The sequence below is a fragment of the Anguilla rostrata genome, chromosome 7 (assembly GCF_018555375.3).
Source record: "Anguilla rostrata isolate EN2019 chromosome 7, ASM1855537v3, whole genome shotgun sequence".
Lineage (NCBI taxonomy): Eukaryota > Metazoa > Chordata > Actinopteri > Anguilliformes > Anguillidae > Anguilla > Anguilla rostrata.
Genome location: NC_057939.1, coordinates 26693773 through 26815668, shown reverse-complemented (window position 1 = coordinate 26815668; position 121896 = coordinate 26693773). Strand labels below are relative to the sequence as shown.

General features: G+C 42.3%; 1 protein-coding gene across 1 annotated transcript; it reads left to right on the top strand.

Annotated features, from left to right (window-relative positions):
- The first annotated feature begins 940 nt into the window (after nt 1–940).
- On the top strand, nt 941–61054 carry LOC135259494 (polycomb group RING finger protein 3). Its single transcript, XM_064343970.1, has 10 exons — nt 941–1085; nt 34285–34391; nt 37733–37850; nt 42135–42231; nt 44989–45044; nt 45896–46006; nt 47364–47452; nt 51576–51713; nt 53475–53555; nt 53942–61054. The coding sequence occupies exons 2-10, from the start codon at nt 34377–34379 to the stop codon at nt 53987–53989; spliced, it is 753 nt and encodes a 250-aa protein (XP_064200040.1). The 5' UTR covers nt 941–1085; nt 34285–34376; the 3' UTR covers nt 53990–61054.
- The last annotated feature ends 60842 nt before the right edge of the window (nt 61055–121896 follow it).

Below are 121896 nucleotides of genomic sequence, written 5' to 3'. Positions count from 1 at the left end.
TTGATGCACACATTTGTATGCAACCACCTGTGCACCCTGCAGTGTATTTAACAAGTGCAGCCTCTAATTTCAATGGTGTGATCATTAATGGAATTTATACTCCGTACAGTAAGTTAACTTTTTTATTAATGTCATCTCACAACATCTAACACGTGCAAGTCACCAGTGAGACCTGATCCTGACTCAGTTTGTGAACCACTCTAAGTGATTCAGTACACTTGTGCCATTCCTCTTTTTTGTCCTCCCCCTCCTCTGTACACATTTGGAATGCCCGATCGTATTCACCAGCCTTGCCAATAGCCTCTGTTATCATATCGGGAGTAGACAGAAAAGCTAAATCTATGTATCTATGGATTTACAGTACATAGCTAGTTGGATGGATATATACTACAGATGGAGATTGATGTGTATGAGTATCTAGAAATCTAGAGTATCTTGCTTGTAAGTCGTTTGCTAAATGAATGTAATGTAATTAAATGTGTTCGCACGTATGTACCTATGCGCGCGACAGTGATATGCTGAGACAGAGAGTGAGAGAGAGAGAGAGAGAGAGAGAAAGAGAGAGAGAGATGGGGGAGCAACCCACAATACTATAAATGTAATACATTCGTTTTGTTTTTTTAATTATTGTCAGTCAAAGTCGCGTAGAACGAAAGAAACACCAGATCGATAAGTGGCCAATATATAATAGTACGCAGTTTACAAAGTAACATTATTGTTAAAGCCCACGTATTACCTAGTAATTTAGTATATGGTTAATAGATAATACACGTTCTTGTTGTTTAAAAGCGGTTTGATGTTATTCTAACCCATTGTTGGACTTGCAACATTTTACGTTATCGCCATAAATAGTTACGGACTGATCGAACTGTACGGAACCGGCACCAAATTCATTGTTACTTGTCTCCGCCTCTACACTCATTAAAACCTCATCCCTGTGCTGAGCATGCGCTCTGTAGTACACACGGGGTGGTTGTTCGGTCTGTTTCGGGATTGCCCGGACATTTTCGCCTCTTTGTTTTACTGAAAGTGGATTTAACTCGGATTCAACCCAATATCCAACGAACTGCTCAGCTTGCGAACAGGTCAGTTTCTTTCACTTAACGAGAACCGAGTAGATAATTGGACGCGGGGTTGTTCTGGTTCGCTACAGTGGATAATCATACAGTGTTTCATTTTTTATTGTAGCATATAGCCTGTGTCTTTTCCGCTTGGTGGTATGTGCATGCTCTGCGTGTTGTTGTATGTGGCTGTGTGGTGGTGCTTTACGTGTATGGCGACACCGGGCCCTGCAGTTATACATTGGGGTCATCTTTTTCACCGAAAAGTGCAGGATTTGGTGGTTGTAGGTTAAAGGGACGGCCATTGCAGGTTCTGCAGAACGGGAGCGTGGTCGTGCACGCTTAACGTCTTTCTTTCATTTGCATAAGTGCAGTTTTATACGAGAGAAACACATTTTTCATTAGCCCAAAATGTTCGTGGATTCCACAGTCTACCAGTAACCCCTTCGGACTCTGGAAGTTCGTGGTGGGTGCCCGGGGGTTTAGCCGAGGCCACGTTAATTTTAAGTAGCCTACATAAAAAGTTCAAGCGGTTGTTCATTTTCTCCATTCAGTTAAGCGTATAAAGTCTCCCTGTCCTCATTAGTTTTAGATTAATCGAGTCTACAAGTTATTCCCACCGGCGAGTAAAATAAATGAAAGCAGCCACTTGCTTAGCGACAGAGAAACTTGTGATAATGACCCGTGGGGTAAGGATAGCCAAAACGGCTAAACGAAATGAGGGAAACGGAACACGCTAGGTTCTATGTTCCTGAATTGACACTTCGGGCTGAGGCAGTTTGATAGCTTCGGGAAAACCGTCCGCTACCCAATTTAGATGTGACCGTGTTCAGTGGTGAAAGTGTTAGCAGGCTAAATTCACATTTTACCCCTGGCCTGAACCTTGTAAAACAGCCATGTCTTTCCAACTATTGCCCCCCACCCGCTTCGTTCCTGGAGGACCAGTCTGCATAGGCTACAGTTTGATTTAAATCCAATCAGTTGCCTTAGTTTTAGTTTTGACATCTCTGTAAACTACATTGGTTCATTCCTGTACTTGAGCACAGTAAAACCTTTAGGATATACTTAAAGTATGTGGCTGTAGCCAGTGCTTATACAAATGTTAGATCAACATATGATTGAGCTAATTAAATGATTAGGTACAAAGGTTTGTACAAAATCCTGAAATGGGTCGGCTTTTGTCCTGTTTCCCAGCACTGGACAATTCCAGAGGAAGTGATCTGCTGTTGAGTGGTTGGCTGCTCTTGGTACAGGAATGTACTTTCAGAGTATTTCAGAGTAAGTGGATAAACTTTGTGATATGTGTGAGCGAAATCTGTTTTCCAAGACACTGGATAGAGACACTGAGTTGTTGTGAGCAACTAGCAGTTCAGAGGGGTTTGGAAATTTGTATGTGAATTGAGCTGTCAAAAAGATTTTAAAAAATTAGAGTGGCATAACTTGAAAATATTGATGCCTTTTACAGTGGTAGTTTACCTGACGATGAGATTGCGTGCGTGACACATGGGTGTCCTGTTTTCACCCTGACTGCAGACCCTCCTCTTAAGACCACTTCCCTGTGACACAGGAGGTCATATGCTCTGCCTCTTGGGAACAGGCTGAAAAGATGGGGATTGTAATGCGTGCGTGCGTGTGTGCACAGTAACAACTGGCGTAGGAAAAAAGAACCCAACACACATCAGATATATGAGCTTGGAAATGTGACAGATTGGGTGCATGTTGACTGAGCTGAACCTGGCGCTATCCGCAATACATTTTGCTCAGAGGATTGTGCTTGGACAGGTAAAATATGTGTCCGATGTTCAAGTGGATTCCGACCTCATAAGTCTTTGCATTTCCTTGAGTTTTACAAAGCAAAGAATTCTGAGGAATCGTTTGTGTCCAAAGGCGATGAATAGATGACTGCAGATGTGAAATGTTTCACATTTGTGTGTCACAAAAATGGTTGTGTATACCAAAAACTATAAAATGACTCGTTCAAGCAAACACTGCTTTAATGCGGACTGCCAGCATTAAAGTTTGGCATTTCCTGGCTGTTGGCAGCATTTCTAGATGCCAGTTTAGGCGGAGAAAAAACAGTAAAGAACAGGTTATTCAACATGTTATTGTATTAGGATGAGCCTCTCCAGCATTCTGGTTTATCCTTGAGTGGTGACTAAAAGAGAAGGTACAGGGCCGTGAAAAATTATTTTCCTCCTTCCTGATAATTTCTGTTATCGTGTAGGCTAGTTGTTACACTGAATGGTTTGAGATCTTAGATCTGATTATTAGATTCAGCTGATTGGACACAGCCAGGTTTGATTATCCATCCCTGTTGAGTCTTAACCTCTCTCATATTGAACCTTACCATCAGAGTGAAGTTGTCACCATGAAGTTCCTACTAGCATATTATGCCAAAATCAAAGGAAAACCCAGAATATATGAGGGGAAAAAGTGTATTAATATATCAGTCTGGAAAGGGTTTCAGAGCCATTTCTAAGGCTCTGGGACTCCTCTGAACCACACTGAGAGCGATTATCTCAAAATGGGGAATGCTGAGAACAGTGGTGAAAGGCACAACAACCCAGAAGAACATTCAAAGAACTTCTGGCCTGTCTCACCTCAGCTAAGGTCAGTGTTCATGAATCCACAATAAGAACGAGTCTGGGCAAAAATGGTATTCATGGGAGAGGAGCCAGGCTGAAACCAAGAGAAACATCAATCTCATCTCATATTTGCCAAAAAACACCTGGATGATCCCCAAGCTTTTTGGCATAATTTTCCATGGACAGATGAGTAAAAAGTGGAACTTTTTGGATGACAGGTCCCATTATATATCTGGTGTAAAGCAAATGTAGCATTTCACGGTAAGAACATCATACCTACAGTCAAAATGGTGGTGGTAGTGTGATGATGTGGGGATGCTTTGCTGCCTTGGGACCTGGAAGTCTTGGCATTATTGAAGGATCCATGACTTCTACTCTGTACCAGAAAATTCTTTGGGAGAATGTCTGATCGTCTGTTCGTGAGCTGAAGCTGAAGCGTAATTGGGTTATGTAGCAAAACAATGATCCAAAACGCAAAAGCAAATCTACAACTAAATGGCTGAAAAGAAAATCAATGTTTTGGAATGGCCTCGTCAAAGTCCTGACTTGAACCCAATAGAGATGCTGCAACGGGGCCAGAAATGAACAGTTTATGCTCAAAAACCTACCAGTTTGTCTGAATTAAAGCAGTTCTGCAAAGAACGGTTCGCTAAAATTTGTCCACAGTGATGCAAAAGACTGATATCAAATTATCACAAGCGTTTGGTTGCAGCTAATAGCCTACTTCTAAAGGTGGTTCAACCTGTTAAGTTTAAGGCAATTACTTTTTCCAATAGCCTAGGTGATGTGGGTGTCTGTTAACTTTTTAATGAAATTAATGAAATACTAATTTAAAAATGTGTTTTGTGTTTACTCTGGTTCCCTTTGTCTAATATTACGTTATAGTCTTTGAGACCGCAATGTTCCCTTTTTTTAAAAAGGTGAAACTAATGCATTTATTTGCATGTTAAATCACGCAAGTTTCAGACCTGTTTAAGGTCTAAATGAAGGTTAAAATGAAAAGGATTTATAGAATATATGAAAAAAGTGCCCTTTTAATTTCACAGAGATCTGTGAAATGTTTTGATCGGACAGCACTGGTAGATTCAGAGGGGTATCGTTTCACAGTGTTCCCCCCCTACTCTGGTGGACCCCCCCCCCCCCCCCCCCCATCACATTAATTGACTTCTGGGTTCCAGCTTGGTAGACATCAACATTAGTACAGACAGATTTAAAGGCTAAAGTACCTGAAATGAGTGAATCTTTTCATGTTCACCCTCTCCTCCACTAGGTTTACAACTTTTCTCCAGGCAATTCAGATATTTCCTGGAATAGAGAAACCAGGTCCCACAGACTTCAACCCGGTTCAACTGCCCTAAATACAAAGCCACACCATGAAATAGGCCTACAGTGATCCATGCATACTCTGTTGGCAAGTGGGGTGCCCATCACCATTAAGAAGGAAATTTCCCTGTCTTAGAAGAATACTCATCATACCCTCCGTGTTTGTGAGGAAGTGTGCTGGGTACAGAAAAGTTCCTTATTCCGTATTTACAAGTGTTTGACAATCACAATTCAGCCTGTCTGTTCTGTAGTGTGTCCTACTGTTACATGTCAATATGTTGGGAAAACAAATTGGTTTCTCTTTAGAGGTCTCACCAGCTGCTTGTGGAAAAAAAAAACAAGCAGTTTGACAAGTATTCCCATAAAGTGGCAAATGAGAGACTTTGAGAGCAGATGGATGACAGTAATGCATTGAGGGAACACAGCTGAGAGAAGTAGCCCGTTCCCCATTCACTGTGCACCTGCGTTCACGTAAAAGCCAGAATTTTGCCAGCATAGCGTTAGCATACATTTCAGGGTTACAAAGAAAATGCCTCTCCTCCAGCTTGAATGATTTGTTTGCAGTAATTTTACACCCAGTTGTCCCACTTTTATTCCAAAAACTAGAAAATTTAGTCTGTGTGGATTTTGAACAGAGCTAAGTGTGTATGGGGGATGGGATGGTTCAGTGGTTCCCCTGATACAGTGTAAAAAGTCACACTGGGCATTGAGTTTGTGGGAGACATATAAATGGTGACCGAAAACCTCTGTGGCTGTATTTATATGCCCACCACACCCCCGATTTACTGGCTTTGTCTAAACGAGGAAGAGGATCGAGTGGCTCACTGTCTAAAGCCCAGTCCAGATCAAAACGGCAAAACCGCACTCGAGGTGAGGAAAGACAAGCACGGAACCGTCCAGACCCACGGCGCAACTCAGTTCCGCTGGCACCACCTGCGACATGCATCCTACTAAACGAAGCACCACCTGCGCATGCGTCCCACAAAACGTCCCGCAAAGGTTGTCCGTGAGTGAGTGTGTGAGTGAGTGACCACACTTTGCCATGCATAGCCCACGGCGCCAGTTCCTGCGCGCCGTGGGAAAAATCTTAAAATGTTCAGCTACACCAGAGGAGTCCAATCTTGTCCAAAAGTGGCTCGTGTGGACGCAGGTTTTTGTTTTAGGCCAGCACTGTGTCACCTGATTCAACAAGTAATCGTGGTCTTCAGTCAAGACCTTGATTAGCAGAATAAGGTGTCTGTGTGCTGTGCTGAAACAAAAACCTGCACCCACGCCGACCCTTTTCAGATAAGACCTGACACCCCTGAGCTACACAGCCCGCATCAAAATGACAGTTTGCAAATTAAATGACTGCTTTCATAACAAGAAGTTAAAAATACAGGAGTAAGTAGATGCATTATGGGTAGAATTTTGGAGCCTGCTACAACCATCAGCAAATGTACTAAAACACAGTAGTTTATGCTGAACTGCTTTTCTTCTGCAAAGTTTCTAATACGGTCTAATCATCGCAGGATGCTGTGATTTGAATTTGCCTTTAAACATGCTCTGAGCGTCGTGTGGGATTTCTGCATGCTCACATGCTACAATCGCTAGGCATCTTCAGAGTGGCTCCTGTAGTTTCATCCATTACTGCTCTGGTATAATGGAAATCGGCAAGCAACTGTGTATAGGCTAAATGAAACTGAGCTGAGGGTAAATGCCACAGCATTTGGGTTGTGGTGTGGAAGGTGTTGTCAACTGCAGCAGAAAGTCACTTTGTAAAAACTTTTTCTTTAAAAAAAAGAAAAACCCAGCCTTTTTGGTGCAGAATCCTTGTTAGAGGAGTCAAGCATGCTGCTCATTAAGTCACAGTGTGGACCAGGTGGTTACATTGCAGACATTGCTGATCAGCACCTTGTAGCAGCATCATTACAGTTCATGAATTTGCTAAAATGCATGATCGTCTCCCAGGAACACACAGGAAATGCAATCTATGTCATGCTTTGAAATCCAGGTGTCTATGATGGAAGAATTTTCCTTGACAAATCAGATTGTTGTGTCCAGTCATGTTGTGTCCAGTCATGGTGGTTATTTCCCCATTTTGCCCCATGGGCTGAATACAGGTACAAGTGCATATATACGTACACACACACACACACACACGTGTGCACAGACTGTGTTTCAGTGCTGCCAATCTGAAGCCAGATTAATGGATTTAATAGCTGTTAATTACCACCAATCATGTTGCTGTTTGCAGTGGTGCATTTCCTCTTATTCAAGGGACTAGCGTCTAAGGAGCTAACTGGCTGTGTCAGTGCTGGAAGGTGGACAGTGGAGGCCAACAGACTTAGTTGTCGCTGTTACTTGTGTGCTGTAGAAAGGGCTTGTGCTGTTCCCGCCCAATAAAGCTGCTTTGTGTCACTGTAAAAGAGGTGAGACCGATCGGGACCACCTCACCCCTTCACTTCTTCAAGAACGGCAGTTGCTCTCCCTGCAACAGGTTTTTTTTTAATTGAATGAAATGCATTAAAGGTCTTACCAGCCCTCTTCAACCTTCCAAGTGGACCGAAAAAAAAAAACAGAAACTGGAACATTTTATTTTATTTGTCTGTTAAAAGCAAGGCTGTTAAGCCTTGTTTTGTTAAAGCAGGAAAATAAATGGGCACTTGCTGCAGTTTGGCGTGACCTAGAAGGAGGGGTGAGGGAGGTGATTTAAATAAAGCGTTTGCGTCCAAGCAGTTTTAATGGCTTCACATTTTAGTCAGGGCCTGTTTACACTGCACACTTTTTGTGACCTATAGCCTATATATTCTAAACACCTCCCACATGCATTGAAATTTATGTTGTGGTCTAGCCTAATTGCAGGAAACTGGATATCAATCGTATTTGTTGAGATCCAATTCAAACTGCATCTGTAGGTAGTCTGGATCAGATTCCGCTGGTATTGGATCTTAATTTTCATTTACATTGACATTTTATAACTATTTAACCAATTCTCTTACCCAAAATGGCTTACTGCGCTTACAGTTTTCACATACAATGCAGTTATGCAGCTGGATATTTGCTAAAGTAATTTTGGTTAAGTACCTTGCTCCAGGGTACAACGGCAAACCCACAACCTTGAAGTTGAACCCAAACCATTATGCTACGCTGCTGTCCAGTGAATGCAAAGTATCCAGTGTTCGTCGTCTTTTTATCACCAATATTCTAGTGACACATAACATCCCATAATAGGTGTTTGGGAGTCAGGAGAAGCCCTGTCCCAGAGCTGTCAGTTTTGATGGAACACTAATATAAGAGCAGCTAGGAGAAGCTCTGTCAAAATGCTTGGAATCTGCAACAAGTGTAAAAGGATGAACACCTATATGGGACATGCAGAAATGTGATTTGCCAGGTGCATAAGATATGAATGTAAATGGGTCTTAAGGGGGTAAAAGAACATTGATACATCTGGCCAAGCTGGGTGACAGAAAATGACCCCTCCGGTGGGCGCTGTTAATCTCCTGAACTCAGGAGGACTTTAAAAACATGGCTAATGAGCTGAATGGGCCTGCCACGCAACTCAGGCACCATGGTTTTGTGAAGGTGGCAAATAGCGCCGCGTGGTTCCTCGGTCGTCTCGGAAACCAGACGGTCACAGCTGGAGAGATCTGGCCATACCCTGGCCTCACCGTGTGGGAGCGTAGCTCACCGTGAGCACAGCTTCTGCTCAGCCCCTCGCAGCGAGATGGACCAATCAGAGACGTTCCCAGACTTCCCACCAGGTTGGACATTCAGAGGGACGCGGGGCTGTTCCGGGTTACATTGGTGTTTTGACGCACGCCTCCTCTCAGTGTTCAGGCGCTTCCCTGTGTCTAATAATTCTTGTTTGAATAACCTTGTTACCCACCTTCCACAAGTTGATGTGATTGGATAGAAAATATTGGTGACCTTCCAAAAAGTGAAGAGGTGTAGCCAGACGAGCATGGCTAGTTCCCCAGGATTTTTGTGTGTGTGTGTGTGTGTTCCCTCACTCTGCCTTACCATGCACCTGTGTGCCAGCCCTGCCATGCCCTGTCAGCCTTGACGGGTCAGTCCTGTCTCTAGTGCCTAGAAAGGGAGGTCACATTGTGTGAGATTGCTTTTCCACTATCTGATTGGTTCTAGCAAGTTTTAGCGCAGTGATATCTTATTGATCAGTGGTTGAGATGGTTTGAATCACTGCCTCCAATTGGAAACCCCATCTGCACACGATTATGATTCTTCAGAAGTAATTACTGGCTATTATTTTATTAGCAAAACGCGTTCCTAGCATTTAGCAAGACTTGTCTTTCATCAAAGTGTCAAAAGTGATGTAAAGATTATGACCCTGACAAGTGGTGCTATGTGTCTAGTGCCAACCATATTTAACTGAGATGCATATGCATTGACTCACTCTTTATTTCACTGTCTCCTTCACTTTCTGTCTCTGTCCTCTCTCTTGCCCCTCCTCCTGTTGATCCTGTTCCTTGGTGACAGTCTGCTTCTTTCTCTCTCTCTCTCCCTGTCTTTTTCTTTCTTTCTCTTAACATTTCTTTCTCTGTCACCCTCTCTCTTTTTCTCTCTCCCTCCCCCATCTCTTTCTCTCTCTCCGTGTAGGAGTGGGGCAGCGTATTGTCCATCTGCGAAGGCTCCAGGCTGCACCTGCCTAATTAAATCACCGTTAAACGCCTCGTCCTCCGTTTCGGAACATTCTCTGTCGCCGCAGAAAGTTTCGTCTCGCCCGATTTAGAGCAGGCGCAGCGCGCCCTCCTCGAAAAGATGACATTGATCTTTGTTTCTCCTCTCGACACCTTTTCGTAGCCGTGCAAAGCCGAGCAGAACCCGCGAAACGATTTCCGCGCGGCGGCGGCCTGTGGCTTGTAAAAGGCGACGAGTCTGCGAGCTTGGCGGGATCCGCGTTTTCAAGCTCGGTCAATATCCTGAAACTGCCGTTCAGCATTCCGGCTTCAATTCCAGACCTTCCCAGTCCCGCCCAGTATTGTCTGCTTTTCCATGGAACTCCAAAACTCCCAATGCATTTATAGGAGAGAACTTCAGAGGCAGAGAGAGGCTGGAATCTGTCCGATTAGAACAGGGCGCTGCGATCCGACTGTGTTCCTTTTGGCCCAATTGTTCACAGATTGAATGCAATTCAGGTCGCATCAGATCACGGGATAATGGCTCAGAGGTGCGGAAAGATGATCTGCTTCCAGACGAGTTTATCCCTTTGGCATGCCAAAAACACTGATCTCGTTCAGTCCGAGACGTAAGATTTAGGATAATTAGCATCATTTGTGTCTTGCTGAATTAAGATTTTGTGGGAGCTTTTTTTAAATTGTCCGAGGCAAGTATAATTGGACAGCTAATATCAATTGACTCTGATATGTGTAAGTTGCAGTGCTGAACAGCTGTCATTTTGAATAAGAACAGCGAAGAGGACAGTTATTAATCCACATATCTCCCTCCCTAGAAATCATGTTCTCCAAGCATTGAATCGGATTTGGTGGAAAATGGCCCAGCTCATTTGATTTCTTCAGAAGGGGACTGCATCCTCAGCACGCCTCATCTCACGGCTAATTAGTTTCTCCACGGACGCTTAGCTCTTGTCATTTTCGCAATTTGTTCTGTGCTTTTGATTAAATGTACGTTCTCTAGTTTTGCTACATTTCCTGGGTAAACCGTAATAGGCAGAGAGGTTCATTCTTTTCTCCAAGGTTTCGTTTCTGCAGTTTGGGATTTCAGCCCTTCAACTGACTGAACGTACTCTTATTAATTTGCAATTTTGCATTTTTTGTCAGAGTTCTGTATCCAGGGAAGCTTTTATCTTATTAGGAGACACAGTGCTAGCTAATGTTCCCCAAACACTCCACTTGTATTTGGGAGGTCCAATCCTGTCCCGTCCAATCCTGTTGAATCCTAGTTGGATTGGCTGATTGGCCCCCAATCCTGTCCTCTTACCTAAGTAGGAAGAGGGCATTTTTAAAACTATTAAAAAAAAATGTCTTTACTCTTTTTGGGGAAAAAAGCCTATATATTCTTTAATTTTAATTAAATATGTAAAGCCTGGTTGTATTTTTCAGCCCATTCTGAGGCAGTAATGTTGTCTGTTGCTGGAGGACTACATTGTCCCTGCCTCATTTCCCTGGACCAGGGGTCTCAAACTCCACTCCTGGAGGACTGCAGTGTCTGCAGGTTTAACTCCAGTCCTGGAGGGCCGCAGTGTCTGCAGGTTTAACTCCAGTCCTGGAGGGCCGCTGTGTCTGCAGGTTTAACTCCAGTCCTGGAGGGCTGCTGTGTCTGCATGTTTAACTCCAGTCCTGGAGGACCGCAGTGTCTGCAGTTTTAACTCCAGTCCTGGAGGGCCGCAGTGTCTGCAGGTTTAACTCCAGTCCTGGTGGGCAGCAGTGACTGCAGGTTTAACTCCAGTCTTGGAGGGCAGCAGTGACTGCAGGTTTAACTCCAGTCCTGGTGGGCAGCAGTGTCTGCCGGTTTAACTCCAGTCCTGGAGGACTGCAGTGTCTGCGTTTAACTCCAGTCCTGGTGGGCAGCAGTGACTGCAGGTTTAACTCCAGTCTTGGAGGGCAGCAGTGACTGCAGGTTTAACTCCAGTCCTGGAGGGCCGCAGTGCCTGCAGGTTTAACTCCAGTCCTGGTGGGCAGCAGTGTCTGCCGGTTTATTATCATCCGGTTGGCGCAGTGTCTGCCGTTTAACTCAGTCCTGTGTGCAGCATTTCACGTTTAACTCCAGTCCTGGTTGGCAGCAGTGTCTGCCGGTTTAACTCCAGTCCTGGTTGGCAGCAGTGTCTGCCGGTTTAACTCCAGTCCTGGTTGGCAGCAGTCTGCTGGTTGCGATTTATTTTCAATCAGCAGCCAGTTTGTGCCTTGGAAACAACGTGTGGAGACTCTTTAGCCAATCAGTAACTTAAATTAAGCACTTAAGTGCAGGAACACATCAAAATATGTGCGCTGCCCTGCCCCAAACAAAATGGGCCATGAATATGACTGATGGGGGGGAGGGGGTTGGATCCTGAGCCTGTGGATATTGAGGGTGTGTTACCAGACACAACTCCCATTATCTACCACGGATGTCCTCCCCATTCGCATACTCTGCGACTGTTTGGCTGTGAGCGTAAAGAGCATTGAAAGAGTCAGGTTTAAAGGTGCACAGGAAGCCGCAGGAGTCCTTAGCCCGCTCTCAGAGAATGGCGGCTGCGGAAACGCGAGGTGTGGAGCTTGTAAGGCTCACGCAGCACTCCCATATGTCTGAAGAGATCCCATCGATTCTTCATTTCTCATTCTGGACCCTTCACCGCCCAGGGCCTGGCGTGTAGAAAGCTTGTTAAATATTTTATATGCGTAGCCTGTCCAGGTTGAACTGCACTTTTTCTTTAGTCTGTATTCTGTTGGAGATGGCAACAGAGACACCAGCACGCACACACACACACACACGCACGTATGCAAACACACACACGCACTCACACGCACACGTACGTGTACGCATGTGTGCACACATCCCTGTCCAGTAGAAAGTACTCTGTGTCCTCCAATCAGAATTTCATATTGATTAATGAACCAAGGTCACAGTGTCTTAACTTTATATTTGGAGTGATGTAATGCAGTTGTTTGAGAGAATGCCAGATATGGGCTTAGTTAGCCTGGCAGGTTGTCTCTGCAGTCAGGTCATTTGAGGTAAACTCTATGCGCTGTTTTTTCATCAGGCCAGAGCACATTGACTCTCAGAGGGCTGAAAAGTGTTGACCTTTCGTTTTTTTTGTCCAAACTCTCATTTACCGCCCCCCCCCATCTCTTTGAAAAAATGTGATCACATTCATGCTTCACTGCCAGTCCACCTCCCACCCGGGGATCACCTCGGTTGCGCCCTGACGTTGCTATGGCAGCCGCCGGTGTCACTTTTTTTTTCACGGTACTGTCATAATGGCTTTGGATTAAACTACATAGGATGAGGAAGTGGGTTCCAGGAACCTTTTGGGCCAGTTGGGCCTTGTTGGGCATGCTTGTCAATGGTCAGAGGTTACGACCCCTGACAGAGGATCCTCAGGGTCCTGATTCTGGCAGGGGAGGGCTACCGCTGTGCCTGTGCACAAATATAGACTTAACCAGTTTTGAACCTTTTTACATCACTGTCCGACAGCACTGCGTCAGCGGGAATGAATGATACTTATAAGCCTACATAGACAGTACTTTTTATGTTGCTTGCCTGTTGTCTTTTACTGTATCCAAGTTGAGCCAGCATGTTGATTCATTTAGGGCTGACAAGTTGACCAGAAGCTCAATTGCAAATTCAGACCAACACGAGTTCAAATACAGTATTCTGAAGCGGATAAAAATTAGAACAATAAATCAACAAAAACTACATCCATGAGCAAGTGACGTGTTTACGAACAACTATAAATGATAGCCAAATTGATTAATTTTCTAGCAAAGGTTCTGAGTTTGACCTTTCAAAAAATTATCGTGTTTAGAGGACACAAAAATGAGAAGCATTTTACGATGGAAAAAGATTTCTGTATTATTAGGCTACATTTCCCATAGTATGTCAGTGAGGCAGATACTATGAGGATACTGATTTTCATGCTGGTTTAGTTTACACAACCAATCTTTATTTTGTGTCCGTTTGCTTGATAGCTCACTTGATTTATTTGGATACGCATTGAAGTCCCATATTTAGTATGAGGACGGGTGTTTCTGGGATTGTTTTCAATTTAACGCATGGTGCTGGTTTTGTATTTTTGACAGGTCCCTATTACTAGGGACAGATCTGTATTTTCTAATGGAGTTCCCATATTTTGATATGACAGACATAGAGCATATGTTTGCATGGGTTATACAGAGGCAATTTTATTTGTTTCTCTTCTTTCTGTTAGCCAAATTATTGGTCTTCAGATCAATGGCCTTTTCACAGAAGAGGTCCTTGATTAGCCCGTTTCAACACTAACTGGCCTGGTGCATTTGGTTTGACATTTTTTCTGAGCCGATGGCCTCAGACAGACAGACGTGTATAAAGGTTCGTGCTAAGAGCTGGAGGCATGTCCAGGAGTGATATGATGCAACACCGGAGTCCCAGGGTGTAAAAAGTGTGAGAATGGGCTTGGAAAGCAGAGGCACATTTTTATTAGGATTTCTCCCTCCTGCTCTGTAGCCGTGTGCAGAATCTGGGGAAGTCTTCAGATCAGGCTTTTCAGATGTGTTTTTAAAGGCAGAGCTGAAGATTTCCTACAGAAGTTTCCATATCGACTGTCAACTTTTCACAGTCTTTTTTGTTATTTTTTGTGAGTCAGGCAGACCTGTAAGTAAGCCAGCGTTTCTGAACGCTCTGATATGAAAGGTAGCCTGCTGACAAATTGAAGCTGGTATGTAATTTAAGCTGAAAAGTGCATTCTAGCCAGCGGCAGTGGAAATGACAGTATTGCATTTGAATTTGTCATGTAACCTTAAAAAGCTGGCTGTTCTTTCAGAAATAATAACTGGGAGGATGGTTGCAGATCTTTTGAAGATTTGAGTGTTAATCGCCCTATTGTGGATAAATGATCTACCCCCCCCCCCCCACACAAGATTAAAAGAAATACAAACACTTCTTTGGGAATAAAGACTTCAGTACTAGATCTTGTTGGAACAGTCATCTCTGTCCTGATGTATGGGACACTGACGTACTGTGAACCAGACCAAGCCAGGCTAGAGTCATAAACTCATGGGAACAAAGTTCTGTTTGTCTGAGCCGGGGGTTGTGGGATCGTCATCAAATCCAGTAAAATCCGCGGAGTCACCTGAGGAGGTGCTGACTCGGGGTGTTCTTTGCCTTGTTGGTGCTGAGGGAACTCCCTGGAGAACAGCAGAGACATCTGACCCTATCGAGGACAGAGGTCAGACTTATTTATGAGCTAGCCCTCTGACTCCCCTCCCCCTGCCATTGATTTTCTTTATTCATTTTTTTTGGAATGTTAGCCTTATCTCCTATTCTTGTGTCTCTCTGCTGAAAGCCAACTAAAAGCCTGTAATTTCATAGCCAAGAACCACCTTAGTTTTGGAGGATGCAGCCCATCTCCAGTCATTAAATACGAACATGCTCCAGTGTAACTTGTCCCTCTGCCCAGTTCCGTTTTGACGGCAGATCAGTCTGACCTCTGACCTTCTGGCTCAGATACCTGTGAGCAAGAGGCACGAGCCAAAACTCAGACGCATTCCGGAGTTTCTCCGACGCGGTGCGAATCTGAGACTCTGCGTACGGGCCTGACTGTGGGTGTGAAAATGGGCTCATGATGTGTCTTTCCTCATGTCCCCCACAGTGCACACTACGGTAGGGCGAGGGACGGTAACCAGATCCTGATCTGCTTAGAAAGTGAATGGTGAGAGTGCAGGATGTAAAGGCTTGTAATGCTCACTGAATGCGATGCATTCTCTTGAGTACAGCGCTATTTTAGAACAGCTTATTCAGGTGCGTACACAAACATGACTAATGTTCAGCCAGATCTCGCCCTGTCCTAGTGACAGGAGGTTGGCTTGCTTTATAACAGAGAGTATATTTGGACTGTAAAATGCTTTTGTTAATTAATCCTAGGTTTAATTTCATTGGCTTCAGTTAAGTGGAATTAGTAACTGTGGAAATTGTACAGATATTTGTTCTGTAATGGAGAGTAAGTTAATTGTTCTCGGGGGTATAATCCACAGCAAAATAATACTTGACCAAACCTCAGTTTAAAATAGCTTGATGCTTAAAATCTACCGTTGTGTTGCGTAAACAGCAATTTAGATCATTTGTGTTTCTTTTTTATTTCTACCCCTTAGATGGAAAAGTGGTAAGAGTAATTTTGCATGTGTGTTTAATTCTGAACACTTGACATGCCATTAAAATCAAGGTTGTGATGACGGCTGGCTTCCCGGCTAGTAACACCTAGCATGCACGCTGGCTTCCAAACAAATGGCATTTTTAAAAAATGTGCACGTTCAAACCCGAAGCACAAATATATTAAAGCCAGTAACAGGCAGGATTAATGCGCTTATTATTATGTACTTTTTGACTTATGGACTCAAGGGAAAGATTCTTAACATAGCCTAACCATTCTGTGATGTGAATGCTTGTTCAACATGGAGACTTAGGCCACACGCTGCATAGATACAAGCTGAAATAAACCGTATTTTACCCTTCTGTGCCCAGTCCACACATCAAAATAACTGTTTTTCTGGTTTGTTTAGTTTGGCAGTGAAAAACAAGGCTGGAATAATGTTATGGGAATGATTAAACTTCACCTGCAAACGCAGGTAAAGTCTGTTAGCTTGCAGCTGGATGGCTAACCAATAGCCTACCCTGATAACTGTGTAGGATCACTGCTTGTATCAGTCCAGTTGAGTGTGTGAGAGGTAGGCATGTTGGTTTTCGGCAGTATGGTGTAATTCTGTGCTTTGGGGCTTCTGATTGGCTCATGCTGTAAAGGTGCTGTTGTAGTGCCTTGATGGGCCTTGCAGTCGGGTACGAAATCCACACAGAGACCAGCTGCTCTGCAGCACGATGCCCAGCTGGCACCAGTGTCGCCCCGGGATGAGAGGGTTTCAGCTGGCCTGGACTACCGGGTCTCATCGCTCGCCAGCGCCACCCGCTGGTCGATTAGGCACCCGCAGATCCGTCTGTGAAGCTGCGCGTGAAGCATCTTCCTCACACTCCTGTCTGTGCAGCTCAACTCGTGAACGGTGCGATTGGACAGCATCGCGTGCTTCGGAGGCGGGCTCTGCTCGTCTCCGCTTTCCTGAATTGGCAGGGGTGGGCGCAGCAGTAAGCGCTGAAATATTGGCCATTCCAAAATGGGGTGAAAAAATACAAAACTAAATTATTTCATTATTTGTGAAGTGCTAGCTTGATGACTGGTCTTTTGTGTACGGTATAACAGCGTGAAAGGACAGTATACACCTGCCACAGAGATTATCACAAAGCTAAGTATCACTAAAATTTCAGTATTGATCCAGTAATACTGCTCCTGTTCGGAGACAGGCTCTTGTTGTGTGCTACTTGGGTGAGAACCGGCTGTTTTAGAGATGATTTAGGCCTCTGTGTTGTGGAACAGTCCAATGTGGTGATGGACCATAGAGGGCTGCTGAAGCAGGTTCATTTGCTTCACAAGTGGTTCTCCATTTAGCAACTGCAGTTTTGGACTGGCAAGAGAAATGCTTTGTGCATCTGTGCAGAATTTAATGCTGGGAACTTAATTACCATCCTGAGGCCTAAGATGCGGTTGTTGACTTGTTTTCATTGGTATTCTGCATGTGACCCCCTCCTGGGTGAAATTATTGGGTGGTGCAGAGTAGTGGTTGGAGGTTTATCTAACCTGAGTTTGCTACTGAGGGTGTATGTCAATAGAATGTGTGCCACTGCCAAAAGATGGCTGTGTGCAATTATGCTAGATATTGGATCACACTGAGTTCTTGCTGAGATCCCATTGTTATTTTCCATGATTTTTCAATGACTTGTGAACTGGGACATTTCAGAAATAGTATTTACTGCTGTAGCAGTTCAGCTCCCTCAGAATTAGGATATTTTAAATATGTAAATACATGGGGAAAGTTATTTCAGAACATTTTGTTCTGGTCCTGATGCATGTTTGGCAGCCTTCTGGGCAAGCCAGCAGTGACACGGTGTACCAGAAAATAAAAAATAAAAAACTAATAAAACCACAGATCTGGACATCGCATTGCTGAATTTATTTATCCAGTGAGTCAGCTGTGAACAAGCTTTCTTTAGCTTGTAGGCCTAGCTCATATCCACGTTATACCAACCACCAGATAATCAGTGTTCATTATCATGAATGTGTTCTGTGGCTGAGCTCTATAGCAATGAGCATTACTGCTGGTCAGGGTCATAGGAAAGCTGGAGCCTATCCCAGTAGACATTGGGTGAACGGAACACACGCTGGACAGATCACCAGTCCATTGCCAGGCCCACACATCATTACATTACATTACATTTATTTGGCAGACACTTTTATCCAAAGCGACGTACAAAAAGTGCATTTCATCGTGATAGACAACTGCTAAACACAGGTTCAGTAAGGTACAATACTTATTTTGTACAGCTATTTCTAGTCAAGAACACAGTTCACACAGTGAACACTATTCAGACCTAACCTCTGCAAACCCAGCTAGGCAGAAGAATAAGCTACAGTATTAGGACAAATACAAATTACGAAAAAGTGCTGGGATGGGGCAACATGTAACAAGTGTCATGAAAAGGGGGGGGGGGGGAGATTTAGATTGAAATATACAGCGTGGTGGTGGTTAGTCTAGGTATAGTCTGAAGAGATGAGTCTTCAGGCCACGGCGGAAGATGGGTAGTGAGGGGGCGGTTCGGAGAGGGACGGGGAGTTCGTTCCACCACTGGGGAGCTAGGGTGGAGAAGCTCTGTGATCCCTTTGGGTGGGTTGGAGGGGTTACAAGGCGCCCTGCTGCCACAGAGCGGAGTGGTCGAGCAGGCACATAGAATCGAGTCATGTCCTACAAGTAGCCTAGATGGGGGCTGTCCTGTTAGCAGCAGTGTAGGCAAGGGTCAGGGCTTTGAACCGGATCCTGGCTGCGACCGGTAGCCAGTGGAGTGATCGCAGCAGAGGAGTGACGTGGGAGAATTTGGGAAGGTTGTACATGAGTCGGGCAGCAGCATTCTGAATCATCTGTAGTGGCTGTATGGCACAAGCTGGCAGGCTTGCAATGAGAGAGGTCACCGTAGCCTGGACGAGCAGCTGGGTGGAGTGCGTCGTCAGGTATGGTCGAATCCTTCTGATGTTGTACAGAAGGACTCTGCAGGACCGTGATGTTGCCTTGATGTGCTCCTTGTGCTCCATCATTCACTCGTAAATTCATACCATACCATACCCCAAGGACAATATAGTCTCCAATTCATTCACACATTCATTCCCCAAGTAGGGCTGTGACTATTATGAAACTTTAGCTGACAGTTAGGCTATTTGTCACACATATAATTTTGATTACTGTTTTACAGTAATTGCTTTGTTTTAACTGATAATGCAGTATAAGCCCAATTATTATTGCTTCAATGATAAAAGCATCTTTAAGGAAGATCAGTTAATTTGTAATGAACTGGGGCATACGTGAACTGAATTGCCTGACTAATGTGCCTGTTCTGATGATTATGAAAGCATTATTTTTTAAATATAAAAAGAGCACATTACTTCTCAGAATGTTTCAGAATGATGCATTAGTTGTCACAATTGTAAAAATTGTGGGAGGATGCTCCCACCCCCCGTAAGTATCTGCCATTTAGCCTACAGATATGAAGTAACTTGGGCTACTACTAGGTAGGTGGATGTTCCATTTGCTTGTTTTTTTCTTCACAATTCGATTGTAGTTTTTTTTTAGCAATTGAATTGTAGCTCCCAATATGACGAAGTGACTAGCTGCAGTGCTCTGTAATCTCCTGCATGTCATTCAACAGGTTGATGCCGCTGTTCCACATTTTTCAGAGCAATGCAATTTTAGCCAGCTGCTTCAAATTAGTTGACTGTTTGTCCATTAAAAGCTTAACTGTACTCATACTGCCAGTGCTAGGTGTCAAGTAATTGTGCCCAACGCAATGAAAACGGAGGCCATTGGTGGGGGACAACATGTTTACTATTTGCTTGTTTTGTTTGTGTGGACCTACGTTTTTGAGAAATCATCCTAGTTTTTTTTTTTACTTTTTCTTCCCTCCGTTATCTGCGTTTTGTGTTTAGACGTCTGGCTGATCGCTGGGAGCGCCAGAGCCGCTAATCTGCCAGCCTTTGTCGTTGCTGTGAAAGATAAGGGCGGTGCGTGTCGCCAGCTGTCCCTGTTTCCTGGTTTGCGTAGCTCTGAACGCTAGCCTTGGCTCAGCCCTGCCGTATCTGCGGCCTCTCCTGCTCCCAGTAGTTTAGGAGCCTTAACTTGCGTCCAACTTTTTTATTGTCTCTCTCTTGCCTTTTTAGCTGAGGCTATGAAAGTATAATTGCGCATGCAGAGGTAGAAATGACTCTCCAGACACGTGCCGAGTTGAGCCAGTTAATGGTTTTGTAGATGCAGGGCGACATACTGATTGAATGAATCAGCCCTTTGCTGGCATTCTAATCTGCCTCTGGTGAGACCTGTGATCAGCAGGGTAACCATAGATATTCATATACAGTTGAGGCCAAAGGTTTACATACACCTGGGCTAAAGATATTCAAGCTCAATTTCACAACTCCACACATTTCATGTTACCATACATATTCTGTGTTAAGTAAATTAGGGTATCTACTTTATTTCCATAAGAGGTCATTTCAAAATAATAGCTAAGAGACAGATTTATTTCTCATTTTATCTAGGCCTACTATATCAGATTTTCAGTGGGTCAAATGCTTACAAACACTTTGTTAGTATTTGGTGGCATTGCCTTTTAATTTCTTAACTTGAATCAGTCGCTTGGGGTAGCCTTCCACAAGCTTCTCGCAATACTTTGTCAGAATTTTCCATTCCTCCTGACAGAAGTGGTGTAACTCAATCAGGTTTGTGGGCCTGCTTGCTCGGACATGCTTTTCCAGTTCAGTCTACAAATTTTCAATGGGATTCTGGTCAGGGCTTTGTGATGGCCACTCAAATACTTTCACTTTGTTGTCTTTAAGCCATTTTGTTACTTTGAAGGTAGCCTATGCTTAGGATCATCGTCCTGCTGGAAGACCAAGTTGCGACAAAGTTTTAACTTTCTAACTGATGTCTTGAGGTGTTGCTTCAGTATTTCTAGATAATCCTCCTTCCTCGTGATGCCACCTGTTTTCTGAAGTACACCAGTCCCTTTTCCAGCAAAACACCCCCACGACATGATGCTGCCACCGCCATGCTTCCCAGTTTGGATGATGTTCTTCGGATTAAAAGTCTCACCCTTTTTCCTCTGTACATAGCGCTGATCATTATGGCCAAACAGTTCCATTTTTGTTTCATCTGACCAGAGAACACTCCTCCAAAATGCCAGGTCTTCGTCCTGGTGATCACCAATGCCAGTGCCTGCGATGGCTCAATGTGCCGTGTGGTGGAGGTGCCATTTGCAAGACTGAGATTTTTTGAATCCCAGGATAAGTGGAGCTGCAGTGACCTGTCCGTCTTGTTTGAAACCAGTTGGAACAAGGAGCTCTAAATGCAACAATTGGTTCAAATTGGTGAGCATGTGATGGCTCCTCCTATTTTGGGATTCTGCCATTGCTGGTTATGTGCTTTCCTGGAGTCAGAAAATTCAGAAATGGAAAACGGGGGGGGGGGGAATCAAACAATTTACAATTTTATCTTTTGATGTAGCCTATGTTTAGCCAAATTACTTTCATAAAAGTGCAGTTTATGTGGTAAGCAAATGCTACTAGAACTTGTGAAAAGCAAAGGTATGATCAAATAAGTCCCTCCTACAAGGCTCATGCCTAAAGATCTGCTAAATAAAGCCGCGTTTCCACCAAAATTACCCGGAACTTTCAGTCCCAGGAACTACTCTACCAGGAACTAAAAGGTTCCTGCAGCCAATGGTTGTCTGCGTTTCCACCGGGGTCTAAAGTACCGCGAAGATTAGGCAAATTAGCCCACTGACGTTGTCGTCGGTCCATCTGTCATATGATTTCTTCTGTACCCCCATACTACCACCGAAGTAGCCTACATTATTTTCTAATAACCGGGACAGCCCGGAGGGTTTTATTCCACTTATATACAACGGGTTACCAACAATGACTATATATGGTTACTTTTGTATTTATTGATTTTCATATATCCTCTCAAACACATTCATTAACAGCAGAAAACATGCACACGTTGTAAACAATTTGCTGTTTTATTACTTTCTCGTCGTCAATTCCATATAGGTTAATCGCAAAATGACAAGAATAGAACGAAAACTCGGACTTGCGTGAAAATGTAAATTAGTAGTGGTACTGCCACCGTTTGCTTTCCTTCGAAGTTACTGCTAGCCGAGCAGCGAAGTGTGCCCTCCAGATGCGAACCATGCACCATAAATGAGTCCATAATCTTCCTGGTCTTTTCGTGGAATTGAAAAATGGCAGTAAAATTTAGTAAAATTACGGCAGTCTGAAAAAGCTAAAGGGAAGATTACTAGAATTAACCTGTTATTTTACCCGGATAAAAAGTGCGGAAGGTGATTTCCAGTTTGCTTGTACTGTATCACCAATGTTAATTATGCAGAACTACCGCATACCTCACATAACTGTATCAAACGTTTTGAGTCAATTACAACGGGCTAACAAAGAAAATCCGGAAGAAAATATTCAGCAACCGAATTAATCCGTTTGAATGTTTTGGTAGCCTACGTAATATGCTGTCCCAGCACGAATGCTTAGCATTTCATAAAACGAATACTAAAGCAAGAAAAGAACAGAAGAGCACACGTTATAATTCCAAGACGTTGTCAGGCTATAACCAAAAGTAGGCTACTGCGCCGCATAACATACAAGTTTGATTTGAAGTTATTATGAAAATAAATTGGTTTGCCGCTGCATATTTTCAAACATGGCGGGTAATGGCGGAAAATAAATACAACACAAATGCTACGAGTACTCGACCAATCAGAAATGTTCAGCGCTGCAAGCTCCACCCAAAAGGTTCCTGTACTTTCGGAAAGTACTACCCCCCGAGCAGGAACGTTTTGGGGGGTAAAACAAAGCCCCCAGAACTACATTTAGACCCTAGTTCCTGCGGTGGAAACGCACTGAGTTCCTCAAAAGGTTCCTAGTTCCGGGGTATAGTTCCTGCGGTGGAAACGCGGCTTAAGGGAGAGAGTGGTTCAATATAATTAAAAAAACCAGAAGCTCTGTTCTTTGCCTTTCTGATCGTCACACACCACACTGTCCTCCTCTTTGTTTGGGAGTCTCTTCCAGCTTGTGCAATAGCGGGAGATCTGGCGGCTTTGCGTTCGGTGTCTGTGGCTTTGCTGTGGCCGCGGGAGCCCAGGCTAAAGGCTCAGTCAGGATGAGGCCTGCGCTGCTGCAGGGCGTGTGACTGTGGCGTATCTGAGCACGCTGCATCGCAGGGCGTATCTGAGCACGCTGTGCATCGCAGGGTGTGTGACTGTGGCATATCTGAGCACACTGTCTGCATTGCAGGGTGTGTGATCTGTGGCATATCTGAGCACACTGTCTGCATCGCAGGGTGTGTGACTGTGGCATATCTGAGCACGCTGTCTGCATCGCAGGGCGTGTGACTGGCATATCTGAGCACGCTGTCTGCATCGCAGGGCGTGTGACTGTGACTGTGGCATATCTGATCACACTGCATCGCAGGGCGTGTGAGTGTAACTGTGGCATATCTGAGCACATTTTCTGCATCGCAGGGCGGACTCATGCATTTCAGTGCTTCTGCAGATCAGGTAGGCAGGATTGAAGTTCAGGTTTGCTTCCCTATTTTATTTAATGGTTTTGAATGGTGCACCGAAAAAGCTGTGCGTCTTGTCATCAGTGAGGGACTAGGATTCTGCGTGGCCTGCATGGTGTAAAATGAACACGCCCTGCTGGGGAAGTGCACACCCTTCAGTGACGGTGCCCCTGGTGTGTGGGTGTGAATACAGTATCAGATGGCTCCCTCTCCAGATTGGGAAGATAAAGGGAGGAAATTAGATTTAAAGTATTCACCTGTGAAAATGGTGAAATGGGGCATTTGGGTCCAGCTGGCTAAAGCTTCTGATAAAAGCAGACTGACCCACTTAAAGTGGTGAGTGACCACACTCTGCAGTGCTCTCTGGCTAATCCCACTTTCTAAGATTTAAGATTCAGGTGAAACTGTTGCTTATATTTCTGCTTTGCATTCATATTTGGGTGATGTTGCTAGGTGGTAATCCCCGTTTATTCATAGTGGATTAAAATGCCCTCTTTCACTCTGCACCGCTTTCAACAAAAAGGCTGCCGTTCTCCCTCTAAATTTGCAGCATTGCTTTGATGTGAACAGAGGCCAAACCAGTTCTGGCATTTTGTCGACTCCCTTTCTAATTTGCCAGCCGTTGGTAGTATTTACAGCAAGCCCATTTTTGTGTAATTCCTCAAGTGCATTACATTGCATTCTGTCAGGAAAGCGAGGAGTGTGTAAAACTTGTTTATGTTTGTTCTGAATCCAGCAGTTGTAACGGCTGACGCCCTCTTTAAACATTCAGCACTCTGAATACCGAACACGTGTGTCAACAGTTAGGACTTCTCGCTTATCCAACACATAAAATATATTTATTTGATTTAATTGATAATTTGTATATTTTTAATAGAAATGCCAAATTAAACAAGTGTAAAAACTGTTGATACATTTGTGTTTGGTATCCAAAGTGTTGAATCTTAGGCTAAACGAGGGTGTTGGCTGTTGAAACCGCGGGATTCAGAAAACATTTTACTCAATCCTTACTGCCCTGACAATTTATTTAGATTACTTTAATTTAGCGGATAGGCCTACTCTTATTCAGAGTGTTTTACAGCGTTGGAGAATCGGATTATTTTGAGCACTATTGCCAGATCAGGCTAATAACATTCTCAGACCAGTTAGTATTGATGTAACATTACTGGAGCACTTAACTAGATAACAGGATAACTACTGAGTCTGATAAGTGTGTGGTTTTTTTTTTTGGCAACGTTTGTATTGCTCTTATGAGCCAATCACTGAGCTCTTACAAACAACCGCTATATAACCACATTTATCATTTTTACATGCATGCTCTGATCTTACATCGCTTTCACTGTGATTATTGGCTAAATCCAAAAATACAGTTAGCCTATTTGTTTAAAGTTGATTCTGTTCCAAAGTGTGAATTCCCTCACTAAAGGTAGGCTAAATTCTACAATTCTGTCCGTGACAGTTTTTTTTCCAGTTTGATGTGCTCTTACATGCAGTTTGAGATCTGTCGAGTGGTTCTGATGTTACAGACACTCTCATCAGTTGCAACAGTTGTATTTGATGACTGTCTTTTCATTGGTTCTATTGACCTGTTACCACAAACAGTTAGCCTAAAGCTTTGAATTTTGAATGGGCAATACAGTGTAGACCTCTGCTCTCACACACCGGACATGACATTTATCTTGCTCATTTGTGTATTTAAACCTGGTGAGTTTGTGGTAAATAATGAATCTCTATTTGCACATATGGCTGATGTTTTGTTAAGATCAACAGTTGCTTAGTGATAGATTTCAGCCTTTGAAAGATCTGCAAGGCGCCTTTGAGTGCCTCTTTATACATGATTAATTCTGTCATGTTGGTGCCCTTCCACGGGGCAATCACAGGTGCTTTACAAGGGTAAGCACTTTCTGCTCTGGCTATAAATATGTCAGGCTCTGCTGTGTGTTTGTGACTGTCTGTCTTGGGTGTATGTGTATGAGTGATATTTTATGTGTACATGCTTGTGCGGGTGTGTGTATGCTTTTGTTCTGGCTTGTGTGAATGTATTATTCGATGAATGATTGTGCTTTATATTATTTGTGTGTGTATGTGTGAGTGTGTGTGTTTGCACGTGCATGTCCTTGTGTCCGTATGAACTCCCAACAAGCTGGCTCTGTGCAAGGCCAGTCCCTCTCGCTGCCTCTTCAGCAGTGAGCTGCACAGGCCGGCCCCCTGTCCCGGGCTCCAAACCTAGAGAGCCCAGCACCCTGGAACAGCACGGTCTTTGTGGAGGCGGGCCAGCGAGAGCTGTCCGTCAGAGGAGGAGCAGCTGTCTTTGGCCTCGTTAAGGGTGAGGGAGAGGACATAATGAACCCTTTAAGGTGCAAGATCACAAATATGTGATTAGAATGTTCTTAACTGGACATTCTAATGCTGATGCAACAATCACTTTGTAATTGTGCTGCGTTCCTTATGAACTAGGCAGCTTACAGCTCCGACTTGGGAGCTCGGAGCATTACCTTGTCATTAGCTCTGACACTTTCTGACCACCAAAGCTTCAGAGCTACTTGTAAGTAGTAAAATATAACTACTGTAAAATATGCTGTTCTTTGGGAACAGTTAAATAGATTTAAAAAAAAAAACATATTTAGGAATTAATTGTTGTTGCCTGTTTATGTATTCTGACATTCAAGCCTTTTTTTGAATGACTTCAGTTTCATTGCATTACAGGCATTTAGCGGATGCTCTTATCCAGAGCAACTTACACAACTTTTTACATACCATTTGCATGGCTGGATATATACTGTAGCAATGCAGGTTAAGTACCTTGCTCAAGGGTACAATAGCAGTGTCAAAACCAGGTATTGAACCTCTGACCTTTAGGTTAAAAGACCAGCTTCTACGTACACTACACTGCTGCCCAAAGAGTTTCCTCCTACTTGGAATTGTGGAATAATACCTGACTTTCTGACTTCTAATTCCGAGTTAATGGGCCATTCAAGTGCATCTTTCCTGGTCAGAAGTTTGTACGTTTGTAGTTTTCGAGGTATCTGGAATGTGGCATTGAAAGCAATGGAGTTCTATAGCACCGGAGATCTATAGCACTGACTCGGAATGTAAAAAAAAAAAACCTACTCTTTGAAGGGTTACAGAGGGGATAATAGGGAAGCTGGCAGGGTCATGCCAGGGAATTGCTACCTTGATGACGTGGCCATATTAAATCCGGAATTGGATCAAATGCATTATTTGAGATGCATTAACTAGTGCATTATACTAACTCAGTGAGGTTTCATGCATCCCATAATGGGAGAGCTACAGTCAGCTACGTACCTTCATATCAACAGGTTTTATTCTCTACAGTGAAGTGATTGGTTTAAATTGGTGAGGTACTGATACAAAGTTTAACCGTTTAGATACCTGTAAAATTCCTGTAGATTACCGCCATCTTTTAAAAGAAACATCTTTTTTTAACCATATTTATCATATTATTCATATGGATTGTTGAAAATCTGAGGGATCTGCAAAATCAACCAGTGTCTGAAGAGAGGGGGGAAAAACTTCAAAAGCAACATGAAATGAGAGCGTACCAAATGTTCTATGGGGGATAATATGTTAAAAGATGATATTAATAATTATTGGTGAATATATGAATTTGTTGAAGGCAAATCCTGGATTCAGTTCCCAGAAGGGGAATCAAAATGTATGGAGATATTGTGAGAATCCCCCCTCCCATTTCCATTCAGTGGACTCCAATACAAACGGTCCACCATATCTTCTTTTAAAATCCCCCATCCTCTATTGTCTGTGGTTCATTTGCCATCTGACATGAAACCCATGGGCTTTTTCATGTTGGTACACTTGAGGAGATAACCACACGCTGGCAAAACTCCAGAGCAAATAACAAAAACAAATGAAAGGGCTGTCAGAGAGAATGAGCAACAAGAAAGCCACAGCGTTGTTTCTCCATAAACAGTACACGGGCTGATTGGGTGTCTGTTATGGTGAAAAGCAGGCCAGGTGCGCTGACTTGGCAGGAAGCAGCTCTCTGAACAGACCTGTACATGCAAGTTTCTGTTCTGAGCTTGGGCAGCCGGCGCCGACGCTACGATCCACGGGCAGGGCCGGTGTTACTGAGCATGTGCAGAACCGAGTCGTGTCCGAGACTATAGAAACACATCAGGTCCTCCCACGGAAGGAATTTCCAAGTAAATGGGCTTCTAAGGAAAATAGACACCTTATATCTTCACCCTGGTCTTGGTAAAGAAAAAATAATGCTGAGTGAATTGTCGGAATTGCGCAAAATGTGGCCTGTGCGAGTTTTCCTGGATGTAGGCTACAAGTAAGACGAATATTGAATGTGATGTTCGGGACAAGTGGAAATCGTCGGAGATCATTCTGCTAACTCTGCTGCCGTTCTCTTCACTTGCAGAGCGGTTTATTCCTACATTACAGAAATGGTTTGCCTGTGTGCGACTGTTTTGTTTTGGCGCATGTTCTTTTGATTAGAGACCCGTATTTATGTTCTGTGTGTGTCTGCTCTCTGTGTTCCCGAACAGGCTGTGTGGGAATCCGTATGTGTGTGTGTGTGTGTGTGTGTGTCGGGGGGATGGGAGGGCGGAGCGGCGATAAGATGGGAGGGTGGAGCGGGGAGATCACTTCAGCAGGGACACTGCATGCAAGACTACAAAACAGCCTGTTTTCATCTCAAACAGCCTGATGGCTTGGATTCTGCAGGCTCCCTGTATAAATTATATAGAGGCATTTGGCAGCTTATCCAGACTGACTTACACAGCTTACATTCTTTACATACAGTTAATTTATACAGCTGGATATTTCCTGAAGACATTTGGTACCATTAAGTACTGTGCTCGAGGGTGCAGTTTACAGTGCCCCACCTGGGAATCCTAGTTCACTTCCTTAACCACTGTACTCTACCCTCGCCCCACCCAGATCCAATCCCTACCCCTCCTTGACTCTTGACTACCGGAGGATCTGGTTATAAACAGGAATTTCTGGAATGTCCATTTGCAACACAGCATTGTCCTTTGTCACACCCTTTATGGAATTTTTGGAAGATGCATCAGATTGGAAAGTCTGGGTTTCACTGGAGGCAGAACTCTTTTTTAACAAAAGCTGGAACTGAATGCTTGGAGGGCCCAAAGAATCTATGGTGATACCCATGGTTAAGTCAAAGAAACAGGGAGCCTCCTCCTCATTGGCTAATCTTGCACTTGTCAAAACCTCTTTTTTACTCTGATGTTTCTAGTACCATTTTCACACAGTCTATCTCCAGACTAGTCTCTAGTACCTCTGAAGGGAAGAGCCAATGATTTAAGTCTGATTCCTTTTGAGTTCATAGCAGTCATTTCGGGTTTTTTCATATGTAGATTTTAGCCTTTTTTGTGGTGGTATTTGCCATTTCTTGCTCTTTGAAGCTTCTGTTCACCAAACATCAAAGGTGCAGCATTGTTATTGTGATTTACTGCAAGCAGAACTACACATGTGGTAACTCTTTAACCACACTACTGAGTAGACTGTAGGGTGATCCAATAATGGTGCGGACCATCCATGTCAGGATGCAAATCCTGGGTCAATTCAATACACTCAGTAGGTTTACATGATACTTGAAAAAGTCGATTTATTGTATTAGTCCGACTAAAATTGGACTTTTGAAAATCATGGAAACATTGTAGTCCGACTGAAATCTAACTAATTCAAATTTTTCAAAGTCGGACTAACATACATAGATAATGCGGTTGGGAGTCGATTTACTACGGCATGTATGCGCTTCAATAGACCAAAAATTGGTCTAGGCATTCTGTGTATGTTCCGTAATTTGCATAGCAACTACTGTGGCCAAGCGGAATCGATAACGTTTGAGAAAATATATAACTTTAAAAGATTTAATTAGATCTTCTACTGGGACTTTTGCCGTTTATTGAGGGTGTGACAGAAAATTTTGGTGCCGCTGACTATAATCGAATGTTTTTCACTTTTACCGTTCGATTGCGCAAGTAGCCGACCATTCAAAGTAGGCTACATTTTTATGGGTCAGTGCTGTCCGATCATGCTAGCTACTTCACATGAACCTTGTACGGTGATCAATAAAGGCTAACAGCACAGTACCACTTAATTATTATCACTTCTATCACTACTTTAATGAACTAAAAAAAAAAAAGGTGAGAAACGACCTTTTCTGTGAGAAATGCATTGTCGAGCTCACGCGCATACACTGCTGGCGACATAAAGCTCCGTTGTGCCCTCCCTAGTATCATAGCGAGAAAAAAACATTTCTGGACGGACGAGGAGACCAACTTCATGCAATCGCAACTAAAGGAGTTAAATATCCTACAATACATGGATGGAAGAAAAACGTGGAATGGCGAACTATTCAAAAAAGTTGCGACAAAATTGGAGGAAGCAGGATTTATAAGTAGCCTTCGTCAGACACACCTCCGGTCAATAAATCGATTCTTTCCGAGTCATGTATATTGGGGCAACGACAATAATCCAATTAAATCTCATCTTTGGCCAAATCGAGCTGCTATTATTGATTTCAACTGTGCATGTAAACGCACTGACTTTTGGACTGCATTGTCACTGATTTTTATGAGATTTGGCATTTGGTCTTATAAGAAACCCCTGGAACCATAAAACTACACTGGTCTCAGGTCATAAATCTTGGAGATATGGGTTAACAAAGTTTGGGCTAATTAGCGCAACTCCTTGAATTTGACTTGCTGTATCTTCATTCCCATACGTCATAGAGAAATTATTCTTATATGATTTTAAGTGTTTTCCGGCTCTGTCTCTTGTATATGTTGACCCAAAAGGTAAAGATAACAGTTATGAGTGACAATCTTGAAAGTTGATCTGGGAAAAACTATATTTCAAAATGGATCAAATTTTCACCAAAATGAGGTTAAAATGTCAACACCTCCAGAAAATTTAGTCTTGGGTTTTTGATTCATTGCCCAGATATCATTACCTATCTGAAGTGGCATTGCATCACAAGTCCCTTACAGTTGTTTAACAGTAGCTAATGATAAGTGTTAACAGACAGCATCAGGCAGAAGCAAAATTACATTGCGCTACCTTTTGGGTCCTTCTTGATGTGACAAAGAAGCAGTGTCTATTATGTTCCTCCAAACAAAAACCACAAGGAACTAATGAAAAATTGCCACTCAACAGAAACAAGCGACACAAATTAGGAGAGAGAAAGGGGTTCTGAGATGTACCCTGGAGAATACCCACTAGGCCTAGAAAACCAAAGCACAGGGAGATCATAAAACTTGTAATCTGGAAAATTTGATACACACACACACACACACACACACACAGATAGGTGACAAATGAAAGGGAAAAACCTGAGTGGAGAAACATAATGAATGCAGATGCTTCCATACAGATGTACTGCATGATAAAAGTACGCAATTAACATCCTGTCATGCTCTGGCATGATGAAAGTGCTGAACAGGCCCAGTTGACCTTGATTTTGGCAAAAGGAAAAGATGGTGACTTTGAAAGAGGATGCATTATTGGGTCATGAATGAGAGGAGGTTTAGTCACAAAGACTGCTCAACTGGCTAGTGTTTCAGTAGGAACAGTGACTAAAGTGACATCTGCATTTATGGGAAAGACATCAGTAAATAGGGTCAGAAATTGTGGTCAAAAGCACACATTATCGTGATGCTCGTGCATTCGTGCAATATGTAAGGAAAAACAGAAGATCAACTCTTCCTCAGGTTACCGAGAATGTCAATGGAGGACATGACCAGTTTGTGTCAGCAAGAACTAGCCTATCTGTTGACAACTACAAGAGGGACATTTTAGTAGGGTTGCTGTGCATAAACCCCTCATTACAAACAGCCTAACAACCCCCCCACAGCATAACAGAGCCACTAGATCCCCTCACTGTAAGGGTCAGAAATGCACTCTGCCACTTGTCGAGAATATGTGGCGTACATCAAGAGAATGGTACACTCTTGAATTCTTGACCTCTTCAGTGAGTGGGTCTGGTGGCTCTGTTATGCTGTGGGGGGCATTTTCCTGGCGTAGTTTGGGTCCACTTATCCTCTTAGAGGGAAGGGTCACTGCAAATCAATACAAGTTAAGTTATCACCTTTATTCTGTGTTGAAACATTTCTATCCTGATGGGAGTGGTCTCTTCCAGGATGACAATGCCCCCATCCAAAGGGCACAAGGGGTCACTGAATGGTTTGATGAGTATGAAAATGATGTGAATCATATGCTATGGTCTTCACAGTCACCAGATCTTAACCCAATTGAACACCTATGGGAGATAGTTGTGACCAATGTGTTAGACACCGCTTTCCCCCAACATCATCAAAACAACAAATGAGGGAATATCTTTTGGAAGAATGGTGTTCCATCTCTCCAGCAGAGTTCCAGTGACTAGTCAAATCTATGCCAAGGTGCATTAAATCTGTTCTGGCAGCTTGTGGTGGCTCAGTGCCTTACTAAGATTACTAACCAACATACTAACATTTTATGTTGGTTTTTCCCTAAATTCGTCACCTGTCTATATATATATATATATATATATATAAACCTATAACCTATATCTCACAGATTAACAATCTGAGAATTAGTGTCATTTTGGTTCCAATGGTTTCTTGTAAGACCAAACCAGCATGCCAAATCTCAAAATCTGTGACGACATAGTCCAAAAGTATGTTGAATTGACCCAGACTTACCCCAGTCTGTGATAAAATAAAAACAAGATTTTTACTTGTAGATAACTGTCTTTTCATTCTGTAAGCAAACTGACTTTTTTTTTTGAACGGTAATCAGTGACAAGAGCATTTCAGGTCAGTAATGGTGATGCTGTAATGATCCATCAGTCGGATTTGCTGGTTCTGTCACACACATTGGGCTGTTTGCTGTCGTTCTGTTTTTGAGTGAGTGTGTGCTCTTAAGCTGCCGATGGGACCTGGTTACAGTCTGTAGTAGAAAATCGCATGTGACGGGTTGCCGTGTCGGAGGCAGATTGAATTTAGACCAATGACGTGATTTCCTTTCACTTTCCGTTCAGCGTAAGGGGGTAACAAGTGGAAATATATGCCAGTGTCATTTGTGTTCGCATTAGCTCACTCTGCTGAAAGTATGTTTTTAGTGGATATCCCTCTCCACCGTGCCTTGCACAGTTAAAATGTTTAGACGTTATCTGACCTTCTGGGTACAAATCTACCCCTATACTGTTCAGTGAGGCAAGTGTGTGAATTCAAACCCTGTTCATAGGCCGCATAATTATTTTTTCACGCTCAGACGCTCACACACACAAACACACACACACACACACACACACACACTCGGACACCCCTACATTTGTGTCGGGTCATTTGTGGCTTGGCAGACACAGATAAGTTTAACCTGATAGATAAGTGCACTAATCTGATTACAGGTGAAGAAATCCCATATGAGGCCTACTTCTGCTCTTAATTGAGGGCATACTTCAGCTCTGAATTGTGTCATTAAGCCCAACCGTTGGCAGCAGGGAGAGGCGTAAGATCACGGACGTCAAGTGCAGCCGCTGTACCGCTCTCCGAAGGCCGGGTCAGGATAGAGGATGGGACCGCATTATGCTAATGCTAACAGCGCACCGTGTTGAGGCAGCGTTCTGTGGCGATTATGAAAAAGCCCGGGTTTCTCCTGAGAGATTTGCATGCGTTTTTTTTTTGCAAGAAGCTTATCTCAGGGCTTTGTTGAGTCAGCATTCTGTGAAAAGGACTGTGAAATTTGGCCTGGGGGGGATGGGGAGGGGAACCCCTTCTTTTTCTCCAGGTCCATCCATCTCCATGGTAATCTCTATCATGGGACTCATTCAGCCCTCACTCCAGGGTCTTTGTGATGTCCTGTGAGACACATTCCTCCCCAGGCCTGAAGGAGCTTCTTCCAGAACCTTCTGAGGGTGGGGAAGGGGGCAACCCCCCCTTCAACTCTGGCAGTTGGCTGCCATGATACAGATTGGCCTTGTATTGATTGTTTTATTTCTGATTATTATTATTGATTTAATTTAGTTTTTTTTTTATTGTTTCTACTTTTGTTTTTTTTATTTTTGTCTAATGCACTTTCAACCACTTCATTAATAACTCCCTGTCTCATCACAGCAGCTTCTCTCCAAATAAACCAGAAATGTGTATATATATATATATATATATATATATATAGAGAGAGAGAGAGAGGCCTATATTTTATGCAAGATTGCAGTCCTCCAAGTGCATTAGAGCCATATTCTCAAAACCGCTTTGAGACGAGGCCAAACAGTAAGACTTGAGTTGGGAGTTGGGATGCTGTGCCCTTGAGGTGTATATGTGTGCGTGTTCATGTTGTTTTTGCATTACAAGAAAAATGGAAATACCAGTGGAATATGTTTTCTATTTTCGAGAACAGAAAAAAAAAGAAAAAAAAAAAAACTGAAATTATTCTTAACATTATCATTTGTAGGCTATCGCATCTAAAAAACAAAAAAATGAATTAACCTGAACGTACTGTTTTATAAAACAGCAGATGGAAGCCCCATCAAGTCCTGAACAAAAGACTGATCAATGAAAATGACAGACTTTTTATACTGAATTAGGGCATGAACCTGAAGCAAATTTTGCAGCGAACAGTCGGAGAAACAATTGTGACGCTTGTGTTGAATATGCGGGTTGAGACTCTGAGTTCCGGCATATTCCAGAGTATTTAGTCCTGAATATGTGTGTGTGTATGTATGTGTATGGTGACAGGGCTGAATTCATGAAACAATTATTTCTATCTTTGGCTGAAAGGTGAAAGCAGAATGTGTGTGCGCACGACTATAGCGGCCTTTTAAATGAGCCGACTCGAGCCCAGGACCGAAAGCAAAGCGTCTGTTTAGCTTCGTCGTCCTCGGGCGTCCTCACTAGCGTGTAGCCAGCCGTAGCGCCGCCCGTCGGTTCGGCGAAGCAGGAGCTAACGCTAACCTCCCTCCCGGTTCCTCCCCTCCAGCCGCATGCCGACGGCCCCGCCCATGATGCAGAGCTAACGGCCCACACGCCGCTGAGAAGAGACGTGGGAGCCGGTTCCTCCGCGGGAAACACATGGCGGCGCTCGGAGTAAGTCTGCTCTTTATAGGTCAAAACGTTCAATCGGTTTAAACCAATCAGCTCCTTTTAAAAAAACATCTGGGTAATATTTGGTGAAAATTGGTAGAAACTGAAAACAGTGAGCCTTAAACATTTTGTGGTCCTGATGGCATTGCATCTGTTAAGTTTTAGCATGTTTAGAAACCTCAAGTAATTCCGTATTTTTAATAACCAGTTACTAATATTACAGTTAGTAATATTACAAAGGATAATATAACGTTCTTGTTGAATTAAGTAACACGGCCCTAAACTCTTGGCTTGGAAATTCATGGAAATTCATGAAAAATTAATGGAAAAAGCTTTCTTTTAAACATTTTAATGAAGACTATTCACAAGCAATATACACACTGAACATGCAAGCAGAACCACTGAGGGTTTCATAGTCATAAAGGACCACTAAATTGCCTGTAACTCAGGGAAGCACTCATCCAGATGTTAAACGTGGACCTAATAGCAGGGCCAGTGAGGAGCTGAGCGTGCCAGTCCAGGTTTTCCATACAGCCTGTGGGTGCGCTCAGGGGATCCCCCTACTGTTGGATTCCTGTCGGTGCTTCACTGAGTCTTTACTACATCCTGCAATGGCTCCAATTACTATGCATTGTGAGTGTTATTTACACACCTGAACAAGCTGGTAGGCAGGTGGACACTTTCGGGCAGCTCCAAAACGTGAGTGTCTTCAGTCATTTCTTTTCTTTTTTTTTTTGGAATGCGGCATGACCAGCGCCGATGCACATTGGGATGTGCAGTCTATGCCCCAGCAGTTTAAACCCACAGCTTGTGTGTTCAAGGCTTGTATAAGCCAGGGGTGTCCAATCTTATTTAAAGAGGGCCTGTGTGGTGTGTGCCGGGCTGAAACAAAAACCTGCACCCTCACCAGCCCTTTTCAGATTAGATTGGACACTCCTGCTATAAGCCTACGAAGAGCCAATGAAGTCACAACAACAGATAGGCCTACTAGGGAGCAAGCTACTACAATTGACCCAGAGCCTTCACCCTTTGGATTTAGGGTCCGTCAATCAGCAGCTGATGTGAATAATAATACCTTGTAGGTCACGTTAGCTGCTATGGTTCCTTTTAGCGCAGTATTCATGAACAGGCTCCCTTGACAGCTTAATTTTCCTCATCCCGTACTGTAAACCTAATGGAAGGTAATCTGAAAGTAGCTGTGCGCAGTTGACAGAGTTAATCTGAAATAAATTTTCAGGGGTTCGACAAAGCGGAGCATTGAGAAAAGTCAGCCACGGAATCACGGATGTATCCGACTCAGAGTACTGGCAGAATCGAGCGATAGAAAACGGATCAATCATGAGACCCACTGCTGGGTTGTTGGAGCGGTTCGTGACAAATGTGACTGCCTGATTATTACAGACTTTTCGCTGACACTCGAAGCTGTCAGATGAGCACGGCAGTTGTTAGCTACGCTTCGGTAGTTACGCTGCACACGCAGTTGTTTTGACAACATGTCTGTCAGTTTTTAATTCCACATTTGAACACGTAATGAGCTGGTGAGGGAAAAGCGGAATTTAGCTTACTCAAGTGAACTTTGGGCTCGGAAAGTTCTGGAATCTCCGCGCTATGCTAGTCAGTGTTAGCAGAGCACTTCATTACACGTGCGGAGTGTGTGGTGCTTGTGTGTCCAGCGTGAATTAGCTGTTATTTCACGCAGTGCCCTTGTAAAGGAGAACTCCTCAAGAGAGTGTGACACACTAATGGCTCATTATAACGAAGGGATGGGGCTTATGGGCTCCACTTAATATGTAATCAATGCGTTTTGCTGAATCCTAGTGAATTACTTGCAAAAGACAACACTCATGAGTAAACCTTTGAAACTGTTTACAATTCAGACGTCATATTGAAACAGAATGACATACTGCATGAATATGACATACCAAGTGATTAATTTTACCGGTGTGTGCAAACTGCTGCTGTTGCATAGAAAATACCAGAGTGGGACCCTTATCGCTAAATGGAGCTTGCCGCAATATGTTGTAAATATGCATTTTTAGTTTATTTTTAATTTTTAAATGTGGTATATTTCACAATTGTGAATTTTTTTTAATTTATAAATTGCAATAGCTGGCAACAATTTGTATGTTTTCTCATATGTTGTGGAGTGTTGCAATTTCATGATAATGAATTTTATTTCAGTGTATATTTCTGTGCATTCCATTTCTGTAGGGAGAGACCTGTCACTGTAGCCACTGATTATAGCCTTTCTGAACCGTCTGGCAGTCCCTCTTATCTTAACTAAGGCATGCTGTATAGCTTATATATTACACATTATAGATTTATACAACTGGTGTGTATGTATTTACTGAAACAATTCAGGTTAAGTAACTGCTTCAAGGATCCTGCAGTCATATTCTATCTAGGATTTGTACCAGCAGCCCTAGAGTCTTTGTATGTTTGAGGGTAACTGCTGAGTGCAGGGGGAGATGGGGGTACAGTGCAGTGTATTTGGGGTGCAGTCTTTGTCGTTTATATGAACCTTTATTTTACTCTAATGTCACATGGACCAGAGAGATAGAATGGACAATGATAACGGTTTGTATTTATATAGCGCTTTTCATCCCATGATATCAAAGCTCTTTCTCTTCCATACATGAGCTGGGCACTGGGGGAGGTGGGGAGGGGGTTGTGCCAGTAAACCAAGGGGGCATTAGGTGGCCAGATTGAAAGGACTTTCATGGGAAATCTGCCAGGACAGAAATAGATTTAATGTTTAAATCCATTTTCTGAGAATGATAGCAAGCGAGGACAGGGATAAAGCATCAGAGCAGAAAAGCAGAAAGCAGATAACATCAAGACCAAATGAAACTGGTAGAACTGGGATTTCAGGCTCCCTTCCTGGAGGGTCACGGCGACTGCTGGGTTTTTTGATGATGTTGTTTTTGTGTGTTTCAGTGCTCTGTGCTCATATCTTGTGATCCAGGGCCCAAACGGGCTTCTGAGTGAAGTGAAACCACAAAAAGAAACATGTAGACACAGCGCCCCCTCCAGGACTGGAGTTAAACCTGCAGACACTGCGGTCCTCCAGGACTGGAGTTAAACCTGCAGACACTGCGGCCCTCCAGGACTGGAGTTACACCTGCAGACACTGCGGCCCTCCAGGACTGGAGTTATACCTTGCAGACACTGCACCCCTCCAGGACTGGAGTTAAACCTGCAGGCACTGCTGCCCTCCAGGACTGGAGTTATACCTTGCAGACCCCATGAAGAGATAGTTGAACAGGCCTGATTTACAGGGGAGGGTGTTGAGCACTTTGCAGCGGTGTTAATCACTCTTTTTCGTGCTTTGCCCCCCGCTCTAGAACCCTGAAATGCTGACCCGGAAGATAAAGCTGTGGGACATCAACGCCCACATCACCTGCCGCCTGTGCGAGGGCTACCTGATCGACGCCACCACCGTCACCGAGTGCCTGCACACCTGTGAGTCCCGCCCCGTCCCGTGCCGTACAGGACGTCCCGCAGCTCAGCCCCAAAGGGCTTTTTTTCCCCTCCCGTACAGGACAACCCCCTCCGTTCTGTATTTGTATTTGGAATATTTGTACGCCGTCAATGAATTTCCGCGACAGTCTGCCGGCTGGCACACTTGCGCGCGCCGACCTGCCAGTTCAGGTTGCTATGTGGTTACCAAGCACTGAAAATAAATGGATAAATACACCCCCCTGCTCCCCCCCCTGCACATAAGGCTCTCAGAAAAAATCCATCTCTCCGGTCAACATTTTTGCAAGCGGGCTTTCGGCTGCCCAGAAAACCGAAATGAAAATCCTTAATGAACCGGTTTATTTGTGTTGACCCATTCGGAGGATGCTTTCACACAAATGAAAAGAGGAATTTTGTGGATTATGTGTGAAGCGGAGGGATCTGTGGCCTTGCTTTTGATTTGAGTGTTTGCGGAGAGTGGGCGGCGGCAGAGTGTACTGCGTCGCCATTGGCTGGCTGGGATCCAGGCCTGGCGCTACGCACGTGGGATTAGAACACAGCTGGCCGGCCTCCTCCCTGTGAGCCACAGGGTCCGCTGGGGTTTCTGTTCTCTCAAGAAACAAAATGGAGTTTAGACCTGAGAAACCAGGTGAGCTGAGGCAACTGTGTAATTGGTTAATTAAGTGGTGCGTTTCAGCGCACACTCTGCAGCTGTCCAGAACCAGGCACAGGGACTCCCAAAAGATCCTGTGGCTTTCCAGGTCTTGGGTTGGGGACCCCTGGAATGAATCACTTTCCAGGGATGACAATGGGTGTGTGAAATGCTGCTGCACGCCTGCTGTAATGAGCAGAGTGGAGAAACATGGTCACTCTTTATTAGACAGGATCTTGGTCTCATCTTTGCAGACAAGAATATTCAAAGGATTTGAATACTGTGAAAGAGAAGGATTGCTGCCTGTTCTCCTCCTCTCTGTGCTTGGCTTGCTTTAGTATAATGCCTTTTTGCCGTCTGTGGCTCCTGTCTGATGTTCCGTAATGAGTCGAGCAGTTCAACTGAGGTGAGGGTGGGCTGAGCGTCACATGCTCTCTAGCACCACCCAGTGGTCATAAAGCAAAAGGTGCATAGCATCAGGGCAATCTCCCACGACTGAAATATCCACCCTGATGAGGGTTGGTAAGTGGGGACTTTATTCGGTTTTCTAAAGTACCAACGATAATAACATTTCCAAATAACATTTGTACGAGAGGGTATTACTGGTATAATGTTGACTGATTGCATTTGTGGTTGCAGCAACAAAAACCAATACCTAAATGAAATTCCTGTCGGGTTGAATTTCTAAACATTTTAGTCAGTTTTGCAAAGTTTAGTTTTGCGAGGTGTGTGTTTTTGCATGTGTGCATGCATGCATGTGTGTTTGTATGTGTGTACATACATGCGTATGTGTGTGTATGCATGCGTGTTGTGTGCATGTGTGTGTGTGTGCGTGTTCTGTGGGCGCGCGTGAGTGTGTGTATCTGTGTGTGTGTGTGTGTGTGTGTGTGTGTTGTATGTACATGTATGCGTGTATGTGTGTGCATGCATGTGTATTGTGTGCATGTGTCTGTGTGTGTGTGTGCATGCATGTGTGTTGTGTGCGTGTGTGTGTGTGTATGTATGTACATGTATGCGTGTGTGTGTGCATGCATGCGTGTTGTGCGCGTGTGTGTGTGTGCGCGTGCGTGCAGAGAGCACACACACGCGGTCTGCAGATCGCTGGGTATTACTCAGCTGCTGTTTAACAAGCACGCGATTTGCAGCTGGTCCGAAGCAGGAGCTCTCCAGCGGCTCTCCTCTCGTACCGCGTGGAAGTTTGGGCTCAAAGCGTGGCCCGCTATCGTGGGGAACAGAGCGTCTCCGAACCCCCACGCTTAATGTTCCCCACAGGGCACTGCGATGGATCGTTCGGCAGCCTCTCGCTCAAAGGCTCCTTTGGTTTCCGGAGCGGGCCCTGCGCAGGGAAGCGTGTGATCCGGGGCACAGCGTGAGCCTCGCAGCCCTCACTTCACACGCCTGTCGTTTGCAGCTATGCCGAAATGCGCGGAACAAAAGGGCTGACTCATGGTCCGCGGGTCCAGATCGGCTCCGGGGCGACCGTGCCGGCTCCGCTCGGGCGCCGGTAATCACCCGCGCTCACTCGCGCCCCGTCGCTCGCTCACCGAGCACGAAGGCGAGCGTCTGCCGAGCGATTGCGTTTAAATGAAAGTCTGAACGCGCCTCGAGGAAAAAAAAACCCGGGCTCGAAGGGAACCGCCTCGCCCCCGAAACGCGTTCGTTTCAGACTCAGTGTTTTTTAGGTTCGCCGCGCCGAGATGTGTTAGTTTGGAAGCTCATTACTTGGCCGCTCAAGTGCTTTTGAATTCCACAGGTTGAATTTGCCCGAGAGCTCTTAGCGGTGAGCTGCGGAGCTCGTGTTAGCAGAAAGCCGCCCCCCCGCGAGGTCTTCTCTTCAGATGTGCGCGAAACACGGGGCCCCTTTCTGCGTTTTTATCCAATTTTCAGCGTCACCCCGAGACAGAAACACCGTGACGCCGTCCTCTGGAAAAAAAAAAAAAAAAAAAAGCTGGTGATTTTTTGTTTGTTTGTTTGTTTCACCAGGTATCCGTCCGGCACAGGCTGGCCCCTAAATAAGCTTCAGACACAGTTTTACGGTGGCAAAATGCAGAGACCTGACCCCCTTGCGTGGAGTCACCTCTGCTTCAGACCAGCGCAGATTCCACTCTGTACTGGAGCATACGCTCGCATGTTTTTCTGGCTGGTCCCGAAAGAAGAGTGCCTCCTGCTGGCCGATAAGCAGCACCACGTCCGGCTGCAGAACTTCTTGTCTCCGAGCATGAGCTCCATTTGGAACATGGCGGCATGCCGCATATTACATAGCGACAAGGGCAGAGAAAGCAGTTTGAAAGGAGCAGAATCTTCCCGCCGACAGGATCTGTGGTGTGATTTGCGCCCAATCGGATGCTTTACCCATCTCCATCGTCCAACATACTTCGTTGCATGTCATGATTATTGTCTGTCTAGTTACAGGCACCAGGTGGCCTACACTTTAGTGGTGGGAACATGGCGAGCAGTGTTGGGCTGAATGGCCTGTTGTCGTCATGTCCTGTCAAGGTTCTGAAGTCCTGTGGGCGGGTTTATAAGACCGCCTCTCCCTTTAGGCGAATCAGATTGTCTTAAGACTCTCAGTTTAGGTTATAATGATCTCTCTCTCTCTGTAGGTCACAGAGGGTTGGGCCTCTCTCCTAGGCCTTTCCTTGTGTTTTTTTTTTTTTTTTTTTTTTGCCTGCAGAGCAGTTGCCTTGTCCCAAGTCAGCAAACAGATCCTGCAATCTACGCTTTCATACCCCTCACCGTTTCGCTGAAACAATTCCTTTTACATCCCTTTGCTCGAGGATAGGATTCCGGTATCACACCAGGAATTTGAAACCACAACCTTGCAGTTAAAAGTGCTTTTGTGGACACCGCTTTGTCACCGTGACGACCTTTGAAGCAGACAGTACTAATTTGCTGTGGTGAACATGTACTGTAATTGTGGAAGCCAATGTATAAAGAGCAACGTCAAGATCATTGTAATATCCCTTTTGTGCTCTAGAGGGAGACATTTAGCTGTGTAAGAGCTCTTGTCACATTGACATGTTGTTGAAGAGCTTTGATTATCAGGCACACACACAGAAGGCAGTGATGGAAGAATGAGGTTTTGTAGTAGGTGGAACTACAGTGAACTGCAAATCCCTGGCTTGTTGGAACTGGTCAAAACATTTTGGCTCCATGTTGAAACGTAATGATTGATTCAATCAGAGTGACTGATCGCTAGTGGTAGCTCGCCCTTATTTGTTTTCATTGAAACGCCTGTTTGCTTCTCTTTATTTCAGCATCAAGGCTGATTTTCATAAATATGAGGTTTCATTTTACATTTTTCTAATATGGTATTTCAATTCAACTTCTAAGGTTTGAGCTTATAGCTTGTATTGATCAACCACAATTCAGCAGATACATGCTAAATGGCAGTAAAGTTAGGTTTTAACTGTTATGTGTCCTTTGTTAGCATGTAAAGTTAGGTTGTAACTGCAATTTGTCCTGTGTTAGCATGTACAGTTAGTTTGCAATTCCAATTTGTCCTGTGTTAGTATGTAAGTTTGGTTGAAACTGCACTGTGTCCTGTGTTTGTGTGTAATGTTTGGTTGTAACTGTAGTGTATCCTGTGTTAGTGTGTAAAGTTGGTCGTAGCTGTAATGTGTCCCGTGCTACAGTTTGTAGGAGCTGTCTGGTGAAGTACCTGGAAGAGAACAACACTTGTCCCACCTGCAGGATAGTCATCCACCAGAGCCATCCACTGCAGTACATCGGGTGAGTGCCATGTTGTCACTGCTATGCTACAGTGCTACATCATCACTGCTACTCTGTAGGGCTGCTTCATTAGTGCTGTGTTGTAGCGCTACATTGTTAATGATGCGCTATAGGGCCACTTCATCACTCCTATGCTACAGCGCTACATCATCAATGCTACGCTATTGGGCTACGCCATCACTGTCATGCTATAGCGCTACATTGTCAATGCCATGCTATAGGGCTGCATCATCACTGGTACACCATCACTGGTACATTGTCACTGCAATGCTTTAGGGTACATCAGGTACATAGTGCCATTACACTTTTTTTTAAAATCTGAAGTGAGGTTTAGTTAGATGGTAATACCAGTACCTTTATTGATACAGCTCTTTTCTTAGTCCATCTGAAGAGCTCTTTGAGCGCACGTGAAAGTGCGCGTGTTAGCACGTCCCGCCTCTTTACTGGGGCTTCAGTCGTGATGAGAATCGGCGCCTGCTCTGTGCCAGGGAGTCCGTCACGTGCGAACTGGAACTGTGTCAGCTATAAGATCCTCTCCAGGGCGCCGCGCTCGCTGGCTTTGAAGAGTCCAGCTGCCCTTTAAGCCCTGGTGCTGTAACCTCCGAGCGGATGTCAGAATCCTCCCCAGTTTTTGTGGAAAATGCCAGAATAATTTATTCATGCCCAGCATTCCCTTCATTCATTATTTAACCTTACGAACAGTTAGCAGTGCGTGTTATCCAGAGCGAATTACAAAAGTGCCAATTGCGAAGTATCTAGAATAAATGAGCGTAAGATACTGACATTTGGAGTCATTATCGGCTTCTCTGGTAGGTGGAAATTTCAGTTCTGAGAATGAGAATGAGATCAGTGTTTGGCGTATCTAAATATTCTGTGTTACAGTGTGTGGGAATAATGATGCAACCATTAACAACTTCCAAAACATATGAAATATTCATAAACTCCCCCTCTCCCCTTTGAAGTGTGTGGGTGTCGGAGAAGGATGGAGAAGAAAAAAAAAAAAAGTTTGGAGCCGAACTTAATTTCAGCATTTATAGGAATGCAAAGATTAATGGATGAGGGGAGAAATGGGTCTGGGGCGCGGTGTAGTTGAGTTCTGGTGCTGGCTGAGGAAACGGAACCCTCACAAGACCTCGATTCCCCTGGGCCGGGCGTTAGCCAATCAGCTGACTCCACCCTGCTGGACGCGACCAACGCACAAACAGGAACCGGAGCTCAACAAAGATTGCACTTGTTGTGTTTTGTTTTTTTTCCTTGCCTTCCAACTTTTCCGTTGTCAACACATTGTGCTCGCAGATGAGCCGGCAGATGCTGGTTTGCAATTAAACTGCAATTAATAAAGCATCATCGATAAAGCCTTTCTTTAATTGCCCTGGAATTCTTCAGCGGGGGAACGCAATAAAAACTGGCGGTGTATTTTTTTCTGGGGGAGAAACATGAAAACAAATCAAAGCGTATGTTTATTTTCTGTGTAGCCTGTTGCCGGGGATACAGAACACTGACCTGCTTTCTGAAGCGGCAGTGGAGAGGCAGTAGCTGGAACTGCGTAGTTATCCCTGCGCTTGTGTGAACACCACCTCTGCCATTTTCTAAAACCTCATCCCAGCGAACGGAAGTATCCGTTCGCTGCCCGGTCCTCAGGCCGGACTCGTGAGAACTAAACAAGCGGACAAGTCCGCGCGACAGGAGACAAAAAACGAACACAAAGTAAAACGGACGTAGACGGGACAGGATACTCAGCCGGGCGGTAATTTAACAGGAGTCCGATGCGGGGAAGGAGGAGACACCTGCGTTGTAATGAAATCAAGCGAGCGGAATGCAAGTTAAATAGTTACTTACTTTAATTTGCTGGGCTCAGATTTCCCCCCTTTCCCAAGTACCTCTCTCTCTCTCTCCAGCGCGCGCACGCTCGATTTCGTGCCCCCACTCCGAGCGGACGCGTTTCCCCCCCCCCCCTCGAAAAATGTCTCTCATGCAGATTGCTCTGGTGTCAGAGTTAATTAAACCCTCTTAGACACACATAAATTAATAAATTACCGGTCTATTTTTACCCCGCTTTTTTTTTTTTTTTGTCCTCAGAACAGCAATCTGTCACTCACTCCACTTCCCGCCAGACGCTAATCTGTTCCATTCTCACACCCCCCCCCCCCCCTCCATTTTCCTGCCTTCAAAAATATGTGAGGCCACCCAGTAAAAGCCCCTCGACCTCACAAGCGCAGTACGGGCACCCCATCTTCTCTGAAGGGTGTCACTGAGTCCCTGAAGGTCCCCCGCTGTGTTTTCAGCGGTCCCTGCTTTGACGGTGGATATCGGGTGGGAGGTGTGGGGGCAGCGGGGGGGAGTGCGGAATGACCTGTTCTGACAGGTCAGCAATCTGAAGGTTTATTTAATTTTTTCGTGTTATTTTTTGTGTTTTTTTTTTTTTTCTTTTTTTCCCCTTTCTTTCTTTTTTCTCTCTTTGGACTACTATGATTGGGTGTACCACTCTCATTTGAGTCTGAATTCACATACATGTCTGTGTATTTGTATGTATATAATTATTTATTTACACACACAAGCACACACATTAGAATTAGTTTTCCCTCTATAATGGGTATTCGTGGATTTGAATTTCACTTGAAATTCACGGCATGGTTCCGGTGATATGTTTTAATGTTTCTCTCTCTCTGTTTCTTTCTCTGTCTCTCTCTCTCTTTGTCTTTGTCACTCTCTGTCTCTCTCTCTTTGTCTCTCTCTCTCTCTCTCTCTCTCTCTCAGCCATGACAGGACAATGCAAGATATTGTGTACAAATTGGTGCCGGGGCTCCAGGAAGGTCAGTACTAGCCTGTGCGCTCGCGCTCTCTGCTCTCAGTAATACCGGCGTGCCCCGTCTGTCGCTGCAGAAACCCGTGAACACACCCGAGGCTGTGCGTTCGGCAGGGAGGCTCCCGCTCCACGCAGAGAGAGCGGAGCTTAGCGCAGTACTGCCGTTTGCCCCGTCTGCTAATGCCTCTTAGCCACGGACTGCTAATAATAATAATAATAATAATAAATAATAATTCCTTGCATTTATATAACACTGTTCTCACACTCAAAGCGCTTTACAGTGATGAGGGGGTTACACGCTTCAGCCATCCGCCTGATTGACGCATGGCAGCCATTTTGGGCCACAACGCCCATGACACGTCAGTTGAGGTGGAGAGGGAGGGAGCAGTCTTGTGCCAATTAAACTTGGAGATGATTAGGTGGTAGGTTGAGAGAGCCCTGTTGTGAATAAGCACCTACTCTATGCACCAAGTGTCGTGGGATCTTTAATGACCGCACTGAGTCAGGAATACCTTGATTGGCATGTTATCGTGGATGCTTGCCACCATTCTGATTGACGTCTATAAAAAAAATGTACATATACAGCAGAAATGCTATTCCAGTCTTTTGTGTGAGTCCAATTGTTGGGTGATCCATCAGCTTTCAGCACGCAAGCCCGCCCCCCACCACCCCCCCCACCCCTTTCCTCGGAGAAAACGTGATCGCCAAGATGACATGACAGAAGGTCAGAGGTCACCACGGTCCCGAGCGGCATGACGGGCCAGGTGAACCCCGGGTCACCTCTGTCGCCATTGCGCTCGGAGCAGAAATTAAGATTGCGTTTCCCCCCCCCCCCCCCCATCCTTCTCTCCTCTGCAGAGGAAATGAAAAAGCAGAGGGACTTCTACCAGAAGCTCGGGATGGAGGTGCCGGGTGACGTCAAAGGAGAGCCGTGCAACGTGAAGCCTCACCTGGATCCTCAGCGGAACGGTGCGCTCCCGCTCCTCCTGCTGCTCCTGCTGCTCCTGCTCCTCCCGCTCCTCCTGCTCCTCCCGCTCCTCCTGCTCCTTCCGCTCCTCCTGCTCCTCGTGCTCCTCCCGCTCCTCCTGCTCCTCCCTCTCCTCCTGCTCCACCTGCTCCTCCTGCTCCTCCCGCTCCTCCCGCTGCACCTGCTCCTCCTGCTCCTCCCGCTCCTCCCGCTCCTCCTGCTCCTCCCGCTCCTCCTGCTGCTCCTGCTCCTCCCGCTCCTCCGGTCCTCCTGCTGCTCCCGCTCCTCCCGCTCCTCCCGCTCCTCCTGCTGCTCCTGCTCCTCCCGCTGCACCTGCTCCTCCCGCTGCACCTGCTCCTCCTGCTCCTACCTCTCCTCCTGCTCCTCCCTCTCCTCCTTCTCCTCCCACTCCTCCCTCTCCTCCCGCTCCTCCCGCTCCTCCTGCTCCACCTGCTCCTCCTGCTATTCCCTCTCCTCCCGCTCCTTCTGCTCCTCCCACTCCTCCCGCTCCTCCTGCTCCTCCCTCTCCTCCCTCTGCTCCTGCCGCTCCTCCTGCTCCTCCCTCTCCTCCTGCTCCTCCTGCTCCTCCTGCTCCTCCTGCTCCTGCCGCTCCTCCTGCTCCTCCCTCTCCTCCTGCTCCCCCTGCTCCTCCTGCTCCTCCCGCTCCTCCCGCTCCTCCTGCTGCTCCCGCTCCTCCTGCTCCTCCTGCTCCTGCCGCTCCTCCTGCTCCTCCCTCTCCTCCTGCTGCTCCTGCTCCTCCCGCTCCTCTTGCTCCTCCCGCTCCTCCGGCTCCTCCCGCTCCTCCCGCTCCTCCCTGCCGCCTTGCCGAGCATTGCTTTGCCGCCAGTTAGCCGGCACTCTTACCCACTGCACAGACCGGTGCCGAGACCAGGGGTCAAAGTGCAGTGATTCCCTAGAGGTTGGAAAGTAGTGCCAAGCAATTTCCAAGACCTCCACACCCTTTTCATCTGGCCCTGCCCCCTCACCACCTCGCCTGCCCCTCCCTCCTTTTGCCCCACCTATTTTATTCCTAATTCTACCCCTTCCCCACACAGCCATAACCCTCATCCCCTAAACCGACCCCCTCCCTCACCTAAGTCCACTCCTCTCTACTGTGCCACACCCCCTTCCCATATAGCTCCACCCCCTCCCCACCTGGACCTGCTATCCCATATAGATAGTCTTGGTCCCCACTGGAATAAATGTGTGAAGTGATTTTGCCTTTAATGCAAGGTGAAAATGCTACACAGCTGTCGGGCTGGACAGGGTGAATGTGCGGTTCATACAGGGGAGGGCAGATGGTGAGGACTTTTATTCTGAAATGCGTTCTCTGAGCCTGACCTGTCTCCACCACTGCAGGCGAGGTGAAGACTGAGGACACAACCAGCAAGGAAACGGCCGAGGAGAAGCAGGAGGAGGAAAACGACTACCACCGCAGCGACGAGCAGGTGCTTGTCCATGCCTCTCTCACCACACCTGTCCATTTACACCTGTGTTACTACACCTGTCTCAATATACCCATCTCACTTTGCCTCTCTCACCACACCTGTCCGAGTACACCTGTGTTACTACACCTGTCTCAATATACCCATCTCCCTTTGCCTGTCTCACCACACCTGTCTGAGTACACCTGTGTGACTACACCTGTCTCAGTATACCATCACTTGCCCTCCTACACTTCTGAACCCTCTCACTACACCTGTCTGAGTACACCTGTTTACTACACCTGTCTCAATATACCCATCTCACTTTGCCTCTCCCCCTACACCTGTGTGACTACACCTGTCTCAATATACCCATCTCACTTTGCCTCTCTCACTACACCTGTCCAATTACACCTGTGTGACTACACCTGTCTCAATATTCCCATCTCACTTTACCTGTTTGACCGTACCTGTGTGACTACAGCTGTCTCACTTTACCTGTCTTTCTACACCTGTTTCGGTACAGCTGTCTCACGAGCTCACCCAGACATGCTTCACATTTATAATGAGGTTGTACTGTCGGTTCTGATATAAATCCTATATCCAATTGCTTGTAGTAAGCAGTGAGATTAATAATATTGTAGACTAAGGCTGCTGATCGGGCTGCCACGGCTGTCTGCGTTTGGAAAAACTACACAATGTTACCTGTCACAGTGAAAGTACTGGATAGTCAGTTCAGCTAAGTTCAGCATCGGTATATTTATCCCCTTAAATCTACATGTTATTAAGGGCTACTGTGATTCATGGACACTGGGCAAAGGAACATTAAAACATGCGAAAAGTTGCTTGGAAAGTATCTATGGTGTACAGTCATTTCAGGGGTCTATATGCGAAAAGTTGCTTGGAAAGTATGTATGGTGTACAGTCATTTCAGGGCTCTATATGTGAAAAGTTGCTTGGAAAGTATCTATGGTGTACAGTCATTTCAGGGCTCTATATGTGAAAAGTTGCTTGGAAAGTATCTATGGTGTACATTCATCGCAGGGCTCTACATGCAAAAAGTTGCTTGCAAAGTATCTATGGTGTACAGTCATTTCAGGGCTCTTGTACCCCTGGTGCTCTTTCCCAGTTTCATCTATTTATTGAAAAGTGCTAATATTTCAGCTGTGAGACCTTCATCCGGGCTCGGATGTAATATGAGGTAGCTAAGTCTTAAGTGAATGAAACTTAGTGAAAACACCGCATGCTGGGATTTATTGGATTTTTTATTGAGTTGATATCCTCACCACGCACCTGTGGGTAAAATTACCAGATGCGCAAACATCCACAAACAAGTTCTTCTTCCTTCGGTGGAAAAGTTGTGAAGTGGATTTGCTGGTGTTGGTTGGATACAGATGCGGGAAGTGGTGTCTGAGTGCATGCGTGTGCATCTGTGTGCGTATGCGTGTGATTTTTTTTCTGTTTTTTTGTTGGATAAAAATACAGAAAGAGGTGTTTGCGTGTGTGGGTGTGTTGGGGAGTGTGTGTATGTGACTGCGTGCGTGCGTGTGTGTGTGTGTGTTTGAGTGCATGTTTGCATGTGCGTGTGTGTGTGTGTGTGCGTGTGTGTGTGTGTGTGTGTTTGAGTGCGTGTGTGTGTGTGTGTGTGTCTGTTTTTAAGTGCATGCTTGCGTGCGTGTATGTGTGTGTGTGTGTGTGTTTGAGTGCGTGTGTGTGTGTGTCTGTTTTTAAGTGCATGCTTGCGTGATGTGTGTGTGTGTGTGTGTGTGTGTGCGTGTGTGTGTGATTTGTTCTTCTGGTTATTGGTTGGATGAGGACGTTAGACGGGAGAAGCAGGAAGTGTCCCTTTCGAAGGCAACAGGGTGGAGGCTCTGCCCTGTTGATATTCTGCAGAGATGCAGTGAGGTCAGAATATTGAATAAATACTGCATTGCGCCTGCAGCATTTGTGCATGGCATGCACATACAGGGAGTGAGAGAGGTGGGGGGATGGGGGGTGGGGGAGGGGTTGAGTTGGTCAAACAGAAATATGAAGCAGAGATAAATAGAGAAAGGGAGAGAAAGGAAGAGGTAGGAGGCGAGAGACAGAAGTTGAGAGAAGGAGGGGAGAAGCGTGTAGTCAGGCAGCAAAGAAAAATTTGAGACAGACTGAGAAATGGAGGAACGTGACCTCCGTCCGGTGTTAAATAATAGAGTCGGTCAGAACAGAGGTTTTTAAAAGCATGTGCCGTGCCATGGCACCTCGTAACGTCATCGTATAAGCAGGACGCTACGTAGCTTCGCCCCGACAATCTGTCCATGCGGTCGGCCGCAAAAGGTCTGGAGCGCTTACCGCATTGTGGGAAAAGTGTCCTCTTTCACAGTGCCAGCTTGCTTGCTGCACCACATCAGAAACGGGCAACCCCGGTTGCGTTAGCCTTTTCGTTCGTCTTCTTTTCTCTCTAAAAGAACGTCGCGGCATTAGCATCCTTGCGCCCCTATGACAATAGCGACGGGTATTTTTTAAACCCGTTTCAAATGATCTATTTCACTCGGTCGCGCTTTTTTTTTTAGCGTGTGAAATGTGAAGGGAATAGGCCTACTAGCACATAGTTTATCTGCACCAAGAGAATTTTTATGAATATCTTACCCCCCACCTTTTACTTTTTGACTGTACATCTATCTTTCCCGTCTCCTGCAGGAAGCATAGATGCCTGGCGCTTTCACCAATACGCGAGAGAATATTAGCTATCTCAATGCAAAATCCAGAATCAGAGTGAATGGAATCCTGCTATGATGGCAGCCTGCGTGGAAGCCTTGCCTTTCACCGTCGTGCCATTTTGTATTCAGGCCGGTTGAGTCAGACGTGTCGAGTCTGGAGATTTCTTACCCTTCCCGAATATGAATGCATGAAATGAAAAGACGGTTCGGTATCGAGGAAATGGCACGCTTCCCTCGTCGCACCAAGCGCTCTCGTTCCCCGTTGCCCGTTTGAAAGCTGTTTTTATGGCTGCATTAAGAAGTATAATTTTCGCTGTAATTTGAACTACCTTTTATTAGTGCATTCGTTGCTTCTGTTTAATGAATGAGAAGCACCACGTAAATAACATTTATTATTATTTGAGATAATAGTCTCAGAAATAATAATAATATTTTAGGCGACATTATGCGTGACTCTGAGCTGAATGGCCTGTTTATCTCATTGCAGTGCTCAAATGCTGTTATATGGCATATATTAAGCCCTTATTACGTTCATTATGTGACAGAATGGCTTAGGGAGGTGTGCTGTCTCAGTGGACGTGCACATGATGCATTTATAAAAGAGAGCAGAGCCAATGAAATGGGTTTAGAGCAGAGCCAATGAAATGGGTTTAGAGCAGAGCCAATGAAATGGGGTTAGAGCAGAGCAGAGCAGAGCCATTGAAACGGGATTGAAGCCGAGCAGAGCCAATGAAACGGGGTTAGAGCAGAGCAGAGCCAATGAAATGGGGTTAGAGCAGAGCAGAGCCAATGAAACGGGGTTAGAGCAGAGCAGAGCCATTGAAACGAGATTGAAGCCGAGCAGAGCCAATGAAATGGGGTTAGAGCAGAGCAGAGCCAATGAAACGGGGTTAGAGCAGAGCAGAGCCAATGAAATGGGGTTAGAGCAGAGCAGAGCCAATGAAACGGGGTTAGAGCAGAGCAGAGCCATTGAAACGAGATTGAAGCCGAGCAGAGCCAATGAAATGGGTTACAGCAGAGCAGAGCAGAACGGGTTTGAAGAGCAAGCATGAAGCTTAGAGCAGAGGCAATAAAATTGGGTTAGAGCAGAGCAGAGCCAATGAAACCGGATTAGAGCAGAGCAGAGCAGAGCCAATGAAACAGGGTTAGAGCAGAGCAGAGCCAATGAAACAGGGTTAGGGCAGACAGGCTGCTGGCCCCGCCCATGTTCTGCTGGGTGAGGAGCTCACCATTCTTTTTTTTTAATTTCTTTGTCTGGTCTGCTTCTCCTTCTCCCTCTCTCCTGCAAACATGTTTGAAGTGTAACAGCTCTCTCTCTCTCTCTCTCTCTAAATTCAATTCAAAATGTTTTATTGATATACTTCAGTATACGTGTTGCCAAAGGTTTACAAAAACCACTTGCATAACTTACAGTATAATGTCATCAATTGTATGCCTCTCTCTCTCAGGTCAGTATCTGTTTGGAGTGCAACAGCAGTAAACTGAGGGGTCTGAAGAGGAAGTGGATTCGGTGCTCAGCACAGGCGACCGTCCTGCACCTCAAGAAGTTCATCGCCAAAAAGCTCAACCTTACGTCCTTTAACGAGGTAGCGAACCGCACCCCTCACCCCGATGACCCGGCACCCCTGCCCCACCTGGGTGGGGGAGTCTCCGGCACGGCATCAAGCGCTGATACCATGGTTGCCCTCGCCGGAGAGAGAGGCTCTCCTGACACGTGACGCCTACCCTTGTGCTCCTTGTGGCACTTCTGCCTTGGCCAGGGTGGGGCATCCTGCTCCTGGAGGGCAGTGTCCGTTTCTATATTTCATTCCTGCACTCCTGCAGTTATTCATAAGGAGCCCAACCCCTTATGTGATGCTTTAGTTGCATGTACTGATGAACGAATGAATGATCTAATCTGTGAGTGATGTGATGTCAGTGTGTACAGATAATTCAGCCAGAGTAACCGGTGGAAACAGAAATTCTAAATGGACTCTCGGCCCTCCAGGAACAGGGAGAAACCTGGCAACATAAGTTGTTATCTTGTCATGCCAATAAAGTATTTTTGAATTGAATTGAATTGAGAAACCCCTGCTCTAAGCAGTCTTCCTCTTCCTCTATCTTCAGACCGCCCTGTTAGTATTTGAAGGGAGCATGAGGTTTCAGTAACTCTGTGAGGGATAAAGCCGCAGATTCATATCAGCGAATGAAAAATAGACTCCGTTCTCTGCAGCAAATCGCCACGATTTCTTCACCGATAACATTTTTTTTTTGGCTCCGCCCATTCTGGGGGCAGGCAAAGCCTCAACTGGCCCACCTCTGCCTCTGGACCCGTTCGTGGGTCAGTCGCGCGTCTCCCTCGGGTGCGGCGTTGGCCGTTTCTCACACGCCGTCTCCCTCCGCTTTCCTTCGAAGTGCTAACGACCGATAAATCCGCCGCGCGTCCGCGCGCTCGATAACCCGAGGTCCCCCCCCGTCACGCTGTTGTCTTTTCCATCCCGGGTCCGTTTGTCACCCGCCGTACGTTCGCGGCGCGACGCGCTCGCTCGGCGTCGTCCGCTCTCCGTCACCTTTTATCTGAGGGGCCCTGTCGAGAGCCGCGCGCAGCCGCACGCGACAAATCATCTCGTGTTCTCGTTTCTCCCCTTGCGCCCCCCCCCCCCCCTCCCTCCGAGCGACATCTTTCTCTCCCGCCTCCTTTCCCTCGCGGGCTGCACGGGGCGGGCCCCGCCCCCCTTCCGCCGGTCCGCGGCGTCGGCGTTAGCGCGCGGCGTCGAGCAGAGACGGATACCGCGTGAAGTCGGTTTCGGCGGGAAAAGAAAAAACAACAGGCGCTCCGTAGCAACAGGTCAGCTTTTTGCTGCCAAAGAGAATCAAAATCCCCATTACATCTTTATCAGCTACAGATAATAATTTGGCATCTACAATTGCTGTCTGCACCATACCATGGAGGTCAACTCCATTTATGTCATTCATTTTAGAGATTGATTTAAAATTCAGTTCATGGACTGCAAAAATGGGATTAATGTTTTTGGGGATTTTTTTCCCCCAGTTCATGACTTGAATTTCAATAAATTCAGTTCACGAATTGACTGATTCAAACTGTAAGCTGTTTTTCAAGTGTACGGTTGTTAAGTAGAGATTTCCTGATAAGTGTAGTTAGGTCCTGAGATGGAACTGTGCTCAAAATTGTGAAAATGACTAATTCTTTCCCCAACGTTAATAAATACGAAGACTGTAGGTGTTACTCGTGCTTGAGAAACGTTACATTTGCTTTGCATTGTGTCATTGTTATTGGTTTTTTATTTTATTTTTAAGCTGTGTTACATTTTTTTAAATGAAATTCTTTTATCATATTTGTTTTTCAGCTGGACATTTTATGCAATGAAGAAATCTTGGGCAAGGATCACACATTGAAATTTGTAGTTGTGACAAGATGGAGATTTAAGGTACTTATTAAAGAGCTGAACTGCACTAAAAAGATTTTTAACACTGGAAAACTGACTGTTGGAAGATGACAAGGCAGTACAATATGAAACATGAAAACTGGTCTTATTAATATCTCTTTCTTTGTTGGTTAATATGCCTTTCATACAAGTTGTTTAATATTACCTTTCGTACTGGTTGGTTAATATGCCTTTCTTACAAGTTGGTGTTGGTGGTGGATGTCAGGCAATTCCTGTCACAATATGCATCTTAATTTGGGATTTAATCAAGCTGAAGAAAAGGAATGGATAAATTAAAATCTGTGTCAGTTTTAATACTTGTATATTCTGTAAGAGAGAAGGTTGATTACATGGTTTTCTAGTAACTATTGTTTTGCTTTCCTTTGCAGAAATCCCCCCTTCTTTTGCATTATCGACCCAAAATGGATTTGCTGTAATGGGACAAATTTGGTTGAACTGGCCTCCCTGGCCTCATTACCCTGGACCCCTTCTATTTATGCACAGATGATCATCCCAGCAAAGACACACACACACACACACACACAAGCGCAAACGCACTCACACACCCTCACACACACATGGACTAGTACTCTTTCTCTCTCTCTCTTTCTCTCCCTCTCTCTCTCTCTCTCTCTCTCACACACACACACACACACACACACACACACACACAAGCACACATGCATACACAACCCAGCAAATCATGAACAGAAAATTTTGCAGTACCTGGTGGACTATAAAGAAAAAGAACAAAAAAAAAATTACAAAAAAGTTCTAGTGTGTGAAAAGAAAAGAAGAATTGAAGAAAGCATATATTTATACTTTTGTACAGAAGAAAGACTGGACAAGGACCCAAGACACTACCATGCTCTGTTTACATGTCAATGAGGGAGAGGAGTCACATGACCCCCTCTGGATGAGGCTCTTCCCTTTGTTGCAAAAAAGGCTGTTTTTCTTGTGCATGGTTGTCAGCATGGACACCAGCGATTTGGGGAGGTGGTGGGATGGACACCTGCGATTTGGGGAAGGGGGTGGGGTGGAGGTTTTTAACAACTCATTTTTCCTTTCAGGTCACACTTAACTAGTCTTGGGAGCACAGAAAGTATATATAGTTATATATGACAATTTCTAAACTGTTCATTGAGTTGTGTGTTGTCTCTTGAGGTTTTACTTTTCTTTTTGTTTTATTGCTTTGATTTTCGGAGTCAATTGTGAATAGTTTGAAATTATTTTTTTTTTCCCCGTTTGTGTAGTAATTTATGTTCTATCTTATATACCAATATTGTATATAAAAAAAGTCATTATGAGAGATTTGAGAGTTATGGTTTCCATAAGTGCTATAATTGGGGCTACGTACTGTTTGTAGCCTGCTAAGCGAGTGAATAGTAGAGAACATTGGCGTGGGAGTTAGATTTCAAATGCATACCAGCTTCTTTACTTAGACAGTATAGGGGCATCCTATCCTCTGTGCGTATTGCAAGTCCTTCTGGTACATGACTAAGGTTGTTTGGCGTTTTTTTTTTTCCCGTTGCGGAAGCGAAACCATGTTTGGTTGCCATTTGCTGTAAACGGACGCTGCGCTCTGCACGTACGCCTTTGCGCCCGTCCTGTGCGAAACATCTCCTCGGTCAAGTTAGGGTAAGGCGTGGGGCACCAGGCCTGCCGCGTTTGCGAAGGCGGTGTTTTTGTTTGACGTGCAGCCTCTGCGGAACCAGTCTGAAATATGCACCGGAAGATTTTTTAAATAGGCACCCGTCACAGGTGTTCTTTCGCGTCTCGGACCGGTGCTGCTCACTTTGAGCTCTTAAGGTGTTCCGGTCATGCAGTGGAAATCTTTTGCACCGGCTTTTTCCCCCCTCTTTTTTGTATTTTGTCCCCCTGCTCCCCACCCCCCAATTTCCCTACATCCTGATTACAGAAAGACGGTAGGACTTTTAGTAAAACTTCTCTTGAACTGTATGGCATAAACCTCAATATAGCTACCATTTGCATGACATGACATCATGTCATCCAGTCTTGATGACATATTGCATCTCATGACATAACATAGTTATATAAGTAACATGTCTTTGTGATAATGTAATGTATTCACTGGATTTGAAGATACACTATATGACCAAAAGTATCTGGACACCCCTTGGTCTGCGGCTGTTTTTCGTGGTTTGGGCTAGGCCCCTTAGTTCTAGACAGATCGTAATGCTACAGCATACAATCACATTCTACGCTTCCCCAACAGTTTGGGGAAGGCCCTTTCCTGTTTCAGCATGGCAATGCCCCCGGGTACACAGCAAGGGCGTTGTAGAAATGGTTTTGTTGAGAACGGTGTGGAAAAACTTGACTGGCCTGCACAGAGCCTTGAACTCAACCCTATCCAACACTTTGGGGATCTGTTGGAAAGGCAACTTTGAGTCTAGCCTAATCGGCCAATCGGTGCCCGACCTCTCTAATGCTCTTTTGGCTGAATGGAAGCAAATCTCTGTAGCAATGCTCCAACATCTAATGTTAAGTCTTCCCAGAAGAGTTGAGGTTGTTACAGCAGCAATGGATGGATCAACTCCATATTAATGCACAGAATTTTGGATGAGATGTTTGATGTCAAGTGTCCACATGCTTTTGGCCATGCAGTGTAACTCACAAAATGATCACTGAGTATTACATGACAATGTTAGCGCATGTCAGAAGCTGTAAAATGTCATTATGACAGGTCTCATGTCATGTTTATGGCAGTGTTATAACATGTCATGAGCTACGATATTCTTTTATGACGTGGTTATGTCATGTTTATGACTGTGTTATGAGCTGTTATGATGTGTAGCTCAAATGAACGTGTTACCAGGTTTTGGGCCCTGTCCCAGAGAAAGACTGGTCCATACAGTGCCACTCGGTCCCAGAACAGTCAAGTTCGCTGCGTTCCTCCTAACCCCGTCCGATGAGCTCTTCTGAATTTACATACACGATTAACATTTAAATGCATAGGTATGACATTTCCGTTTTAAATTATGAAATTATTTCAGATGAATAAGAAAACCCAGTATCCCTTTTTATATGGTAAACCTCAGACATGAAATAGCATTTTTATATCAAAAGTTTGCTCTGATGAACACTAAGTCATGAGCAAAATGTCTATTTTTTTTTTTTTTGGAAATGTAATTTTAACTGATCCAAATCCACTACAATATGCAAAGATTTTCATATAAGCTGATTCCCATTTGCACACAATACAACAGACTGCTATTTCTATTACATTTCTTATGACTAATGTCAATTAAAGATAATTTATGTAGTATTGAAACTAAAAAGAGAATGATGAATTCAGTTTTAATTGGTAAAAGAAATGTAATTTCCTGTTTGTAATGAATATTCCAATAGCAAAAAAATTCGGATTTATGAAGCTGTGAGTTCAACTAAAAATGATTTCAGTTGATCATTTCTGCTATGTTCATTTTCAAACAGCATCTGTGATTGGTTTGATCTTTATATAGTACTGATTGACGGAATTTTTGATTGGTCTGATAATAAGCAGCAGGAGTTGAGGGTGTAAAAAAAAATCCTGTCTGCCCTTACGGAAATTGAATATACGGCAATATACTGAAATTTGTTATATTTTCAAGAGAATAATATGTTGCAATAATTCACAATATGTGGGCAAATGTACAAATTATTGTCGTTCTCTGTCATTGCAAAATGTTTTTAAATGATACATGCTCTAAAATATATTTTAAAATGTATTTTCCAAAAACATAATCTATATACAATGTTTTGCAGTATTTACTATTTCTGTAAGGGCCTGGCACCTGCTCTGAATGCTACGTGCTCCGTTCTCTAGTGAGGTGTTTTTCTTTGCATTTTTGACCTGTCAGAAATGACACAGCCTGTAAATCTTTATTTTCTCTGAAGAAACCCAAGGTGCTGAAGACACAGGGTGGGGAAATGAGCCGTCCTGCCATTTTGAATGCAACTTTTGAATGGAGACCGGCTGTAGCAGGCAAGCATTCAAATGGGATAAAATCCTTCTCTCTCTTGTGTACCATTGCAAATGATGGAAACATATTTCCTGACAACTGGAAGCCAGATGACCCATCAAGGGTCAGAAATTCAGATGCTGCTGCGATTGAATTTTTGTGAGAAAAGCTCTAGATTTTGGCCTCCCTGAATCAGTTATTTGGACTACATCCTTGCCCTTGTAAGAGTATTGGTGCTACTTTAAGGACTTTGTATTCTGTTTTCAGTTCAGTAGAGAAGAGGTGATCTGTTTAAATGGTCTTTGCCTTTCTCTGTTCAGTTTCTTTCCTGATGATATTATTGTCTCGAATGCCTTTGGCCATAGCTTACCCTCACAAACCCCGGATATCGTCACAAGTGTTGAATCATTCAAGATACAAATGAACTGAAATTTAACCACAATTTACTACATCAGAAACCTGCTTTGATTTTTCAAATTTGCCCCAAAGTTGAAAGCGATGTTTTTTATTTGTAACAAATGCTTTTTTTGCATCACCAAGTAGCTATTTATTTTTGTTGCGGTAGAAAACCGTAATTGCAAGAAAAAAGTCTGAGAAGTTACTATGGTTTCAATGGCCACTGTATTTGAGTTTAAATTAGATTTAAGCTTGTATAATTGTACAATGGCTTAATTATTATTAGCATTAATCAAAAAGGCTTTTGATCTATTGTGAATTTTGTACTGTGTGATTGGTGCTCAGGAATCCTTTGACCTGAGCTTTGAGACTAATGTCTGAAGGTTGAGGGGTTTGCCATGGGGAAGGTTGGAGGCTCTTTCTGGTTCCTCTTCTCTCTCTGACTGGAGCTCAACATGGTGCTAACGTTTCTGCTGTATTGCACTCTAACCTCCAGCACACACGTAGACATGCTTCTGCTCTACAATGATCTGCCAACACTTTTTGCAGGTTTGGTAGGTGTATGAATTTGGTTGTCCTACCATTGGCATTTGGTAGCCCTAGTGTGGCTGCTTGGTATGTTTGTTTGGTAGTCCTCGTGTAGGTGTTTGGTATGTTAACACTGGTGTCTGGTAGCCCTTACTTTGGAGATTTTTGTCATGCCGAGATTGAAGGTGTTACCTGGCTGCTGGGGGATTACCTGTACAAGCATTAGGGTATTGTACTGGATGTACAAGTCTGGTCCTCAGGTGCTTGCTTTGGAGCAGGGCCCGTTCTAGGCATAGACGTGAAGGGCGTTGGGGAGAGTGCCAAATGAAGGGGGGCGGGGGGATCCACATGTTGCCTCCATGGTAGTGGCCCCCACCAGTTCGCTATCACACCTAGAGCAGCGGAAAGGATGCAGCAATCTAACCCATTGCTGCAGTGATTTGGGAGATTTTAAAACATTTTTTTTTTATCCACGTCCACCTGTTGGAAGGTGACAAGACCCTCTCCTGTGGTCATGTTTCTCACCGTTTGATGTTCAGTGAGTTCCTCCAACTCGGGTAGCTCAGTACGCCTCGCATGCGACAAGGCAGAAGGTTCTGACCTTCTGACCTTCCCCAGGGATGGACGCAAGCCCCTTACTGACAGTCAGCTTTGTCGGCTTGTTCTTTTTGAATGGGGTGATGTAATGAAAATCCAGCCCTCCATTTAGTCCGCAGGTCACGATGTTCAGTGGGACTGGAAACTCCAGCATCCCTCCAGCTTCTCCGAAGGTCCTGCTACAGACACCGGGCTGCTGTGCTGCCAGTCTCCATTCATCTCCATTCATTCTTCAGTCCTTGCTGTTGCTCTCAGGAGCCGATAGCCGAGTTTCTCTTTAGCGTTTACAGAGCCACTTTGCGGTTACTCGGCCGCTCGCCGCTTGTTAATGGAAGGCATCCGCACACAGACCGTCGCCTGAATGCTCTTCAAGCGCCATCTGGCACGGGCCTCGGCACCGACCCGCCCCCCCCCCCAAAGGGCGGACGGCAGAGAGCGCGTCAGGGATCATTCTGGAAATACTCTTTCCTGACCCTGCAAATTCCGGGATATTCAGCTTCGTTGCTGAACGTTTCAGTCTCTCCTCAGCTGTCAGAGTATAAACGTTGTCGTGATGTGCGCGCGCTTATGTTCTGCCTCTGTTTGAGACTTTTTGAGTCTTTAGGATAAGAATGCAGTATTTTGTGATTAATGGGGAAACGCTGCACCCCTGGCGGGTTTGGAAGGGCGGCGCGTCGCAGCCGCAGGGCGCGTGCGCGGTCGTGCTGTGGCGTCAGACAGGCGGCAGTCGGCTCGCGGGGCATCGCGTGGCGCACGCGGCCGCGCTGTGTTGTCTAACGGGTGCTACTAATGTGAAGTTAGGCAGTCACTCAGCGTCGCCTCGCCGACTGTTGAAGCTCCTGTTACGGACATTTTGGAAGGGCCAATGGCTGGACAGGAACAGCAAGATTTTGTATGTAGCCCCGCCCCCAAGGCAGAGGGATGTGGAAATCAGCTTTTCCGTTACTGACTAGGCAACACAAAGACCTCTTTAAGAGAGGAAAAGAGACGTGGTTTCTACCGAGGAGATGTGACACCGGGTGCTATAAAGGTGAAACTTCTGCAGCTAGTTTGAAGCTCTTGTGCTGGAGGGCAGTGTATTCAGTGTGTTCTGTTTACTGCTGGTTACAGTGTTCTTTTATTTACAGAGCATCACAGCATCTACAGCCTTTACTCTGGCAAACCACCATGAGCCAGAATAAAACCATCAATTTCACAGTTCAAAATGAAAAGTTATTATTATTATTATTATTATTATTATTATTATTTTATTTTATGTCAGGGCCCTGATTCTTTGAGGATTGCAATTTTAATTTTTTGTACATTTTCATTTTGAAGTCCAGGATTGAATTTTCTTTCAGTTAAATTCTAATTATTGTTATGAAAACAAGAAACTAAATTATAATCCTTAATGTTTTACATTTCTTGTTCCCTGTGAGTATGATCACGTTTGGACTCTCATTTAGGACCGTGTCTTAAAATAACAGGGAAGTCAGCATTCATGTGGTTCACTATGTTTTTGTAAGTAAGAAATGTGCAATATACGCTTCTCAGATGGTTCAGAGCTAAAACTGAAAACTCCAGTTTTTTTTTCTTTTCTTTTCTTTTTTTTGCCTGTCCCTTTTTCTCAGGTGAAAGATTGCTTTCTCAGCCTCTGTGGGTGGTGTAGAGTCTCAGCTCACACTAATGCACTCTTAAAAACTCAAACGGGAGTGTTTTCATTTTCGTCCTTTCTCATTGGAAAGGAAGGATCCGGATCTTGGTTCTTTTGTTCATTTTGGATGTTTTTGTGACGCAATTTTTACAATTCTGTTCAAAACACAGGCACTTATTTCAGTGTCATTTTTGTCTTACTTTATTTTGTATCATGATTATTTATTGCACGTTATTAAAAATGTGTTTTTTTTTTCATTGCCATGTAAAAGAAGTGTGGGGTTAAAGGAGTAAAGAGGACTGAGCTGGTTTTTCTGACACATTGAGGAAGCATTTCAGTGAAAATTTTCAGAGTGTGTATTTCATGAATAAATGCCTTTAACGTAACTCCCAGTGCACTGAATTCATGGTTTCATCCATTCAATAAGTCAGCTGATTATGCGGATGGTCATTTTAATTTCCAATTATGCCAATCAACTAAACCACGCTTTTCATGTCAAACTGCTGAAGTTAAGCAGCCATACCACCCTGAACCCATTTCATGTTTGACTGCTGAAGCTACAGGTGTTGTCTTAGGTAGTACTTGGATGGGTGGTCTCCTTATGTTGCTGGTGGAAGAGGTGTAGGTAAGCCTGTAGGGGGCTCTCTTCCATCACCCGTCTAGACCATGCTTGTCCAGTCTATCTAAAATGTGGGTGCAGTCTTTTGCTTCAGTCCAGCAATACAATACCTGATTCTACTCATCAAGGTCTTGACTGAAGATCATAATTAGCTCATTAGTTGAAACAGGTGTTGTTTTGCTGAGCAAAAACAAAAGCCTGCACCAGTGGCCCAGTCAAGCATTGAGGTAACCAGATGTAGAAGTTGAATAGCATTGGATTGAAAGGTTAACCAGCTTGACCAGCGACCTCATTACAGCTGTGAAATTGCATTGCTTATGCACAACATAAATGTTTCCCCATCTGAACAACCACTCACTCTAGCTGTAGGGCTACCAGATACAGACAGACACACACACACACACACACACACTGGTAACGGTGTTATTTCCCCCACAGATGGAGAGGAGAAATCTGTCCCCAAGTGCTCAGGACAGACAAAGTGGAAATTTTTGAGGAAGTGTTTTCCGGCTCCATTGCACTGGTAATCTTGACCTTTTCCAAAGCGGGGACTCTCTCTACTCCTCCAAACAGCGTTATAAAGGCAATAAATCTTTCAGAGGGCCAATATCAGGAGTCAGGCGGCATGCAGGCCCCATCACGTGAGCTGGTGTCTCTCGAGCTTGCGGGGTGGGGACCAGGTTTTGGGAGAACCAGTTTCAGACCAGTTTACAAGCTTTCATTCCCCTGGAGTAGGGTGTGTCATAAACATAATTTAACATTCCATCCCATCCAAGCTATTGTCAATGGAATACATTAAAATGTACATTTTTTGCATGCACCAAAAAGGAATTAAAAAAAAAAGCTGCTGCACATTCATTATTAGTATAGCTGAATTCATATTCATGTTAAAAGTACTGAATTCAGTTTAACAAAGACCGTCCTTGACAGACATTAATGGTCAGTACTGGTTTCAAGGACAGAAACCTAGACTAATATATAAATCAAAGCATCGCAAAAACTTCCAATAAATGTAGACGTTTACTTGAATTTTACTTTCGCCTGTCTATGTGTTATATTGGATTCTGCGGTACCTAGTGTCGGTGGCCCTGGGAGGATTCCGATGGAATCCTAAAATTCTGTGAATAATCTGAACAGATCAGATGTTGGAAAAAAAAAAAAACTTGGACACACTAGGAATTCAACCAGCATTTCTGCAATATTTCACATTCATTAAATGAAAATTAATTGCTGTAGATAATTAAAAACATTGCTGCATTGTTGGAGAAAGTTACATTGTTCTTTGTACGAGAACCTTGAATAAGCAGGGCTTTAATCCGTAATTAAAATGTGCAGGTGGATCTCCAGTTGGAAGCTTTAAGAGTTTTCATGTTTAATGGAACTCTGTTCAGTCAGTCAATTATCGTCAAATGCACAGTGAGCAGAATACATTTAGGTATTGTGTCAATTAAGTCAGCCTCAGGCAAGTACAATGAACAAAGCCTAATGCAACTTCAGTATATGACATGCTCTTTACGTCCAGTTATGCGTTATGCAGAACAGCAAATGTTGTTTCATGTTCACAAGACCGTGTGAACGTATAAGCCTTCTCTCCTTTAGGCTATTTCTTTTCTCTGCGTATTTCATATGCGTCCATTTTTTACTAAGTTGTCACATAGCAAGAATCACAATGACATCTGTAGTTCTATCTTGGCTTTGAAAGTGAGCGGACGTGGTTGAGTGGTTCCTTAACCTAATGCGTTTACGGTGATTTCGCGGGGTGATGAGCACTGAAGGTACACGGAGATAACAGAAGCGATCGCAGGTTTAAAAAAAAACAAAAAAAACTGACGTTCATAAGCAGTGTGCCGGGAGGCTGTTTTTTTCTTATTTAGCCGCTTGACAGGTAGCGTGTTGGGGAACTTACCCCCGTCTCTCCTAGGACTTGCCTGTCAGCGCGCTCACTCGTTGACATCAGCACCTCACTCACCTGCGGCAAACTGACATTTTTAGAGGCGGAGCGGTTGCGTTGGACATCGAATAACGCTTGCACTTATAGTTCGCCGTTGTCTTGAAACCTGATACAGAACCAGTACTGACTGACATGTAGTACAGGACACCTTTTATTTGCCTTGTAATTTTAAAAATATATTTTATATCAATTTTACCTGTTCCCTTCTGCTTCACTGTTTTATTGTTTTTATTGTTTCTTTTGAGTGTTTTATGGCTATTCTGTTTTATGTACACAGTGTTAATTCAACTCTAACAGAGTAGGCTACATATGAGTCCAATAAGGACCATACGTAGGGAGAGTCACTATAAATTCATTTACTCAGAAAAGATTTAGTCTAGCTGGCTAGCACTATGGAATTTTACTTCAAACAGCTTTGACATGTCAGTTTGCATTACCTGTTTCAGTTATGTTCATTACTGCATGGAGTCAAATACAATTTCAACCAAAGTCAAGCAGTCTAATGTCTCATGCATGCAGCCTAGTCAGCATAATTGTTACAGTAAATGAAAACGTCCTATAATACGCGTATGGAGGTTTTTTCTGCACATACTAATGTTAATCAAGGAATAACATTTCCAGTGGTAACATGTGACCAGCCGCATATTGATATTGTGAAGCATTTGGGCTTTATTTATGAAAGTACGGAAGCATTGCCCTTAACAAAAATTCCTGCTGGTACTGTGAAGTAATACAGTAGTTTAACCAAAGTGCAATGCAGCACGGTGCAACTAAAATGCAGTACAAAACAGTTCTACTTCATGGGTACCGCTCATGAAGTAATGAAACTGCATTATCCATCCATCCATTATTCATACCTGCTTATCCTGAGCAGGGTTGCCGGAGGTGCTGGAGCCTATCCCCGCGTGCATTGGGCAAGAGGCAGGAAAAACTGCATCATAACAGCAGTAATATTGCAATTAAAAAAAACAAGTGTGTCCAAAATATTTCATAAGACATAATACTTTGTAAGCTTTTACGAAGAAAATTGCCTATACATACCAATCTGGTGCATGCTTATTATGAATGCCTCTGAGGTGGCTGTTTCTTTTTCATTAATCACTTGGAGGATCCAGAAGATGATACTAGGCCTATGTAAACGCGGCAAGCAAATAAGCTGAACGCAACATTAAACACAGAACTAGCTTAAAAGGTCAAACACATTGATGAGTACCATTAATTTCTTTGGCAAATGTTAAAAATAAAAAAATTACATAAAATTCCTAAGGTCTCCCCAAAAGGACATTACATGTAGATGGATTTCAACATCAACATCATCTAGTGTCGCTAATATTCAGATCTGAAGCACTCTCCATGACCTTCTGGGGTACCAACCCTCTCGTTTTCTCTTTAGATGGCATTCTGTAAACATATGACAGAAAAAATGTGTGTTGTTTATTATAGCAACTCAGAGGCGGCATAATTGCAGCTCTTACATGTATATAGATGGGGACATCATGTATTTTTGTTCACCTAGCAAATAATTAAAACTAAAATTGACTCAGAAAATCCACTTTCCAAGGACTGATGACTGATTAAAATGATGTATAATTTGGTTTATTGTAAATAAAAATAATGCCTTGTATCGGGAAATTACTTCCAGAACAGATTTATTACTCACCTCTCTCAAAAACAGTTTTTATACATATTTCCCACGAAGGTTGTCAAATTGTTCCATTCTTTTGGCACTCAGTTTAGAACTGAATTGCACATGTACAAACCTGAAATGGCTGCTGTAGCAGCAATGTACAAAAAGCTATTGACCGTGTTACATTTACATGCGTTACATTTGTAGCGCCTCTCCCCTACTCTGTAAGGGTTGACTTAACACAGAACATTTTACTGCGTAGTGTGTAATGTAGGCTAGATAGCCCAAGCTAAACCGATTAGACCACACACTGCCTTGATAAAAAATAAATCTACGTGAATGAAAATGACTACGAGTGGATGAATGCACGTTTCCACTTATATCCAGTATATCTGCTTTCTGTGCATTTACTGTAGCGTTGCCAAACAGCCAGCTTGAAGAGTCTGGAGACCTGTAACTAAGCAGGGCCATCGGCAGTCTGGAGTTTCGGTGTTGTCTTGTCTGACCAGGGGGTACTCTATGATTTCCTTTCAAAACCCCCTAATCTCTCCGCTCTTGGCCTTTCAGGTGCCTGAGATGAAAGCAAAGACACAATCTAATGGATGGCCATTCCTGTTGCACACTATAGATTTTCTTGTCTTAACAACTTGCCATCGATCAGCCAGTTCCTGAACGCCATTCCATTCGCCCACCCAACCCCCGCGCCTCTTTCTTTTCAACGCTACCACACTTTTGGTCTGAAAGCAATTTAACTTGGGGAGACCTCTCAAAAAATACTGCTGCCTGGATTGCCAGGAACAAATAAAGATGGCTCTGATTCAATTTAGCTGGCAGCACAGGTCTGATTGGGTCTGGGGTTGAACCTGCAATCGCAGGGAAATGATAGCCAGGCCTAAGCTAATGTTTGCTATTGAATGCGTTCTGTAGTCTCCAAAATTGTCTGTTCAGTAAAAGCAAAACCATTTCACTCAGAAATGAACAGAGGAGAAAGTGAAAATGAACTGTGCCAATCAAAGTTGCTTTAAGGTGGAATTTTATTTTGACTTTTTTGACAAATTAAAGGAAAAACCTGAATAAATGAGTGGAGAAACATAAGGAAGGCAGATGCTTCCACACAGGGGTACATGATAAAATTAAGTGTGAGACATGAACTGTTCGTAACAGTTGGAAGTGGGCATCTGAGTCCTGTATCTAGACCTGGTGTTCTACATTTAATCTCTGGTTCTTTTGGAATATACAAAGCGATAGAAAGCAACACCAAACTAGGCATCACCATCATATAGTTAAACCTGAAGATCATTCAATGTGTAATAACGTTGTAACACTGAGCTACTGTACGCTAACATTAGACTCTACAGCAGTTTGACACACCAGACATTATACCTGAATAAAGAAAAGCTATGATTCCACATGTCTGAGCTTGAAAGGTATTTAATTATCCCTAGGTAACGGTCGGCCTACTTAGTGATCCACCACGCATCTGTTCTGCAACAAGTCCCATGTGGAAATGGGCACTGCAAATACTGAAAGGGTTGTTGCAGTATTGCAGTGCCTGTGGGCTCCAGAAATAAAACTCATTTCTTGCGGGCCTCTTCATTTTTGGGAAAAGAAAAAAGCGGATTGCTTTCTCTGCATCCAAAGAAGGGGCATGCTTGGGCATTTTCAACTTAGTTTGCCTTGCCCGCACAAAACAGTGGCAAGAGCATCATTTACATATTACATGTAGGAAGGATTTTCCTGGGCTTAACATCTTTGTTATGTAACTAACACCCAGTTAACCCTGCCCACTGAAAACATTGTTTAGCCAAGGGGGATCGCAAGCCAATTTTGAGACAGGCTTCTGTACTTTATTTATTTATTTTTTTGCAATGACTTTAAAATATTTCTAACCCATTTGCGAATGTGGACGAATGTAGTACTAAAATGCATCAGCAAATAATCTACAGATTTCAGTTTCCTGGACCTTTAAATAAGAATTCTATTAACAATGTGTAGTTCCTTTTGGATTTCAAGGCTTGATTGAGGAACTTGTTAATAGTCTAATTACTGAAAACAGAGGCACTGATTGCCAATTCCTGTCTAATTAACACATGTTCCTATGGGGATGGCTTAATTAAGTATATACGGATTGCCAACAGAACAACCTCATCCACTTAAGAAAGCAGAGAGCCAAAACACATGAATCCTTCAGCTTCATCTTTATTTATAATGAAAACGATATATTTTGTGCATTTAGTTTAGCTTACTAACTGCTACTGATAGAGGAGTTTCAGAGAAAGACTATAATTAGAAGAGTATCGTAACATTTTCATTGAACTATATGCCATAAAGAAAATAATTTTATAAAAGCATAATGTATAACACATCATAACCAGTCATAACAGTTTAGTGCAGCTCATGGCCAACTCTGTAATTCTTTTGTAATGTGTGCATTGGTTATTTTGAATCAAATTAACCAAAAATTCACTGCATACATTGTGACAGTGTCATGGATTGTCACGAAAACTGTAAACAAGTCTCGTGTCTGGTTAGGAAAGGTGTTACTCTATGTAATGTGTATGAATGTGGTATAAAGACCCTAACAGTATAAAAAAGTGATATGCATCCTGATCAATTAAGTTTTTCTGTAAGACTTTTTTCTCTGATCTGGATGAAAATCACAGTATTCTGTTCAACAGGCAGGGAATTATGGGAACTTCAGAAGCAAAGGAGAGAAGGCAAAAGCCTCAGAACAAATAACCCGAGGATGTATATTATTTAAATTTTTAAAAATCTATAATTACTATCTACAATATTTTATGATGCAAGCCTTTTTATAGCAAAACAATACTGTACAATACACAACATGGAAGATTCCCTTAAACAAGGAAGGTTCTCTGAATAATTACATTGATCTACATGTTTAAAATTTTGGTAACACTTCACAATAATGTCACATGAATTTGCAATGTTCAAATATGTTAATTAAGCAATTAAGCAGGAAATTTAGTTAACAAATACATTAACTAATGTATTAGTTAAATTATTATTTATACATTATTAAAACATAGGATAAACTTATAATTAGTTAACTAACAAATACATAACCTATTTTTTTAATCCCAATTTGGACTCGCATTAACAATTGTACTTGTTAACATTAATTAATGATGTACAAATACATTAATAAAGCTTTCAGTAGTTTGTAGTTAACAACTACATTTGTTAATGCCAGTTCATGTGACCTTATTGTATAGTGTTACCAATTTTTTTTTTCTTTATTGCTGTGTTCAGGCCCTGTCTCTTTGCCATTGTCTGTACTGGGGGTCATCTTTTCATAAACATTGTGTTCATTTTCCAGTGACAAACTCATAGGATAAGAATATTACAATACATACTGAGAAAAACAGGCCATTCAGCCTGTCTAAGGTCATTTTCCTACTAGTGAGCGTCTAGAACTGTCAAGTCTGGATTCAATATCTGCCTTTACTACAAGTCTCAACAAGCAGTTCAACCTACCTATTTAAAAATTCAAGTCCCACCTTTGCCCACTGTTTTACTGACAGATTTCTCCCCGAAAAATCTTCCATAATTCACTGTAAAATAGATTTAACAAATTTATAAATCTCAAACTATGATAATGCTCTGGAATTGCTGCGGAAAATGTATTCATTGCTCAAGGAAGTGGAGGCCCGTCTGAAATATCTGCAGTCCTTCACTGCCCGTGGAGATTTAATACTGGTTTAAAACTCAGCTGTGGTATCTTAAAAAACAGCGAGCGAAGCTGTGCCTGTTTCCTGAGTAACTCTTGATGGATGTTGTGTTGTCTTTTGTGTCATGCTGTTGTTAGGCTGCATCAATCAATCTGTCATCAGCAACAGGGACGCCAGGAGTGCACAGCCAGAAGACATTCTGAATGTGAAATTGCGAAGAGGTCAAAGTTGATGTCTTTATCCATATGTATGCACACACATGCATGTGCACACACACAAACGCACACACTTTCACACAAAGATAGTTGCTCCCTATGTTGCCGAGGTGTTGGGTTTTAATACATTCCTGTACAATGTGTGCAAATGTAAAGAGCTAGCCAGCAGATACAACCACTGATTTATTGAATAACCCAAATCTAAGATGGGAAACTTGGATTTTGATGGAGACAAAGATGTTTTGCTTTAAGAAAGCTTAAACCTTTAGCTTCTCTTTGACACTATGTTCATTCATTCAACTTGTTTTTTATTGTATTGCAAAGATTCAACGGCCAAAGTGTCAGTTTAGAGTCAAGCCAAACATTCCCTGTGCTATTTTCTCAACTTTTATCAAAGGTCAGAAGTTATGTCAGATTATCAGTTGCAAACAATAGTGGGAGTCACTATATAAACCTACAATGGGAAGTCCCATAGTATGTACAAGAGGTAAAATTATTTACTGTTTTACATAGTCTTCATTCATGAATGGGACATGCTTTTTTGAAGTAGCATTTTTCTATACACGCAGGTGTGTGATTCTTAGGTCAAGGAGGTTTGTTTGCTGTACGGTTGCCAGGAGGCTAATGGAAATCACCCACTTTGGTGAAGCTTGGCAGCCATTTTGTGCCAGAGCACTCATTGCACAGTGGCTGAGGTGGGTAGGAAGGGATGTTTTTCAGCTAATTAAACTGAGAGAGGAGAGAGATTGAGCTGCCAGACTGAGACCAAGAAGACTGGCAAGATGTCTTTCCAATGTAAGAAAGAAACATGAGAAAACAGAAAGGATTTTAGTTTATCAGCTCGCATTAACTTTCTCTCTGATGACAGCACAGAGCACTCAGCTGTAGTCTAGGCACTTCAGATATATTGCGTATGGCCAAGCACCACCAGGAAAAGCGCATTGTATTCGGTGTCTTATAACATATTGATTTAAGCTGGCTATGAAACCACTTCGTCAGAAAATCTCCCACACTCAACTCTGAAAGCAATTCTCCCTTCCCTGATACAAAACAAGCGTTGTTAAAGCAGCAGCGTATGAGCAGTGGACAGAAGCGTGTATTTTGCTGCTTAGGGGGTAGCCGCGGCTTTTCCCGTATATTTCGTTGTTTTTCTTTCATTAAAAGCAGAGCAGAACAGCTGAGTCCGAGGGGAAGAAACACATCGGCACGCCACTCAACTGCGAGATCAATGGGGACACACACCGGCATAATGGGCGTAATTTGCTTTCATGCTGTTCCACCGAAATCCATTACGGCATCACCAGAGGCCTAATTGCAGGGACAAGGCCCTTAGCAATCAGGGTTCGCTTCAAGATGATGATTCAGCAAGGAAAGGAAGGAGAGAGAGAGAGAGTGGGGGATGCGGTGGAAATGGAAAGTGACGGATGGATGGCTCCATCTGAGATGGCGGTGTTTGCCGCATGCATGCATGCACGGATCCATGTCACTACGACTGGAGTCCAATCAGCACGTGGGAAAGAGTTCGATGGGCCGTTCTTCCCTCGCGCGCTGTGGCGGCTCCTGTTGAGGCCCTAGCGCGCCGTGCAGATGAATCGCTGGGATTCTGCGAGGTTCCTTCTTCATCGCGGCACTCCCGAGCGCTGCCTGTGGCACACCGTGATTGTGGGAATGTAAATTGCTTTTCACCTCCTGTGTTTTCCTGAAAAGACTCAGCTGGGGCTTGATTGCATGTTTGGGAATACATCATTCTCTGTCGACATCATTCTCTGTCAGAAGAAGGTTCTGCCTGCAGATGAACAGTGTCATTTTATGCTGAACAATGTGTCTTAATCCAAATTTTTCTCTAAAGCACACTACTGATTTGTTTATTTGCTTTGTAAATCCCCTTACCTAGAACATCTTACAAGGCTCGTTTTATGTTTAATCTGTTTTACAGCTGGATCTTTTTTATCAAGTAGCCTACACATTATGCACTATATTCACAGACTTTTACCTACTCTGGAGTCAAACTGGCAACCTTCAGATGACAAACCATAGTTCCCTAACCCCTGTACCACACTACTGATCCTTAATCATCCACACCAATGACCTAATTGTCAGGTTGCTTCTGGAGACCCCAAGTAAACCGTCAAAATGATCTTGTAGATAAGAACTTGTGGAACATAATGTTGTGCCGATGCCGTTTGTCTGAGCTGTTCATTGCAAGTGGCGCGGGATAAACATGATTAGTCGAAGTCGCCTCGAAGTGGGCTGGGACGAGGGTGCGGGTGGCAGGGCGTGGAATTCTGTCATAGTCGCACAATGCCATATCCGAATGATGCAGCGCAACAAGAGAGACAGACATGGCGTCGTTTGAAATATCAATTTAACGCTTCGCCGAGCGCCATTCTCGCCCGCTGTTCGCGACGTGGACAGGTTCGGTAGGAGAGCGGAGGCAGCGGACTTGCGCTTGTTTGCCGTACGCACGTCAGTCGCCACGTCCCACCTGCCCGTCTCCCAACAACGCAACGCCGCTAGATGCTGAAGCAGCACTCCAGTCAATACGGTACTTATTTCACGCGTCAGATCGGTGTGTAACTGACAGGTGCCGCAACCACAAGCTGCTCCTCTCTAACGGAGAGCTCGCCATGTTTCTGAAACACATCGTTCACAAAACGTTTCTTAAATTATTCTTATTTTTGTTTTCGTGCACATCCCAGGTGTATGAGATGACGAATGCTGAATGTTTGTACTTTTTATGTGCAATTCTATTCATAATTAGCATAAGGAAACCATAATTTACAAATACAGATAAGAAAAAAAATTGACAAATGCCGAAATGTTTTTTGATGTTGAAAATGTTCTTACATACAGTTTATGAGCAAATGTGATCGTATACATTTTGTGAATCAGGCCCAATATGGTAAATGGTAAATGGTAATGGGGGCAAACACGTCAGTCTACTATCTTGAATCCGATTAGTGACATCACAGGTAGTTTTTCGTAGAGCTACAGTAAGAGATAAAGCAGGATATTTTTTTGTTTTCATTCCATTTTTGCAATATTTTTGCATATGGTAGCTACATTTTAAGAGAGAGTGGATCATAGAAAATGCAGAAAATTCACAAGGAGGAGTGCTACATAGCTGAATTGCTGATTATTTCTACAAATAAATTGCTATTTGACACTTTCATGTGACACACAAATTATTCCTATTTGGTAAAATGAAAAAGAAAAAAAAAAAAAAACGCAGAGCCAAGTTATATGAAATAATTTAGGTAACATTAGGTAGCATTTTCTTTTTGGAATAGAGCTTGTTAAATTTTTATATTGTTTGTTGTAACTTGGTCTCATTTTGATATCAATACTTTTGTATGGCAGAGCTAGATTTTGTAAGTTAGAATTAATGACTTATAGACAGTGCTTTGTATGCGCAAGTAACTTGGCATTTTCTTATGTTGATAACATTTTTTGTTGAGGTTAATCACTCTTATCTGGCAAAAGGGTGTTTCTATTGATCAGTGGGGACATGATTTTAATTTTGAAAGAGCATACAAGGAAACTCAAAAGTGGACTGAATGCTTTGTGTTACACACATAGCCAACTTCCAGAGATCAGAAGAGACACCAGGCATGCACAGTGTGAAATGATTGGTTAGATTTGGTCTGTAAATATGCATCTCCAGCTTGCAGAATTTTCTTTTTGCTTTAATTCCTGGGTATTCAGACTTGGTCATGGGAGCCTTCTGTGTTTACTAGTTTTTTTTTTTTTGTCCCAACCACAATGGCAATCCCAGAATTTTAAGCTGTTAATTTTTCTTAATTAGGTGCTTTTCATGTTTAGAAAGGTTATTTACCATCTTAAGCCATATTACAGTATGTCAAAAATAGCTATACTATGCTATGAAGAATGAAAATCCCACGTTCACATTCTGCTTATTGTGTTATATTGCAAACAACTGCATAAAAAGAGGTCACAAAATTAATTAATTAATGAAGAAATTAACAGATCAAGTTAAAGAAATCAATAGGCTCATAATTGCTGAAGGTAAGGAAATCAGTTTGGCTAAAAAGTTCTTAAGTTGTAAATATTTCTTAAAATATTAAGTTGTAAAAACGTATTCAAGAAAGTGTCTCTGCTGTAGATAAAATTATGAGATGTTCCTAATGGACTGGACTCTTTTAAGTTAATGTTAGTTAATATTCAGTGTTCTCTGACTTGTGATGACTTTGAGAGCCAAGAGAAATTATGTATTTAATCAGTGGCCATAAAGCCAAAGATGACTACGTTTCACTCCAACAGTGCTTTCGATTTACGAGGAATTGAAATAAGTTGAGAAAATTCAAATGCAGAAAAATCTCATGATGAGGAGAGAAACGGGTTGGCAGCCAGGGTCTGCCAGGCTTTATGTGCTCTGAAATACAACTACGTTATGAATGTCTTTCGGCAAAAAACCACACAATGCATGTAGATAATAACCTTCCTTTTCCTCAAGGTTCCTCTTTTATTCTTCTAACACTGCTCTGCACATCTTAAAAAGATAAAAGCGAACCAATTATCACTTTATTATTTTCACATTAAGCAGATGGCTGACCTCCTTGTAAAATAACTGGTAATTATGCAGAAGTCAAACATCTTTCTCAGCATTTGAATCTTTCTTGGATATGGAAATACTTGTTTCCAATATAACGTAACCTTTCTAAAATCATATCCACACTGATCAGCAGAAAACCAAAGTTCCATTTTTCTAGATAATAGTTTTCTTTTTGTACTGTTTGTTATGAGTAGCCTACAACTAACAGGCTTAATAGCTCATACAAAGTTCACACAAAGTAAGGTAATTCAATAAATGTGATGATATAGGATAGAAACACAGGTTTTAATTTATTTATTGATAACATTGATAACATTGTTTTTCATATCCTACCTATATTAGTGAAAATCTATCAGAAGACTGTACATTATTCTCCAGTTCCTGTTGAATGTCTTCCAATTGCAATCCAAGCAGCTGTATCAGTCGATGTGATGTGTCACCACGTAAGGCTAGGCTAACATATTTTTCATTGATATTAAATTGAGTTAAATAGACAAACAGGGCTGAGTTGAACAAGTCTAATCAATTGGTTAATCAATAATATGTAAAATATGCTCTTTTACAGGTAAATGCTACTGGTAATTAGATGCTGGAATGAACTATAGTATTTCAAAAGGAAAGGAAACCAGGACTAGGACTGGGATTAAGGGTGAGAAAGGAGGACAAGGAGGGCCATAACTGTTTCTGGATTTCATGCCAACTTATGCTCACAATTATTTAATTAGCCCAATCATTTAGTGATTGACATTTCAGCTACAATTTTGATAAGCTCATGAATGACAGTTGAATATTGTTCATGTGTCCCACCCATGGTTTAGGAAGCCCTGCATGTGACAGGCCAAAATTTATGATTGTGCTCTTCAACTGTGGAAGGAAGAGAAAAATCAGAAATAGGGACAAATTGGTACTAAAAAAAATTTAAAAAATAAATAAAAATAATGGAGGATACACAGTAGGGGATGAGATCGGTTTCAGTCCTTTCAACGTGAAGTGCTTTGAAATCACAAGATGGAAAGCACCTTGTAAGTACATTCCCATCATTATCAAGTGATGGAGATGCTGATTATTACAGCTGTAAATATCTCTGTAGCAACATAAAAGCTTAGATATACAATATTCCGGTTCACCATAGCAACTGTTTCTTTCACACTTGCTGGCTCTAGGCAGTGCTGCATTTAAACAAATCAAGTGAATTCTTACATTTTCATGAGGATAGTAAGTTCACCGCGGCTGCGTAGAGCTGTTCCTATAACCCCGTAGGTCTTTACGGAGAGGTTAACAGGAACCTCAACCTCCATCGCCTCATTACCGCCCCCATATGTCTCAGCGCTGCAAGTTCAACCACCGAGCACTGCTTGCACATCGGTGTCTCTTTCACACATTTACTTTGTTTGCCCATGTTATGAATGGACTTCTGACGTGGGTGAGAAACTCACAGGCAGTCCCTACCGCTCATGCCTGCACCTGCTAAAGCGAGTGTTCTGTACCGGTGTGAACTCACCTGCACCCTCTCATCCCTGCTATTTCCATCATTCTCCCATTTCTCACCTTTTTTATTTAAATCTTTTCTTTCCCTTGTGCGCGTTATTAGATTACATTACACTATGTTTAGTCAGCATAGCCACTAATCTGATGTTCGAATTCCTTCCCGCCTGCCAACCACTGGTAGGTGTGACTCCTGCACTCGTTACCATGGGGATTTCACACGTATGCCGAAGAAATCACTGGCTTTCGGGAACAGAACATCAAGCAGCTGCCATGATCGTATCGTGCCGTGTAATAAAACGTACAAATCACAGCTAAAAAAGAACGTGATTGTAATTTATGCATTGTGCAATTGCATTCAGAATTGTATAGCAATTTGCACGCTTGTTCACTTGCAGGCCATGGCTTGTCATTTGAGTTCAGCTTGCCGGGTAGTTTTGAATGAGAGAGAATCGGACCAAATATGTGATCTCATATTTGCTCTGATAAACCTAATATTTGACTGCATTACTGACCCAGGAATTCATGGAACCACATTTGGTTGTTCCTTGCAGTTTACAGTAGTGCAGCATAGTCGTTTGGGAGCTGGGCTTGTAAATACCAAGTTTATAGGTTATATTCTCAGCTGAGGCACTGCTATTGTACCCTTGAGCAAGACACTTAACCTGAATTGCATCAGTAACTACCCAGCTGTATAAATGGATTGCATCTAAGGAATGCCAGCTGTGTAAATCACTGTGGATAAGAGTGTCTGATAAATGCCTAAAATGTGAAAATGTATTAGAGGATGGATTTGTTTGACTTTATCTTTTTATGCTCTGTCAGATGCACACTCATTGAGGTGTATGAATTAAATGTTTTTCTTGAGTTCTTGGAGGTTCAGTGGGGTAAATGACATGCCCTTTTTTCACATATGTCTAAAATGGGGGGTGGGGGTGGGCTGAGATATTTACTCAATGTTGATATTTACCTTATTTTTGTGTTCAGAGTGACCATGAACATCAGATCATTTGTTTCTGGGTTTCATGCCAATTTCTGCTCTTAATGCATTGATTAGCAAAATCATATGTAGTCCAATCTACAGTAGAACCAGCCAGAAGAGCATCAGTGAGATTGGACAATTAGGCCTGGCTCGCAGTTGACTTTCCAATTGATCCCAAAGGTGTTGGGTGCGGTTGAGGTCAGGGCTCTGTGCAGACCAGGAAAGTTCTTCCACACCGTTCTCAACAAAGCCATTTCGATATGAACCTTGCTGTGTGCTCGGGGGCATTGATATGCTGAAACAGGAAAGGGCCTTCCCCAAACTGTTGGGGAAGAACAGCAGCATCTAGAATGTGATTGTATGCTGTAGCATTAATATTTGCCTTCACTGGAACTAAGGGGTCTAGCCCAAACCATGAAACACAGCCCCAGACCAAGGGGTGTCCAGATACTTTTAGTCATATAGTGTATATTCAGATTATTAGCTAATTAGCCAGTGCAAGCCTGCATACACACTGGCCCTGCAGGAAAGGAATTGGCTACCACTGATGAAAAGGGATGTCACAGTCTCAAGTAAGCCAGGCTTAGTTAATTGAATGATTGAACAAAACATTTCATTTATATAGCACTTTTCCAGATGCTCAAAGTGCTTTACAGTGATCAGGGGAAACTCCACTCAGCCAGCACCAATGTGTAGCACCCACCTGGGTGATGCACTGCAGCCATTGTGTGCCAGAACTCTCACCACACATCAGCTGAGGTGGAGGAGGGCACTATTTTTGAGCCAATTAAATCAGGGGATGATTAGGTGACAAGTTGAGAGAGAGGTTGGGAATTTGGCCAGGACTCCAAGGAACCCCCTACTCTTTGCAACAAGTGTCACAGGATCTTTAATGACCACAGTGAGTCAGGAACTCAGTTTAACGTCTCATCCGAAAGACGGCATCTCCTACTGCACAGTGTCCCTTTCCTGTACTGGGGCATTGGTGATTTTTCAACCAACCAGAGGGAAGATCGCCCCCTGCTGGCCCAACAACACCACTTCTGGCAGCAACTTAGTTTTCCCAGGAGGTCTTCCTTCCAAGTACTACCTAAGCCCACACTTGCATAGTTTTAGGAGCAGAGTGCATGCTGGTTTAGCTGCTGGAAAAATAAATGTCACAGACAGGCAGGTTCAGTAAAGGAATGTCACTGTCTCAAATAAGTCTGGCTTTTTAAAAGGAACATTCACAATCTGAGGTAAGCCAGGCTCAGAAAAATCAGTGTCAAAGTCTCAGGTAAGCCAGGTTTAGTAAAGGAATGTCACAGTCTCATGTAAGCCAAGTTTACTAGACTGAATATCACAGACTCAGGTAAGCAAGACTTAGTAAAGGAATGCCACAGTCTCTGGTAAGTCTGGCTTAGTGAAAGGAACATCGCAATTTCAGGTAAGCAAGGCTTAATAAAAAGGACCTCACTGTCTCGGGGTAAGCCAGGCTTAGTGCAGTCATTGTGACCGCCATACAGGCAGAGCTTTCTCCTCAAATAACCTCTAGCGCTGTGGAAAGGTTTGGGAAGGGAAGGTCACTGAAACACTGCACTGTGGTTTCTCAGACTGTTCTGTGTGGCCAGTTAACCCCCTTACCCCACCCCCCACACCACTGCTCTCTATTTACCCTTCAGAAATCCCCCTCATACTACAGCTCTCAAAAATTTTCATTCAAAACGCTTTTTTTCCCTCAAGGAAAGACAACTTCTGCTGCTTCTATATTGATATATTTATGTGCTTATGTATATATTGTGCCTTTCTATTCCTCTACAATCAAAATTCAAATATTCTTCTTTGACTGAAAATAATTTTTGTACTGCTAAACCACTTGTGCATTTTTTTGCACATCTCTCCCTAAAATTTAAATCCAAATTTAAATATTCTTTGCATGAAAAGAGCACTTGTACTGCAAAATCACCTGTACAAGTACATGTTCATCTCTCTTTGTCCCTCTAAAATGCAAATCTAAATGCTCTTCTTTTCAAGAAAAAATAATTTGTGCCTTATATCTCTTTTCCTCTTGCGCTTGCTTTTTGGATCCCGTACAGTACGAAATCAAATATTAATTTTCTATGAAAAGAGAAATCTCTGTGTCTTGTTCTCTCTCTCTCTCTCTCTCTCTCTCTCACACACACACAAACACACACACACAGACACATCACCGACCACCATTACTGACCATCACTATTTATACATTCATAATTCAGTTTTTTGTTGTTGTTTATTTTTTGTGTGTGGGATGATTGGATTCGAGATGAAAGATCTGTCCGCCTCCAGAAACGCCCACAAGCGGAAAGGAAACCCAGCTCCAACGGAGACACAGAGGAGTGAAATCTTCTGTCTGCTTCATCTGCCTTTTTCCCTCTAATGAAAATACAGAAAATTAATGTATGAATTTCTTTTCTGTTTGTGTGTTTGAAGAAGACATCCAAAATGTCCAAACTTCTGTCACTCTGTTTGATTATGGTGCGTTTCTGAGCTTCGAGTCCTCGAGCTCTCTTTACTCTTGGTTAGTATCTGGGTAAAGGTCCTTCTGTTTTAAAGTCTGTGAAAAGTCTGTTAATCTAATGTGAAAACGAAGCTGATGAACCATGCTAGACGCTGATCTGCCAGGTGGCTCAACTTGCCACTGTGTGTGTGTGTGTGTGTGTGTGTGCGTGTGCGTGTGTGTACCTAAATGTATTTGCTTGACAGATGGTCATGTTAGTTTTTAGTACCCTCATGTTATCTTTATCTTTTGTAATCTATTTTTACCCTTGGATTTTATCACATGTCAAATATTGTTATCTGAAGTGTCCAATGACTAAATGTTGAACAGTTGCATCAGCCTCTTTATGTGTTTGTGTAATATAACTGCATAAATATTTCAGCATTTTGGGATTTCAAACAGCATCAGTGACTGTCAGGCGGAGAAATCCTATGTACTATAAACTGTGTTTCTGTTTTTGTTCTTTAATGTTTAATGTTCACTTTTACATCCATGCTTTGGCTTTTGATGTTCAAAGTATAACATGTTAAAGTATTTAGTATAAAAGTATAAGGATGAGGTCTATGTTTTTATGTCTCACAGATGGTGTCATGGTTTTGGCTGATGCCACCATTTCTTTTCCTTCCTGCGCCTTTTCTTCAGTTATTACGGCTATTGGTTTTTTCATGCACCTTTTCTTCAGTTATTACGGCCATGGAGTTGATTGAATTATACACGTGCAAATTTCCTTTTACAATTTGCACCTGTTGGTGTTCTATTTAAACCCTGAGCAAGCCGATAAACTTTGCTTCAGTGTCACTTATGTTGCACGAGAGCCGGTATTCTGTCAAGCGAGGTAAAGGTAAAGGTAAAGGTAAAGGTAAAGGTAAAGGTAAAGGTAAAGGTAAAGGTAAAGGTAAAGGTAAAGGTAAAGGTAAAGGTAAAGGTAAAGGTAAAGGTAAAGGTAAAGGTAAAGGTATAGGATTGAGCTGCGATATTGGATTGTTGTGGCTATAAAATTAGCACAACAGTCTTTAGCTTTTTTAGATTGTTGGCAACAAGTTAGTGCCACAATCTAAGCTCAGTATTCTTTCTTTAGGATTTTACTTTTTCAGCCTCGGTTCGAGGTCTGTTTTCTTTGAGTTGCCCCGTTTTCTGCTCCGGCAGTTTTGTTTCATTTTCATACTCCTTAAGCCTTAGTTCTTTTTTACCCAGTACGTGGGTTGTGTAGAGCTTTTCTTTGGGATACTCTCCCTAAGGAGTATTGTTTTCCTTTCCCTTGTCTCTTGAGACTTTGTGGCTATTTTACCTCGGGTTAATAGCTTAAAGAACTCCCTGTTCAGTCGCGGTTGGTCTCCCAAAACTCCAACTCCATCACAGATGGTGCTTTATTTCACCATTAATGAAATGTAACTGGGACACAGTAGGAGAGCAACCCGGTTTGACATGTAACAAAAATGCCAAGAGGAACATGTGGAATATTAATCGCTTCTACATTTGGAATCTCTTATCAGATGATTGTGAAACTTCCTTTAAGATAAGAACAGAGCCACAGATTTGAGTACCTGGGGCGGGGGATGTATGCGGAGCTTGTCACCCCTTCATTCTCTGAGAGAAGCAGGTTATTTACAACAGCTTTTACAAAATCAGTGTTTGCCACTGTTTGATACACTGTGAAGAAATACCCCTTGAGTTTGAGTAACCTAAAATTATTCGCAGCAGGATAATATTCACTGCCTCTCAATTTAAGGAGAAATTGTGCTAACTTTGAGATACATTTATGGGTGCTTTTATGCTCCTGACTGAGTGACTCTTCTCTGGTTTCATAATTGTGCTTTAATGTACCATAAAGCAAACCTAAGTTGTTTTGAAAAGCAAAAGAATATTAAATAAACCAGGATAAGGACAGGACGATTTAGCACTTGTATGCTCTCACTGGACCTGGTGAACTATGTATATCAAACATTTTGACACTTCAGATGCTAGTAAAAGCAAATAAAATCTCCTGCATGCTCCTGAGAATTTTTAAAGAAACATGTTACTGAACAAAAGATGCAAAGAAATGATCTACAGGTCTACGATCCTGCAGGGAGTGAGGTCTACGTTCTTCTGTCAGTGAGGTTCAGGTTGTCTATGTTCCTACAGACGTTTTGTGAGTGGGGTTCATGCTTTCTATGGTCTTGTCGATCTTCTGTGAATGAGCTTCATGCTTTCTATGGTCTTGCAAATCTTCTGTAAATGGGGTTCACACTCTTTGGCCTCCTGAGCACACAAATCACCTGAGGCACAATCAGACAATGCATGTCTACATGCCAGAGCAGTTTCCTTTTCTTATGCTGCTCATCCACACCTTCAGCACACATTAAACCCATTAAGAAGGGCATGAAGGGAAGGGCAGGGCAGTGTACTATAATGGGTAAATAATTTGTCTTATAACCTAAAGATTAAACCACAGGTTTAATTCCTGGGAAGGACATGCCCGTTGTACTCTTGAGCAAGGTACTTAACCTGCATTAAATATCCAGCGGTATAAATGGATACAATGTAAATGCTATGTAAAGAATATTGCGTAAGTCTCTCTGGATACGAGCATCTGCTAAATGCCTGTAATTACATTACATTACAGGCATTTGGCAGACGCTCTTATCAAGAGCGACGTACAACAAAGTGTATAACCATAACCAGGAACAAGTGTGTCGAAAACCCTAGAGAGAAGTACCATTCCAAGTGCAGGGAACAACCGCATTGGACCCTGTAGGTTAAACTGATTAACACTAACACAAACGAGAACAGCAACAACGCAGTCTATGCAGAAATACAAGCACTAGTTAAGACGAGTGCATTCACTAAGTCACCTACGAAACAGCTACCTAGTTATATCCCTAAGCTTACAGTCAATTTATAGATTACAGGGAGGTAGGGAGTGATGGGGAGAGATGCAGCCTGAAGAGGTGAGTCTTCAGTCATCGCTTGAAGTGGGTCAGTGTCTCAGCTGTTCTGACCTCCACAGGGAGGTCATTCTACCATTGAGGGGCCAGAACAGACAGGAGACGTGTTCGGGAAGCGCAGGTGCGAAGACGGGGAGGTGCCAGGCGTCCTGAGGTAGCGGAATGGAGGGGTCTGGCTGGCATGTAGGGTTTGAAGATCTTGTAGAGGTATGCTGGGGCTGATCCCTTGACTGCCTGGTATGCAAGGACCAATGTTTTAAATTTGATGCGAGCCATAACAGGCAGCCAGTGGAGGGTAGTGAGCAGGGGAGTGACATGGGAGTGTCTGGGGAGGTTGAAGACGAGACGAGCTGCAGCATTCTGAATGAGTTACAGGGGTCTGATGGCAGATGCCGGTAGTCCAGTCAGAAGAGAGTTGCGGTAGTCCAGGCGGGATAGTACCGTTGCTTGGACCAGGAGCTGGGTTGAGTAGGTGGTGAGAAAGGGGCGGATTCTCCGGATGTTATACAGGAAAAATATGCACACCCGGCTTACCGCTGCGATGTTCTTGGAGAGGGACAACCTGTTGTCCATCACCACTCCGAGATTCTTGGCACAGGGTGATGATGTCACTAAGATGTCCCCTAGGGAAATGGAAAAATCGAGGAGGGGAGAGGTTAGAGCAGGAATAAAGATTAGCTCCGTCTTTCCCGGGTTGAGCTTCAGGCGGTGATTGTCCATCCAGCTCTCGATATCCCTCAGGCAAGCGGAGATGTGGGCAGGGACCTGTGTGTCCGATGGGGAGAAGGAGAGAAAGAGTTGTGTGTCGTCGGCATAACAGTGATAGGACACGCCATGGGCAGAGATTACAGGGCCAAGGGATCTGGTGTATAAGGAGAAGAGAAGGGGACCGAGGACTGAGCCCTGGGGAACTCCGGTGGCGAGGGGACGGGGCGGCGATACTTTACCAGCCCAGGCAACCTAGAAGGAACGAACGGAGAGGTAAGACTCAATCCAGTCAAGGACTGTGCCGCAGATCCCTGTTGCTGTCAGGGAGGACAGGAGGATGGAGTGCTCCACAGTGTCGAATGCAGCGGAGAGGTCTAGAAGAATCAGGACAGAGGAGAGGGACCGAGAGGAGTGCAGTCTCGGTCGAGTGGCCAGGCCTGAAGCCGGACTGGTGGGAGTCAAGCAGGTTATTCTGAGAGAAGAAAGCAGAGAGTTGGTTAGATGCAGCTCGTTCAAGTGTTTTGGATAGAAAAGGAAGGAGAGATATCGGGCGGTAGTTCTGGATGACTGAGGGATCTAGTGTGGGCTTCTTCAGCAGTGGGGTGATGTGGGCCCTCTTGAAGGATGAGGGGAAACATCCAGAAGATAGGGAGGAGTTCACGAGGGAGGTGACAAATGGGAGGATGTCTGTAATGTAATGGACCATTGAGCAGCTCTTGTGTATAGGGGGTGCACTGTCCATTCAGCACCACCTGGAAGGGCTGCAGGACCAGTATTACCTGTATTATGGCCTGTATTATGAGCTTGTATAAAAGGCCTTACCCTCAGGTCTAGAGTAAGAAAGGCCTTCTGCCACTGCATTAGCTTGCTGGCTAACCTGCTGAACCCTAGTTTTGATGCCTTTTGGTGCTTTTTGCTTTCTTAAATTGGTGTACCAGTTATTTGTTTCGAGCTGAATGAGTAAACAAAAGGTGGTAAACCAGCTGTTTTCTAGCATTTCTTCATTAACCATGTGACAGTGTTACATGGTGCTGACCAACTACTAGCAAAGTCAGTTTTCATATTTTAATATATAAAACCACATGCAAGAAAATGTTTCATATCTATGAATTCAGTGAATTCTGTACAGCAATGTAAAGCTGCTTCTGAGACAGGAAAGACTGCACCCACCTTAAATAGAGCACAGCAGTATCCCCACTTTGCCAGCGAAACAGGACCATTTACATTACTGCCTCTGCAGGTTTAATGGGATGAAAGGGTTGCCAGGTGACATTATAGAGTGACATTTTGTAGAATTTGTGGAATTGGGGGGTAATAGTGAAATATAGGAAGTGTAATATAGAAAGAAGTCCAGGTAACCCAGGACTCAGACTGGGCCATGAGACACAGCCCTTTGCATTCTGGGTATTAATGCTAATGTTTCTGTTTTGCTCCTTTCGTCATCTCTATACCTTCTGTGGTTTCAGTCAGAGGTTTTGTTGTTGTTGGATCAAACAGAATATTTATGTGCACAACAGCGGTGCATCCGATGTTGTGAGAGAAAAGAAACAAGAGGTGTAAAAGCCACTAGGGAACTTTTCCCACAGTCTCTTTCCCTCTTTAAAACAAAACAAAAGAGGAAATAATGCCTGCCTGCGATTGCAATAGAGCCAGCATGGCAACAGATGAGAAGGAATATTTAAAGTAGCTGTGATGATTTCCACCTTCATCTTGACTCCTCTCCTTAACGTGGTATCACTGCCATCAATTAGCAGCCCCGATTAACAGTGCACATAGAAATTTCACAAAACCACACGCGTGTTTCAGCGTGACCTCCTTACATGAAATTACCACGGAAAACTTTACTTTCTCCTTGTGTATCTAAATTTGGAGGATATGATTGCTTGTGCATTCAAATAATGCAAGCATGGAAATGAGATTCAGATGAATTTTCTTTTTGTGTAGTTTTTGAAAGGCAGTAATAATAAGGAACGTGTCTCATTTATGCATAACTAGAGTGCTCTGCTAATAGTGATGCTTAGAGAGGAGGAATTAAACTGATTTGTACAAAAGTCATTCTTTCATTTGTTCATTAATGCATGTATTCTTTCATTCATAGACCCATTCATTCAGTCATGTGCTCAGTCAATTATTCAGTTTTGTCCGCCGGGTGTGAGAAGTCTCAGCCATTTCCCACTACACTGTTGTTAAAACTGGTCGATTGTAACGACCTTGATCAAACCATGCTAGCTTCTACATTTTAAATACATTTTTACTTTAGAATTTTTTAATCTGACATTTATTCAGAACTTTCATTCTTTTGCACCCAGATGTATGCTGCAGCATTTCAAAATTGAGCTTGCGACCTTGGAGTTACAAACCCATTATGCTACACTGCCACCCCTTTACCCCTACAAAGAAGAACGTAATATGTACAATATAAAAGTTTTTAGATTTTACACTGAAGATTTTGGGTACTATATCGTTTCCTCTCTTACTGCAGACTGTTGCAGCTGGCTTTCAGTCTCTCTACTTCAGCAGTCATTTATGGGATGGGAAGTTCAGCCATTTTGTTTTAAACATTGATGCATGTCACTACAAGCATGTAGACCTTGATACTTCCACATGCACTCTAAAACCCTGAGGGAATCCATGACAAATAAACTCTTGTGATCTTGAAAATAAATGAGGAAGTAAATAAAGAAATAAAAAGCAAATAGTAAATAAGTAAGTATGTATGTACTTATGTAAGTAAGTAAGTATGTATGTATGTATGTATGTATGTAATAGCTCTACTGCTGTTTATGATCTGTGTGAATTAAAACCAAGTATTATCAATGCAAGGACTGAATTAATTTACACCTACTTATGTGTGTGCTGCCCTTTGGAGGAAAAAAAGTACTTAAGATGCATTCCATTTGTCTTTAAAGATCCATCTCTAAAAAGCAAATTACGGTCTTGTAAAAAATGTATTCAGTTCTTTTTGTACATTCTTTTTTGGTATCTGGGGAAAAAGGGACTAAGGATATGCAAATCAGCCTTAATTTTATTTCATATTTTGTATGCTTTGATCTGTTGCTCTCCAGATCAAATGGAAAAATAATTATTTATCCGATCCATATAAAAGCATTCCAAATGAGTCCCACTTTCAGGGAGAGCTGACCGTTTCAATGCAATAATTTATGATAATACGAACAATTTCGAAAAGCCAGAGAGCCAGAATGTTTGAGCCAGAGAGGCCTGAAGCTTACTGTTCTCCATAAACGCAGGTCAAATGCAAAAATCCAATTTGTCACAACCCAGGAAATTCAAATAAATTTGTGCGATTGGAAGAATTCTGGGTGGGATGAGATTAACATACATGAGTATGCATTAATGCGTGAAGGCATGCATACAGTCAAGCATACTCACACACCCAAGACACACAACACACGCACACACACATATACACCAAACACACACACACACTCACGCAGTCTCTCAGTAAACAAGCAGTGACAAGGAAGTGCTGACGCTTCCGCGTGGCTGAGCACATCGCCGTTATTCACATTACCTAATGAGCTCATGGCCTGCACTGCTCGACACTGAACTTTACCGAAACACTCCATTGATTTCACATTAAGCCCCTGGAACACAGGCACACACACACACACACACACACACACACACACACACTCACAGCCAGCGGCTGGCAAAAACACTCTATGCAGTTTTTAGGGTCACAACCATCACTGGACCACACAAGGCCAGATAAATTGGTGGCTTTGATTTATGTTGGAGCACTTCGGGGTTACAACAGCATTTTTGTTTAGGGCCATCAAAACCCTAGGGCTAGTTCTGCAGACTAATAAACACACACACCACATGCACACAGGCACGCATGCACACATGCACACAATTGTCTTTACCACAGGAAAAAAGTGTTTCTCTGTTTCGATTGGCTGATGCTGGGTTTCAGAACTGTGACACTCCATTTCCATTGGCTGTAGCTCTGTTCCTGAACTGAGATATTCTCATTCTCATTGGTTGAAGCTGTAGTCAAACTGTCTGTTCACCCTGCACATAGCTCTGTCTCTGGGAGAAGTCTTTCCCTCTCTCTTTGCTTTCATTTGAAGTCAAGTGCACAGGGTTTCAGACAGGCTTCCACTCTTCAAAGTAAATCCCAGCCATTCCCCTTTGGAAGGAGGAAGAGAAAAAGAAAGTTGGAGGGGGAGGAAAAAAGTTTGCCTAGAGAAAAGCAGGTTTAAAAGCTCATTACAAAGTGCATTTCTGAGTGGGTTTCTCCTTTCAGTCGTGGCCATGAGCTGAGTAAGCTTTTTCACACAGTGAAATGTCTGTGTGGAATTTAGCTTTTGCTCATTTGCAATTACCCCCCCCCCCCCCCCCCCCCCGCCCTCCTTGTTTTACTAATAGAACTAAACCTGAAGAATCTCTTGCAGTTCACTTTATTTATCCCCTTTATGAATCTCTCCCTGCTCTGGCCAGGAGCTTGTTCTTACGCTCCAGGAGATCTACTACCTGGGCACAAGGCAGGCAACACATTGTACAAGACACCTTGTCATGGGAACAAACTATGCTGTTTACCCCTTGAGTCACCTTTTCCCTTTTCCTTTTCCATCTAGGTGCCCTGAGGCTCAACACTCCTCCCACTCTCAGGGTCAAGGGCCGGGTCCAATTCCTGCAACCTCTGGAGATGATGCCCCTATGTGGTATGCATGCCCTTTTCTGCACTTGCACCCTGCTTTCTCACCAACTTTCTCACCCTGCCTACTCAAAAGTCTCTCCTATTCCCAGCATGCACACAAGTTCTTTAAAGGATGTACGACTTAGTTCCAGGAATTCTACTAATTGTAAATTGTGCAGTCGAGGAAGCTTGCCTTCAAGTTTAAGGATCTTGCTCTCAAGGTGCTCAAAGAGCTGGCAATGGTGGCAAATTAACTCAACCTCTTTCCAGAAGTGCGATATTCCTGTAGGCCTCACACAACTTTGGCAGCATTTTAACCCCTAGTTATCTTCCTATCTCCACTGGAGATAGAGTCCAAATAGAGATGGAGTAAGAGGAAGTCCAGTCAATAAGTTACTGCTGAAATGGAGACACCAAGACCTCGACAAAAACAGAGCTAGCAACAGAACCCAGAGAGGAAAAACAAGGCATTTAAAACTATCTATCATTAAGCGTTTAATTTTAATAACACAAAAAAGAATGATCAGGTGTGGAATCAATAGGGTTATAATCAAATAACGTTACTATAATTAACTAACTTAGCTACCTTTTACAAAATGGCAATAACTGAAAGAAATACTAATACTAGGTAATGTTTTACTTATATCTCAAAACACAGCCAAAATGTATCCGGAAATCTGATTATAATTAAACTACAGTTAACATTAGCAACTTAACAATGGAGACAAACTATTTAATGACAGTTAGAATTGCTCCTGAGAGGGTGAAAAACTGCAAAAACCTCGCATCAGCAAGAAAGTGGCCGAATTAGCTAACCGGCTTCTAGCCAACTGCTTAATGCAGGAAAGAATTCCCTCTGTCCCCTAACGGCAACAAACATTTTCACCTTAGGAGCACCTTGGTTATAATATGGGTTTTAAAAAGTAGAACTAATATCAAATGTATACCTGAAAGCACAATACAATCCACCAGCAAATAAAACTTTTCCGAACAACCAACTCTCTCTCTCTCTGCCTCTCTCTTTCTGCCACCAAACAGGAAGTGCATTTCAGGAAATAAGCAATCAAGATTTAATGAACCAGATTATCTATTCTTTGAAACTTCAAACATCATTCATATTAATAATCTGTACCATTTCATGATTTCATGGTTTGGACATTGAAATAATGTTACCTTTTTGCAAAGATTCTCTCGGTGCATCTTCAAGGACTATACCTCTGTCTTCAGCTTGCGCCTCGATTTATGCCTGCTCTTTAGAGGCAGAGAGAATTCACACAAACAATCAACCCCTGTTAAATTGTGCAAGCGTAGTAAATTCAACTGAATACATAATCAGCCACACTTAAAATATCTCCACCTGTTATTTGTGTGATCCTCCTTTTAATGAATTATATTTTATTAAATCTGCATTATACCTGCAAAGGTACAAATCTGTCAGGATTACAAATGCATCATGCCTTTTCATGCCATGTCATTGGAAATACAGTATAAGGCCTACATAACGTCTGCCATATGCATAACATACAATAACACCTGTCATAACCAGTATTGACAGCATATTTTGGTTCATTCTTTTCTTTCTTGTACTTAAATCAAGTTCACCACCAGTTTACTAGAGGTTGGGGGCGGGGGGCTTTGATGGTGAGAGCTTAAATGCAGTGTTTTTGTGTCAAACATCTGGGCACATTGTACAGTAGTAGGAATTGCTTATTAAACATGACACAGGGCTAATAAATCCCTCTGGTTCTTTTACTTTTTCCAATCAACACTTTCCTCCATTTTCTGGGGGGTGGGGGGTGTGGGTGTGTGGGGGAGGGACGTTAGGTGGGGATCTGTTGGTAAGGAAGGAAGGACCGGTTTAATGAAAGTGCTAACTCTTCACAACGACTGTGCCTGTGCGTCTGTTCCAGTGAAACATTACAGTGCATTACATTACAGCAGTCCTTTCACTCGGAACAAACCTCCCTTCCCTGCTCTTTCATGTCTCGTCTTTAATCATATGGGGATAGGAGAATGTTGGGGCACGGGGGGAGTTCTTTTATAATCTGATTCGACCATGCATTTCTTTAGCCTGCCAAACCATATGCAGGGATGGTTTTATTTTAGTAACCTTTCCTTTCAGGGGCCTGGAATCATATAATACATTGACATGTACCTTTATGAAAAAATGCACACAACATGGTGGCTGCTCATTATTTTTTATGCCTGTGATTTAAATAGACAAAAAACTCCCTTTTTGCACTCTGACTGGAAAGTAGATGAAGTGGAGCCTTATATTACACCATTTACAGAAACACCCAACAGTGTCAGTCAGGAAAAGTTCATTTTACATGCGCAGTACTAGGGAATCTGCTCCCTGGTGAGTAGACAGTGCCTTCTGGAATGTTCCCTCCTCTTAGCTCTTTATTGAGCCTTCCTAGCTCAGCCGATCTGCTTGCGCTCATCCAGCAATGGAGGATCAGAGCAAGCGGTTTTCGGAGTGACTCAAAACATCAGTGCTTAATTTAGGTGAATGATTGGTATTGGGAATTCCCAGCACCGCTTTAAGAAAATCAAAATTCACCACCAATCACAGTTCAATGTAGAACATTATATGGCACTGTCACTGGAAATCAACCTCCACTGCATAGTCCATCTCCAAGCTGGTATTCCCCTGTCTTGGCCTTTTAACATGTTTCATTCACTTCCATCTTATTGACAAATGGCATCACTGGTTATACAGCACATTAGGATACTATTATAATAATAATATTTATAAAAGTAGAGATTACAGGCCTCCAGGTCTTGAGTTTGATCCCTCCCACTTACTGGCCGTACAACGGGCATACATTTTGAACTGTTCATAAAAAGGAGATTTTAATGTTTTCCGACAGAGATACAGCACGTATCAGTAAATCTCATTAATAACTGTTCATTTCAATATTGTTATTTTTTCCCCTTTATTACTTTATACTCCTGAGATTCTCTCAATATTGTCTCTCTGTGATTGTTCTCTCTGTGGGACTAAAGCAAGATTTCAATCTGTCTGATAACTTCTGTGCTTTTGTTGTAGAAATATGTGGCTAGATGAATAGATAACTACAGGGGGTTTCAAAGTGTGATCTGTGCAAGAAGAAATGGTTATTCATTTTTCTGTCCAAAAAATTCATTTAATAGGCTTTCATTTTAGGTTGTTAGGTAAATTTCTTTAGTGCTGCAGCTTGTGCTGTAAAATAATAGTTTGCATTTTGTCTCACATGGGACCAAGATGAGGGTGGTTATACTTCAAATCATTACATGCATTATTAATGTGAATTCCATGCATCTATTTGATCAGTTTTACAGTCAGCTCCTTAAATAGAGTTATACATCTGCTCTTTTATTCTCTTCAGTTTACCCCAGAGTTTTACGTCTGCACTTTTATTCTATAAAGTTTACTCCAATGTTCTCTCTGTTGGTTTGTTCCCAGGGCTCTAACCTCTTCTGTAAATTCGTAAATGGACAGATGGCAGGTGTGCGCTCTCCTCAAAAACATGTGCACAGCACAGTGTTAAATCAACTCTAACAGTGTCCAAAGGGGACACTATTAGAGTGAAAAGTACTGTGCCAGAGTTTATTTTCCACGGAAGATTTTGCTGAGTGTGTTTTTTTCTTCATTCTTCTCGTTCACCAGCTTAGCTCACACTGAGGCAATCAGATGAGGTCACTTCCTGTGCAGCTTGTCTGTGCAGACCGCAGGTGCCTGAATATCCAGTAGGGGTCACTGGTGAGTGATAAGACCCCAGCATCCTGGATAACTGAATCCCTACCTCCCTCCCTCAACCCATCCAATTATGTGCTGTGTCTGGATAATGTGTCGGGATTTGGACTATCCGTGGACTATCTGTGCACCTCTTTCTGAGGTTCCTTAGATACCATCAAAATTTCTACAGGAGACTCTTATCAGGACATTCAAAATCTACCATGTAATATAACACCCTGAAAATAAATCAATAATTGGTTTTCCATGGCGACTGCTGTTCCTATACGTATGGGAATATGATTGATTGCATTCCCATGGCATGCAATTACACCCAGTTCATTGATAAGGGCTGAATGGCGTTAAGTTAAAATACATAACTCACACGGAGGGTCAACACTCATATTGATGATGTGTCAGCGGAGATGCACTGGCATCTGCTGTACTCTCTGGGGGGGTTAATGAACGGAAAAAGACCCAGGTCAGGATACAGATTTCTTCAACAAATTTCCCCTTAATGTCCATTTACAGTTAATCTGCTCAGTTTGCACAAATAGTTATTACTCCTGTTTAATGTGAAATTATTTGTGAACTATTTATGGACCATTCAACTGCCACAGCTCTGCTTGGATGAATAATTATTATTGCGCACATGTAGATATTGTATGTATGCATGTATACATTTATCAATGAATATGGTATTAAATGTACTATGTGTCTTCTTAATCTGCAAATGATTGATTGGTTGGTCAGCTGATTGATTTATTGATTTATTTCTTGCGTACATGGAGCTCAGACCCTTAACCATAAAATTAGCAAGTCAGCACTGACTGAAGTGTCTGGAAGTGCTTGGTTTGTTGCATCAGTAATGAACTGGGTAGTTCTTTATGTTGAATAAATAACACCTTTTAATAATAAATTAAAAAAAACAATCATAGCTATCAGTGCTTTTGTCTGCCTAGCACAGACAAAATCCTATCTGTAAAGGACCAGTGCGCGTGCCAGTTTTTGTTGTAGCCCAACACTAGGACATCTGATTCAATTTCTCAAGACTTTGATTGAAGACTCTGATAAGTTAATTAGTCGAATCAGCTGTTGTAGCGTCAGGCTAAAACAGAAACCTGCATCCACCTCAGCCCTTTTCGGATTGGATGCCCCTCGCCAAGCAAATATCTCTTAAACATAAGCTCTGGCTGACAGGCTTGTACAATCCAGCATCTGCAAATGGGGACAGCAAAAATGATTAGCAACAATGTCAACTGTATAATGCATTATCACTCTATCAGAGAGACAGAATGCATTTAGTTCATTTAGTGCCACCATGTATAGACACATTTTTTAAAATATGTATTACTAAAGTACTGTGTTGCTTCCTTGAAAATAAAAAAGACAATTATTGGATGTGATTTTTGTTCCTAATGGGGATATTTGTATTTGTGCCTGAATGACTTAAACACATTTGCATTTTCTCAGCAGTAGATGCTTCTCTCTATTTGTTTTTTTCTGCATTGCCTCCAGAATGCCCTTTGCCAGATGAATATTATATTGTTTCCTGCCCTGTGAGTCAGAGCAATAAAGTGTCATATTAAAATGCCAAAGAACTTGACAGTTAAGTTAAGCTTCCTAAAATGTACAATTAGTTTGACACTCCAAAGACAGTGGAGGGATTATGGAAGAATCTTAGGGTTGTTTACTGCATGCAGATGAAGAACTTTTCATAAATTCCCTGTAATGACTTATTTGACCTTTTCCCTAGGCCTACAAGGAAAGGGTCTTAATTTTCAAAGCCAACACATATGAAATAAATAGATCCTTAATGGTGTGATTGTACTGGGCTTTATCTACGGTTTCACGTGATTATAATAAATTTATTTAGGCATTTACTTTATCAGTAAACCAAGTATTACACATTTGCGCACTTATAAATGTTTAATAGCTAACCGTCTATAAAAGTCACGCAGTTCATGATTTAGTCATAAATTCTTAAAAACTCCATAGGAGTAATGCATACTTATTAACACTGAATAAACCATGAATTGCAGGTCTTTAATATCACAGAAAGTACCCCTTTCCATGATTAATAAACAATGAACTGCATTGCACTTACTTAGGTTCATGAGTAATTAATAATTAATTACTTCATAAGATTCTGAATTCCACCAGTCATATTCTCTATGTGACTGGAGCATGTACTGGTGCACAGGATCAAGTTTGAAATGCAAGGAAAAATGTGTTTTGTGCGATCAGTCAGATTGTTACCACAGGAAAAATGTATTAGGACAGCAATGTCCACAGCCACCTTTATGGCTTCTCAAGAGGTTACAGTGCACAGCACAAAATATACGGCACAATAAAATCAAAAACGGTCCAAAAGCAGAAATGGTCTTAACAATCTAACTGTCAACAGCATGTTATTACACATCAAGAACATATGACAGACTTAATGGTTTTTAACAAGTTTTTAAAATAAAGGCTTGGAGCATTAAAGCTGAGTTCGTTTATAGTGCATATAAAAATATGCATATAAACAAAATAAATTCTATACAACTTTTTATTGTGTTGAAAACAATTTTGTCCCAGCTTGGAGGAAACATCAGTGCTGTTGTTTTAACTGTGCATTATGCAATTTTCAATACTTTATTAAGATGCTAACAACCATCCTCACTCAATTAAATTTCATTTGGAATTCTTTTAACAGAGACACTGTCCAAAATACACTTTATGTAAGTAAATCTTAATTTAAGGTGATTTACCAGAACAAAAGAACATCTGAATATGAAAAGGAACCATTTTAACCAAAAATATCACTTTGAAGCAATGTACTGTGTTTCCACTAGTGATGCCCTAATCGTTTTGGACACAAGCGCCCTTTAAATTTACAAAAAATGTTTCCCAAAATGTTTATATGTTCACACTAATTTTACAGGGAGACAGTTGATAAAAATGGCAGCGGATAAGGCGTGGTTGATCTTCACCATTTTGTGTGCCTATATTGTTGGCCTGTGGTCATTATCATATATTTTTTAAATACTAGCTTCATATCAGAGCATGGTGGTGTGTTCAACAGGAAGAATGTGCTGCTCACACTATGCTTCCTTGTCGCAGTTACTACACTGTACAATCTTCAGTGTTAATTCAACTCTTAACAGATAACATTTGGGCCCTACTTTCCACAGTGGGACCAAATGTTATCTGATAAGAGTTGAAATAACACTGTTAGAGTTGAATTAACACAATACATTTTACTGTGTGCTGAATAATTTCAAAGCGATGGTTTTATTTTGTTCACTGATGCTGTTGATGTAATTAAAATGGATGCAAATTAAGAATAGCAATTTTCACTTAAGATTACCCCTCAAACACACATTAAATTAATGTAAATAAATTATAGATGATAGTCAACTTGTTCACTCTGCAGCCATTTTTGTCAGCAGTAATCTGTAATTTTTTTTACATTGTTAGCTAATTTTTGTGGCAAACAGAAAAAAGTTTGGTATGTTTGTAAGCGTTAGCTGACATTCGTTAAAGTTCACCTCCTTGAATGCATGTCAGGCTGTGGTGACAGAATGAACTGTCATTTATTAAGAATGGTGTAACTCCATTGTTATTCTGCCTCCAAATAAATGAATAAATAAAAGCGAGACGAAGTAAAAGAAAAGAAAAGACATCTGTCTTTGCTACAACAAGCAGAGCAAGTTCTTTCTTGTGAATCAGTGAATCTGATTCTTCACTTTAACAGCCAGCAGAATTTATTTGACTTACCAAATAAAATAAACACATTGTTGTCTCTTATTTTCTGTTATTAACAGACCAGTTACTATATTTTTGGCACTCAACACTGCATGAAAGAAAGTTTTACTCTCTTCAGTGTGCAGACGGTGAGGTAATAACTAACTGACCCTGTCCCTTGTGTTTTTCCACAGTCTGTATAAACATGAATCATCTTTTGATTAACAATGCAGCTTCTTTTCATTTAGCATTGCAAAGTTAAGGATGCAATGGAAGCATCTGTATGTTTAATGTGGTTTAATGTCCTAAGCCACAATATGCCTACTCATTCCCAGAGCAGTTAGGGGTTAGGTGTCTTGCTCAAGGACACTTTGACACACCCAGGGCAGGGTTTGAACCGGCAACCCTCCGACTGCCAGACAATCGGTCTTACCTCCTGAGCTATGTCACCCCTATGTCGCATCTGTATTTTATCATGTGGGTTTAATGTCCTGAAGCACAAATATGGCCATACTACATTCCATTCATTTAGTAGTGTATCCAAAATGAAAAGAAACCATCTGTACATTTAAAGAGGTAAATAAGAGTACCAGACACAGGTAAGAAAACAAACAATAATAGTTCTTAAAAAATGGTTGAATAAATAATAGTTCTTAAATAATAGTTCTTATAAAATGGTTGATTGAAATGTACAGGTTGTGTTCTCATCTACACTGACAAACACATTCAACTAGCATGGTAAGACTGCAGTACTAAGCAAGTGATAGGTAGGGGGTTAGGGTTAAACAAGTCAAGATGCTTTCTAAAGAGGTGGATCTGAAGAAGGTCTTTGTCTACGGTCCTGACTACTGTGAGAATCTATTGCTGGGCTGTCACAGTTGGCATGGACATGGTCCACATACAGTGCCAGACTGTGGGGCTCCTCCACTGTCATGCTCCACAATATCCAGTCTGGTGAAACGCAATGCTGTTTGCGTTCATTTCTTTTGCCATCTGTCAACAAGGCTGCCTAAGAGGTTAGAGGGTCTACCGAGACAGTAACGGTAGGAATCACCCATCCGGCTCCATATAAAAATTAAAAAAAAGCGAGAAAGAAAAACATCTGTATCCTTTCCTTGGTTTTTGTGTCTGTAGCATTTAATTAGGATAATCCAAGAGTACAACAAGACGATGATCGAGATAATTAATGTTTACTTGTTATTTTTTTAAAAATGAAGAAAGTTATAAACCACTAAACCAGAGAGAGAGAGAGAGCGAGGGAGAGAGAGAGCAAGAGAGCGAGAGCGAGAAAGAGAAAGAATCGTGGATTTGAGACAAAACATCCAGATGAGGTGATTAATTCAAATCGCTCATTATTTTCATGCGTGGGTTACATTAATTAACCCCCATCTCTACCAATGGATTTCTGCTTGTGGTGGGTGGGGGTTACAGATGGAGACGATGCCTTGGTAATCCTGCATGCTATTTGGAACATCGCGTCAGCGGAACTTGTTTCCACAGATCCAGTTGACTGTATGACTGTACCTCAAAGTTGGCATAATTTCTCTTTCATCTGAGAGACACTAGAGTGCCCTGCTGTGAATAATTTTAGGCTACTCAAACTCAAGGGGTATTTCTCTGTAGTTCATCAAACAGTGGCAAACACTGATTTTGTATGAGCTGTTGTAAGTCACCTACTTGTTTCAGAACATCAAAGGGTGACAACAACCCCCCCCCCCACCCCACCCCCAGGTAATCTAAAAAAGTGGTTCTGTTCTAATCTTAATGTAAATTTCACAATCTGATAAGAGATTCAAAATGTAGAAGTGATTCATATTCACATGTTGTCATTTTTGTGTTTGTCAAACAGGGTTTTGCACTGTGTCCCAGTTACATTTCATTAATGGTGAAATAAAACTCCATATATGAGGCAGAAAAATATAGACTTCACTCTAGAGCCACTTTTATTCTAAATACTTTAACATGTTATACTTTCACATCCAAGTCTATGGCTTTGGATGTTTAAAGTAAGTATTAAATATTGAAGAACAAAAACAGAAGTATAGTAAAGATTTCTCAGTCTGACAGCCACTGATGCTATTTGAAAATTCCCACAACGCTGACAGATTTATGCTAAACATTCATTTTACTGGACACTTAAGCCAACAATATTTGATGTGTGGCAAAATCCAGGGTATAAATTAGTTACAAAAGATAAAAATAATATAAGATTACAGTACATGAAAAACACTAATATGACCACGTGTTGATCAAACACACACACACATACACACTATTCTTTACACAGTGTTGAGTAAAAACAAAAGAATCAGAGAAAAGTATAAAATCCCCTTCACAGGAATTTATTTCTTCCAAGACATTAAGAATTTATTTTACCCCTTGCAAGTGAAGCTGCTCAAACCGCCCCAAAACAAAAAGAAAGACACAGAATAAAACATACAAGTACATGTGAGTAATCACAAATGGAATTAAAGTTAATCCCAAAACCCCAGATCCCCCACCTCCTGGCCCCGCCCACCCAGTCTCATCTCCTTAACCCGCCCACCCAGTCCCACCACCTGGCCCTGCCAACCTACCCCACCCACATAGGTCCACCCAACTAGCCTTGTGTATACTGCATACTAAATATACACGATATAGACACAATGGTGCGACAGAGATAAGCAGATAGACAAACACACAGACAGACAGACAGACAGACACACCCACGCACACACTCCTATACCAAAACCTCAAACATTAATTTGAAGACCAGCAGGGTACTAATTCATACCTACATTATAAGTGGGTTTCTCATTAATGACACTAGGGAAGAACAGAAAGATGGTCCTATAGCACTCCTGGTGTTTTTTTTTTTTGTGTGGCTCCTGAGTCCTGAGCAGCTTGCACAAACAAAGTGATGACTCAGTCCAGCCTTGTTGAAGTGTCTCATCTTTTAGCCATGTACAGAATTAATTGCAACAGTGGTGTCTAAATCATGAAGCCTATTTATTTCAAATTTGTTTTGTCAGATCATAATGCCTGTTCCACAGCATGATGCAACAGCAAATCTACTGTGACTAAAGTGTGATTCCATTAGACATATCTTTTGAACTGCATAAAATTATACAGGCAGCACTGCGTATTATGAAATAATGAAGAACTTGTGAAAATCTCATTACATTTAATCAAAAATGGTTTTGCCTTCCACTGGTCAACATGCTCTGAAATTCTGAAATACTCTTCTGTGCTTTTTCATTTTGAATGATCAATTCACAATAAAATTATATATCACCTTATGGTGTGGGAAAAATAGATTGTTAGTGTGGGGATGGAAGTTTTAAAATTTCTAAATGATACGTGCAATTATATCCTATATAATTTATCAAAATTAATCCCTACATAGCCTGGGGGTATTGAATAAAAGTGATTTACCCATATATTTTCGAATTCAATATATGATTTTAGCTGCTGGCTATGAAACTGCTTTCATGTGTGTACATTAGCATTCCTGTGGTGACTTGAAGTCACGAGGTCCCTGAGGGCAACAAGCCAGTCATTTAGGGCTTTTAAAACAAGTGAAATACTTTTTAAATCAAACCTAAAACAAATAGTCAAGGATGTAAGTAGTGAGGTAATATGAGCTCTCTTCCTTGATTTAGTCTTGGTGTTGCAACAGCATGTTTAAGGCCAGCAGTAGTCCTTTAATGCTATACTTTGGAAGGCCAGAGGAAAGTGCATTACTGTTGCACAAATGTAAGAGGCATTTTTCCAGTGTTGGTCTGTCAGAGAAAGGGTCTAACTTGAACTATGTTCTGAAAGTGAAAAAAACACTTTAATCGTCTTCTTTATATGGGGTTGAAAGCTTAAGTCTGAGTACCAGATTATCTCTTGGTTTCTCACCTCTGGGTTAAAATTTAATGCCAAAGAGCAGAGGTCACTAATGATCTTTTCTTTTTAATCTTTTAAGACAAAAATTCTGTCTTGTTGGGTCAAGTTGGAGGAAATTGTAAGACATCCACATTACATAGTTGAAGGTCACCTGTATAGCTATGGAAAGTAACATTGTGTTTTCTAATTATACTACCCAGGGGGTCCGTATACAGAGAATAGCAAGGGTCTAAAATGGATCCCTGTGCCATTTCACAACCATTTTGAAGTGGTATATTCTAAGGTAATACAGTATCATCTCTCTTTCTAATAGGAGTTCAACCAACGCATACTGTGCATTTTTCATGCAGATGGAGCCAAATCACATGATCCACTGCATCAAAAGCAACAGCTTAATCCAATAAAACAAGGTACACCCTCAACATCTATGAGCAGTGAAAGGTCATTTATGTCCTTAGCCAGAGCTGTTTCTTTGTTGTGGTTCCCGTGCTCCCGTGTTAGACCAGACCTAAACCTTTCCAGAAAGATCTACATTAAGTTGTACAGAAACCACATTTTCAAAACCATTGATTAGAAATGGGGGATTGTATGGCTGCCTAAAATTACTTTGTACAGAGTGGTCCAGGTTGCTCTTTAGCAAAGGTTTCACAATTGCAGTTCAGTTACATGGGACATCTGCTAGTCAGTAAGTAACATAAAAAGTATGTCATTAAACTACTCCCCAACACTGTCAATTTGACGGTCGTAATTTTTCTGTAAACTGTAATGAAACTAATTAATATGACTTGGGAAAAAGCTTAGCGTCAGTCACTTCCCAACATTGTCGATTTGACTGCTGTAATGTTTTTTTCTTGAATAAAGCTGGCAAGCTCCTCAAATCAAGAACCAGAATCACCACCAAAAGCTGCCGTCGAAGCTGACTTTAGTGTTGGAGAACAGCTCTCTGGGGTTATTTTTGTTGTCACAGATTACTTTAGAACAGTGAGACTGCTTGTATCCTTTATTGTTCATCTATAACTACCAAGATTCTCTTTTAAATATAATGATGGATCTACAAATTATTCCATTTTCTATGTGTGGCATGCCCTTAAATCTGAAATCTCCAGGAACAATTACAGAACAATTTATCGCCACCATTTTGTCTGCAATCATCCCACAGTATCCCTGTAAACTATATGTTCCTAAGGGCTTATTCCTGTTGAACAGAAATGCAAAATGATATTGATGGCAATCATAAAAAATACATGGTGCGCGAGGAGTAGATACTGCCAGAAGCGTAATGGCCCTCTGCCCTTAATATTTCATTCTCCCTGTCATCCCGTGGCGAGAGATTGACTGACGCTAAGCCTTTCCCCAAGTCATATTAATTAGTTACATTACAGTTATTCATGCATCCCCCCCCCACAGTGTAATGGATAGTTTCCTTCCAAGATGCAAAGCCTGAAATGAGTTTCCCTCCCCCATCCCTTATATAAGAAGACAAAAGGCAGAAATAACTGCATTAATTATTCGTCCTTCTTATGATGACACACTTCCAGTTTTTATGGGGAGGGGGAGCGTGTACAAAATCACAAAAAAATGGTACCAATAGGTTCTGAAGAAAGATCCAGGCTCAGCTAGGTATGGGCTTTTGCGTCTCCTCTCTTTTCTGTTGTATTTGCTCAAAGAGCAAGAGGGGATTGCTTTAGCTGGCTACCGTGGGGATGTCTCAGCGGGTAGACCCAAGACCAAGAGTGGGAGGGGTTGTGGGGGCATTAATGTTAGCATGCCCCCCCATCCCCCGACACTGGCTATGATTGCTCATTTGTTCTGACAGTCACACACGGCTGTCTGAGGCCACTGAGCAACAGAGATAATGAAATAGAAGCCTGAGAGGAGCTCCTCCAATCACACGATACATCGGTAACAATTTATAGAACAATGCTAAAGGTGACTGATGGATACTTTCTAGCTATATTTTTGGGATCCCTTCAGGGATAATAATTTAGGAATAGGATGTTATAGGATGATATTTGTAATATGGATCAAATAAAAATCTTTAAAAAAGACGTGTTGAATGTTTTGATGGCTTTGGAGTTGGAGGGGGTCAGAATAGTTTTAATATATAGTTTGGCTTCATTTTCAAATATTTTACAAAGAGGTTTAGCGTTATTGAATTTATAGGAATGCATATGACATTTATCTCACAAATATAAGAAGTTTAATTATATAGTATTCATTCTCGTTTTATATATATATTCGAGGAAGAAGCCAAGCAATATATTTTCATACAATAAACAAAAATCTGAATATACATATTTACATATAAAATTACAAAAATGTTTCCAGAAAGTTTGGCAATATGTACAGTCCCAGAAAAGGTGCAAGGCAGTTTCATTGTCAGCATCACAAAAAGCACAATTGGTCTCAATATCATTATTCACTCTCTTCCGGTAGCTTTTTGATGTGCAATATCTATGGAACAGCTTGTATGAAACTTTATTTGTGATCAGGAATTTTGATGGTAAAGTCCATACTGTTTTCAAATGTATATTTAAAAAAACAATTATTCCAATAAGGCATAATACATGGGATTGCGACAATGTCCTTTTGAAAACGATATTGTTTGTTCCTGTTACGAACAAGTGGGGGAGAATAGAAAAATATCTTGCCCACAGAGGATTCACAAGAATTAACACACACAACATGGGTGGGTTGGGATTTCACAACTTCTCTTGAAAGAATCTTAGCACCTTCAGGAATAGCACCCGTAACAATAACAAAGTCTCTAGAAGATATATGACATTTTGGTTAGAAATTGGAAACCATTAAGAAGGAAACCCTCTGGGTTGAAGACTTTAAGAAAATAGTATCTATATACCATGCATGACTAAAATATGGTTTTGTTCTTATATAAAACATCTAGACTGTTCCATGTATAATAATTGTGGAAAGAGAGGAACCCAGCTAAAACCAATCTGTTGGTGAAAGGATGACAATTTGTGGGGTATTTTGTTGATATTATAGATGCACAAGTACAACAACGGAAGGCCTCTCAGTGGGGAAGATACATACTCAGGTATAAAGTTCCAAATAGAGTTGGGGTTAGAGAGACCTTCTTTAAACCAATTTATTTAAAAGATGTAATGTTACGGTAGAGAAGTTGAGAAAGTTCAGCCCAACAAAAACTGATACTCAACACAATGAGTAGCATTCTGTCAATAGATGCCCACACAGAGTTGCCTATATCAACTGGGAGAACAGCAGGCGTGAGCCAACGATGCCTTTGGCTTTTGTGAGGAGAATCCTTCCTCTAAGTCTCAAATCTCTTTGAGACCATATACTGTATTAAAACCTTTTTGAAAACACAGTAAAAATTTAAACCACATCTGTTATTTGAGTTTTTTCCTACTATAATTCCCAAATAATTGACCTGAGTTTTGACTGGAATACCATATAACCAAGGGCTCTCTGATTGTTTAATAATAGGTAAAATTTCACATTAACTAAGATTCAATGTGAGACCAGAAGCCTTTGGAAATATGCTAATATGGGTTATGTGCCAATATACCAATATTACCTTGGATATTTGGGTAACATCCTTCAAAAATAGGGTCATGTCATCAGTTAGCTGACTGATCATAATCAATTCCTTGTACATCACTATTATTGAGGTGATGTACCATGTTTCAGCTAAATTGAGCAATTCTGCATAGTGTTCTAATTGTTTGACAAAGTAGTTCCCAAAGCCAAATTTATTCAAGGATTATAAATAAATTCATGTTCCATGGAGTCAAAACCTTTGTAAAAATCCAGGAAAAGATTATAGCTTTTATCATATATTAGTTCAGGGCAATCTAATAAACAAGTCTAACTGGGATAGCAGTAATGATATAGAACCTCACCAGAAAAGTTGTGGTTCAGGATATTGACACCAGCCAGTCAGAAATCGTTGCTCCATTGAGACCTCCAAAATTTTAAATGGAATGCAGTGGAGTGAGATGGAAAAAACAAGACTCCTCTATTTTTTAACACAAAGAAAAAGTGTTACATTTCACATTTTTTAGACCCCTGGAATTTAGAGAAAATATAGAAAAAGACATAAACAAATGAACACACTAAAGAACAAGAACACAGAAAGAAGTATATATACTTTTTGCGAAAACTTCAGAAAAATTGTGCTGAGCTGCACAGAACTGTTATTAGTGTAAGGCCGTGGGTAAATGCTTTATTTCTGCTGTGTTCCTATAGCATGAGGAAAGTTTTGGAGACAGCCAGCCAACATAAGGATTCAGCCTTTAACTTGTTTATTCCCTGGAAGAATACAGATGGCGTTTCTTCCCTTTTGCAATACAGCTTTGGTTATCTATCACTTTTCAAACTGTCTGGACAGCTAGCTATCTTCCCTCCAACCCAAAATATCTGCACCACTACTCTCTCTGACTCCCGAGTCCCGCAGCTTTTTTATTTTCTTTTTCTCTTCTCCTCCTCTCACACTTTGCACCACCCCCTCTCTCTACTCTTATGGAAGTCTTCTCAGCCTTTTCAAGTATATCCATGGGTACAGCAGTTCAATCTCATGTCTCACATTAGTCTTTTAGTCAGGTGTTTATGATGAATAATAAACATAGTTGTTCAGTGTTCTTTGTTGTGACCATATGCTAGAGGTACAGCAGCAATGGGAGCTGCAGCAGTAGCTCACAATGTAATTTCAATGCCGCTGACAAAAGCCTGGGCTCCGAAGTAGCATGCTTTTTCTCTGTTTTGACGGGCCTGGTTTACAGCCAGCCAAAGATGCCTCCGCTTCTCTCGATCGAATGGAGAGAAGCCTTCACCAAAGCTAAGACTCTTCTCCTTCAGGAAGGTGGATGTTTTGGCGCCTCTTTTCCCAAGCCTATGCACGGTGTCAACTAAGTCTGGCATTCAGTGCTTCTCCTCGCAGAATGTTTCCTGACAGACAAGAACGATTTCAGCTCTGATATCTTCTCTTGCTTTTTTTTTGGTAAACCCAGAAGTTTTAAATTTGGGCACCTGGAGTACAGGTGTTCCACTTTTACCTTTGTATCTTTAATCTATTTGTGCAAATCAACAAATCATTCAAGATCTTCAGTTCTAGGAGCATTAGCACTCACTTGCATCAGCACAACTGCTGATGAGTGAGGAGAGTGTGGCGATAATGCGTAAGTTACTGTCAGATTCCGGTGGAGTTTCTTATTTGGGCTGGATTTGGTCCTCTGGTTTGCCTCTGGTTCTGCGGCTTTGTAGGGGTGTCAAGCAATGGAGAAATCCTGATCACACGGCATAACTGTGGATCGCTAAATTAGCCACAACTAAGTTACTGATTTGTTCATGTTATTTACATTGAGGTTGTTTTGGCTTCTCTTTCGGTATGTTTGCTCAAAGTCATTTAAAATGAACACACTGGATATGCAAGTTATACAGCTGCTGTCTAAACAGTAAAAATATATTTTCAGTGGAGCTCTATAAAGTTTGACTTAGCTAGACACTATTTAGCTTTACTTCTCAGGTCCTCGCAGGGTATGATGACATCATATCTGTCTGTATCACAGCTTAATTAACCCTGTATCCCTGTTTCAAGCACCAGTAAATAGCTAGCAAGTATCTACCAGTGACTTTGCTAAGTCATTCGCAACTAGCTCTGCAGCTAGTTTCACAGCTAGCTCAGCAAGTAACTCTGCATGTCACAAAACCAATTGCATTGCACCACGTAAGTAGCAGAGTAGGCAGCAAAGCCATTGCAGGTAGTCCAGCAAGTAGCTCAGCAGGTCATAAAACCAACTGCAAGTAGCTGAGTATGTAGCAAGCCACTTGCATTGCACAATGCAAGTGGCTCCATAGGTAGAAAAGCTGATCGCAGTGCAAAATGCAAGTAGCAGAAGCAACAGCATTGTAAAACGCACGTTAAGGTTTCGGCCTTACAAGCACGAGGTAGGCTCAACCTTTTTGGGAAAAATGTTGCCTGTTCTATGTGCAATTGACTTTTTAATCATGCAGATGTTAGAGCAGGGAAGAAATAATGGCCTTAGAAATATCTTCAGTCGTCTGGGAAAAAAAGAAAAAGAAGCCTTCAAATGAAAATAAAGGGACATTTTTTTCTGAGCTTCTGATGGGCTGCATTTAATGAGAGACATGATGGCTAACAAGAACCATAATAGAGCACGACACTTGTTAATGAGCTCTCATCTGAATGTCTTTTTGGATTATTTCTCCCCTATTTTTTCTGGCTGTGTGCATTCACACAGTGTAAAGTGCCTTATGCACTCCAACACACTGCAACAGCCAGTGACACCCAGGGTCCTGTACTGCAGCAGCCAGTATCACCCAGAGACCTGTTTGCTAAAAGCAGGCATGTTGTATTTTGATGGAGTGTGTCAAAGATTCATTGACAGTTTTGACACATTGGTGGCTGATTGTTTTGTCTGTGCTATGCATCTGCTGAGCAAGTTCATGATATTCATTTGTAAGCTGTTCAATTTTATTATAGGTTTCATGGATTCGTATGTCATGACTCTGTCAGCACAATGGTGTTTGGTGTGATATCCATCTTCATTTCCACAAGTCTGAGATAAAAATGGACATACTTCAAATGGTACTCTACACCAGAATACCAACTTCCCTATCTGGTTTTACATGGTTCAGGGGGGAGTTTTATTGACAGAGAAGTACCTTGCCTGATAACCATGCTAATAGTATGCTCCATATAACACATTTTTTGGTGTGGACAGTGTTAAACAACTTTCTTGGCAGTGGCCACCAATTTGTCAACTTTAGGGAAATTAGTTGACCAAATATTACTTGCTAGTGCTACAATGTGGGCACTGCAAGTTAAATGTGCCCAATATGGAAACAAGCTTTAAAGGATGTCTTTATACTCTTTTAGCATATAACTCGCATTGTCACAAGTGCAGTAACGTTTTCAGAATCAATATTATAATCCAATAAGCATCTCGTAATGCTATCCGCAACTGAGGAGTAATTCATGGCAGTTACAGTAGGTACACTGTTTCAGCAAGGTGGACTTTCAGATCGGATGTGAGGGATTTCCCTTGAAGAACTGCGGATATTTGGCTGGAATGTTTTTCTTTTTCAGCGACCAACGAACAGGCACTGGTGGCAATGCAGAATGGCAATGGGCCAATCAGGGTCTGCGCTGCAGTACGTGTACTCAAGGTGTTACTGTCATGCAGGCTACATCACCATGGAGATTTAAAATTACGAGGGGCACAAATCAAAATGCGGGAAAGATTTTCAAAACTGTGGCGCAAAAATACAACCTCAGGCTGAGGGAGATGCCTGTGCGCCCGGCAGGATGTTTCCTGCGAAATCCCAAATTAAACATTCCCATCCCACCATAATGAGATTCCACAAAGGAACTGATTTTCATACCAGCCTGTGGTCTAAAGTAAATGCTTTTCAGGGAGGCTATTTGTAAATCATGCTTAGCAGAGGAAGTCTAATGGTAAAATATTCCTGCTGAACTCATGTGTACAGTACTATTCATATTGTCTTATATTTCAGTATTATATTTTACTTTATTAATGTATTATATTGATAGTACAATTATATATACTATATCATTTCTTTCCTAGCCTTGGTTTAACAGATTGGCAGTTGCAGTCCTTTTATAAAAGTGCATTGTTATTCCTTGCTATTTTTAACTCTTCTTTTTCCTGCCTCATGAAATGTTATGCATGAGTGCATAGGTGTCTTTTGCCCTTCTCCTGTGCTGATGAGGAGCCATCTTTACCTGTGCTAATTGGGATCTGCCCTCGCCTGGCCTTCCTGGGCCTGTATGTTCATCCTCCTTTCTCTCTTCACGCCGGCCTGGCTCCTCGTTACTCTGCAGCTGGGCTTGGCCAGTGTGACACGGTGGTTTTATCGGACGCTTAGGCGTACTTTATCTGTTTCTCGGGTTTCAGTTTGGGGTTTTTTAGTCGTTTGTAGGCAGGTTGGGGGTGTTTCAGGTCCGCCTTCCCATTGTGGGGAGGCCTATACTTCTTGTTTTTCTTTTCTTTCATCCACTTTTTGGTGATTCTCTATTCTTTTTGATATTAAAATTCATTAATTAGATTTTTGAGTGTCCCTTTGGACTGTGCTTCTGTGATGTTTATGTTGCGAAAAAGCTGAAGGCTCGAGTTTTTTGTTTTTATTTATTTATTTATTTATTTATTTATTTTCCTGTAACAGCATACTGTTTACACGTAGAACATAAGGAGGATCCTGAAGTACACCAAATTAATTAAAATTGTTAGCCCTAAACTGTAGAGCCTAGTTAATTGTATTGAGGTTCACCTTGGGGTACCTGTGCTTGATGTTGCCATTGAGGAATTTGATGAAATACATACATCTGCATCAACTAGAGATTCCAATAAAAAATGATTTAAATGAATAATAAAGGCAGACCTGTTAAGCTTTACATAATGTTTTGTTTTGTATTCAGTTAAGACTGGCTTAGATCATATTGGGAGAGGTTCATTTAGTTCATGACAAACAGTTCAACAAATAATTCTGAAATACATCTTGACATTCTGCACTTCAGAAAACACAAGCTAGAGGTGGGATGTGTCACACACACTTAACTACTAATATTAACTTAGCGTGTGGTGTGTAGGTGTGTCGGAGGTACTAATTGGTACCCTGGATCAAATTTGTGGTAACATTCACACGTCAAATGTGAAACATCAAGTTCTTGGGTTGTGTCACCCAAGTGTAAGGCAGGAAGCTGATATCTTGAACTCCTTAATTCCTTAATGTAGAAAAACGGTCCACAATGAAAGCAATATGACTGTAAATCTACCATAACCTGCTATTTAAAGTAACCAGAGATGTACCAGAAATGAGTACTTGTTTTTAATATTTTAACTTTTTTTCTATCCCAATTTGGAATTGACACTCTTATTCACAAGCAACACTTGTTGCTGCAACTTCTGTTATGAATTTGGTAGAGCGGAGACGAGCACACGGTCTCCTCTGAAATGTGATGTCAGATTGCAGCTTATTTTCACTCCACAAGCAGGCCACAGGTTGTTCACGCAGATGTAAGGTAGAGGAAGACACTTCAACCTATATTTTCCAGGCAGCGCATGGCATGTTGCAAGCTGTCGCACTGGCAAAGTGGTATTTTCATCATGGATTTTGATGTTCCTGAGCCGTCACCATGTGCTGAAGTGGGAGAAGAGTTGCTGCTGGGGGTATGTCAATGAAGATCGACTGCAACTTTGATGCAGCTCACTGCAATTTTCCAGTCCGTCTGGTCTGAAAAGTGTGCCCTCATCACCTGCTTGCTCAGACCAGGTCTACAGTGTAAGTCATAGGCCAGTGTTGCTAGTGTTGGGGCTTTCCCATGCAATGTGTGCATGATCACAGCCTATTCAAAAGCTAATCAATCGTTTTCATGGATCATATGCTGTCTTTTTGCCAATTTGACTTTGATGTAAATCCTGCTATCAGGAAAAATGCATAATTAGCATTTATTGTTTATTGTCCTTTTTTCTTTTTTTATGATTTTAATTCCTGTATTTATTTCTGTTTTTAAGAGTTTTTGGATGTTTTTATACTGTACTGTGGTCCCAGGGGTACTGTATTCCCTTTTTTTTTCTTACATCCATCTGTAATGAGAAGAATGACAATAATCACAACTTGAACGTGAACAATCTTTTCATTTTAATTATGTGCCTGTGGTTAAAATGATTGTGCGTGCCATGATTCACCAAGAACAACATTCACGTTAATATTTCCAAAAAACGTTATCTTCACTCAAGCTTAACAATGACTAATTAGTCTGGTTACACTTACAGTTGAGGCCAAAAGTTTACATACACCTAGGCTAAAGACATTCAAACTCAATTTTTCACAACTCCACACATTTCATGTTACCATGCATTTCCTGTGTTAAGTCAATAAGGGTATCTACTTTATTTCCACAAGAGGTAATTTCAAAATAATAGCTAAGAGACAGATTTATTTCAGCTTTTATGTACTATATCAGATTTTCAATGGTCAAAGGTTTACATACACTTTTTTGTATTTGGTGGCATTGCCTTTTAATTGCTTAACTTGAATCAAACGCCTTCCACAAGCTTCTCACAATACTTTGCCAGAATTTTTGCCCATTCCTCCTGACAGAACTCGTGTAACTCAGTCAGGTTTGTGGGCCTCCTTGCTCAGACACACTTTTTAAGTTCAGTCTACAAATTTTCTATGGGATTCAGGTCAGGGCTTTGTGATGGCCACTCCAATACTTTGATTTTGTTATCTGTTAGCCATTTTTTTTTTACAACTTTGGAGGTATGCTAAGGAACATTGTCCTGCTGTAAGAAGTTTAAACTTTCTAGCTGATGTCTTGAGGTGTTGCTTCAGTATTTCTAGATAATCATCCTTCCTCATGATGCCATCTATTTTCTAAAGTGCACCAGTTTGTTTCCCAGCTAAACACCACCACAACATGAACATCAGTTCTGCATTGCTTGCAGGGGTGTGGGCCATAGTCACCACTGGTAAGGTCCAGATTTGATACCAAACCATGGGGCCCATCTACACACTTGTGCAGTGCCTTAACAGATACCAGGCTGTGGGACCCATCCACACATTGGAACAGTGCTTAAACAGGATGAGCACCCAGACAACCCTTCTACTGTAGATTACTACTCTACTCTAAACTCTTAATAAAAAATGGCATGCATGGATTATGACAATTTATATGTGAGGACTCTTAGGAGTGAAGAGAACTGACAAAGGTGAAAACGGTAACGTTAAAATAACTGACTACATTGAATCATACTTAAATGTGTACACGGCCATTTTATATTCATTTCCAAAACTGCATATTAATTAATCTAAAGTGAAGTCTAATTGTGGAATTTCAATGGAATCTGATCTCTCTTCCTCATGTTGTGATTTCCATATCCCTTCATCTTCTTTTCTTTTTGAAATAGACTTTCAACAGAGGTCTTGGTCTAACTTGCAGGCATAACAATGGTTGTAAGGTCCTGCGAGGCTGAGATTTTTGATATTTTTATGCGTTTTGTTTGAGGCACTTTTTAACCATGATTTTTTTGTTTTTGGTCTGGGGACAAGATGGTGCCCTCTTCTAAGGTCTGTGCATCCATCTGATGCTGATGTCTCTTGAGCTGCTGTTCTCTCTCACATGTGGCTCTTCTCTCTCTCACCACTCTTCTCTCACACCAGGGGCGTAGGAGTGATTTTGAGCCTCAGGGGAGTGGCACCAAAATGCTTCTGAGAACAGAACATGCTAAGTACTCTGGTTGTAAGAGGGTCATATGGTTCTTGTGTAAACTGCTAATTAATGCAAAAACCTTACAGAGTACACCTTGAGAAGTAAATTCAACTAACATGTTTTCCTAACTAGGATGCTATCCATAGCACACGTCCAGGTGAAAAAGGCTCTATTTGTATTATTATCAGGAATGGATATGGTTCAGTTTACCAGCAAATAGTGGGAAAGTGGTGCAATCATTGTTGCAGCAAACATAGCTTTCATGTGATTTATTACACAGTCAACAAATAACACTAAAAATGTCATGATTGCCTTAATGATGCTATTATTGATAAGTCAGTTACAGTAATAATTCCCTATGCGCTAGAATTATTTGATCATAAACTGGAGGATGCTGATAGGTCCTGCAACTTACTAGTCATAGGTTGTTTTTGAAAGAAATGCCTAATGTCTGGGCCCTTTCTTTTCACCTGCCGCATTATTTAAGTAAAGTCACGCACTGACAGCAAACTCAAGGATATCCTTGCTCATCCTGTAAAGGATGAGCCACCCAGCACCCCCAAGCTCTCTCTCGTACCTGACTTTAGATTAAGGCTGTTCCATTCCATATGCACTTACAAAAACTTGCAGTTGCAAAGAGAAGGAAGACATAGACAAAGAGAAGATAAGGCAACATGTTATAGCCATATAGGAACATGATAATCTTCATACCACGTGGCTCCACAGTTCTATTGGAACAGGCTTGCAGTATTAATATTGTGGTTAGTCATGTTCCATTATCTTTTTACAGTATTACACAGCTGAAAAAAGCAGCTATTTCAGGGTACCTTTTAAAGGGAAAGCTGAAAAGGTGCTTTGAAAAGCACCATGAGTGGACTGAAGTGTTTTATTTTATACTTTTTCCACTATCAGGATTGACCTCACACCCACACATTGCTGCAGGGAAGCGTATGACCCCCCTGTTAAATAACGTGCCTTGTCCTACTGTAGTCACCTTGTTGCAGGTGGTGGATTGATCTCTGGATGTTACTGGAGTTCCTGACACATTGTGTAAGCCTGAGAGGATATAAGGGTTGATGTGTCTGGCTTTTGGAGTGACAGAGATTTTACCCATGAATATCTCTGCCCTCTCTTTAATTTAACATTAGATGTGTAAATGGTGGTATGGCTGCTTAGCTTCCGCAGTTAGCCATGAGAAAGGTAGAGGGTGGTATGGCTGCTTAGCTTCAAAGGTTCACATTGAGAAGGGTACAGGGTGATATGGCTGCTTAGCTTCAGCAGTTCGCCTTGAGAAGGGTACAGGGTGATGTGGCTGTTTAGATTCAGCAGTCAGCCATGAGAAAGGTTGAGGATGGTATGGGTGCATAACTTCAGCAGTTTGGCTAAGCAGCCATAGCAGTTTTGGTACAGTGTGCTATGGCTGCTTAGTTTCAGCATAAAATTTCCTTAATCCTTGCGATCCGTGCTGGCATCTGCAGTGCGAGTACACTTGTAAGGTATCAAGTTTGCATTAAAGTACAAGACGTAGCCTCAAAACAAAAAATTTAATATGTAAATATATTACTTTAAATGTCTCTACACTGGCATTCATGGTTAAACCATTTTAAACCAGTTAAAGCAAATAAAGCTTCTGAAACAAGTGTTTCCCCTCTTGCGCATCAGTTTGCCAGTGTATTCCGTTTCTTCCTGCTTTCCTCTCTGCAGCTTCATAAGAAAGACAGGAATTACTCTAATTAGCATGGCACACAGCATGACCACTCGGCTCTCACCGTTTGACATTTTCCTTCAAGGGGGAAACAATAAACAAAACCGCGTGAAAGCAATCCACGTCCTACCTTCAGGCCCCATCTGTGGGGCAGGGCAGATCAATTTTTTGGCATGTGTTACATGCCGTTGTAAAGATTGCAGATGCTGCTCAAACCACCATGCTGAGTTCCTTTGCTCACTTGCACACAAGATATCAAAGAGCCTTCAGTATCGAGCCCAAGTGCGGCACAGAGCCCATTTGATTAAATACAAAAGTACGAGTTTCACACTATGCTTGGTCCTTTGAACACACTGACTCTTGTTTGCATTTTACACTCGGATGGATGGATGTCTGGGTTTTATATCCCTGATCAGCATTTGAGCTGACCGCCTTGGTAAGATGTGGAACAGCATTAGGGAAACTGTTTTTTATTAACTGATTTTAGCCCCGTTCTCATTTATGAATTCATGCCTTATGAGCTTGTTTTTGTGCAACAGTGTACTATAATGGCTAAGAAATTGAGCTTGTAACCTGAAGGTTGCAGGTTTGACTCCCAGGTTGGGCACTGTTGTACCTTTGAGCAAAGCCCTTAACCTGAATTTCATTATATGCAGCTGTATAAATGATATGTGGATGCTATGCAAAATGCAAAAGTTGTTTGTAAGTTGTTCTGGGATAAGAATGTCTGCTAGATGCCTGTAATGTAAATAAGTAGTCTTTTAAACCATGATGGTATTATTCACTGGTGTGTAATATTATATAGGGAATCATGATTATGTAAAATATGAAGTGTAATTTCGAAAGGAGGCTGCACTTACCACCCACACAAACACGACAGAAGTGATAAACTGCAGCTTCAATAGCACCAGCCTTCAAACGCACTGCATGCTGTTTCTGCCTCAGATAATCATTCAGTTCTGTATGTGCCAATCTGCAGCCTCTAACCGCTGCTAAAAAATAAAGCTTTTTTCTCAAACCAAACAAACTGCAGCTGCCTGCTTGGTGTAGGAGGAAGCAGGGTTTTCTGGGTGGGGGTAAGACTGTTAGGAACAGATTGGGCAGCTATTATGAGCCTCGGAATACAACCTAATCATCCCAGTTTGAACGCTGTGCATTAAATATGGAACGTGCACACCAATGCCATCACTGTTTAACTATTTACGAGCAGACTATATATATATATATATATATATATATATATATGTACGTATATGAGACCTCTATCTGACACTTATGGGGTGTTTTTTTAGATTCAATTCTCTGTCAGATTCATGAATGGGTAAATGATTCAGGCGGGAAGAGTGCATTGGATCCACATTAGATTCCATTACCGGTAATGTAATGTGAACTCATTCAGCTACAGCTGCCCCTGCCATAGATGGGCCAGACCTGAGTGATCAATTACAGGGGCCATTAGTCCGTCCAGACCGCCAGAACAAGGCTGATGGAAATGCATGCAAGGAAAATGGCTGGCCTGTCCTTGTTTGTGTACGATGAGCGTGCACACCCACACGCGTACACGTGCACATGCACACGCACATATACACACACACATATGCACACACACACACACTGGCACATATGAGAGGCCTTTTAGGCCATAAATCATACTTCCTTTCACACACTGTCATACTCTCTCACTCACATCATTGTACTCTCTCACACACCATCATGCTCTCTCTCTCTCGTAGTGCGTGTGAGAGAATAGTAGTATCTGTGAGAGAGTTTGATTGAAATGATCAGTTCCTGATTGGCTTACAGCCTTTTCACAGACAAGGCCCACCCCCTCTCACTGAGACCCCAAGTTTTCAAAATTCATACCACCTAGTTTGTATGATTATATTAGAGGTGCGGAAAAATTGTAACAGTAAATATAAAACACCCTATAATGTGCATACACATGTTTTTTTGACACATAATAATGTTAATAAAGCCCTGTGCATGTGGAAATCCTTTAAGCTCTAGTGCTCCCATCCCAAGGTCTTACCAGTTTGTATTTATGAGAACAGCTTTAACTGAAGTTGAAACCTTGAGCCCTGATGAAGCAAGCTGTGCCTCTCTCTCTCTCTCTCTTTCCTCTCTCAAATGCAAATTCAAATAAGCTTTATTTTGGCATGACATATATATATATATATATATATATATATATATATATATATATATATACACATCTCTCTCTCTCTCTCTCTCTCTCTCTCTCCTATGAGCCACTTTTATTACAAATTGCTTTAACCTTTGACACTTTGTGCAAATTGGCTGTTCCTGGTTTGGCACAATGTATGCTTTTAAACATCAAGCAGATGGTAATGCTTTTTGTCTGAAGAAGCATACACCATTGAAAAAATACACTTTTACATAATGAGTTTTAAAAAGAGTCCTGCGACATAAATGTTTTTTTTTTCTTTGGAATATTTCACGTTAACCAAGCCTATCTGGAACAAAATTATTTCGTATTCCAATGGAATACATACCACACGCTCTTATTTGGCCTTTGGTAAAGCGATTTGGTAACAAAATCTGAAAAGCTACACTGGTTTAACAGAGAGATACTTTCACTGATGTTTTTTTGTACACAAAAAGCTCCACCATTACATGAAACCAAACACTTTCTAATATACCATCAACTCCCCTTGGACTGTCCCCCATTGTTTTGTGTTATGAGAAAATTTGTTCGCTTTGATTTAGTTTTTCAATAAACTTCCTAATGTGTGAAAGACTCATGCAATCTAAAAATGAAATAAAACAAACGTCTTTATTTGATAACTTCAGCCAGAGGTCTCTCTCTCTATCCCTGAATTGTTTTCTGGCCGCCTGTGTAATGAATGCACTCGGTCATGGAATTTCACAGAGAGCACATCCATCTCTGTCACTTTCCATTTGTGGCGGTATTTCAGCTGCACTGGGGCCATGCCTGCAGTGGAGCCACACCCACACTAGCACTGCGCCCTAATTGTGCCCACGCCCACACTAGGACCACGCCCACACTGCGGCCACACCCGATTTCAGTGCCTGCCACTTTCCCTTTGAGGCTACCATGCCGCTTCCTCAGTTCTCTATCACCAAGGCAACAGGGTTGTCCTTCACCACTTCCTTGCCTCTCTGTACTGTACCTCTGTGTCCAGCAGGTGATCTTCTCACAGCGAGATGAGGGGGCGGATGGTCTCTAAGAATGCGCCTCTCTGTAACCACATGTCAGAGCATAGCTTCAGTGTAATTCAGTTACATTTTTACTTTATTTTTACAGAGACAGACAAAGTCTCCTAACAGGAAATGGGGAAAGGCTGTGACTGAACCCCCCCACTACCAACAAAAAAAATAACATAGGTTTTTAAAATGTATGTTATCTAATTAATTGCTCAGTCCCCTGTCCCCTACTTGATGGCAAGTAGAATTTGTAGTACACGGGTGAAAATCAGCCAAGTTGTATGGGTAGGGCCACCAGTTTTCTCCACCATGTGACCTGCATGGATTTAAGTTTGTATTTTCAATGGTTATCCTCAAGGGGTCCCCATAGACACTCCAACAGCACCGTTAAGTGACTATTCATACAATTGAGTTTCTAATTGAGACATTTATAAACAATTAGTTGTTCTAATATGAGGAGAGTCTAGGAGTGACCATGGATAGAAGTTCATGTCTATGTAAAGCATGGTCATAGAGAGCCACACAGTTGGCTGGCTTCCATTGTTACTCAGATCTTGAGTAGCACAGCAATTGATCAGTTGAAGCAGTTGATTACACAGTTAACTCAGGTCACTTGACTTCTTGGGTCTGAATTGCAGAAGCTGTGGCTCTCCAGGACCCGGACTGAGTAACACTTAAGTAAACAGAAACATGCATCCATATGAAGTAGGGGCGTTCAATCTTATCCAAAAAGGGCCAGTGTGGGTGCAGGTTTTTGTGTCATCCCAGCACTAAGACACCTGATTCTACTTAAGGTCTTGACTCGTTAATTAGTAGAAGCATGAATATTTAAATTAGATTTTACATTTCTTTATGCAAATTAAATGTTACATAACTGCTCTCATTTTTAATGTAGGCATTTCCCATTGCTTCTAATGAAACCTATCATACCCCTATATAACATTTAAGAATACTGCAGCATGTCCGTGGTAGTAAGAAATCAAACTGAATTTATGTCGCTTGTACACATTGCTGTCAATCATCATCTGTGCTTAATCATTGGCAATTACTTTATCCACTTAGATTAGTGTGGTGGTGCAACTAGGGTAATTGTTTGAGAAGTGGCTTGACTGAACATTTTGCGACCTCTAGCTGGTGGAGGACTGAAGTACCATGTGAGAAAGGGCAATCTGGGGGCCCTACGTGTGGGACAAATTGTTTTTGGGACTTCCTGGCTAATACCGCACTGTTGGCAGCCAAATCATTGGCCAGGAATATTGTGGGTTCAGCTGTAATGGAACGGTGCCTCCTGGCTGTGAGCAGATCCCATTGAGCACACTGACGTTGAATGCGATCCAGCCTCTCAGAGATCCAGCCCAGACTGAACAGAACTACCTGAGACGCAGTCCCATGTGACCCCATGCTGAGGCATAAATGCATATTCACTGGCCCAAATGGTAGCCCACATCATCTGTCTGTCACTGTGGCTGTGTGCCTGATGGCATTAATATCAATACCAATCCTGATACTTTGAAATAAGGTTGCAACCCTTTTCAAGGGCTGGTTTGATCCTCAGCTCACAAATGTGCTCATGTGAGTGTGTACATAAAAATTTGGGTCAGAGCAGCATTGTATAGTGCTTTCTTCAGTGCTTTCTGTTTCATTCCTAACTTGCTATATATATATATATATATAGCATATTACAGAGAAAGAGAGAGAGAGAGAGAGGATGCTGATGAATTTTCCAGGCAAACTGAGCTCGCATCATCCTCAAAATATCATAATCTTCACGCTCTTTACAATCATCCTCACTGACCGCAGCAGGACCACTGACCGTCATCACGTCAAGGAAAGGTCAAGTTAAAACTCTGACTTTAGGGATCGTACGCTAAATGCCTCTTCACTTTCGATTTAGCATGCTTTCAGCTGACTGGAGGACTTTGCCCCTGCTCTGAGAGAAAGTGGGACAGGCTTCTGTTCACCCGACCGTGTGCCTGCAACGTCCTGACATCCATGCTGCATTCGTGCGGTAGCTAGCTTTTGCAGGGTTCTTGAGCAGGATTTCATTTGGGGGCCCTCCCAACCCAACATCATAAAGTTTATATACAGAGAACATAATTTGAATATGCAGCCTCATATGTCACATTGGGTTGAGCTGGCACTGCACATTGGGCTGGTTTCACGTTTCCTTGGAATGCATTGCAATACATTCGAAAAATGCACTTTGGAAAATGTAATCATAAATACATTTTGCAGGTGTTGAAATATCTGAATGAACGTGTTGCATTATCTGAAAGCAGCAGCAATTTGCATATTTGCCAGTATGTTGTGAAATTTTGTTGACAGAAATCTATATTCTGTCGATATATTGCAGTATACTGCATTAGGGGAAATCCGGCACCATTTTCTCCTGCATTTTGGTTTGTGTCCCTCGGGCTTGCCGTGTCTCCGGCATCGTCATTCAGCAGGTGTCAGCCTCTCCTGTTATTACTGCAGCAGAAGCATTTAATAACAGCTGAATCATACCTTTCATACCCTAAAATAAAGGGCTTTATAACTCTGGGATAAATGGTAAGCCGTTCCCAACACCTCCTTCCCTCATTACAAGATTCAGCACTGCCACTGACACAAAGGTGCTTGTTAAAATATTGAACAGGAAATCTTTTACCAAGTACCACTATCCCAGTTACTCAAACAATGGCCAGGTTGGTCTCTGTACAAGAGACATATCAGACGTGAGTTTAATGCATGTAGCACAAAATCCATTTTCGAACAGAAAGGAAGCCTGTCAGTATAGAAGTCTGGTTGCTAACTTGCTGTGAAAGAAAGCTCAGGTAATGTTTTCTGGATTGGGACCATGGTGTATACACTGCAAAATATTAAGATAAAATATAGTCTCAAGATAATTCAATATACGTACATACTGTATATATATATAGTGGGTGTCACCTGCTGTGAGGTGACACCCACTGCACCGCCATGCTGCCCTATATACATATTCTAAATGCATTGTTGTGATTCATATCTATCCTTTCCAACATTTGCAGTATATTTCATCTCCATTAGGGTGTTCCAGAGGGCTGCAATGTCTGCTGCTTTTCAGTGTTTCATCACTTAAATACTTAATTTCATTGTCTAAATTCAATTAATTCTTTAGCTTGATTGGAAAAAGAGTCTATGTTCTTTGTCTCCTGGGCCTAATTGCCTGCTAACTGAATAGAAACAAAAAAAAAAAAGCAATTACAGACACTACCACCATCCAGGAATAGAGCTTCAACAATGTGATGCAAAATGCATGCAATTCAGCAAATCACAATTAATCTCCATCACTGGTAGTTTCTATTAGGTGTTATTTGACTAGATGGCAGTGAAAATTCTTATGATAACCCTTTTTCTGGACAGCAGAATCTCCCCAATGAATAACATTGAATAACTAAATAACATTGTTGTGGTCATTCACACCTATTTATGGAGGGATGCATGTTGTATGCTATATTTTGTGCTTTCAGGCTATTTTACCGGACAGCTGTAATGAAAGGTGTTGAGAGGAAAGCTGATTGTCTGTCTGTGTTTGTAATCCTTCTGAAGAGGCCAGGTTTCTCGAACGGCCTCTCCGCTGCATCGTAAGTGTTTATGAAGTTTCAAATGTCGTTCATAAGGTGTGTTATCATCTCCAGCGGCTTAAAGTGTGAGGGACAGCTCAAATATCGCCCGTTGATTTTACACAAGGAGACCCGATCGCTCACTTTTGCTCCTCTCATGTACAAAGTTATAATTATACAACCATAAAAACCTAATAATGATCCAGCTTACACTACCCATTGTGGAAATGAAATACAATGCTTTCAATTACAATACAGCTTGTGCCATCCCTAAAAACCAAATAGAAACGATTTTTAAATTTCTGCTTGTTTTTAAATTTCATTTTGTTTGTACCAGTTCATTATTTAGGTTAAACTTCATCGGTTTATATTTCTTTAAAAGTATTTTGTTTTTTCTAATATTCAAATTCAAAATTGGCCAATACATTTTAAGCATCCCCCAACCTTTATGAATAATTTAACTTATTATTCTCTTTGATCTTCATTGGGGGTAGTCCTTCCTTAAGTCCTTTCTTAAGGAAATGAAGTAATTTCCACCCCCAACACAGCTGTCACCTCAGATGAACCTTTCTTCTTTGTTAATTTTTCTGTGGCTCCTCCTAACAATCGCCGATGAAAAGATGAGCAGCACAAAAGTCCCCAAAAATTAATATTCTGACAACATAATGTGATTGAAATCAATAACAAGCAAAGCAAAAAGGAAAATCTGGACCACATTATAAATAACTGCTACCTCCCTGTGGCCCTAACTTCTGAGCATTACTTTTTTAGATGGCAAAACTATTTGGTATTCACTGATAATGATGAAAAACAAAGAAAGTAAAGAAAGTTTATAAAGTTAAGCGGCTGGCTAATTTAATGTTTTAATTTGTGCATATGTAAGCATATATTTCCATTTTCTGATTCATTCTATTAACATTGCATTACATTTACTTAACAGGCATTATGGCACCAAGAAGGCCCAGAAGGTCCATTTATAAACAGTGTAATTTTAAAGTAACAAACCAACAATTATATACACAGAGAGGGTTAATATCTAGGACCTATCAATCTGCTCCAAAATGAATAAATAATTACAAAATTAAAATAAAAAAGAAAAAAATAACGTTTCTCCAAGGGTAAGCATTTTCGTTTGAGCAAAATAACATGGGTAATTAATACTGCAGGCAAATGATTATCTGCAGTTTTCCACCATAGAGTCCTAATTACAGTGCGACTGCATGTGGAACGGCTGGCCGGTCATTTTGCGTGCCTCTGGCGAGACTATGCTGCCCTTCCTGCTGCAAAGATTTATGTCCTGCTGCATACCGGTTGGGGAGAAACAGAGGATTTCCCTCAAAGCTATAGAAGAAAATACATCCATTGGGATTAATGAGGGGACAAGAGGTGGGGGTTTTTGGGATAGGGCTATTTTGGGGTTGGGGCAGGGTGGGGAGGGGGGGTGCTCATCTGAGAAAAGTTTAATTATCATATTTAATTACATCTGATCTCTATCCTTGACGGTACTGGGAGCTCTCCATGTCACCTAAATCAATGAAAAAGTACAATTTGCAATCAAATCCTTTAGCATGTAATTTTATCCCAAATATCAATGCGTAAAAGCATAATATACATGATAAAAAAATGTCGCGAGAGTTACAGAAAGGCAAAGTACTGTTCATGTAAGTGCCACTGTTAAGATGTATGCCTCAAGACCCGTGAGATGTGAGGTTTAGTTTTTTAAATCAAATTGAGGAATAGTCTGAAAAGGTGAGGTTTTCTGACGTTTGTGGAAAAAATAGTCAGTGAATTTGCCTTCCTGGCTGATTGGACAAGGTTGCCCCGCCATCGGGGGATGAAGGCAGAGAAATGGCGGGGCTGTGTGACGAGCAGCTGCCTGGTCCTCAGAGAGATGGGACAGCCAGCTGGCGAGAGGATGCGGAACAGAGTGGTCTGGTTGGAGGTCTAGTGGTGAAGACAGTGGCCGTGTCATTCACAGCTTAGTGTGCCAGTGGGAGGGATTTGAATTGAATGCGGGCAGCCATACGACACCAGCAAAGGTTATTCAAAAGTGAGAGACTTTCAGCAGGTTGAAGGCCAGGCTATTATGGGCCAGGTACTGAAGTGTGGTGGCTCAGGTAGGTAAGCATGATTCCGCTGACCACCTGACTAATCCCTCTCCGCCTTTGCCCCACTAGAAGCCTTGTGTGTGTGTGTGTGTGCGAGTGTGTGTGTGCCTGTGTGTGTGTTTGTGTGCTTGTGTGTGCACCTGTGTGTATGCGTGTGTGTGTGCTTGTGTGCGTGCATACTGCACATGCTTGCTGTTCACTGGCAGACGAACAGTGCACAGTCCTCATACTATCAGAGCCATTACCTCCTCGTGATTCATGCTGCTGGAGGGTCTGCTCTGCAACTCCGCTGTCTTGCATCTTCTGTCAAACTCAGCAGGATCTCTTTATACTATTTACACTGACCTACTTTTCTTAATCTTATGTTTATTTCTCAATCCCAGGCTAATATTTGCTCTTAGACGCATGAATCCACACGCTTGGAGACACGTCTAGGCATCATAATCTGCAAATCTTGCGCCCGCTTATTTACAGTGCTGCTGTTTAAATTCTGCTTGTGTGTAACCAACGGCAGTCTGTCTGAATCGATTGTCCATTTGAGGGAACGCTGAAAAGCTTTTTCACAATTCTGGAAGTCGTGCATCTTCCTGTCATTTTTAATGGTGCGAACAGAGACCCCAAAACTGCCTAATTTCCATCTGCTGTGGCAGGAAGATCCACTGTAAATGGCTCATTGACTGCAATTCAGCAGCATCTCATTCATTAGCAACTGTTTGATGGGAAATACAGCAGCTGGCAGCACATGCTTATTTTTATGGACCTTCAGGTCTGCTGCAGGTGAATCATGTAATAGGCTACAATGCATACTAACGGTGTTGAATGTCTTATGGGTTAATGCAGTGGTTCCCCACTCGGTCCTGGGCCCCCCTGTGTATGTTGTTTTTTTTTCCTACCACAATTTTAATCCCAGAATTTTAACAAGCTGTTAATTTTTCTTAATTAGGTGCTTTTCATGTTTACAGGGATTATTTACGACACATTATGTCAGAAATAGCTATGCATGCTACGAAGAATAAAATGTGCATATGTACTGTATATGCATATTTATGTTCTTATTGCGCCACATTACATAAAAAAGGAGGTCAATTATTTCTAACTGAACAAATTAAAGACTGAAGTGAATCAATTATAGGCTACTAACTGGTGAAGGTGTGGATACCTGACCACTAAAACAAGTATAATGAAGGATTCAAAAACAAAGAATATGATAACAAGATGACAAGCCAAACCTGCACCACGTTACTAAGTTTAAAGAAAAAACTTTATAAAAGAAACACGTGGGCTCAACAACCTAATTAGTCCTAATTGAGTCCTTTGATTTCCCACAGTCTTTCACTCGATCCAAAAATGTTGATACTTCTTTCATGTAATTGTTTCCAATATAGCACAATAGGCACAATATGAACATGAGGATCGTATGCTTCGTGGCATGCATAGCTATTTCTTATTAATGTGCCTTAAAAGGGTAAATAATCCCTTTAAAACATGAAAAGCACCTAATTAACATCTCATACAGTCACTAGCTAATGACGGCCACCTGGTAGGTACTGTAAAATAATTGCTAAATGGAGGAGAGCACATGCTAAATGGAGGGATATGTAGTAATTATTCTGCATTCACAACCGTTTCAGGCACTACAGTGTACAGCAATAGGGGTCCTCAACTTATTGCTCTGGCAGATTTCATGGCTGCTAATGGCTCAGGATAAGACTCGCCTCTTTTGGTCAATTACAACCTTTTTTGCTAGCTCCAAACTACAACATTCCATGAATGTTGTAAATGGGTGTTTCCATTAGAGAACTTTTAAAGAAAATGCTTCTGACAAAGTTAATTCCGGACAAATCAATAGAAACATTTCTAAGCGTAAAATATTTTTGTACTATAATGTTTTGTGCTCACCGGATAGACTACTCATAGAAGAAAAGGTTAATTGCTCTTTTCTTAGTTTAATGTGGAACAGAGCTGATTCAAAAATAAAGGGTTTATTATTTTTTACATGTATCATTTTGCATAGCAATGTTTCAAATGGACTGTACATTGGATAACATTTATTGCAGCACACAAATTGGCATTTCTCACTGAAATCAGTCAACTCTCTCATTCATTTCCAGCCAGTTGTAATGGAAGGCATTGTTCAT

Bases quoted from the DNA above. Each gene is read 5' to 3' on its own strand.
- LOC135259494 (XM_064343970.1), top strand. The intron at 42,232-44,988 runs GTGAGTGCCATG...TCTCTCTCTCAG, and splicing joins CATCCACTGCAGTACATCGG to CCATGACAGGACAATGCAAG. The intron at 47,453-51,575 runs GTGCTTGTCCAT...TCTCTCTCTCAG, and splicing joins ACCACCGCAGCGACGAGCAG to GTCAGTATCTGTTTGGAGTG.